This window comes from Mauremys mutica, chromosome 12 (assembly GCF_020497125.1).
Source record: "Mauremys mutica isolate MM-2020 ecotype Southern chromosome 12, ASM2049712v1, whole genome shotgun sequence".
Classification (NCBI taxonomy): Eukaryota; Metazoa; Chordata; order Testudines; family Geoemydidae; genus Mauremys; species Mauremys mutica.
In genome coordinates this window covers 21,722,864-21,847,311 of record NC_059083.1, presented here as the reverse complement: position 1 = coordinate 21,847,311, position 124,448 = coordinate 21,722,864, and the positions used below count along the sequence as shown (strand labels likewise).

Below are 124,448 nucleotides of genomic sequence, written 5' to 3'. Positions count from 1 at the left end.
GTCTGGATTTGAATGCGGGGAGGCCGACCCTGCACGATCCTTGCTGAAAACCCTCAGTGACTGAATTCTGGTTCCCCAGGTGCTTTTCCATGGGAGGTGTTTTTAGGGACAAGGAGAAGGGCAGCGTAACCCAGTGGTAACCTGTGGCCCGCAGACCCCTGGGGGTCCGCAGACTTTGCCTAAGGTTTCCACCGGGGTCTGCACTTCCATTTGGGATTTTTTAGGGGTCTGCAAATGAAAAAAAGGTTGAAACCCCCACCAACCTAGCCCTCCCAAAGGTCACAAAATCTAGTGAGCGATTTGTGCTGACAGCAGCAGAGGGCACCAGAGACCTTCCTCTTCGGGCACCACCAGTGGGGTGAGCCGTGGGCCTCATTTTAGTGTAAATCCAGGCTTTTCCCATTCTCCGATTTTCACCAGAATCAACAGGGTCCTGCCCCTCCATGCCCAGAACGTTCCCTGGGATTTGGGAGTGGATCGGAGGCGGTTTTCAAAAGTTATTGTGTTGCAGACAGAGAGAGAAAGGCCATCCGGTTGGTCAGGGCTTCCCTTGGCCAGCTCCCTGGCTCTAACCACTAGAGCCCTCTCCCCTCCTAGAGCTGGGGATAGAACCCAGGAGTCCTGGTTTCCAGCACCCCAGATAACAGGGAAGGCTGCCCCATTAAGGTCAGCCAGCCCTGTTCACTAACCAGACACAGCTAAGAAGGGAACAGGCGCTCCCCGTAAAATGCCGCCAGAAAACGGGGTCTCATTGTTACAGCCAGCTGGTTTCTCTCAGGCTGTGGGGCGGGAGTTTGACTGGGCCCAGAGACTTTGCTGGTGGGCACTGCCCGTAGCCTGAGGATGTTATTGTTCCAACGGCTTCTTCTCTGAGCCCTCATTAAAAGTGTCACACTTAGTCTATTAATTGGGGGAGGGGGGCTGGTTCCTTCCTCACTTGGATTGACAGCTCCTACCTAACTGTGATTCCCAAACCCCACCAGTACTTCGCGATAACTCGCTGGCCCTGCATCGGAGACCAGCAACAGCCCGAAGAATCAACGGCTGCATTTTTAAGCAGTTTGACGATCTCCTTTGACCTCTGCGAACAGCGGAGAAGCGGGATGAATTTCCGAAGGACGTAAGACAGCTCGTAACTCAATATTCAGGCTATTGGGATCAGTAGGAAAGATTGTGTCTCTCGATTCATTAACCCTTTCCCTTTGTAACGCCTTTAATCTCACCGTTAGTGCAATCAGCAATTCATCAGGAAATGAGCAGCAAAAAAATCCACCCCACTTTCTGTTATCGAAGCACTGGGCGTTGTCTTGTCTTTGTCTAAGTTTGTTCATGCTCTATAGAAATCTCTCCATTTCCATGCATGCCTGATTATCTACCCATCCGCTCCCATCTATCCATCCCTACACCTATGCATCCAATTTGTCTATTCTGGAATAACTCCATAGGCAGATGTTTTCTGGAATAAGAGTGCCCTGTTCCAGTTTGAAAAGTTAAACAGAAGCAAGACTTATTCTAGAAGGAGTATCCTCAGACAGAGTTACTCTAGAGTAGTGATTCCACTTTACATTCACACCTTATGTTGGTCGGGAATAATTTTTCTGGAGGAAAGAGGCCACCTAAGCTATTCTCATGTACCCAGTTATTTCCAGTTCCTACCATTGCTAGGGACCCCAGGATTAGAACCCACAGCTGCAGAGCCTAGGGGAGGCTGATAGTCCCACACTGCCACCAGGAGCCCATGTAACAGCACCATTAGGGAGCAGTGTTCACAGTAGGCACTGCAGGAAGTACCGCCCACAAGACCCAGAGTGACAGCACCCTGCAGGTCTCTGATTGGCCAAGGGCCCCTACTTAACCCCAGGGGTTGACACAGGAAGTTGTTTGAGCAACCGCACAGCTTGTGGCCTGCTGGACTTTGCCTCATCTCCTGACCTTTGGTCTCTAGCTCCAGCCTGACTTGACCCTAATTCTCCCCCCTGGATTCTAACCTGGTAGCCGGTCTCCCCCTGACTCTTGTTTCTGGGACCTGGCCTTGCAATTCGTCCACCTCTGCCCTGGTGACTCCCGTCTCTGGTGGGGAAACCTCAGCCCAGCTGTGACCACTAGGCCAGACCGACTACGCCCCGATCCCTTACACCATCCTTATACGTACTCACGTTTCTATGCTCTGCTCTGTCTGTTACACTCTCTTTGTATCTTTATATATCTAACTCTCAAATTGTCCCTGTCTCCGTACGTATCTAATCTCTCACTCTCTTTTCATATCTGTCTATCACAGTGTTGTCACACCAATCTGATCACTGCTGTTCTCTTCCTGTCTGTCTATATCAGGCTTCCGTTATCTCTCATTTATTGCACCCTCCATGTTATTCATTTATGCTTCTTTGTGTCTTCATCTCACATTCTCTTCATATTGATCTATATCCACATCCCTGTAGGATCAGTCCGTCCTTTTCACTTACTTTCTTTCAGGTTTCACTATTCCGCCCAGTATAGGTTTGTTTTGTTTCTTTTAAGTAAAAGGTTTTTTTTCTTTTAATTGTACATGCAAAGTAGCTGGAACAGCACGAAAGAGCAAATGGAACATGTGTGTGGAGCTGTGGATTGCACGGAAACGAGGTATGTACCAAAATCACCACCTGTCGCTTGGTCAATACATAGTTACCATGCTCAGAATGGAAGAGCGTGTGTTGGATTTTTGGTGCACGACTGGCCATTGCTTCTACGGCAATGAATTTTGTCACGTACAGGCGCCAGATGACTAGCCCTTGGGAATAATGTGGATATGTTTTTGTGATATGCATTTGGAGCTGTTACAGCACCTCCTGAAATCAATAGATGTCTTGGCATTTGCTTCACTAGCTCAGGTTTTCCAAACCTTCTATCACTTTTGTGGCTCTCCTCTGGACTCTGTCCAGTTGATCCACATCTTTCTTTTAGTGCGGTGCCCAGAACTGGACACAGGACTCCAGCTGAGACCTCATCAGTGCCCAGCAGAGCTATGACCTCCTGTGTACATTGGATGCTCCTGTTAATACACCCCAGAATATATGGGGGGGGGGGGTTGCACCTACATCACATTGCTGGCTCGTATTCAATGTGTGATCCACTATAACGCCCAGATCCTTTTCTGAAATACTTCTCCCTAGCCGGGCATCCCCCGTTTTGCATTTGTGCTGGATTCTGTTTATTCCATTTCTAAGTATTGAGCCACTAGTCGTCTCACTCCCATGGCACTCTCAGCTACCATAAGAGCTAGAAACTTACTTTGTACTTTGAAGGGAAGCTGAGATTCTTAGCTAGCTGATAAATGGCAGGAAAACTCCTTCTGTTGTGACAGTTGTGATTAAATCACAAGAGTTGGCGATGCTGAAATTTGTCTGGTTGGAGACGGAGGACTCAGTGTTTGGTGGATGTAGTTTTCTAAAGCTAAGTGTTTTTTAAGGACGTTGCCTAATTTTCTGATAGATCATCATTTGGCAAATGAAGACTGGGATTGTAACAAGAACTACGATCACCTTATTCCTGGCTACCCAGGCCCACCATCCCGGCACTTTGACCACGTACTGAACGAGCCCCGTGTGGTCGGGATACACGTTGATTTCATTCTCCCCTCTTCCAGAGAGAAAGACCATCCTCGTGCCCACGGTGCTGATCACCAGCCGGGCGTTGTGCTGCAGGCACACCGGCTCCTTGGGGAATCTCTCCAGGGTGAGTTCAAAGCATCGTCTCAGCACCTCAGTCATCTTCCCCCAGGCCTCCAGCCGGTTCTGCACCTTCAGCAGGTTCTCCACACTCAGCTGTTCCGGGTGGGAGCGCAGCCGGGATAGATACACGTCCAGGGCTGGCTCTTTCACGTTGTACCGGGGTTCCCCGTTGAGGTAATATACGTAGATCTCATGCTTCCCATCTCCAGATTTAAATTCCAGCACGGTTCCTCTGCACTGGATCAGCATCTGGGCGTTGTCCTGTATGCTTGGGGGTTCTCTCATGAACTCCTGCAGGGCGAGGTCCATGCAGGCGCTCAGGTCCTCAGTCATTTTCCCCTGGGCTTCCAGTCTGCTCTGCGCTCTCAGCAGGTGAGTGACACTTAACGGTTCTGGTTCTCCAGCTTCATAATTCACTGTTCCATGGGGAAAGAAAAATAGCGTGAGCCCTATCGCTGCAGGCAGCAGTAACAGCACCAGTTGCTGACGTGTTTGGCTCAACAGCAGTCTCCAGACCCCCTTGACCACCTCCTTCAAAGCCCCGGTGAAGGACAGGAATATCGGCCAAATCTGAGTTCGGATGCAGGGCGCCAGGATGTTCCAGGTCCCCCCCAGGAAGTGAAAGATCAGCCTCACGCAGCTCCTCAGCCCCAGGTTCATTCTGGTTTCCCCTGGTTCCTCACGGCCCAGCTCACGCTCTGTTGCAATTCCTTAGCTCGGGACCTGGAGACAACGCAAGGGACCAGGGTCTCAGTTTGAGGGCAGTGAGGTTGGTGAATGTCACAAAACTTGGACCTGGTGAGTTAAGCATGATTCGTAATCATGCTAGGTGGGGCTCTTCCATATAGGGAATCCCCACAACATATGGGCACAGCTGTGTGTGGGGGGATCCCAGGGCTGGGACAACAGGGTCCTGTGGGTTGGGAGTGAGGGGCACCAGCACAGCTGTGTGTGGGACTATCCAGGATTCGAGTCCCTGCCTGGCTGGCTAAGCACGGGATGATCCTTCCTCGCACGTTACCACAACCTTCCGCGCCTCCTCTGCACTCAACTGAAGCCGTCTCGGTAGCGTGTGGCACCTGCCAACTTCACCCCAGGGGTTCTCATGGCCACCGCGCATCCCCAACTGCTGATGTTCCCGGTGCCCAAATCCCCCTCACCACAGCCCGTCTGAGCCTCCCACCTGTAATTCCAGCTCCTGGAGCCGCCTGCTGGGTGTGCGTGAGGAATGGTCCGTCTCCTCTGTCTCAGCTGGACGCAGGGTCCCAGCAAAGGGGCCGTGTCCCTCCATCCCCAAGTGCTCTTCCGTCCTGGGACCGGTGTTTCCAGCGGGAACATGGTTCTGAGAAGGGCCCTGAATTTAGACGCCTCCTCCCCGTCCTTCCCAGCTCCCCTGTGCTCTCCCCATCTCATGCCTCCTCCGCGGTGACCGACTCGCCACCGAGTCCAAAGTCCTTTGCTTCTCCCACCCCCTGAGTTACTAAGCAGGCCACTCGCTTGGACTCTGATGCCTAAGGGCCTTCAAAGATCTGTCCCGGAGCCTAGGCCCAACGTAGGGTGGCCGGTTTTGGTTGGACGTATTCCTGAAGGTTTCATCATGTGACATCATCTTTCATTAAGTATCAGAGGGGTCGCCATGTTAGTCTGGATCTGTAAAAAGCAACAGAGTCCTGTGGCACCTTTAAGACTAATACATCTAATTAAGATCACCTTTAAGACTAATATCAATACATCTGTTAGTCTTAAAGGTGCCACGGGACTCTCTGTTGCATCTTTCATTAGCGTCTGTAGGACAATCTGGAGGGTTGGCAATCCTGCGGGCAGCCAGAACGGAACTGGGGCCCAACGGGCGGCCGGAACAGGCCTGGGGTTTTAATTTAGCTCTTCCTACAGCTGGTACAGCCCTTCAACCAGACTGTGACCCCTGCACAACTCCTCAAACTAAGTGTAAGGTTCACAGAGAAGCGAAGACATTCGCCTGCAATAGGAGATCCCTGCTCCTGGCCCCGCCCTCCAGCTGAGGCCTGTTCGTGGCGACAACGCGGGAAGAGGGGCGGAAACGCATTGACCGTTCAGAGGTGTCTTGAGGTGATGCTGAACGTGGCTCTGCCCCGAGGCCCCCTGAGCAGTGGGACAGGATGGCAAAATGGCTCCTCTTGTCTGTAGGCTTTGTGGGGCTCAGCGTGCGAGGGGTAATTCAGGCCACAGACCGAGTTAGCCTGTTCCCAAGGGGACCCGGGGATGAAGGGACACGGGGACCATGGCAGAGCTGAGCTGGGACGGCCGGGACAGACATGAGGAGGAAAGGAAGAGGAATGTGACCTACCTGCCAGGTTTGGGGAAGCCTCTGGGGGGAATTGTCCCAGCTTCTGTGCCCTGCTTCACAACAACCGACGCTTTCACTTTCTCTCCAAATGTCAAGCTCCCAGACCCTTATTTTTAGCTCTGAATAACACAGGCGCTGACTCCGGTTACCGTAATCGGAGCTGGGGGTTCCCCGAGCCAAATGGGCTGGGAGCCCGGCTCAAAGCTACCTGAGGGAGAAGGGTGGCATGCGAGAGGGAGTGTGTGTTGGGTGTTTAACACATACATAGCATGCACACACACACACACACACACACACACACACACACACACACACAGAGCCGAGTACTCAAAAACCACACAGACCAACTTGCCTGCATGCAGCAGACACAGATCAACACACGCCGCTCACTCACAAAACCAACACAAATCAACTCCTTCCCATGCACCTACACAAAATTTCAACACAGACCCAATTAAAACATATACAAAATGCACACAGATGACACATCTACACAACCACATATACAACAGAGACACACATCAATACACACGCACACAGATCAACTATGCAACATACACATAACCATCCGCAGATAACAAGATACACACTGCAGAGGCCTACTCGGAACTCACGTGGCTCAACACACACTCACACAAACCCACCTCTCAGCTTTCATTTAAAACACTTCATCTCTGGCCTTCGTGGTGACGATGACAATTTCAGACTTGTATCACTGAGGCTGTGACATCTGTCTGAATCAGCAGGCAGCCTTCAGTAACACCTCTGAAGGCTGTGAGCTACCCCGATTCACTTCAGGAGGATGTTAACTCTGAAACCTAATGGTGAACATTTATATGGTTTGATTGTTAACTATTTTGCTGTTGTTCCAAGCAGTTGAGAAAGGGGGATTAGCTTATTCTAAAATCTGCACAATCTTTTATGAGAGATTTCAGGGTGGCGCTTGGGTGGTGGGCGGGGTTGAAATTGTGGGCGGAGTTCTGTTATCACTGGGGACAATTACAGGGATATCCAGTGGCCAGGTGGCTTTCATGAAGCCAAATACTATTTATCCAGGGCAAGAGCATTGCAGAGAAAACTGATCTTAAAACAATGAACAGCTTCTTCGTGTGCCCAGCTTACCAGGGCTCCTGAGCCATCTAAAATCACTCAGGACATCGAATCATAGACGATTAGGATTGGAAGAGACCTCAGGTCCTCCCATAAGGCCTAGTTCTGGTAGTCACGGTCTCATGCCTATCAGTTCCCCGGTGAGGTCTTTCTCTCCCTGCTGGTTACAGTGGACGAGAAGCTGGATAGGAGGCAGCAGTGTGCCCTGGTTGCCAAGAAGGCTAACAGCATTTTGGGCTGTATAAGTTGGGGCATTGCCAGCAGATCCAGGGACGTGATCATTCCCCTCTATTCAGCACTGGTGAGGCCTCATCTGGAGTCCTGTGTCCAGTTTTGGGCCCCACACTACAAGAAGGATGTGGATAAATTGGAGAGAGTCCAGCGGAGGGCAACAAAAATGATGAGGGGGCTGGAGCACATGACTTATGAGGAGAGGCTGAGGGAACTGGGATTGTTTAGTCTGCAGAAGAGAAGAATGAGGGGGGATTTGATAGCTGCTTTCAACTACCTGAAGGGGGGTTCCAAAGAGGATGGATCTAGACTGTTCTCAGTGGTAGCCGATGACTGTTTTGTCTTTGTGAGTGGAGATGGAGCCTCCCCCTCCCCCATTTCCTGCGTCTGGTGCTGCCATCTCCAAAGCAGAGCCTTCCTCCCAGGCAGGAAACACCTTTTCTGTCCTGCCCACGTAGATCTGAGCCCACAGTGCTCTGCCTCTAGAAGAGGACGCCATTTTCACAGCCCCAGCCGGAACAACCCCTTTGCCACCCTACCACAGGTGATGGGATGAGCGTGGGGGGTGCTAGGGTTGCCAGCTGGCCAGTTTTTGTGCAGCCTTGCCACATTAGAGCGCTCTGCAGGTCTCGCCTCTGGAGTCCAGACTGTGGTGCCAGTCTAGCAGTAAGGTAAGAAAAGCGACAACATAACATAAGTTTCAGAGCAGGAGCCATCTTAGTCTGTATCAGCAAAAAGAACAGGCGTCCTTGTGGCACCTTAGAGACTAACACATTTATTTGGGCATAAGCTTTCGTGGGCTCCAGCTCACTTCGTCTGATGCAGAAGTGCAGGTTGGAGTTTGGCAGGTGAATAAATATATACTTGCAGAGATGGGTGTGAAGCATTACTATGCAGAGGACCAGTGCTAACGAGGTCAATACGATCAGGCGGGATGTGGCCCATTGTCACGGAGTGTAGGGGAGTCAGGCCCTGCACCCCCGGGCTCCCTGCCGATTCACCGGGACTCTCAGCCAGCCAGTAAAGCAGAAGGTTTATTTAGACGACAGGAACACAGTCCAACACAGATCTTGCAGGCACAGATAACCGGATCCCCCCAATTAGGTCCATTTTGGGGGCCTCACAGCCCCCCTCGGGGATCAGAGCCCTTTCTCCCTGCTTCCCCTCTATCCCCAGCCAACTCCCGTCTGCCCAGCCCCCTCCGGCCCCTCCTCTCTCCTCCGCTTCTTTCCCGGGCTAGGAGGTCACCTGACCCCTTTGTCTCCAACACCTTTAGCCAGCACCTTTGCCCGGAGGGGCCCAGCCATCAGTTGCTAGGTGACAGAACGTCAGGCATTTGGCTGCATGGCCTTTTGCTGCTAGAAACTTAGGATCTGTACCCAGCCCCCAGTAAGACCAGTCCCACTTCGTCACACCTCTCCCCCCTTCGAGACCGAACTGAGCGGGGTCCCTCCAGCCAGTGACCTGGGGAAGTTCGAACCCACCTACATTCCCATGGCTGCCCCAGAGTCCGACTGGGTCTCTACCCAGTTAACCCGGTGGGGGGTCGGTCTGCTCAGTTTGTCCGGGAGTTTGGGGCACTGGGACCGCAGGTGGCCCCTCTGGCCACATTGATAGCAGCGCATGTCCCGTTGGTCCCCTCGAACCGGTCGGTTGTCCCTGGCGCTGGCCGTTCCCTTTGGGCAGGGGCTCTCCCGATTCCCCTTTTGGGTGGTCTCAGGATGACTCTCTCTCTGCGTCGCGACGGGCCTGTTCCTTTGGGGTTCCTCCCTGCCACCCCCCAACCGGCTCTTCACATAGTCATCGGCCAGCCGCCCTGCGTGTTGCGGGTTCTCTGGCTTTTGGTCCCTTAACCACAGCCTCAGGTCGGATGGGCACCGCTCATACAGCTGCTCCAGTACCAGCAGTTTAACCAGGTCCCCCTTCGTCTGGGCCCCATCTGCCCACTTGCTGGCGTATCCCTCCATGCGGATGGCCAGCTGCAGATAGGAGACTTCAGGGGTTTTATCCTGACTCCAGAACCTCTCCCGGTGCATCTCCGGGGTCAGCCCAAACTCGCGCAGCAGGGCCTGCTTGAATGGTTCGTAGTTCCCTTTCTCCTCCTCTCCCAGCTGTCCGTACAATGCCACGGCCTTGGGGTCCAGTAAGGGGGTGAGAACCCGGAGCCTGTCCGCAGGATCCACCTGGTGCAGCTCGCAGGCCGTCTCAAAGGCACCCAGGAAGTCATCCATGTCCTCCCCCTCCTTGCGCGGGGCCAGGATGGACTTATCAAAGCTCCGCGCAGTCCTGGGCCCCCCCTCACTCACCGCAGCCCGGGGCCTGCTGCCCCCCAGCCTCGCCAGGTCCAGCTCATGGTGACGCTGTCGCTCTTTCTCCGCCCGTTCCTGCTCCCTCTGTCGCGCCTCATGTTCCCTCTGTTCCTTACGATCCTCCAGCTCTCTCAGTTTGATCTCTCTCTCCCATTCCAGCCGCTGGCGCTCCACGGATGCCGAGCGTCGCGGGGACGATCCCCTGCTGGCCGGGGGGGTCACGGTGCCCTCGGTAGCTGGGCTCCTCCTCCCCCTCCCCCTAGGCCTAGGGGTGGGAGGTCTCGGGGACCCCTCAGCGGCCGGCTGACCACTCCCAGCGGGGACAGACACTGGTGCCTGCGCTGCATCTGCCCGGCTGCTTCCCTCAGAGACAGGGATCGGTTCATTCCCGCGATCTGCGTCCTCCAGCCAGGCCATCAGCTGGTCCTTGGTTAGTTTCCCACTGCGCAGCCCCCTGTGCTTGCAAATCTCCACCAGGTCACACTTGCGCTGCGTGGCATACATCTTCCTGCTGGCCGCTCGCAGGCCGGGGTGCTCGCCGCTCCCCACGGGTTCCAGGGGGACCCCTAGTGTGTCAGTCCTTGAGGTCACCCCCTCTCTGCCAGGGTCGAGCTGCAGCTTCCTCCGCTTCTGGGATCGCTCGCTGTGATCCCCTGGGTGACCCTGTTACTGCAAAGTCCTGCTCCCTGGTCACGCTCTCCCAGGGGTTAATCGCCCCGTCATTTTACTGCGCCCCAGTCACTTACTGCAGGAAGCGCCGTCCACGGGGTGCAGTCATCCCACCTCTACCACCAGTTGTCACGGAGTGTAGGGGAGTCAGGCCCTGCACCCCCGGGCTCCCTGCCGATTCCCCGGGACTCTCAGCCAGCCAGTAAAGCAGAAGGTTTATTTAGACGACAGGAACACAGTCCAACACAGGTCCTGCAGGCACAGATAACCGGATCCCCCCGATTAGGTCCATTTTGGGGGCCTCACAGCCCCCCTCGGGGATCAGAGCCCTTCCTCCCTGCTTCCCCTCTATCCCCAGCCAACTCCAGTCTCCTCAACCCCCTCCGGCCCCTCCTCTCTCCTCCGCTTCTTTCCCGGGCCAGGAGGTCACCTGACCCCTTTGTCTCCAACACCTTTAGATGCACCTTTGCAGGGAGGGGCCCAGCCATCAGTTGCTAGGTGACAGAACGTCAGGCATTTGGTTGCATGGCCTTTTGCTGCTAGAAACTTAGGATCTGTACCCAGCCCCCAGTAAGACCAGTCCCACTTCGTCACACCCATTACTAACTGTTGATGAGAAGTGAATACGAAAAGGGAGAAAATCTTTTGTAGTGAGCCAGCCACTCCCAGTCTCTATTCAGGCTGGGTGTGATGCAATCAGACTTGCAAATAGATTCCAGCTCAGCAGTGTCATGCCGAGGTCTGGTTTTGAAGGTTTTTTTTAAGTATGGCAACTTTCAAGTTTGTCACTGAGCGTCCAGGGAAATTAAAATGCTCTCGCAATTTGTGTGTCTGCGATGGCTCTCTAAAACAGGCTAGTAGTCGCTCACTATAGTGGCGCTGAGACCCATTTTGCTGCTAGGGCAGTGCTGTGTGTGTGTGTGTGTCCTGAAGAAATTAAAGGAAAACGATCAGAGAAGGGAAGTGATGCTTGGCAGCAAGACAGCGGTGGGGTTCTGGGTTATCCATTTTTTTTATCTGCATTATCCATTTTCTTCATTATCCATATCTGCATTTCTTTTCAGAGCTCCTCCGCTTCTAGTTTCATCTCCAGTGTTTCAACCAGAATGCCCCTTCTTTTAAGGATCTAGCTCCCAGTTCAATTTTATATCTAGCTACCTCCTTGTAAAATGGCTCCCCCCACAAATGAAAGGGTTCTGTTCAGGGGCGGCTCTAGGTATTTTGCCACCTCAAGCACGGCAGGCAGGCTGCCTTTGGCGGCTTGCCTGCGGGAGGTCGGCCAAAGCCGCAGGACCAGCGGACCCTCCACAGGCAGCCTGCCTGCCGCCCTCGCGGTGACCGGCAGAGCGCCCCCCGTGGCTTGCCGCCCCAAACACGTGCTTGGCGTGCTGGTGCCTGGAGCCGCCTCTGGTTCTGTTGTGGATGATCTCCAGACAGATGGACCTTTTACCATAGTTAATTCATTGCCATTGGTCCTACACAAAGGTCTGATGTTACTGGGAGGCCATGTTTGTTCCAATCTTTACTTTACAGAAGTTTTACAAAGTGCTAGTAAGGAGGGACACTTTAATACTTACCGTACGTTGTGCTAAATGAATTCTTTACTTTGTGAGGGGTTTTAGTGGAGAATCCCACTCATCGTCTCTTGCACAGTTTTCAACAGAAATTGCAACTCACAAACACAAAGAGGCAAATTCTGCTCTCTTCAGCACTGCTGGAAATCTGGAGTAACTGCCTGAGTGTCACCCATTATTCTGAATTTGGAGCTGTGTAAATGAGAACAGAATATGGCCCCTCTTCTTTCATTTTTAGTTTTGATCTTAGGGCTCCAAGATTTTCTATAACATATTTGAAATGCTACTCAATTTAGAATGTCCATTGATGATTTGTGCACTGGAAATGTAAAAATACAGAAACTGCTGCTAGGAAACGCGCTTCAGTTGCCGGGTACCATGAAACAGTCTTTTGGTTAAGGTGTAATGAACTATGGTTCATGTGCATCACCCAAATTGTTGCAGGGCCACAAGGTTTGAAGCAATTCCCTGCAGGGTAGTGGTGGGGTTTCGCTATTTTTCAAATCTACTTGTGTCTGTAGCATAGTCCCTTGGGGGGAGGGATAGTTCAGTGGTTTGAGCATTGGCCTGCTAAACCCAGGATTGTGAGTTCAATCCTTAAGGGGGCCACTTAGGGATCTGGGGCAAAAATTGGTCCTGCTAGTGAAGGCAGGGGGCTGGGCCCAATGACCTTTCAAGGTCCCTTCCAGTTCTAGGAGATTGGTATATCTCCGATTATTACCTTTATTACCACAGTGAGAGTTGCCCGGCAGGATTGTGTAAATCGGCCGTAGCTCCACCGGGGTCAATGGGGCCAGATCCCAGCTGGGGTCACTGGGCGTCGCTCTGACAGCGGAGCGGTGCTGAGTTGCTCCTGTTGGGCATCTGGCTGTATCAATTCGAGTAGCTCTTTGTCCCTCCCCATCGAGCCCCAGCTGAGATGATCTCGTTCATCTTCCAGGTCACAGGAGGAGCAGGTGCTGGGCGAAGCAGGAATTTCCCAGGCATGCGGCTCATGCATTTCACCTCGCCTTAGATCATTGCCAGAGAACCAGCGTTAGGGGCACCGGGTGAAGCACGGCCGGCAGCTCAGCGTCATTGCAGCTGGAGAACCCGAGTCCCTCTGGAACATGTCCCGTGAGCTGAGGCAACGCACCGCCAGGACCCGAGGGGTCTGGAAATGCCAGGTGTGAGATCACAATGTCCCATAGCAACAGGCAACCCCACTACCATGTCGCTGAGCCCACAGGGGATGTGTACCTGGCCAGGTTACGCTCCCGTCCCCAGCCGCTGAGCATGGAGACCCTGCAGGGTGTGCGGGATGCGCTGGAGACTCAGGGAGTGCTGGATGAGGAGCTGGGAGCCGGCTTTGAGCGGGCCCTGGCGGAGTTCCCCCGGGAGCCCCCGTGTGTGCAGAACAACACAGAGATGGTGATCCAGAGCGATGAGACTGAGCTGACGTTCCTCTCTGGGAAGGGGAAATGTAAGATCAGGATCTCTGACAATGGCGCCTGCTATGAGGTGAAAGAGCCAACGGCCCGGGTGTACCTGGCCAGGTTAAAGTCCCGTCCCCAGAAGCTGAGCACGGAGACCCTGCAGGGTGTGCGGGATGCGCTGGAGAAGTGGGGGTTGCTGGACGAGGAGCTGGGAGCCTGCTTTGAGCGGGCCCTGGCGGAGTTCCCCCGGGAGCCCCGGTGTGTGCAGCGCAATGCCCGGATGGTGATCCGGCATGACCGCACCGAGCTGGTGTTTGTGTCGGGCCAGGGGGAATGTGAGGTCACGGTGTCCGAAGGTGAGAGGGAGCCCTGCTACGAGGTGAAGGAGCCCACGGTGACGGTGTATCAGGAGAGGTTACGCTCCTGCCCACAAAGGCTGAGCACGGGGAACCTGGAGAGAATTCGGGACAGGCTGGAGTCCTGGGAGGTGATGACCAAGGAGCTGAGATGCTGCTTCGGTCTGGTGCTGGGGGAATTCCCCAAAGAGCCGGAGTGCGTCCGGGACAACCCCAGGATGTGCTTCATCTGGGACGAGACGAAGCTGCAGCTGGTCTCTGAAGATGGGGACTGCGAGGTCTCCGTGACCTGCTGTGACGGGAAGCCCAGCTACGAGGTGAAGGTGAAGAGCTGGGAGATGTATCGGGAGAGGATGCGTCGCTCTGAACAGCCGCTGAGCATTGAGAGCCTGGTGGGCGTGCAGAGAGAGGTGCGGGGTCTGTCAGGGGCTCCCGAGAAGGTCAAGGAGGCCTTGAACGTGGCCGTTAGGGGTTTCTCCGCGGAGCCGAGCTGCCTGCAGGAGAACGCCCGGCTGGTCATTGAGTGCGACAGGGGCGAGATGGTCTTTGTCTCCGGGAAAGGGGAGAATAAAGTGGACGTGTGCATCATCGATGGGAAGGTCAGTTACAATGTCAGAGCCACCACGTGGGTGACTTTCCTTAGGATGTTCCGGAAACTACTCCCCAAGATCCCCGAAGCCTTGCTGAAGCTCATCCGCAGCTTAGCCCAATTCCTACTGTTTGGAGCGCTGTGAGGTGACTGGCCCAGACCCCACTCCCCTCCCAGAGCTGGGGAGAGAACCCAGGAGTCCGGGCTTCCAGCCCCCCTGCTCTAACCCACCAGCCCCCACTCCCCTCCCAGAGCCAGGGAGAGAACCCAGGAGTCCTGGCTCCCAGCCCCCATGTGACCAGGATAGGGGGATACAGAGGGGATGTTATGCCCACCTCTATTTCACTCCCCTTCTCCCTGCCCCCTCCACCTCACTCTTTGCTGAAGCATGGCCCGAGATCTGCCTTGTCGGAGAGCCGTCCTCAGAGCTCAGCCAGATTGTGAGGTCTGCGCTCAGAGTTCCTGGTGCCAACATGATGCGGCACAAACAGACCTCAAATCCACCGCGACCGTGTATGGAGCATGTTAACAGCTATGGCGCCGTCCCACCCCCACATCGAAAATCTGCCGATTGGTTCCCCTCACGCTGACACGGCCAAAACATTTAGCCACCGACCTGTGTGCACCCCCATCTGATGCCTCTTCAATTCCATGCCCCCCTAGACACTCAGCCAGTAGAAGGCTGATGGTGCAACCCCAACACACAAGATTTACGGCCTATAGAAAGACACCCAAATTGAAACTGGAAGCTCATATTCCTCCGGGGATAGATTCACAGATTATAAAGCCAGAAGAAACTACCATTATCTACTCTGACCTCCTGTGTAACACCAGCCCGAAGACTTCCCTGAATTAATTCATCTTTGGACTAGAGTAAGATCTCTTAGATCAACTTCCCATCCGTGATTTTAAAATGGCCAGTGATGGAGGTGGTTAGAAAGTGGAATATATAAATGAATTTCCTTTGGTTTAGCGAAGTGTATCCCTGTACCTTTAAACTGCTGTCGGTCAGCTAAGCTCTTAGGAAATCCACCCATCAGTATATTTCTTTCTCTAACCTCATAAGGCGCTAAAGATCTCACCAAAGATCAGCCGTCTGTGAGCGTGTCGACACGGGGAAATCAAGCAGCGTAGATATGGGGGGAATAATTAGATTGCTCTAGCAACGCCAGCATGATTCCCATGTGGCCGCTCTGTACCGCTTGATTGTGGCATAAAGCGAAGAAACTATATAGCGGTGTACTTCTCGGTTCAATTTCCCCACGTAGACAAGCTGTTTGACCCTAAATCTAAGTGCCTATTTTCCTGTGGAGATCAATTCGTTTCTAGCCCATAGGGCTGATTTAACCTTTATTGTATTGAGCTGTAACGCAAGGAACCTACAGGCCTGTACCCTGTAAGACATTAGCTTCAGCGAGTGAGCATAAGTCTAGTTCAGTAGGGTAGGCCTGCGACCTGTCGCATAGAGAGCTGGCCTAGCGGTTCCCTCTCAATCTGAGGAACTACACCTCTACCCCGATACAACGCTGTCCCCGGGAGCCAAAAAATCTTACCGCGTTATAGGTGAAACCGCGTTATATCCAACTAGCTTTGATCCGCCGGAGTGCGCAGCCCCGCCCCCCGGAGTGCTGCTTTACCGTGTTATATCCGAATTCGTGTTCTATCGGGTCACGTTATATCGGGGTAGAGGTGTAGATAATGAGTTGGCGACACTGGGCCAGAAAGGGTTAAGCGACTAGCAGGCGAAATGGCCCAAATTCTACCTTGAAAGACATTATAAAAGTATGTACATGATAATTAAGGCTGTTCCTTATAAATAGCTAACAAAACCATGTTAGATAGATTAGAGCTTTCAGATGTAGACTTGTACTGGTAGAGAATTGGAAGAAGATAGTGATTGTATTGGTCTGCGTTTCCCAATATCTTGTTAGAGGTTAACGATGTAACCAGACAATTCCTGTCTGTTACTATGTTCTACTGATTCAGGGGATATTAACGTTTAGCTGGAACTTGGGTGTGATAATACCATTGTCTCTATTTCTCTTTGAAGTCTGTAGTGAACTACGAATGGCTCAATGGAGAATTACCTTACGCTGATGAATGCAATGACCTTTGTATACATAGGCAATAGGAGGTTTTACTGCAAAGCCGCAATGTAGGTTACCTATTCTTCACCCAAGGAATAGCTGCTGTCAAGGGGCTATCCATAGCCGGCCAGAGATTTATAAAAGAACTTGGCCCCATCCTGACATCTCAGATCTGCTTAAACTTGGTCGGGGAAAGCTTGAGTCACAAGACTGAGGTGTCCAGCTCCAGTCTGGATCACTCTGCTGCTGCTCGTGGAAGAATTTGAACAAACTCTCTATAGGGACTGTCTAATTGGATTATAACCCAATGAACTGATTCTGGGAAGAAGTTTTTTGCAAGCCAGCACCCCACCATCTCTACTATGAACCTGCCCTAAGAACGCTAGTCATATCTGTAGGTATAACAATCTTTTAACCCCAATACGCTCTTTCATTTCTTTTTTCAATAAACTTTAGTTTGGTTAATAAGAATTGGCTGTAAACGCATATTTGGGTGAGATCTGAAATATTCATTGACCTGGTGGGTGATGTGTCCGATCCCTTGAGACTGGTAGACCTTCATATGTGATGAACAAGAGTTTCAGTAATCCTCACCATATTTGCCTTGGCTGTCTGAGTGGGAGCCTGTGATGGGGTGCACTTGCCCCACACTGGAGAGGAAGGGGTTAAGCCTGCACTCTTGGCAGCGGAAGCCCCGCCCCCTCACCCCTGCTGGGCATGCTCCGACTGCGGCTGCAGTATAAAAGGGAGCAGCTCAGCTCAGTCTGGGCTGACCACCGAGGGGGAAGGACGCACCACACCAGCTCCAGCCTGGGAGCAGCCAGGACCCCAGACTGTGGGAGCAGGAGACGCCAGGACCCAGACAGGTGCTCAGGTACCTGCGGACGCCCCAGGGAGATTGCAGTGTCTGGGAGCAGCGCCGCCCGAGGGGCCTGGAGGCTCCAAGATGATGCCTAGTCTTCAGCTGCAGGAGTCATGGTAGGAAGTAGCTCAGGGAGGAACTAGCCAGTGTCCCTGCAACTTCGGTGTGTTTCGGGGGGATTCCCCGCCCACTGGGTGGCAAACCCATGGGACCCAGTGGAACAGGGAGGGCCCGGGTCCCCCTACCCCAGCCGCCCTCTTTGGGGGGCAGCCCACCCAGACCCCTCCTATGGACTCCGGCCATTGGTCTGCGCTTCACTGTAGCCAAGGGGAGTCCTACTGACTCCAGTCACGGGGCCGCGTGGCCCTGAGGCTGAGGGCGGCCATATTGACTAAGCCACAGGGCTACCACGCCCTTGCCCCACCCCAGGGTGAAGGGGGTTAACTTGCCCCGTGACAAAGCCCCAGGCGGGGGTGCTGTAAGGGAGCTGTGGTTTGGGCGTCTCTGTAACCAGGAAGGTGTTGTAGAAGCTGTTTTGTTGCTGGCTAAGTGAATCTAATTATTAGACTAAAACCATCAGTTTTGGGGGGTCTCTGCCCCATTCTTTGATGTTTGTCCTGACTGAGTGTTCTCAGCGTCCCACGCCACCCCCAGGCACCAACGGTCTCAGAGCTAAAATGGCATTAATCGGCTAACCTATAGGACTGGGGCACCCCAGTATTATGTGGGGGAGGAAGTTAGATCTGGGCACGGAAGGCCGAGCATTAGCACGAACATTCATGATGGTGCTCCAGCCCTGCTGCAGGGCAAACCGCCGTGTCGAGCGGAGATTCTCCCATTGCGGTGAGCTTAGCTTGGAAGATCCCTTCCCACCACTTGACCTTTCGGCTCCACTGTTCTCTGCCATCAGCCTTGGGCATGGAGGAACCTGGCCCGTCGGACTCTCTGGGCTCACCAGAGACAGGGCTGGGCCTTCGTCGCGTACCACCAGGGCCTCCAGGGAGGGTGTGAGAACGCAGGTCCAAGAGCTTATGCAAGGAATGGTGCCACCTATCCCCGCAGCTGTCCTATTCCTATCTTTGTATGGGGCTTGGCGCTTTTCTGGCTTTATTCCTTGGTTTAATACAGCTCTCTGAGGCTGCACTTTGTCCTCAGTGTGCGTGTCCTTGTCATCCACCCCAGGGGCCCCTGCACAATACTGAACTCATGGGTTTTAGCTCTGGGTCGTCTGCTTCTGGGACAAGAACCTTCTTATCTTCTGGTCACCTGGCCAGCGATACAAATACTGTTGACTGTCAAAAAGGAGGCGGCAGCAGGTTGTATCCTGAGAGTCCAGTGCACAGCGACACTAGATTGCACGGACGAGACTGGACGATTGCCGCTTAAACCCTGTTAGGAATGGCCTGCTCTTTGAGCCAACGAAAACGGGAGGATTCATAAAGGGGATTAACTGATGCCACCCCCAACTACAAAATGAAATCAAAGAAATGTTTGTAAAAAATACTGACCCGATTTAGAGGAACTAGAAGTTTTTCTTTTTGAACTGTCGCCTTTTATTTTATTTCCAGTGAGTTGTGTAATGTGGTCTGACACCCCCGGGGGTTCGGCTCTGGGGGCTGTAGTTTCAAGCTCAAGCAAGTGAAAGTCACGTCCGCCACTTGCTGCAGATGTGGCGTCTCTAGGAACACACAGAGACCAAGGGGAGTGACCACACAGACATTCACAAGCACAACGTCTAGTTTGTTGTACAACTTTTATGAAAGTTACAGTTATCGTTATGATTATCGAAGCCCATAGAAATCCTAGACTGACCTATGCACACGTTACACCTATAATCATCCTCACATCCTTAGCGATATTCTTCGGGGCCGAGGGCAGCCAGTGGAGGGATGGTTCCTGCTGGAGTTTTGCCGTAGGGAACTGGATCCATCCCCTGGCAAACAGAGGCTAGGGACACCATCCCTGCCCATCCGGGCATGTACCCATTGGTACATCTTTTCCCCGTAATCTTATGGCATCAGGTTATTGTTCGGTCACTTACTTACGTCAGCATTTCTTAGCTCTGAGACTAAGGCCTGCTATGGCTGAGCTACAATTTTACAGCCTGCAGGCCTTGTGTTTCAACCCTACTTACCTAGATACTTAATACAGAATTATCCCTTCTGACAACTGATCAATCTTATACTTCCAGAACCTACAACTTAACCCTATTTAGCAAACAATGTGTATATAGGACATAGCACGTTAGTTAATCGTAACATCACACAATAAATGAAGGATAAATTGAACTAATTGGCTACCGAACGGTGATTGCGCACTGGCATTGAGACAAACTGCATGGCACCAGGAGGAAGGAAATATGGAAAGGTAGAAGCACCCAGCTTTGGAGTATTCCAAGGAGCGAATTCTTGTTAGTTGTGCGGGTTGATACAGACGCGCGATGAATGGCAAAGGATGAAACTGAAACTGAAAAATCCTCCCATGAGAGAATCACATCTGAAAAAGAGCTCGGCAAGTTTGTCTCTTTCACCCTGATCCGAGTAAAATAAACTAACTCTCCCACCTTGTCTCCCTGAATCAGGAGTATTTCTGGTACGCCACTGCCATCTCCTGGCCTTTGTCTGGAGCACCAGAGAAACCAGAGAGCACTAAGTGCCAAGTGTCGGATAGCAAGCAGAGGGCAGCAGTGTCCGACGGGGTATAACAACCCTGAAGTCTCCGAGGAGAACCCCAGAAGCCACTGAGCTCAGAGTTGTGACCAGATCCCTGTGGCGCTTCGGACCAGCTTCTTCCATCCAGCCCCGGGTTACCAGGAATACGAAGCCGTGAGACCTCCTTTCAGAGGTTGCATTTCCCCTTGGTTTAGATCAATTATTTGAAAGCTGCCTTGCCAGAGCTTCACTGGCTCCACAGTGAGATCCCACGGGATTTCCAGAGCTTCGTAAAGTTTCCGGCTGGTCGATCATCTACTCTGACCTCCTGCATAATGCAGGCCCCTAAATACCCAGACACCCCTGTATTGAGCTCAAGAACTTGTGGTTCACAAATGTGTGTCCTCCAGAAAGGCAACCGATCCGGACTGATGTTAAAAATGTGTGCCTTGTTTCTCCTTGGCATTTGTCCGGCTTTAACCTTCCAGCCATTGGTTCTTAATCGGCCTTTGTTCAGGATATTAAAGAAGATTTTCGTACTGGGTATTTTCTCCCCGTGAAGGTTACTTATACATTAATCAAGTTGCCTTTTGATTTTCCTTTTGTGCTCAATTAAATGGGGTGAGCTCCAAGGCATTTTCTCCACCCCTTCGGTAAGCTGGCAGTGGGTTATAGAGATAAGATAGAGGTAGCTATCAGGCTGTTACGTAATGTCCTGCAGGCCTAAGGCCTGAATCACAATCAACTTAGCATAACCGAGGCCTGAGGCTGGGCACTTAAAGGGATCTGCAGTATTTGGATTTCTGAGTAACCAGTGAGGTGATACAGAAGCTGGTTTGTGCTGGTTGGTAAATCTAAGTAAGGGCTTGGCTACACTTACGGTTTGCAGCGCTGGTCATCCAGCTGTGCAGGGCCAGCGCTGGTGTGTGGCCACACTCACAGCTACCAGCGCTGGTGTGTGGCCACATTTGCAACATTTGCAGCGCTGTTGGGAGTGCTGCATTATGGGCAGCTATCCCAGCATTCAAGTGGCAACAACGTGCTTTTCAAAAGAGGGGGGTGGAGGGTGGTGTACTGTGACAGGGAGCGGGGAAGAGAGAGAGAGTGGATTTTTGGAGCCAACACTGTGTGTTAGTTTCCTGGATTGAAAAATCACAAAATGTTCGCGAGCCCTTAGTCTTAACTCTTAATTGCAAACAGCCTGCCTCCAACACGGACTCCCCGCTGTTTCACTCACTCCCTGTGGTGTACTGTGACAGGGAGCAGGGAAGAGAGAGAGAGTGGATTTTTGGAGCCAACAGTTTAGCTTCCTGGATTGAAAAATCACAAAATGTTCACGAACCCTTGGTCTTAATTGCAAACAGCCTGCCTCCAACGCTGTTTCTCTGTCAAGCAAACATTCACTCCCTGCCTCTCATTTGATCGTTCACAGCCAGGTACAGATAGCTCCTGTTTGCTGTGATCAGTGTTTGTTTTTTAGATAAGCAGTTCAACGGAGCTCCGATCGGAGTTCACAACAAAACAAAGAAAGGCTGCATAACAAAACAAAGAGAGTAATTTAGTTAAAAGCTTTCTGGGATATCTCCTTATTCCCTGGAGGCCAATAAAAGCGCTGGTGTGTGTCCACACTTGATGAGCAGCGCTGGATCACCAGCGCTGCAATCGCTACACCCCAACCTGGCCAGGTGTACAGCCAGCGCTGCAGCCAGGGAGTTGCAGCGCTGGATGTGCCTTGCAGGTGTGGACGGTTACTAATTGCAGCGCTGGAAAGCCTCTACCAGCGCTGCAACTTGCAAGTGTAGCCAAGACCTAAGTATTGGAAGATCCACCAGTGTCTGGGGTTTGTCTGCCCCATTCTGTTTGCAGTTCACCCTGATTGAGTGACCTCAGCTGGCTCCCATGGGCAGCACCGTCACAGTGGTGTAGTCGTGCTAGGATCCACAGAACCAGGTCAATTAAGCTTTGGGTCAGAACCTCACGCTATCCACATTGGAATTTTGGTATTGAGAGTGTGGTTGGTTAAAGAGCAGTTGCAATGGATGAGCAAAGAGCATATGAAGCCTTGACAAAAAAAAAAAGCCCTGGCAGATTTGTGTTCAGAACAGGGGATAAGCTTTAGAAAGCTACAGCTCAAGAACTGAGAGAGCTGTTAATGGCCAGTGACCAGGAGGCAGGAGCACAGCCCCTACCTGAGGCCACAGAAGCGATTCGAATGCAAAAGGCAGCAAGCAAACTGCAGCTTGAGCATGAACAGAAACTAGCAGATCTTCGGTGGCTGGGAAAGCAGAAGATGGCGGAGCTGGGAGGAGAAGCTGCTATACAAGAGGAAACGGCTCCTGGGGAGTGTCTGGTGCTGCTGGCCGCTGAGGAGGGGGCTCGCCAGGTGCAACAGGAGACAGCCAGGCTTCAGCTCCATGTCGAAAAAGCAAGGGGAGAACAGCAGAAACTGTGTCCTCTGGGCAGGCCAGTTTGTAACAAGGTTGGCACGTTGTGTAACTCTGAGCAGTTGTCTGGGTGTCACCAAACGTACCCAGCACGGCCCCCTGCATGTCAGTGCCGTTCTGTGAGTGCAGCAGACGGTGACCCCACACGTTGTGCCCGTGCGCTGTACGGGACTGGCCATGGAAAATTCAGACAGTGTGTGAAAGTCAATGGGAAAAGCTGTTTAGGGCAAGTGATGGCTTCTCCCATCACTCTTGTGACAGCAGATCTGGTCAAAGAGGACGATTATTTACCAATCCGAGGGTGAACGTTGTAGTTCCCTGTGAGTTTACTGCACGGGCGCCTTCGGCCAGACTCCACCTCGAATGGAAGGGGGCTCGGCAGGATGTGACAGCTGGGTAAGGAAGTTGTTGCCTGAGGATCTTTTGCTTGGGGAAGATGGTCGAGCTCCGTTCAGTCGAGGTAGCTGGTCACAGGACAGGAGTGATCTGAAACCTGGGTCTGTTATGGGCCATGATTTGCCTGGGGAGGGTTCTGAGCAGAAGAGCTGTTTGGCTGGGGATGAAGTGTCTGAATGTCTGTCCAATGTCTCAGAGGTGAAGCTGGAATTAGATCAAGCACAGGAAGAGCTCATGGGTCAGGAAAACGTTTCTCCGGAGCCGACGGAAGCGGCTGGTCCGGGTACAGCCCTGGCTGAGGGAGGAGAGGGGAGATGGGTGATGGGTGATGGATCGGTGGCTGGTCCAGCTTGGAAACGGGGGGCGGTGATTTGCTGGTGGTAGTTCAGTGCAGTGCGGAGAACAGCGGTTTACCTGGTAAGGAAGCTGCCCGACTCTCCCAGGATTTGTCTATAACCAGCCCTGTGGGCTGGGACAAGGAGATTTTGGGGGAGCCCAGGCAGCCGTGGCAGCCGATGGCTTTGTCTAGTCAGCAGTGTGGGAGGCCAGGCTGGTGGACGAGGAGTGTCCCTGTCCCTTACCTGCTCCCTGGCTGGAGAACTGGGACGGTGAAGGGAACGTGCCTGTGTCTGTTAGGCCCACGCGCCAACTGTCTCCGGCACCCGTGGGTGCCCGTGCCCCACCCCCGCCCCTGGCCCTGCCCTGACTCCACCCCCATTCCAACCCCATCCCCAAAGTCCCCACCCCAGCTCCACCCCCTCCTTGCCCCTATTGGATCCCTTCCCCAAATCCCCACCCCAGCCCCACCTCGTCCCCTAGCGCACCGCGTTCCCCTCCTCCCCCACCTCGCGAATCAGCTGTTCTGCGGAGGGGGGAGAAGCGGGATGCAGCGGCGCTCGCGGAGGAGGCGGAGGTGGGGGTGAGCTGGAGCGGGGGGCGGGTTGGCACCTGTGTCTGTCAGGGGTATTGACTTGCCTAGGGAGGGAGCTCCCCCTCCCCCCCCCCCGTGTGCTGGGAGCAGGGAAGTGAGCTCCCGAGCCGGGGGCCTGTGGCTCAGGGACGTGTTCCTTTCGAGCAAGCCCTGGGTGAAGCGGGTAAGGGCAGAACTTCGGGGGGGGGGGGATGTTACTTAGAGAAGCTCCTGGGGAAAGGGACCCTCATGGTAACCTGGCCAAGCAGTTTGCTGTAGCTGACGGGCGTGGAAGTGATTTAACCAAGGAAGTTTCAGTTCCTAACAGCCAGAAATGTTCTGCTGTGAATGGATCCACTGACTTTCCTTCTGCAAGATCCAGTGTGGGGAGCTCTGGGAAGGTCTCGGATGGAGGAGAAGCTGTTAAGGGATTCACACAGCCCTGTGATCTGGCTGGGTTTGGCCAGCTTGTGGGGAGACAGTGGTGTTGGGACAGGAATGTCTCCAGGCTGATTCTGGGAGTGAGCATCTGTGCTTCAGGATTGGGTTACTGGTGTCTCAGAGCAGAACAGTTTTATGGCTGAAGGCTTGAGGATGCAGGAGAGAGCCAGCAAACGCTCACCCTCAGGCCCTCTGGATTTGTGGGTATCTCTGTGAGACAGAGTCCAGCCTTGGAATTGGTAGCAGCTGAAAATCTAAAAGCTAGTGTCTGTGTTGATGCAAATTACCTGGCTGACGGGGGGAGGAAAGACTTGCCACAAATACTCCTGTTCTTTTTGCTAATAGCTGTTAGCACAGAGAGCCCCACCCCCACCCCCCAGCCAGTGAATTCTGTTAAGCAAGAGGAATCAGGGTTCGATCCTTCAGAACAAGGAGGAAAGAGAGAATTTAATCTTGCAAAGGGAAGCCACAGGGTAACCCCAAAAAGGCCAAAACCCCAGTGGTATTGGGCCAAAGGTGCGACATGACAAACATGATTGTAACTAGACCCTTGCAATGAATTTGTTGTTATTGCTAATGACGGTTTTTGTGACTAATGTGTTGCTATTACCAAGAACTGTAAAAATGTACAACGGGCCTAATCTTCTGGCAAATCCCTTAAACATGCTGAGGGTGATCCATAAGGGCCCACTTGCTGTTAAAAAGCCTTGTCATGCTGAGGTTTCACAGTTAGTGCCTGTAACGAGTACTGGGACTTTTCACAGGGGAAAGGACGTTCCAGACCTGATTGCGCTGTATGGAAAAGGGAAACTGAGGCACACGACCATCTTGCTTTCACGGCTAAGTGCCAAGATTCCTGTACCAAGGACAACATTGTCTCGATATTAATTGGGTTCCGAATGTTTGCCAGAGCTTGTGTGGATAAAGTAGCTGTTTTCTTTAGCTCTTGGCAAGATCCCATGAGCCATACAGGAATCCTGCTGCAACAGCAGATCCAATCCACTGTTGTTCTAATCAAGTTTTACCTTGAGTTTGTAAAGAGATTCAATCATGTTATTGAACATGAGTTAGAGACACCGTTTCTGTTATGCACTGGTACGGCCGCTAGCCCAACACTAGCTGCAGTGAGACAGACCCAAGGATGGACACAAGCTCGTTGTGTCAACCCGGTGCCTTCCCGCTGCGCGCTGCCCGGCTCAGCGCTCTCCCCAGGGTCAGATTAACTCTCCTGTGGGCCCAGGGCGATTAGATGTTGTGGGGCCCCCCCTGTAGTCACATCTCTTTCCTAATTTAAAACGAAATGATCACAGTCGGGGCATCGAGGCTCCTAACGCTGCTCAACTTGCCTTTTAATTAACATCAGCCGTTCTGGGGTTACATTTCAGCCTTAAAACATGTAGAATCCAGTTACGTTAATTCAAAATAGCCCACGTCTTATCTCAGAACAGCGTTATCTTCGTTTCTTTCTGGGAGGGAGTTTGGGTGCAGGAGGGGGCTGGGGCAGGGGGTTGGGGTGCAGGGTGGGGTGCAGGCTCTGGGAGGGAGCTTGGGTGCAGGAGGGGGATTCTGACCTGGGGCAGGGGGTTGGGGGGCAGGAGGGGGTGCAGGCTCTGGAAGGGAGTTTGGGTGCAGGACAGGGCTCCAGGCTGGGGCAGGGGGTTGGGGGGCAGGAGGGGGTGCGGGCTCTGGGAAGGAGTTTGGGTGCAGGACAGGGCTCCAGGCTGGGGCAGGGGGTGGGGGGCCGGGGGGGGGGCGGGCTCTGGGGAGGAGTTTGGGTGCAGGAGGGGCTCCAGGCTGGGGCAGGGGGTTGGGGGGCAGGAGGGGGTGCGGGCTCTGGGAGGGAGCTTGGTTGCAGGAGGGGGATTCTGACCTGGGGCAGGGGGTTGGGGGGCAGGAGGGGGTGCAGGCTCTGGAAGGGAGTTTGGGTGCAGGACAGGGCTCCAGGCTGGGGCAGGGGGTTGGGGGGCAGGAGGGGGTGCAGGCTCTGGAAGGGAGTTTGGGTGCAGGACAGGGCTCCAGGCTGGGGCAGGGGGTTGGGGGGCAGGAGGGGGTGCGGGCTCTGGGAAGGAGTCTGGGTGCAGGAGGGGCTCCAGGCTGGGGCAGGGGGTTGGGGTGCAGGGTGGGGTGCGGGCTCTGGGGAGGAGTTTGGGTGCAGGAGGGGCTCCAGGCTGGGGCAGGGGGTTCGGGTGCAGGGTGGGGTGCGGGCTCTGGGGAGGAGTTTGGGTGCAGGAGGAGCTCCAGGCTGGGGCAGGGGGTTGGGGGCAGGAGGGGGTGCAGGCTCTGGGAGGGAGTTTGGGTGCAGGACGGGGCTCCAGGCTGGGGCAGGGGGTTGGGGGGCAGGAGGGGGTGCAGGCTCTGGAAGGGAGTTTGGGTGCAGGACGGGGCTCCAGGCTGGGGCAGGGGGTTGGGGGGCAGGAGGAGGTGCGGGCTCTGGGAGGGAGCTTGGGTGCAGGAGGGGGATTCTGACCTGGGGCAGGGGGTTGGGGGGCAGGGGGAGGTGCAAGGTGCAGGCTCCGGCTGCTGGCACGTCTCGGCACGGGAGAGGGACAGCGTGTCTCCGTGCGCTGCCCACGCCCGCAGGCGCCACCCCTGCAGCTCCCATTGGCCAGTTCCAGCAGCCGGCCACTTCCGGGAGCGGCGTGGGGCCACGACACTCAGGCAGCCTGCTGGAGCCCGGCTGTGCCGGGCACCCCCTTAGCCCAAGGTCCTGGGCTGCCGCCTCTAAAGCCCCTGTGTTAATCTGGCCCTGGCTCTCCCTCTGAGCCAGCCCGTTTCCACGCTGAGCAAAGTGGATTCCAGCCTGTTCCTTAGAGCGGGGCTGGGAAAGCAAACCGGCACGCGGCCGGATTTATAATTTTGACACACACACGCTGTGCTGGTGGGGAGTTCAGAGAGGCAACCCCCAGGTATAAACCGAACGAGGTAGTGATCTCCTTAAGCTGTTAGCAGTATCGGGTTTATGGTACACAGACCAGCAGGTTTAATTCCAGCCAGCAGGGGGCAGCGGGAAAACACGCATGCACACCTGCCACTCACACCGCCAGCCCGTAGGGGGCAGGAGGCAAACACAATGCAGTCAGTGAAGCCAGGGCTGGATTCTGATCTCAGTAACCCCAGTGTCAATCTGGAGTGACTCCAGTTCAGCACTCTTTATACTGGAGTGAAACAAGAAATCCACCCACCCTTCTCCAGACAGACCCCACCCCTTCCCCATCCGTCAGGGCCTTTCCCGCCGCCTCATCCCTGGGTTATAACAATTTATGATGACCAAAAAAAGGCAAAGCAATCCGAGCTGGACTCTGGTCACCAAGCGCCCCTTTAAGAAGCAAGGGGGAGGAGCTATTTAAAGGCAATGGCTAGATCGATTTTTTTTGTCCTCTCGCAGAAATGATTTCCTCTTCCCTCCTGGTTTGCGGAGCAGGGATTAGAGGCCCCGGCCGAGCCAGGCCCCCAGCATGGCCAGCCCTGCGGCCAGGGAGAGCTGGGCCCCGGCGCCCTCGACCGAGCTGCAGAATTCGCCCTCGCAGCACTCGTAGGAGGTGCTGTAGGTGATGCCGGCGAAGGTCGAGTTGTCGTTGGTGTGGCATTTCCCCTTGTCAACGCAGTTCTTCTTCATGATCAGCTTGTGGCCGGCTGGGGGCAGAGAGCGAGAGAGAGGGAATGGGAGAAGGAGACTGGGCCCAAGAGAGAGCGACGGAGCTGGAGAAGGGGGGAAGGGGATGGGGACCGGGCGAGGGGGACAGAGCCAGAGAATGGGGGAAGGGGACGGGGACCAAGAGAGAGTGACGGAGCCGGAAAAGGAGGGAAGGGGATGGGGACTGAGAGAGAGCGATGGAGCCAGAGAAGGGGGGAAGGGGATGGAGCTGGAGAAGGAGGGAAGGGGACAGGGACCGACAGAGAGCGATGGAGACGGAAAAGGAGGAACAGAACGGGGACCGAGCGGGAGGGAGCCCCAGGGAGGGGGAAGGCGACGGAGCTGGAGAAGGAGGGAACGGGACGGGGACCAAGTGGGAGGGAGCCCCAGGAAGGGGGAAGGTGATGGAGCCGGAGAAAGGGGAATGGGACAGGGACCGAGAGGGAGCGACGGAGCCGGAGAAGGAGGGAACGGGACGGGGACTGAGCGGGAGGGAGTCCCAGGGAGGGGGAAGGCGACGGAGCTGGAGAAGGAGGGAATGGGACGGGGACCGAGCGGGAGGGAGCCCCAGGAAGGGGGAAGGTGATGGAGCCGGAGAAGGGGGAATGGGACGGAGCCAGAGAAGGAGGGAAGGGGACAGGGACTGAGAGGGAGCAACGGAGCCGGAGAAGGGGGAACTGGACAGGGACCGAGCGGGAGCGACGGAGCCGGAGAAGGGGGAACGGGACAGGGACCGAGAGGGAGCAATGGAGCTGGAGAAGGGGGAACGGGACAGGGACCGAGCGGGAGGGAGCCCCAGGGAGGGGGAAGGCGACGGAGCTGGAGAAGTGGGAACGGGACAGGGACCGAGAGGGAGCGACGGAGCCGGAGAAGGGGGAAGGGGACGGGGACCGAGCGGGAGCGACGGAGCCGGAGAAGGGGGAACGGGACGGGGACCGAGAGGGAGCGACGGAGCCGGAGAAGGGGGAAGGGGACGGGGACCGAGCGGGAGCGACGGGGCCGGAGAAGGGGGAACGGGACGGGGACCGAGAGGGAGCGACGGAGCCGGAGAAGGGGGAACGGGACGGGGACCGAGAGGGCGCGACGGAGCCGGAGAAGGGGGAACGGGACGGGGACCGAGAGGGAGCGACGGGGCCGGAGAAGGGGGAACGGGACGGGGACCGAGAGGGCGCGACGGGGCCGGAGAAGGGGGAACGGGACGGGGACCGAGAGGGCGCGACGGAGCCGGAGAAGGGGGAACGGGACGGGGACCGAGAGGGAGCGACGGAGCCGGAGAAGGGGGAACGGGACGGGGACCGAGCGGGAGCGACGGAGCCGGAGAAGGGGGAACGGGACGGGGACCGAGCGGGAGCGACGGGGCCGGAGAAGGGGGAACGGGACGGGGACCGAGAGGGCGCGACGGCGCCGGAGACGGGGGGATGGGACGGGGACCGAGAGGGCGGGACGGAGCCGGAGATGGGGGAACGGGACGGGGACCGAGCGGGAGTGAGGGGGCCGGAGAAGGGGGAACGGGACGGGGACCGAGAGGGCGCGACGGAGCCGGAGAAGGGGGAACGGGACGGGGACCGAGAGGGAGCGACGGAGCCGGAGAAGGGGGAACGGGACGGGGACCGAGAGGGCGCGACGGAGCCGGAGAAGAGGGAACGGGACGGGGACCGAGAGGGAGCAAGGGGGCCGGAGAAGGGGGAACGGGACGGGGACCGAGAGGGCGCGACGGAGCCGGAGAAGGGGGAACGGGACGGGGACCGAGCGGGAGCGACGGGGCCGGAGAAGGGGGAACGGGACGGGGACCGAGCGGGAGCGACGGCGCCGGAGAAGGGGGAACGGGACGGGGACCGAGCGGGAGCGACGGGGCCGGAGAAGGGGGAACGGGACGGGGACCGTGGGGGCGCGACGGAGCCGGAGAAGGGGGAAAGGGACGGGGACCGACTGGGAGCGAGGGGGCCGGAGAAGGGGGAACGGGACGGGGACCGAGAGGGAGTGGGGGGGCCGGAGAAGGGGGAACGGGACGGGGACCGAGAGGGCGCGACGGAGCCGGAGAAGGGGGAACGGGACGGGGACCGAGAGGGAGCGACGGAGCCGGAGAAGGGGGAACGGGACGGGGACCGAGCGGGAGCGACGGAGCCGGAGAAGGGGGAACGGGACGGGGACCGAGCGGGAGCGACGGTGACGGAGAAGGGGGAACGGGACGGGGACCGAGAGGGCGCGACGGAGCCGGAGAAGAGGGAACGGGACGGGGACCGAGAGGGAGCGAGGGGGCCGGAGAAGGGGGAACGGGACGGGGACCGAGAGGGCGCGACGGAGCCGGAGAAGGGGGAACGGGACGGGGACCGAGAGGGAGCGCGGGGGCCGGAGAAGGGGGAACGGGACGGGGACCGAGAGGGAGCGAGGGGGCCGGAGAAGGGGGAACGGGACGGGGACCGAGAGGGCGCGACGGAGCCAGAGAAGGGGGAACGGGACGGGGACCGAGAGGGAGCGACGGTGCCAGAGAAGGGGGAACGGGACGGGGACCGAGAGGGCGCGACGGAGCCAGAGAAGGGGGAACGGGACGGGGACCGAGAGGGCGCGACGGAGCCGGAGAAGGGGGAACGGGACGGGGACCGAGCGGGAGCGACGGAGCCGGAGAAGGGGGAACGGGACGGGGACCGAGAGGGCGCGACGGAGCCGGAGAAGGGGGAACGGGACGGGGACCGAGAGGGAGCGAGGGGGCCGGAGAAGGGGGAACGGGACGGGGACCGAGAGGGCGCGACGGAGCCGGAGAAGGGGGAACGGGACGGGGACCGAGCGGGAGCGACGGAGCCGGAGAAGGGGGAACGGGACGGGGACCGAGAGGGAGCGACGGCGCCGGAGAAGGGGGAACGGGACGGGGACCGAGAGGGCGCGACGGAGCCGGAGAAGGGGGAACGGGACGGGGACCGAGCGGGAGCGAGGGAGCCGGAGAAGGGGGAACGGGACGGGGACCGAGAGGGCGCGACGGAGCCGGGGAAGGGGGAACGGGACGGGGACCGAGAGGGAGCGACGGAGACGGAGAAGGGGGAACGGGACGGGGACCGAGAGGGAGCGACGGAGACGGAGAAGGGGGAACGGGACGGGGACCGAGCGGGAGCGACGGGGCTGGAGAAGGGGGAACGGGACGGGGACCGAGCGGGAGCGACGGGGCCGGAGAAGGGGGAACGGGACGGGGACCGAGCGGGAGCGACGGAGCCGGAGAAGGGGGAACGGGACGGGGACCGAGAGGGAGCGACGGAGCCGGAGAAGGGGGAACGGGACGGGGACCGAGCGGGAGCGACGGAGCCGGAGAAGGGGGAACGGGACGGGGACCGAGCGGGAGCGACGGGGCTGGAGAAGGGGGAACGGGACGGGGACCGAGCGGGAGCGACGGGGCTGGAGAAGGGGGAACGGGACGGGGACCGAGCTGGAGGGAGCCCCAGGGAGGGGGCAGGAGCCCGGAGCCGCAGGCAGGGCCGTTACCTGCGTGGCCCCGGATGGTGGCGCAGAGCTGGTTGTCCTGGCAGGTGACGGTGGTGGTGTGGCAGGGGATGTCAAATATGGTGAAGTCGCATTTCAGGCACTGCAGGGCCGCTCCTGGGAACAGAGAGCAGGGGTGAGACCCACCGACCCTCCCTCAGCCGGGCACAGGGGGCTGCATCCCTGGGGGGTCCCTGTCTGCAGCTGGGCCTGTCCCAGCCCCATGACAGCGCCCCCTGGGGGGAGCCCCAGGGAATGAGCCAGGCAGGAGGGGCTGAGGGGCTGGGGTTGAGGTGGGGGAATAAGGGGCCATGAGTCAGGTTAGGGGTGGGTCAGGGGTTCAGGGGATGGGGCTGAGGCTGGGGGGGCTGAGAGAAGGGGGTCAGGGGTGAGGGTCTGGGGAAATGGGGTGTGGGTCAGGGTCTGGGGGGCTGAGAAGGGGGATCAGGTCGAGGTGAGGGTGTGGGTAAATGGGGTGTGGGTCAGGGGCTGGGGGGCTGAGAAGGGGGATCAGGTCGAGGTGAGGCTGGGGGAATGGGGTGTGGGTCAGGGGCTGGGCGGCTGAGAAGGGGGATCAGGTCAAGGTGAGGGTAAGCCGTGGCAGCGAGAGCCTGGCGCTGTTTATCAGAGGGGTCTGGAAACAGGCCACATGTTTAGGGCAGCAAAAAATAATCCCTCTATTCCCACCCCGCTGCTCCCCTTCCCCCACAGTCCCCATTAAAGCTCCGTCTGCCACCCCCCAGTGCCCCCGTTACCCCGCTTCCTTCAACCCTCACTTTGTTAGGCAGGATTTCCGGCGGCAGGGGCGTAGCAGTATCACGTGCACATTCACTGAACAGTGGCGCTTAATTTCCAAAAATTCTCTTACAAATAGGAGAATTTAACTCCACAAAGCTCAAGGGTGGGAAAAGCTGGAAAGGGCAGAGTTAAGGGGGCATTTCCCACATAACTCTGATCCCCCCAGAGAGATGTCGATAGGAAGGGAGAACAACTGAGTACCTCAACCAGTTCTTGCCACAACTTGTACTCACATGACCCACTGCGATCCCTGACTGTGGTCTGTGAGTGCCATTGATACAAGGGAGGGCAGAGTTAAGGGGGTATTGGGAAGAATCACCTTAATTCTGGCTGCTGTTCATCCAGTGGTCTGAGTTTTGGGAATTAAACTCTTCCAATCAGGAAGGAGGATAGAGTTTTTAAATTCTCCTTAGCGCAGTGGCTTGGTGTTGAAGTGAGTTACACTCGAAAGGGGGCTCTCTTGAGGAAGAAGGGAATGGAGAAATACAACGCGAGAGCTACCGACCCACACTGGAAAGCAGAGGTGGGGCAAAGATCCCCTGGGTTTCGTGGCTCACCGATCCCGACGCAGGTCAGAACGGCCAGACACAGGAGGAGAATTTTGCCCATGGTCGTCTCCTGGCGAGGCGGACACCAGCGGATTATGGAGGCCGGCGGGACCGTCCCAGGGCTCGGGGGCTGGCGGCTGAGTCTGCGTCTGGCTGCGTGGGATCTGTCTGATACACACAGCTGGGGTGGGAGGGGCAGGTGGGGCATGGACGCAGGGACCCTGATTGGCACAACTTGTAAACACATGGACGTGTGCAGCTGACACAGAGCCCGGGATTAGGTGGAGACGTATTCGTACAGACGAAACACACACACACTCACTCACAATCACTCACACACACCCTGACAGACAGACACAGGGTGTAAAGACACCCGTAGGTAAAACACACCCCCGTAGCAAACACACAAGCCAAACTCTCTCTCTCTCTCTCTCTCTCTCTCTCACACACACACACACACACACACACACACACACACACACACACACACACACACACTGACAGACCATAGGTAAAACACCCCCATAGCTAACACACACACACACACACACACCCTGACAGACAGACACAGGGTGTAAAGACACCCGTAGGTAAAACACCCATCTCCATAGCTAACACATACACACAAACCAAACACATACACTCACACACTGTCTCTCACACCCACTCTCTCTCTCACACACACACACACACCCTGACAGACAGACACAGGGTGTAAAGACAGCTGTAGGTAACACACACACACACACACACACACACCTCGCTGTAGCTAACACACAGACACACACACAGAGCAGATCTTTGTCCCGCCCTGTCGTGCCCCAGCTGAGATGATCTCGTTCATCTGCCCGATCCCAAGAGGAGCAGGCGCTGGGCGAAGCAGGAATTTCCCACACGCCGCGGCTCGGGCGGGACACCCCCCCCCCCTTGGCGCCTCACCAGAGAGCCAGGGTGGGGGACATCGGGTGAAACGCGGCCGGTAGCTCGGCGTCCCGAGTCCCTCCCCGCGTGGGCTGGTGTCACTAACGCGAGCGGTGGCCGTTACCACGTGGGCTCCGTCTCCTCTGCTGGGCTGGCGTTTGTGGGTTTTGTCTCGCTAACACGCTGTGGAACGGGGCTAATCTGTGAACGGGGCAGGGCTGGTTTCCCGTGTGTCCTCGGGGTCCTCCGTGGGATGGTAAAATCTCCACTGCACCCGATGTGGAGGTGAAGCCCCCTCCGATTACTGCACGGTAAATACACCCCAGTTCTTCCCGCGAGATCGCGCCTACGCCCCACATCAGTTTCCTTTCACCAACGCCTGGAAGTTTTACCGCTGTAACTTTCAGTGAGGCACATGTGGGGCGGGGGGTTAACCTCTTTCCTTTGATCACACGCCCGGGGGGTCGAGGTGAGGGGCTGTGATCCCAATCCCCGTCCCACTCATTCCCCAGTCCTAGTGCAGGGAAGGCAGCTGGCCGGCTGCCGATAATTCCCACTTCGGCCAGGCGGCCAGTCTGCATTTCCGAGGGAGGCGTTGTGCGGCACTCGGCCTTGGGGCAGGGCCCACGATCCCACCTTTAGCTCTGCATTCGTGATGTTTTCTGTCAGTGAATAGTCAAACCAGTAAAACCCCTGGGGGTTACAGTGGATGAGAAGCTGACTATGAGTCAACAGTGTGCCCTTGTTGCCAAGAAGGCTAACGGCGTTTTGGGTTGTATAAGTAGGGGCATTTCCAGCAGATCGAGGGATGTGATCATTCCCCTCTACTCAGCACTGGTGAGGCCTCATTTGCAGTACTGTGTCCAGTTTTGGGCCCCACACTACAAGAAGGATGTGGATAAATTGGAGAGAGTCCAGCAGAGGGCAACAAAAATGATTAGGGGGCTGGAGCACATGACTTACGAGGAGAGGCTGAGGGAACTGGGATTGTTTAGCCTGCAGAAGAGAAGAATGAGGGGGGATTTGATAGCTGCTTTCAACTACCTGAAAGGGGGTTCCAAAGAGGATGGATCTAGACTGTTCTCAGTGGTGGCAGATGACAGAACAAGGAGCAATGGTCTCAAGTTGCAGTGGGGGAGGTTTAGGTTGGATATTAGGAAACACTTTTTCCCTAGGAGGGTGGTGAAGCACTGGAATGGGTTCCCTAGGGAGGGGGTGGAATCTCCTTCCTTAGAGGTTTTTAAGGCCCAGCTTGACAAAGCCCTGGCTGGGATGATTTAGTTGGGTTTGGTCCTGCTTTGAGCAGGGGGTTGGACTAGATACCTCCTGAGGTCCCTTCCAACCCTGAGATTCTATGATTCTATGAACCCCCAATGCGGACCAGTCAGACCAGTATAAAGGGACCACATGCACTTTGATACTGGTACAGCTGCGTCCAGTGCGGTGATTTGATCATACCAGGCTCGTTAAAGCGATGCGACTTTCCAGAGAACATCATGGGCTAGTTAATTCTCTGTAGGCAGGTGGGGGTGTAGCCGTGTCAGTCCTAGGATCTAGAGACACAAGGAAAGTGAGCGAATCTTTTATGGGACCCACCTTGTCTCTAGTTTCTTCTCTGGGAGCCTGTGACGGGGTGAACTTGCCCCGCACTGGAGAGGAAGGGGTTAAGCCTGCACTCCAGCCAGCGGAAGCCCCGCCCCCTCGCCCCTACTGAGCACGCTCCGACTGCGGCTGCAGTATAAAAGGGAGCGGCCCAGCCTCATTGCAGGCTGACCCCCGGCGAGGAAGGACGCACCTCGCTGGCTCCAGCCCGGGAACAGCCAGAACCCCTGAGCGCGGGAGCCAGAGGCGCCGGGACCCAGGCAGGTGCACGAGGGAGGTCGGCGCCGCCAGGACCGGTGCTGGCTGAGGAACCCGGAGAGCCCAAGGGCGTCCAGATGGCAGCACTGGGGAATCCGGTAGGAACCAGCCCAGGGGAACTAGGCAGGGGGCCGGTTACAGAACCGGCTCTTGGGCTGGCATGTTTCGCTCGGCGCCTCGCTGACTCGGTGCCACGTGCACTCACCATTACGGGGCCTTGGCTGGGACCCGGTGGAGAGGGAGGGCCCGGGCCCCCCTACCCCTGCTGCCCTGTGCGGGTGGCAGCTCACCTCCCCGCCTCTGACCATTAGGCCGCAGAGCCCTGCTAAGGAGGGCAGCTTTACTGACGCTGGACACTCGGCCGCTCAGCTGGGCGAAGGAGGGCCGCCATACAGACTGGGGTCACAGGGCAAGGATATTGACTCCAGCCATTGGGCCATACGGCCCTGAGGCTAAGGGCAGGCAGGCGGACTTAACTGTGGATCCGCGACACCTTTGCCCCACCCCAAAGGGGGACGGGTGTTCTTGCCCCACGACATAGAAAACCGTCCGGTTGGGCTGAGGTGAGTCCAAGCCAACTGGGAAACATCGAAAGCGATTGCTTAAAACTGGACCCAGCTGGAGAAACCCCCCAGCCAGCGGGTGCGAATTCAGAGAAAGTGGGACTTCTATTCCCCTGGGAGTTCGTTGATGTGTCCCAAGCGGCCTGGAGGCCCCGACGCCACGGATTGCAGCCAGTGACAAGCAGATGTTCTTGGAAATGCAGATTCCTGCCTTGACTCTGGTCTCTGAAGACGGGACGGATTTTTGAAGATTAATTAAACACAACAGCTGCCAGGAGGCACCTAGGGGGGATTTTTCAAAAGCGTCCAGGCGCCCGAGCCCCATTGAAATCAGAGTTAGGGGGATCGGGAACCTGGCGCCCAGCTGCATTTTTAAGCACCCAAATAGCTTTCAATCCCGGGGTATTTCCAGCCAGATAAGCCTGAGGCTGTCGGGCTAACGCATGTCGAGCTGCATCCCTTGCGCGCCTGCACGTTGTGTTTCTTACGGCCTAGAGCCGCGGTTCTCGACAGGGACACAAGTCCACCGGGGGGTGGGGGGTAGGCAGAGCTCTGCCGGGGGGACATCAACTCCGCTCGATATTTGCCTAGTTTGACGACAGGCTATAGAAAAATTTCTGGCTCTGTTGCTCTCTCTCGGTCCCTGTCCAACTCAGAGTCACTGCAAACTAAACTTTCATACAGACGATGACTTGTTAATACTGCCAGGCGCTGGGAACGGGTGACGGGGTGGATCAGTGGATGATTCCCTGTTCTGTTCACTCCCTCTGGGGCACCTGGCACTGGCCACTGTCGGAGACAGGACACTGGGCTGGACGGACCTTTGGTCTGACCCGGTACGGCCGCTCTTATGTCCTATACACTGAAATGTGGCACAGGGTTTCTATTCCATTTTATTTATTTATAATTACAAGATCAAAGAGAGAAAGTCTCCCACTGTTCAGTCACAGCGGGGCTGGGGCACTTCTGGATTTTGACGTCAGCACGTCGTTTTTAAGGGAGGTGAAATTTGGGGGCACGCAAGCCAAATCCGCCCCCTGAAAGGGGGGACGGTCGGAGGCGCCGGCCCCGGGGTGCTCCAGGGCCTAATTGCAGAAGTCGCCCTGGCAGCAGGTGTAGGAGGTGGCGTAGGTGACGCCGGCCCAGGTCGCCGTGTCCTGGGTGCTGCATTTCACCTCGTCCAGGCAGTTCTTCCGCACAATCATCTTGTGACCAGCTGCGGGGAGAGAGAGAGAGAGGGAATGAGAGGAGGAAACAAGAGACCGAAGGAAGGAGGGAGGAACCAAGGGAAAGAGAGAGAACGAAAAAGAGAGAACGAAAGAGAACAGAAGAACGAGAGAGAAAACGAGGGAATAAGAAAAGGAACAAGAGAGTGTGATAGAGCCAGAGAACAAGGGAAGGGGACGGAGACCGAGAGAGAGACATGGAGCCGGAGAACGAGGGAACGGGACAGGGACCGACAGAGTGACAGAGCCGGAGAAGGAGGGAAGGAGACGGAGCCGGAGAAGGAGGGAAGGGGATGGGGACTGACAGAGAGTGACAGAGCCGGGGAAGGAGATGGAGCTGGAGAAGGAGGGAACGGGACAGGGACCGACAGAGAGTGACAGAGCCGGAGAAGGAGGGAAGGAGACGGAGCTGGAGAAGGAGGGAAGGGGATGGGGACCGAGAGGGAGCGACGGAGCCGGAGGAGGGGGAAGGAGACAGGGACCGAGCGGGAGGGTCCCCAGGGAGGGGGAAGGAGCCCGGAGCCGCGGGCAGGGCCGTTACCTGCGTGGCCCCGGACGGTGGCGCAGAGCTGCCCGGCCGGGCAGGTGACCGGGCTGAGGTCACAGGGGGCGTCGAACGCGGTGAAGTCGCATTTCAGGCACTGCAGGGCCACGCCTGGGAACGGGAACAGGGGTGAGACCGGGCCCCCCCCAGCCAGGCACTGGGGGCTGCTCCCCCGGGGGGTCCCTGCCCACAGCCGGGCCTGTCCCAGCCCCGCGACAGCGCCCCCTGGGGGGAGCCCCAGGGAACGAGCCGGGGAGCTGGGACTCAGGCAGGGAGGTCTGGGGGGGCAGGAGCAGTTGCGGGGGCTGCGGTTGCGGTGGGGGAAATAAGGGGCCGGGAGTCAGGTCACGGGTGGGTCAGGGGTTAAGGGGATGGGGGTGGGGGTGAGGCTGGGGGCCTGAGGGGGGGAGGTCGGGCGCTGCCCAGGCCTCATGTTGGGGGGGGGCAGGGAACACAGCCCCCTGCTAGCCCTGCCCTGCCCCCCCAGCCCTGACGGTGCCCCTCACTCCCGACCCGCAGCCCCTGCCAGCCCAGCCCTGCCCCCCCCAGCTCTGCCGGTGCCCCTCACTCCCGACCCGCAGCCCCTGCCAGCCCAGCCCTGCCCCCCCCAGCTCTGCCGGTGCCCCTCACTCCCGACCCGCAGCCCCTGCCAGCCCAGCCCTGCCCCCCCCCCAGCCCTGCCGGTGCCCCTCACTCCCGACCCGCAGACCCTGCCAGCCCAGCCCTGGGCTCCCCGCCCCCCCCCCCCCCACACGGACACGTCCTAATAATCTTGGGCCCAGGGGCAAAGTGCGACTCCTCTGGGACGGGAACCAAGGGAGGAAACTGTTGCGCAGCTAAAAATATTCCTCCTGGGCCCTGAGCGAAGTGGCAGCCGGTCGGGGGGGGGGGGGGGGCCTCCAGTGCCAGACACGGGGCTGGATGGGCCTTCGGGCTGAGCCGGTCTGGCCGCTCTCATGTTCTTCACTCGGGAGGAATCCCCTGAACTCCGGCTGCGCCTCGCCCAGTGGCCTGAGTTGGGGAATTAAACTCCCCGGGTCGGGGAGGGGAGCGGAGCCTTTGGGGACAGAGCGGGGAATTTCCGTGATGTTCTGCATGACAGCTGGGGGCGTGCCTCAGTTTCCCCAGGGCTGCATGCGGGGGGGGGGGTTGCTGGTGCAGAGGACCGGGTGTGACCTGGCCCGGCAGTCGGGACCCCAGACAATGGCCGGAGATTGGGGAACCCGGCGAGTGGTGAGCGGAAGAGCTGAGGCGAGAGGACAGAAGGGGGGGGCCGAGGGGGCCTGTTTACCGGGACCGAGGCCAAAGGGCTGTCGGGGGGGGGGCGATTGGCTGGAGGGAGGGGGCTGCTGGGCGGGGGACAAGGAGCAGCCGGGGCCCCAGGGGCCGGGGCCGGACCCAGCTGGCCGGGCTGCGACTGGCCTGGCCCGAGCCCCCCGAGACCCGCCTGGGCTGGGTTCGGCTGGCGGAGAGTCCGAGCAGGCTGGGGATCGGGGGGGGGTCACTCCCTCTGGGGGGCTCCCGGGGGCTGGGGCGAGGGGACTCCCCACGGGGCCCACGGCAGAGCCAGGCGCTGGAGGCTCGGAGGTGCAGGCCTGGGGGGCGGCGGGGCCAGAGGGCCTGACCCCGGCGCAATCTTCCCGGGGGGCTCGCGCCGAAGGGGGGCTCCTCCCATGGGGCCGTACGGAGGCCTGGGAGTCCGGGACCCCTTGAAATCCTCCTCAGCGCCGTGGCAGCGAGTTATGCTTGGCGGGGCGGGGGCTCTGGTGAGGCAGGGACTGGGGACATACAGAGCGACCCCCCAGGCGGGGGCGGGGCGAAGACCCCCGGGTTTCGCGGCTCACCCAGGCCGGCACAGGCCAGAACGGCCAGGCCCAGGAGCAGAGCTTTGCCCATGGGCGGCTCCGGGCGAGGCGGCTGCCGGGCGGGTTGTGGACGCTCGGGGCCGGCGGCTGAGGCTGCGTCTGGCCGCGTCGGTCTGGCCGACACACACACACGGGCGGGTTGCGGCTGAGGCTGCGTCTGGCTGCGTCGGTCTGGCCGACACACACGGCCGGGCGGGTGGGGCCGCGGAGCGACACGTGAACCCGGGGGCCCGACTGACACAAGCTGTAAACACACCGACGTGCGCAGCTGACACAGAGCCGGGGGTTGGGCGGAGACGTATTTGTACAGATGGAGCAAACACACACACACACACACACACAGAGTCACACACACACAGACCCAGCAGGGACACACACACACACAGTCACACACACAAATACACTCACCCATACATACACATACATACACACTCACACTCCCTCACACACACACACACACACTCACAAAACACACACACAGCCCTGTGTAGCTGACTCCAACACTAACACACTCACCCACCCCCTGACAGACAGACACAGGGTGTAGAGACACATGTAGGTAAAACACACACCCCGTAGCTAACACACACCCCAAACACACACAGTAAATGCTGACACACACACACAAGGTGTAAATGTTAAAATACACTTAAGACACAGTCACACACAAGAGACACACACACAAATACCGACACAGACTATTCCACTGGGCACAAGTTGCCAACCCTCCCACACACAAGGTGTAAACAGAATCACACAAACACACCTGCGCTGCCAACAGAGACACAGGGATGGTAACGCACAAACACTCACAAAAAACACACAGAAACACTCACAAATAGTCTCCCCCCCAGCTCTGCTGGTGCCCCTCACTCCCGACCTGCAGCCCCTGCCCCCCCCCCCAGCCCTGCCGGTGCCCCTCTGCTGGGCGCTGTCTCTGTCCTGCTCACGAGCCGGGGGGTCCCCTCAGCGTGGCGGGTGGGGGGCAGTGTGTGGAGCCAGGGAACGTTGAGCTGTAAGCGAGAGCGCCGGGGGGGTCCCGTCTGAGGGGCCCCATCGGGGGGGGGGGGGGGGGGCTGGCCATGTCCCCGCTGAGTTCTCGGTTCCCAGGAGCTCTGGGGGGAGCGAACCCCGGGGAAGGGCCGGGACGCTGGGCCAAGGCCCCGGCTGGGGGAAGGGGAGTCGCCCCCGCTGGGAATCGGGTCCCGGGCGGCTGCCGGTGTCAGACAGACCCTGGGGTGTCCTGCCAGGCACCGACCGACGCCCCCCAGCTCCAGCCCCCCCACTCCCCCTCCCCCTCCCCCACCGACCGACCAACCCCAGCTCCAGCCCCCCCACTCCCCCTCCCCCTCCCCCCACCTACCCACCCCCAGCTCCAGCCACCCCCAGATCCCCCCACTCCCCATCCCCCCACCCACCTACCCACCCCCAGCTTCAGCCACTCCCTCTCCCCCTCCCCCTCCCCCTCCCCCTCCCCCACCGACCGACCAACCCCAGCTCCAGTCCCCCCACTCCCCCTCCCCCCACCTACCCACCCCCAGCTCCAGCCACACCCAGATCCCCCCACTCCCCATCCCCCCACCCACCTACCCACCCCCAGCTTCAGCCACTCCCTCTCCCCCTCCCCCTCCCCCTCCCCCACCGACCGACCAACCCCAGCTCCAGTCCCCCCACTCCCCCTCCCCCCACCTACCCACCCCCAGCTCCAGCCACCCCCAGATCCCCCCACTCCCCATCCCCCACCCACCTGCCCACCCCCTGCTCCAGCCACTCCCCCTCCCCCTCCCCCACTGACCGACCCCAGCTCCAGCCCCCCCCACCCCCACTCCCCCCACTCCCCACCCCCAGCTCCAGCCCCCCCAGATCCCCCCCTCCCCCTCCCCCCACCTACCCACCCCCAGCTCCAGCCGCCCCCAAATCCCCACACTCCCCATCCCCCCACCCACCTACCCACCCCCAGCTCCAGCCGCCCCCAGATCCCCCCACTCCCCACCCACCTGCCCAGCCTCAGCCCCGTCCACCCAGCCACCCCGATCCCAGCGCCCCGCTCCCCAAGCTCAGCCCATAGGAGGGAGCCACCTGTCCACTGGGTTTGTGGGGCCCCCACCCCAATGTCCCATTCCCCCCACAGCCCCATCCCCCCCCACAGCCCTGTTCCCCCCCCATAGCTCCATCCCATCCCCCCCACAGCCCCATTCTGCCCCAGTGCCCCATTGCCACCCATCCCACCCCCCCATGATGCCCCAGCCCCAGCCCCCCAGCTGCTGGGTTGGAACCCTCTTATTGTGGGGTTATGACATCAGCGCTGGAACGACCAATCAGAATCCTCCTCCCCCTCCCCATTCTCATTCCCTCACACCCCATCCAGCACTGGCCTAGGCGGGAGAACCCCCCTTCTCTGGGTACGTGGTGCCCCTCACTCCCGACCCGCAGCCCCCTGAGCCCCCCACCTCTGCCAGTGCCCCTCACTCCCGACCCGCAGCCCCCTGAGCTCCCCAGCCCTGCCGGTGCCCCTCACTCCCGACCCGCAGCCCCCTGAGCCCCCCAGCTCTGCCGGTGCCCCTCACTCCCGACCCGCAGCCCCTGCTAGCCCAGCCCTGCCCCCCTCAGCTCTGCCGGTGCCCCTCACTCCCGACCCGCAGCCCCCTGAGCTCCCCAGCCCTGCCGGTGCCCCTCACTCCCGACCCGCAGCCCCCTGAGCTCCCCAGCCCTGCCGGTGCCCCTCACTCCCGACCCGCAGCCCCCTGAGCTCCCCAGCCCTGCCGGTGCCCCTCACTCCCGACCCGCAGCCCCCTGAGCCCCCCAGCCCTGCCGGTGCCCCTCACTCCTGACCCGCAGCCCCCTGAGCCCCCCAGCCCTGCCGGTGCCCCTCACTCCCGAGCCGCAGCTGCTGCTAGCCCAGCCCTGGGCTCTCCCGCACCTCCCGCCAGCTCACAGAACTCGGGATAGAACCCAGGAGTCCTGGCGCCCAGCCCCCAGCTCCATTTGCTTTTCAAAGCACCAGACACATCGTCAGCTCATTAATGTGTTTATTGAGGTCGGGCTCCTCCTAAGGTCGCAGAGCTGGTTTGTTAGTGTAGGGTCTCCCGGGACTGTTGACATTGCGGTTTGTTATTGTAGGGTCTTTCTTGAGGGCCAGGCTTGCACAGGGGCCAGTTTCTTTTTGTAAGATCTCTTGAGGGTGCTGGAGACTGAGTGGGCCAATTTGTTCTGGCAGGTCACTCAGAGACTGGTTTGTTATTGTAGGGTCCCCCGGCGGCCGGTTTGTTATTGTACCAGAGGGGTAGCCGTGTTAGTCTGGATCTGTTAAAGCAGCAAAGAGTCCTGGGGCACCTGATAGAATAACAGACGTTTGGGAGCATGAGCTTTCGTGGGTGAATCCCCACTTCGTCGGATGCATGTCTTCGTTGGATGTTTGTTATCATAGGGTCTCTCGGGGCTGGTTGGTTATTGTAGGGTCTCTCAGGGAGTGGTAGGTTATTGTAGGGTCTCTCGGGCCCGGTTGGTTATTGTAGGGTCTCTTAGGGGATGGTTTGTTATTGTAGGGTCTCTCGGGGCCGGTTGGTTATTGTAGGGTTTCTGGGGGCTGGTTTGTTATTGTAGGGTCTCTCAGGGCCGGTTGGTTATCGTAGGGTCTCTCAGGGGATGGTTTGTTATTGTAGGATCTCTCAGGGGGTGGTAGGTTATTGTAGGGTCTCTCTGGGCCGGTTTGTTATTGTAGGGTTCCTCGGGGCCGGTTGGTTATTGTAGGGTCTCTCTGGGCCGGTTTGTTATCGTAGGGTCTCTCGGGCGCCGGTTGGTTATTGTAGGGTCTCTCAGTGGCTGGTTGGTTATCGTAGGGTCTCTTGGGGCCGGTTGGTTATCGTAGGGTCTCTTGGGGCCGGTTGGTTATCGTAGGGTCTCTCAGTGGCTGGTTGGTTATCGTAGGGTCTCTCGGGGCCGGTTGGTTATCGTAGGGTCTCTCGGGGGGCTGGTTTGTTATCGTAGGGTCTCTCGGGGGGCAGTAGGTTATCATTGGGTCTCTCGGGGCTGGTTGGTTATCGTAGGGTCTCTCAGCGGCTGGCTTGTTATTGTAGGGTCTCTCGGGGCTGGTCGGTTATCGTAGGGTCTCGGGGGGCCGGTTGGTTATCGTAGGGTCTCTGGGGGCCGGTTTGTTATCGTAGGGTCTCTGTGGAGGCTGGGTGCTGGGGGAGTCGTGGGGAGCGGGGGCGGGGGGCTCAGTGCAGGGCCCAGAGCGCCAGCGCCCCCAGCAGGCCAGCGTGGGGGGAGCGGAGGGGGCGGGGGGCGCGGCTCCAGGGCCAGCGGGCGGGCAGGGCGGGGGGCGCGTTGCAGAGGTCGGTGCCGTTGCAGCAGGTGCGGTTATAGGTGAAGCCGAAGAAGGGGTCCAGGAGCCCGGCGGCGTCGCAGGGGGTCCCAGGGGGGTGGCAGCCCAGAGTCGACAGCGAGAAGAGGGGGCCTGGGGGGAGACGAGCCTGTGTCGGGGGGGCGGACTCAGAACGACGCCAGCCCCCCCCCACCTCCAGCCCCCTGCCCCTCAGGCCTCAGCCCCCCAAAAACCTCCAGCCCCCCACCTCTGACCCCTGGTCCCAGCTCCCCCTGCCCCACCCCTCCCGGCCTCTGCCCCCCAGCCTCACAGTGCCAGCCCCCTGCCCCCCCGGCAATGAGCCCCCCACCTCCAGCCCCCCCCCCACCTCCAGCCCCCTGCCCCTCAGGCCTCAACCCCCCAAAAACCTCCAGCCCCCACCTCTGACCCCTGGTCCCAGCTCCCCCTGCCCCACCCCTCCCGGCCTCTGCCCCCCAGCCTCACATTGCCAGCCCCCTGCCCCCCCGGCAAAGAGCCCCCCACCTCCAGCCCCCCCCACCTCCAGCCCCCTGCCCCTCAGGCCTCAACCCCCAAAAACCTCCAGCCCCCCACCTCTGACCCCTGGTCCCAGCTCCCCCTGCCCCACCCCTCCCGGCCTCTGCCCCCCAGCCTCACATTGCCAGCCCCCTGCCCCCCCGGCAAAGAGCCCCCCACCTCCAGCCCCCCCCACCTCCAGCCCCCTGCCCCTCAGGCCTCAACCCCCAAAAACCTCCAGCCCCCCACCTCTGACCCCTGGTCCCAGCTCCCCCTGCCCCACACCTCCTGGCCTCTGCCCCCCAGCCTCACATTGCCAGCCCCCTGCCCCCCCAGCAATGAGCCCCCCACCTCCAGCCCCCCCAAGCGCCGCCTTCCTGCCCCTCAGGCCTCAACCCCCCCACCCCTCCAGCCCCCCACCTCTGACCCCTGGTCCCAGCTCCCCCTGCCCCACACCTCCTGGCCTCTGCCCCCCAGCCTCACATTGCCAGCCCCCTGCCCCCCCAGCAATGAGCCCCCCACCTCCAGCCCCCCCAACCCCAGCCTTCCTGCCCCCAGCCCCGGCTGCCTCGACACCTCCCCGCCCCCGAGGCCCAGCCCAGCGCCCCCCATGGGGACTCACCGAAGCTGGCGACGTGGCTCCAGCAGACGCCCCCGGGGGGGGCCGTGCACGTCCCCTGGCCCCACACGCAGCCCTCGTAGGGGTTCCCCACCTCGCACACACGGCACTGCAGGGCCCCCCCTGCCGAGAGACGGACACCCCGTCAGCCCCACCGGCACCCGCCCTGCCCCCCAGAGCTCCTCGCCCCCCCGCCCACCGTGGGGCCGGGTGGGAGCCGGCGCCCCCAGAGGGGACAGGCCCCTGCCCCATTCCCTGCCCCCAGAGCCCAGAGCCCCCCCGCCGTGGGGCCGGGTGGGAGTCGGCGGCCCCCAGAGGGGACAGGCCCCTGCCCCATTCCCTGCCCCCAGAGCCCAGAGCCCCCCCGCCGTGGGGCCGGGGGGAGCCAGCGCCCCCCAGAGGGGACTGGCCCCTGCCCCATTCCCCACCCCCCTGAGCCAGCCCGTCCCGCCCTGGGGCCGGGTGGCCCGTGCCCCTCGCAGGGGGTCCCAGCCGCACCGGTGGCCCAGCAGAGCAGGAAGGTGCCCGCCAGGAGCAGGGTCTGGCCCATGTCGCCGGCGGGTGGGCGGTCGAGGGCGCCGGACGCCTGCAGCCCCCTGAGCAATGGGGGGGGGGGTTGGGGGTCGGTCGCTGGGTCCCGGGCGAAGCAGGAGCCTGAAGTGGCCTCAGTCCAGCGCCGGCCGCTGCGTGTCTGGGCCGGGTCCCTCTGGACACGCCCGAGTTTACTCTGCGCTTATCGGCCGGACGCCGCCGGAGTGGGTGAAAGGTGGAAACTGGGAACGGGGCAGGGGCCTGTCCCCTCTGGGGGGCGCCGGCTCCCCCCGGCCCCAGGGCAGGGCCTGGCTGGTTCAGGGGGGCGGGAATGGGGCAGGGGCCTGTCCCCTCTGGGGGGCGCCGGAATGGGAATGGGGCCGGCCACATCTCCTTGATAGTCAGACCCACGGCTTCCAGGTGGGGGCAGGTCCAAACGAAACGGGGCGACTCCCCACCGGGGGGCGCTGCCTGGCTCGGAGCCGGCGTCCCTGAGCCGGCATCACGGGGCCAGTCCATGCCCCAACCCGGCCCCTTATTACTAACCTTGGCAAAAAAGCGGGAATGTGCTAATAAAGTTTGCGGCTGACAGGAAGCTGGGAGGTATTGGCTAACCCAGAGCAGGACCGGGGTATCCGACAGGAAGATCTGGGTGACCTTGTAAACTGGAGTAATAGTAATAGGATGAAATGTAATCGTAAAAAGCGCAAGGGCATGCATTTAGGATTAATAACACGATTTTTTGTTATAAGCTGGGGAGGCATCAGTTGGAAGTAACAGAGGAGGAGAAGGACCTCGGAGTATTGGTTGATCACAGGATGACTGTGAGACGCCAATGTGATATGGCCGTTAAAAAAGCTAATGCGGTTTTAGGATGCATCAGGCGAGGTATTTCCAGCAAAGATAAGGAGGTGTTAGTACCGTTATACAAGGCACTGGTGAGACCTCATCTGGAATAGTGTGTGCAGTTCTGGTCTCCCATGTTTAAGAAGGATGAATTCAAACTGGAACAGGTGCAGAGACGGGCTACTAGGATGATCCGAGGAATGGAAAACCTGTCTTATGAAAGCAGACACAAAGAGCTTGGCTTGTTTAGCCGAACCAAAAGAAGGTTGAGGGGGGATATGATTGCTCTGTATAAATATATCAGCGGGATAAATATCAGGGAGGGAGAGGAATTATTTAAGCTCAGTACCAGTGTGGACACAAGAACAAATGGATATAAACTGGACACTAGGAAGTTTAGACTTGAAATTAGACGAAGGTTTCTAACCATTAGAGGAGTGAAGTCCTGGAACAGCCTCCCAAGGGGAGCAGTGGGGGCAAAAGACATATCTGGCTTCAAGACTGAGCTTGATAAGTTTATGGAGGGGATGGGATGCTGGGATAGCCTGAGTTTGGCAATTGATTGGTGTTTGACTATTAGCAGTAAATAGGCCCAGTGGTCTGTGATGGGATGTTAGATGGGGTGGGATCTGAGTTACTGCAGAGAATTCTCTCCTGGGTGCTGGCGGGTGAGTCTTGCCCACATGCTCAGGGTTTAGCTGGTCGCCATATTTGGGGTCGGGAAGGAATTTTCCTCCAGGGCAGATTGGCAGAGGCCCTGGGGGGTTTTTCGCCTTCCTCTGCAGCATGGGACACGGGTCACTGGCTGGAGGATTCTCTGCAGCTTGAGGTCTTCAAACCGCAATTTGGGGACGTCAGTAGCTCAGACACAGGTTAGGGGTTTGATACAGGAGTGGGTGTGTGAGATTCTGTGGCCTGCGTTGTGCAGGAGGTCGGACTAGATGATCATAATGGTCCCTTCTGACCTTAAAGTCTATGAGTCTACGAGCCCCCCCCCTCCGGGGTCCCCCCTCCCCCCCCCGGGCTCCTCAGCCTCCCAAGTTCCCTTCGTCCCCCGATTCCTTGTGACCCCCCAGATCCCCGGCCGGGTTTCCTGCTGATTGGCCGATCCTGGGGGGGGGCTTCTTGTCTGATCTGAGCCGGGTCCCCGCCCCCCTGAGCCAGCCAGGCCCTGCCCTGGGGCCGGGTGGGAGCCGGCGCCCCCCAGAGGGGACTGGCCCCTGCCCCATTCCCGCCCCCCTGAGCCAGCCAGGCCCTGCCCTGGGGCCGGGTGGGAGCCGGCGCCCCCCAGAGGGGACTGGCCCCTGCCCCATTCCCGCCCCCCTGAGCCAGCCCGTCCCGCCCTGGGGCCGGGTGGCCCGTGCCCCTCGCAGGGGGTCCCAGCCGCACCGGTGGCCCAGCAGAGCAGGAAGGTGCCCGCCAGGAGCAGGGTCTGGCCCATGTCGCCGGCGGGTGGGCGGTCGAGGGCGCCGGACGCCTGCAGCCCCCTGAGCAATGGGGGGGGGGGTTGGGGGTCGGTCGCTGGGTCCCGGGCGAAGCAGGAGCCTGAAGTGGCCTCAGTCCAGCGCCGGCCGCTGCGTGTCTGGGCCGGGTCCCTCCGGACACGCCCGAGTTTGCTCTGCGCTTATCGGCCTGACGCCGCCGGAGTGGGTGAAAGGTAGAAACTGGGAACGGGGCAGGGGCCTGTCCCCTCTGGGGGGCGCCGGCTCCCCCCGGCCCCAGGGCAGGGACTGGCTGGTTCAGGGGGGCGGGAATGGGGCAGGGGCCTGTCCCCTCTGGGGGGCGCCGGCTCCCCCCGGCCCCAGGGCAGGGACTGGCTGGCTCGGGGGGGCAGGGAATGGGGCAGGGGCCTGTCCCCTCTGGGGGGCGCCGGCTCCCCCCGGCCCCAGGGCAGGGACTGGCTGGCTCAGGGGGGCAGGGAATGGGGCAGGGGCCTGTCCCCTCTAGGGGGCACCGGCTCCCCCCGGCCCCAGGGCAGGGACTGGCTGGCTCAGGGGGGTGGGGAACGGGGCAGGGGCCTGTCCCCTCTGGGGGGCGCCGGCTCCCCCCAGCCCCAGGGCAGGGACTGGCTGGCTCAGGGGGGCGGGAATGGGGCAGGGGCCTGTCCCCTCTGGGGGGCGCCGGCTCCCCCCCGGCCCCAGGGCCTGGCTGGCTCAGGGGGGCGGGGAATGGGGCAGGGGCCTGTCCCCTCTAGGGGGCGCCGGCTCCCCCCGGCCCCAGGGCAGGGACTGGATGGCTCATGGGGGGTGGGAATGGGGCAGGGGCCTGTCCCCTCTGGGGGGCGCTGGCTCCCCCCGGCCCCAGGGCAGGGACTGGCTGGCTCAGAGGGGCAGGGAATGGGGCAGGGGCCTGTCCCCTCTGGGGGGCACCGGCTCCCACCTGGCCCCAGGGCAGGGACTGGCTGGCTCAGGGGGGCGGGGAATGGGGCAGGGGCCTGTCCCCTCTGGGGGGCACCGGCTCCCACCTGGCCCCAGGGCGGGACTGGCTGGCTCGGGGGGGCGGGAATGGGGCAGGGGCCTGTCCCCTCTGGGGGGTGCCGGAATGGGAATGGGGCCGGCCACATCTCCTTGATAGTCAGACCCACGGCTTCCAGGCGGGGGAAGGTCCAAACGAAACGGGGCGACTCCCCACCGGGGGGCGCTGCCTGGCTCAGAGCCGGTGTCCCTGAGCTGGTGTCACGGGGCCAGTCCATGCCCCAACCCGGCCCCTTATTACTGACCTTGGCACAAAAAGTGGGAATGTGCTAATAAAGTTTGTGGCTGACACAAAGCTGGGAGGTATTGGCCAATACAGAGCAGGACCGGGATATCTCACAGGAAGATCTGGGTGACCTTGTAAACTGGAGTAATAGTAATAGGATGAAATGTAATAGTGAAAAGCGCAAGGTCGGGCATTTAGGAATTAATAACAAGAATTTTAGTTATAAGCTGGGGACACATCAGTTGGAAGTAACAGAGGAGGAGAAGGACCTCGGAGTATTGGTTGATCACAAGATGACTATGAGCCGCCAATGTGATATGGCCGTGAAAAAAGCTAATGCAGTTTTGGGATGCATCAGGCGAGGTATTTCCAGTAGAGATAAGGAGGTGCTAGTCCCGTTATACAAGGCGTTGGTGAGACCTCATCTGGAATCCTGGGTGCAGTTCTGGGCTCCCGTGTTTAAGAAGGATGAATTCAAACTGGAACAGGTTCAGAGACGGGCTACTAGGATGATCCGAGGAATGGAAACCCTGTCTTATGAAAGGAGACTGAAAGAGCTTGGCTTGTTTAGCCTAACCAAAAGGCTGCGGGGGGTATGATTGCTCTCTATAAATATATCAGAGGGATTAATATTAGGGAGGGAGAGGAATTATTTAAGCTTAGTACCAATGTGGACACAAGAACAAATGGATATAAACTGGACACTAGGAAGTTTAGACTTGAAATTAGACGAAGGTTTCTAACCATTGGAGGAGTGAAGTTCTGGAACAGCCTCCCAAGGGGAGCAGTGGGGGCAAAAGACATATCTGGCTTTAAGACTAAGCTTGGTAAGTTTATGGAAGGGATGGTATGATGGGATAGCCTAACTTTGGCAATTAATTTTGGCAATTGATCTTTGATTATCAGCAGGTAAGTATGCCCAGTGGTCTGGGATGGGATGTTAGCTGGGTTGGGATCTGAGTTACTACAGAGAATTCTTTCCTGGGTGCTGGCTGGTGAGTCTTGCCCACATGCTCAGGGTTTAACTGATCGCCATATTTGGGGTCGGGAAGGAATTTTCCTCCAGGGCAGATTGGCAGAAGCCCTGGGGGTTTTTCGCCTTCCTCTGCAGCGTGGGACACGGGTCACTTGCTGGAGGATTCTCTGCAGCTTGAGGTCTTCAAACCGCGATTTGGGGACGTCAATAACTCAGACATAGGTTAGGGGGTTGTTGCAGGAGTGGGTGGGTGAGATTCTGTGGCCTGCGTTGTGCGGGAGGTCAGACTAGATGATCATAAAGGTCCCTTCTGACCTTAAAGTCTATGAGTCTGGGAGCGCCCCCCCCTCCAGAGTCCCCCCTCCCCCCAACCCGGACTCCTCAGCCCCCCAAGTTCCCTTCGTCCCCCGATCCCTTGTGACCCCCCAGATCCCTGGCCGGGTTTCCAGCTGATTGGCCGATCCTGGGGGGGGCTTCTTGTCTGATCTGAGCCAGGTTCGGCCCCCACCCCGGACAGCAAGGGGGACACGCGCCACCGGCCTCTGGCCCTGGTCCCGGAGCAGCCGGATTCCTCTCGCCCCCACGGGGCAGCAGAGCCACGGAGAGAGGGAAACCGAGGCACAAATCGGCTCCATACAAAGAGGACAAAACATTCCAATGTCTGGATCCGGGTCCCCGCACCCCTGAGCCAGCCAGTCCTGCCCTGGGGCCGGGGGAGCCAGCGCCCCCCAGAGGGGCCAGGCCCCTGCCCCATTCCCACCTCCCTGAGCCAGCCAGTCCCTGCCCTGGGGCTGGGGGGGCCCGTGCCCCTCGCAGGGGGTCCCCAGCCGCACCGGTGGCCCAGCAGAGCAGGAAGGTGCCTGCCAGGAGCAGGGTCTGGCCCATGTCGCCGGCGGGTGGGCGGTCGAGGGCGCCGGACGCCTGCAGCCCCCTGAGCAATGGGGGGGGGGGTTGGGGGTCGGTCGCTGGGTCCCGGGCGAAGCAGGAGCCTGAAGTGGCCTCAGTCCAGCGCCGGCCGCTGCGTGTCTGGGCCGGGTCCCTCCGGACACGCCCGAGTTTGCTCTGCGCTTATCGGCCGGACGCCGCCGGAGTGGGTGAAAGGTGGAAACTGGGAATGGGGCAGGGGCCTGTCCCCTCTGGGGGGCACCGGAGCCAGCGCCGGGCTCGGAGCCAGCGTCCCTGAGCCAGCGTCCCGGGGCCAGTCCATGCCCCAACCCGGCCCCTGTCTCCTAGGAGGGCCCCCCCCCAGGTTCCCCCTCCCCCCATCCCGGGCTCCTCAGCCCCCCAAGTTCCCTTCGTCCCCTGATCCCTTGTGACCCCCCCAGATCCCCGGCCGGGTTTCCTGCTGATTGGCCGATCCTGGGGGGGGGCTTCTTGTCTGATCTGAGCCGGGTTCGGCCCCCACCCTGGACAGCCAGGGGGACACGCGCCGCCGGCCTCTGGCCCTGGTCCCGGAGCAGCCGGATCCCTCCCGCCCCCACGGGGCAGCAGTGCCACGGAGAGAGGGAAACTGAGGCACAAATCGGCTCCATACAAAGAGGATGAAACATCCAACGTCTGGATCCGGATCCCCGCCCCCCTGAGCCAGCCAGTCCCTGCCCTGGGGCCGGGGGGAGCTGGCGCCCCCTAGAGGGGACAGGCCCCTGCCCCATTCCCTGCCCCCCTGAGCCAGCCAGTCCCTGCCCTGGGGCCGGGGGGAGCTGGCGCCCCCTAGAGGGGACAGGCCCCTGCCCCATTCCCTGCCCCCCTGAGCCAGCCAGTCCCTGCCCTGGGGCCGGGGGGAGCTGGCGCCCCCTAGAGGGGACAGGCCCCTGCCCCATTCCCTGCCCCCCTGAGCCAGCCAGTCCCTGCCCTGGGGCCGGGGGGAGCTGGCGCCCCCTAGAGGGGACAGGCCCCTGCCCCATTCCCCGCCCCCCTGAGCCAGACAGTCCCTGCCCCTTGGCTGCAGCCCCCTTGCTGGGTGATTTCCCTCCCCTCCCCCGCAGGGCCGAGGCCTCCTACCAGCACCGGGAAATTTCACAAGCCGCCCCGGCCGCCTGAGCCTTAATAAGTGTCTCGGGACTGGAGAGCGTTGATGTGACTCAGCGACCCGTGGGCCGGGAGCCCGGACTCCTGGGTTCTCTCCCCGCCTCTGGGTGGGGAGCGGGGTCTAGTGGTTAGAGCGGGGGGGGCGGGAGCCAGGACTCCTGGGTTCTCTCCCCGGCTCTGGGGGGAGTCTAGTGGTTAGAGCAGGGGGGGCTGGGACCCAGGACTCCTGGGTTCTCTTCCCGGGTTTTCTGAGTCACTTTCCAACTCGCTTCTGACAACACAAATCAGTTCCTGCCCCTGGGGGAGGCTGGGGGTCCGGAGCCTGAATTCAGCCCTGTGAGCTGTGAGGGATCCAGAGCTCAGGAGCTTTTAGAGTCTCCACCAATTCCAACACTGGGCAAACCAAACAAAACCCTTACGCAGCATTTGTCACTGCTCAAGCAGAGCCCAGGACTGGGCTGGCAGGGGCTGCGGGTCGGGAGTGAGGGGCACCGGCAGAGCTGGGCTGGCAGGGGCTGCGGGTCGGGAGTGAGGGGCACCGGCAGGGCTGGCAGACAGGGGCTGCGGGTCGGGAGTGAGGGGCACTGGCAGAGCTGGGGGGAAGGGGCTGCAGGTCGGGAGTGAGGGGCACCGCAGGGCGGGCAGGGGGCTGTGGGTTGGGAGTAAGGGGCACCGCAGGGCAGGCAGGGGGCTGCGGGTCGGGAGTGAGGGGCACCACAGGGGGCTGCGTGTCGGGAGTGAGGGGCACCGGCAGGACGGGCAGGGAGTTGCAGGGGGGTTGGGGGAAGCAAGGGGCTGCGGGTCGGGAGTGAGGGGCACCGGCAGGGGGCTGCGGGTCGGGAGTGAGGGGCACCGCAGGGCTCGCAGGGGGCTGCGGGTCGGGAGTGAGGGGCACCGCAGGGCAGGCCGGGGGCTGCGGGTCGGGAGTGAGGGGCACCGGCAGGGGGCTGCGGGTCGGGAGTGAGGGGCACTGCAGGGCGGGCAGGGGGCTGCGGGTCGGGAGTGAGGGGCACCGCAGGGCGGGCAGGGGGCTGCGGGTCGGGAGTGAGGGGCACCGCAGGCTGGGTTGAGTTTCCCGCAGGCCGGGCCGGGGATACAATCACTGAGTCACCTGCTTTTCTCTGTGTCTGATTTTTCAATTCCCACATCTGGGCGGCTCCCTCCCCCGGGTCCTGCCCCCTGATTGGCTGCTGCTGGCCCCACCCAGGGATAAATACCCAGGCTGGGCCCCACCTGCCTTAGTTTCCCCAGCAGTGGCTGTTTGCACCTGCTGCTGTCGCCTGCCTGGCTCACCCCCCCCCCCCTCACTTGTCACTTTCAGCCCCCCTGAGCCCCGCCGGGATGAGCAACGTTCTGCTCCGGGCCGTGTCCCTGCTGCTCTGCTGCGCCCTGGGTGAGTGTCGGGGTCCTGGGGGGCAGCGGCTGCCGGGAGGGGGGAGAATCGGGCTGGGACCAGGGCCAGAGTCTGAGCTCCGTGACCCCGAGACCCCCGGGGACTTTGGGGTGGGTGCCCCCGAGTGCGGGAGGAGGGAACGTCGCGGGTCTGCCGAGGGCGTTTGTGCCCCAGGAAATCCTGAGTGAGGGACGCTGGGTCTGCAGGGCTGAACTGGGGACTGGCCTGAGTGACCTTGTGGCAATGGGGGGCCTGGGGGCCAGGACTCCTGGGTTCTCTCCCTGGCTGTGGGAGGGGAGGGGGGTGGGGTGTAGTGGTTAGAATGGGGGGGGGGACTCAGAGACAGGACTCCTGGGTTCTTTTCTAGGCCTGGGAGGGGAGTGGGGTCTAGTGGTTGGAGAGTGGGGCTGGGATCCAGGCAGGACTCCTGGGTTCTCTCCCTGGGTGTGGGAAGGGAGTGGAAGGTGTGGTGGGTTAGAGCAGGGTGGGGCTCGGAGCCAGGACTCCTGGGTTCTCTCCCTGGCTCTGGGAGGGGAGTGGGGGCTGGTGGTTAGAGCAGGGGGGGCTGGGAGCCAGGACTCCTGGGTTCTCTCCCTGAGTGTGGGAGGGGTGGAGGGTGTGGTGGGTTAGAGCAGAGCAGGGCTCGGAGCCAGGACTCCTGGGTTCCGTTCCTGGCTCTGGGAGGGGGGGCTGGGGGGTTAGAGCAGGGGGGCTGGGAGCCAGGACTCCTGGGTTCTCTCCCCAGCTCTGGATGGGGAGCGGGGGCTGGTGGTTAGAGCGGGGGGGCTCAGAGCCAGGACTCCTGGGTTCTCTCCCCAGCTCTGGGAGGGGAGTGAGGTCTAGTGGTTAGAGCAGAGGGGGCTGGGAGCCAGGACTCCTGGGTTCTCTCCCCAGCTCTGGGAAGGGAGTGGGGGCTGGTGGTTAGAGCAGGGGGGGCTGGGAGCCAGGACTCCTGGGTTCTCTCCCTGGGTGTGGGAGGGGTGGAGGGTGTGGTGGGTTAGAGCAGAGCAGGGCTCGGAGCCAGGACTCCTGGGTTCCGTTCCCAGCTCTGGGAGGGGGGGCTGGGGGGTTAGAGCAGAGGGGGCTGGGAGCCAGGACTCCTGGGGTCCTGGGGGGCAGCGGCTCGCTGGGGGTTCCCGGCTCGCTGGGTGTCTTTAGGCAAACGGGTCCCTGGCCCGTCTCCCTGCCCAGCCCAGAACTTGTGATTTGCTCGGGGGCTTCCAGCTCCTTGGGGTGAGGCTGCCCCCAACCCAGCTTCTGCCTGCGACTCCCAGCTCCCCCAGAGGTGGGGGGGACTCGAAACTGTCATTAATAAAACACAGTTTCAAGGGGGGGACCTTGAAGTTGCTTTTCTTGTTGCTTTTTTTGTCCTGAGGAGCAGACTGGGGGCTTCTCTCCCCTCTTGGAGAGGGGAACTTACCAGGGGAAATTTTTTTTAAGCTCCCTTCCCGGATGGGGAACCTTGAAACTGCTTTTTTTCCCCCTCCAAGTTTAAAGGGGGAAGAGAAAATCTGTGTGTACTTGTGTGTCGTGTTGGAAATGTTTCCCGTTGAAGGGGGCGGGGGCGGGGAGACTCCATTTAATTAACTTTTAATAAGCAGAGACTCTGGAATTGGTGTCAGTCCCTTGTGTGACGTGGGGAGGGCTCTGGTCCCACGAGGGTGGGGTGACGGCCTTGCTCATCCGCCCTGGGGTGCGCACCGGGGAGATCGGCGACGGCTGGTCTGTGGGTGTGGGGCGGGGCGGGGGGGCTGTGGAGCTGCACGACTGGTTTCAGGGCCGTGGGGGCGTCGAGTGGACGCTTGGAATGACTCAAAACCCTCTCGACTCGCTCCAGTGTCCCTGTGGCTGGCGCGCTCGAAACGCCCCACTAGAACGCTGACCTCGGGTAACCTCGGCGTCCTCCGCCCACTTCAGGGACTCTTCACATTCCTGTACGTTCCCTGGCATGCACGGGGCTGCGGCGAAGGCTTACATTCCTGAGGAGAGAACCCAGGAGTCCTGGCTCCCAACCCCCCGCTCCCCGCTCTAACCACTAGCCCCCACTCCCCTCCCAGAGCCAGGGAAAGAACCCAGGAGTCCTGACCTCCCCAGCTGGGTGCTGTGACCACTAGGCGATACTGCTTTCCCGTGATAGGCTAATGGTCAGGGTCAGGTGTTTAATCCACGCCCAGCGTGTGAAACCCCAAGCAGCAGGATTTGGGGCGTGTTCCCGGTCCCTGGTGGCTCGGAGGCGGCTGCGCACCGGGATTGCAGGGCACTTTCTGCGCTTCGCCCCAGAGGCAGCTGCATCTCTCTGCTGGAACTGGGGGGGGCAGCTGTGCTCTGCCCCAGAAGCAGCCGCATCTCTGCATAAGGTGCGCTCGGCTGTTGGGCAGCTTCCTACGTGTCCCAATCGCCAGGGCCGGGTAAGTCGCTCGAGTGAGTCAGGGCCTCTCGGAGGTTGGTTCCCCGCCCGCCCTGCCCCCCAGGCTCTCTCACACCCTGTGGGGTGTGTGCCCATGTGCAGGGTTTCGATGCCAGAGTCCTTCCCACCCCCTCGCAGTTTGCCAATCCAGCAAAGAAAACAGCCGCGGCAAACTGCACCCAGACACCTCGCTCCCATGGCTTAGCTTAGCGCGCTCTGGGGCGGTGATAAAAGTGAGGGGTGAAGAACCCAGGAGTCCTGGCTCCCAGCCCCCACTGCTCTAACCACTAGCCCCCACTCAGGGGCGGCTCTACGTTTTTGGCCGCCCCAAGCAGTCATGCCCGGGAGGCGCCCCCGAGCCGCAGGAGCAGCGGACCTCCCGCAGGCATGACTGCGGACGGTTCGCTGGTCCCGCGGCTCGGCTGGACCTCCTGCAGCTGCGGACGGTTCGCAGGTCCGGCGGCTCCGCTTGAGCTGCCGCAGGCATGCCTGCAGGAGGTCCAGCCGAGCCGTGGGACCAGCCAACCGTCCGCAGTCATGCCTGCGGGAGGTCCACTGGAGCCGTGGGACGAGCGCCCCCTCCGCAGTCATGCCTGCGGGAGGTCCGGTCGTCCCGGGGCTCCGGTGGACCTCCTGCAGGCATGACTGCGGCAGGTCCGCCGGCCCAGCCTGCCACCCCCCCGGGAAAGGGTCGCCCCACGCGCGTGCTTGCCGCGCTGGGGTCTAGAGCCGGCCCTGCCCCCACTCCCCTCCCAGAGCCGGAGGCGAGAACCCAGGAGTCCTGGCTCCCAGCCCCCTGCTTGGAGTGACTCTCTGCTGATTTACCTCCTGTCTTTCCGTGCAGCTCACGGCCTCATCTGCCGGGTCTGCGAGTTCCAGGTGGGCAGACTCTGCTTCCACTCCCGCAGCCCCTGCACGGCGCAGGGCCAGCAAGTCTGCGAGACCACCAAGGCCTACATTGGTGAGTCCCAGGGACCCCCAAGGGGGAGGAGCGGCGACGCACACCCGGCCTCTAGGGGGAGCTCTGGGCGGGGGGACGGACTTTATTCTACAGCAGCTGGATGCTGATGGAGACGAGGGACCAAGTGGATGAGTCCCTCGACTACGCACGGCCACACCTGTACGCGGGCGACGCCCATACGCCCAGGTCCGCTCCCGGTGGGGGGGGGGTTGCACTAGCCTTGGTTGCCTCTTAAGGGGAGTCTCTCCAAGGGGGGGGTCCCCAAGGACCTCACATGGGGGTGAGATCTGCAGAGACCTGCATCCAAATTCCTGCAAGACGAGAGGAACGCAAGATGCTGGCGAAATTAGGAGACGTCCATCGAGAACTAGAGTCCTGAGGTTGGAGAGCTCCCTCGGGAGGAGAAAGGGGGGGATCTCTCTCGAAATGGGGGTGCCCTGCAGATGGGGGCTGGAGAACAGGGGGGCATGTCCCAAGGAGGCTCCCTTCCCTCTTGAGAAGTTACCTAACGAATCCAGGGTTTGGCTCTGGAGGGAGCGGCTCGAGGGCAGCTCCAGCTGTCCAGAGAGGTCCCGTGGGGGTTGCTCCCCTCTCTGAGCAGGGCAGGGGGAGGAGATGGGGGTTAGAGGATGGTACTAGAGGTGTCTGCCTCAGGGACCCTCCTGCCCCGTCTCATGTGGCTTCCTGCTGCTGGGATCTGCCGGTGGAGATGTTTGGATTCTGTGTCAGTGGTGGATAAAGCTCCTATAACACATCCCGGCTGCTGCCCCTGCCCCTCCTGTGACTTGTCCCCTAGAGAATAACAACCTACTACTGCTAGGTAGTGCTAGATCTCGTCTCTAGATCAAAGGCCCAGAGGTCCAGGGTTCAAACCCTGCTGCTGATCCACCTTATGGGGGGTGGGGTCACTTTCCAAGAGCGACTGCAAGACCCTCCCACCTCCCCTTCCCCTGCCCAGAGCTGGGGCTAGAACCGGGATCCCCCCTCAAGCCAGGAATAGACCCTTGGCGTCCTGAACCCCGGCTCACGGCTGCCTTGGTCTCTCCCCGCAGGCAAGGTCCCGCTGTTCTCCAAGTACGGCTGCAGCCGGACCCACGAGACCTGCAACATGACGGAGCAGAAGGACGCCGTCTTCGAGGTCAGCTACAATCGGACCTGCTGCGAGAGCGACCTGTGCAACGCTGCTGGGCCCCCCCGGGCCGCCGGGCTCCCCCTGCTTTCTGGGCTGGGAGCCCTGCTGGGGTGGTGGCTGCTGAAATAGCCCCCGGCCCTAACCTCCACCCCCTCTCTGCTACACGCGTTTCCCTCCCGGGGCCGCCTCGCCACACGCGTCAGTAGCAGGCTCCACTCCACACCCTCAGTCGCCTTTTCTCTGGTCTTCTTCCACCAGGCCTGTCGCCTTCTCCCTGGTCTTCTCTCTCCCACAAGTAGCTGCCTCCTCTCCTTTCCCATGGCCTCTGTAGGCCCCCCACAGCCTAGGAAGGGGGCCAGGGAAACCCAGCTACTACAGGCAGGATTGCGGGGGGGATACCTCAGCACCCCCTGAATCTGCCACCTGCCTTCTGAAGGGTTTTGAGACACACACACCCAGAATCTAATCTCATCTTCTGGCCTGTGTCTCGAAGGGGTGAAGTGATGACCGACCCTGAGCTAAAACAAGAGACGTTTGCTATTTTAGACACAACACTGGAGGAGGGGAGGGGTCTTCTCCCTGGAAGCCGCTGCAAACCCAACTCAGGACAGGTCTGAATACCCCATCGTCCCACGGGCAGGAGACCATCCTCAGCTTTTCCACAGAGGCTGGCGGGACAAAACCCTGAGGTCCTATGGTTGAGCTGGAGGCAGCTGTACCCCCAAATCTCCCTTGCTCACCCCCAGTTCTCCTGAAGGCAAGTCCCCAAGCTCAGAAGCTCCTTACCCCCACCCCCACCCCCAGTGGAGAACAAAGGTCCCGGATCTTTGTCCCAGACATCAGACAGTGGGTTGGTTTGGGGTCTTCTGTGGTATCTCAAGACCTGGGGGAAGCTGATGGATAATTGAGTCCTTTAGGCCTGAGCAGAGGATGAAACTGGATCCTAGGAGGCCCACACCACTTGTTCCTGTTGGGAACAGCTGCTCGAAATCTCCAGCGGAGACCAGGTGGCCTTCGCATCATCACTTGTGAGCGCTCCCGGGGCATGCCGGGGAGATGGCAAAGCTGGGGAAGGCTAAAGGTTGGCTACAGAGGCATTAACCCACCGGCTCCTTTCTGGTGTGTCCGTTATACCCATCCGCGCGTCTCCGTGACCGAACCAGCTCGCTAGGGTGTCTGTTCAGAAAGCGTCGCTTCCCTCGAGAGGTCTGGGTGGTTTTTTAATACTTTGTATGTACAGTGAATGGATTAATTAAAACAAAAACGTGGCTTCCTGGTCTCGGAGTTGTCTTCTCGGTGGCTGTGGTCACTCGCCCAGAGACATCACAGCTCTTGGAAGAGCTCCGAGAATGGCTCAAGAGCTGGAGAACTCCTTAGGGTAATACAGATAATTAACAGGGCCTCCGTCACGGACCGGGGCCAGGCTCTGTGCAAACACACGACAAGACGGACTCTTTCCCCAAGAAGCTCAGATACAGGCAGGGGAGCACAGGGCGGCCGTGCTGGTCACCGTTACAGAGCGTGGTATCAGCACGGGCCGGGGTGGTTGGGGCGATGGGCTCCTCGGAGGTGAGGGGAGACAGGTCGGCCGGGAATGGTCCGTGCCGCCGTTGGGCGTGAGGACAAGACGCTTGCGTTGGCTACGCTGGAGGAGGGGAGCCAGAGGAGGCTGACGTGGTCTCAGCTGCGCGGCGGCTTTGTGGACAGAGCTGAGCGGGGCAAGATTGCGTTTGTGAGGGCCGGGGAGAGGAGGGTCCAGAAATCGAGATGCGCGTCTGGACCGGAGGCTTAGCCGGGAGGAGGGGTAGGAACAGCTGCAGCTTGGAGATGCTACGCAATGGACGTCCTGTGTCCAGGCCAGTCTGGGGTGGGGTGGCCCGAAGTGCTTTTGCAAGGCAGAGGCAGGGAAACGGGAAACATTGGTTCATTGGCAGATACGTTCCCGTCAGACACGGTGATTTGATGACACTTTGCACCAGGTCCAGGATACAAGTTCTGGTCTCCCCCCCCCCCCCCCCCAAAAAGTGCCCCCCCCCCTCACAGGAATCGGAGGGTGACAGGACTTGCTTGGGGAGGGACGAAGGTTCAAATTCCGGCTTTCCCGCTGCCAAGGTGGGATGGGGGAGACGTGGATTCAGTGGGTCTCCCCCACTCCAGGTGTGCTCAACATCCAGCCAGTTTGGAGGGGGGGTCTCGCTTCTTCGCACTGTTCCACTTGGTACAAACAATGAAATATTCCTTGATGCCGGGATTTCAACCCGACCGTCAGAACCGCCAGGATCTAGAGTCCGTCTCGCGCGCTCTCTCTCTCTCTCTCTCTCATTCTCTGGGGTTTTGGGAGGGGGCAGAAAAGTTTCAAAGGTCTCGATTTCCTCCCAGTGCAGAACCGGGATCTCTTTTGCTCCCCCATCAACCTCAAACTTCTGAGGACGGACCCTTCGGCCCCTAGCTACCTCCACGTGAGCCCCAGGCCAGGATCCCACCCAGCGGCTCCTCCCGCCGGCCCGTCAACTCCTGGATGAGCTAACGTGGTTCCTGGCAGACCAACCCCACCTTGCGCTCAAGATGTCAAGCGACGGAACGTCTACCAAATCCCTTGGCAAGTGGCTCGTGACCCCCCTGGTTTAAAAAATGGCCCTGGATTAGTCTAGCTGCATCATCATCCAGCCATTGGCTCCCCCTTCTGCCCGGAGGAGACGCACTAATCGCGTCTGACGTCCTGCCCGGCTCAGGCTGGCGAATCTCCCCCCGACCCCCCTCGCTTCGTGTTTGACCAAAGCGGCTCTTCTGGGCTGGAAGCCACCAAGACCTGGCCAGGCCCTGGCTTCCCTGGGGAGTCTGTGCCGGTGCTAACCAGCCCCTGGTTCTCGCCCGGCCTGTCTCCGCTGGATGAACCAGCTCTGTGGTACCAGGTAGGTTCCCCCCGGGGAAGTTACTTCTACACTAAGTCACTGGCCGGTTTTGGGGGTGAGTTAAACATGGGGGGGCTTGAGGCATTTTCTCCAGCCCTCGAGTAATTCCATGGCTGTGATTTTCCTTTGGGTAGGCGGGAACCAGGACGCCACGGTTACCCGGTGTCCATCTCCCCAGTGCTCAAACCATCTCCTCACTCGGCCCAGCCACTGGCCGGCGCGGCAGCCGATGGCGCACGGGCCACGGCTGTGGGATCGGCGCGTGCAGCACCAGGGGCTGCACAGCTCCAGTTCTCATGCAGCCGTCCTGGCCCCGGGTAACGCGGGAGCAGGGGAGGAGGGCGCGAGGCCGTGACTCCCCGGGGGCCGTGACTCCCTCCTTTGTGGCCTGGTGGCAGCCGCGGCTTTCCCAGCCGGCAGACGGGGAAAGGTTTTCAAGTCCCTCCAGCGAGGGCGGCATTCGCCTACCCCGGGCTTCGGTCAGGTGCCCAGCTAGGGACTGTCACACCCAAGGGCTGGTTCCGCCGGGAAAACCTAGATCTTACCAACGCTCCCCCGAGCGGGGCCGCGCTTTGCTAGGACCTGGGGAGCTGCTGGCCCTCCACCGGCCCTTTTCTAGCCGTGGGTCCTTCTCTTCCCGCTGGGAAGTCGCTTCGCTCCTGTTTGGTATTTCTGAGCGTCCGGCCGAGCCTCGTGGATGGTCCTCAAGTTTGTGAATGTCACTGACGTGCTGTTTAGTCTCGCAAATCCTTCCACCATCATCCTCTGTATTTAGCATCACGGGCTGCGCACGTCAACCCAAGCCAGTCTGAGGAATTTGTAAGATTTGGCTACCAAAATACATTGTAGTCTAGCTCCGTGCCGCTAACGTCCATCAGTTAATCATGCCGTGACTTTCTAAGAGTTTGGTACCTCCGCTACTTCTGAGCCATCGTTAATTTCATTCTCCCCCTTCATTTGTTAACGAATGCGCACACATTAGTCTAATGCTGCTTCCCCCCTGACAAAGTTTTAAATGTTCATCTCCCCCCCTGCAGTTTAGCATCAGCTCATGTATGTTGGTGGTGAACGACCAGGTAAAACCCGTCATCGGCCCATTTCTTTCACGACGCATTGGGAAGATCTCCAGGAATCGCACTGGAGCTCCTGCAGCGGCGGTGCTGGCCCGGGAGATGGTGACGCCGGGGGGGGGGGGGGCTGCACCCCCAGGTCCAGCATTTATAACATGTTTTTAACGGCCACGTGTCTGACTGGCTGTTCTCAGCCCAAGAGTCCTGGGCAGTGTCTGGGTTTCGGACCCTGGAGCACCAGGTCATGGAACGGGCCGTGAATTACAAGTGGCAGGACTGGTTTTTTTCCAGTGTTGACACCTGGCTAAATGGCGAAAGCAAAGCAGCACCCGGCTGCAGAATAGAAAACCTGGGACCTTTCCCTGCTGTGAAGAAACAAGCCCCCCGCCCCCCCCCCCCCCGCACCCTGAAATCAGTCCCTAAAACGAGCGTTTGTTTAAACTCTCTCCGGCGCTGGGAGAAGAACGCCTGGGCCAGCAGGGGGCGCTGCAGGAGAGGATTTGGGGGCTTCAGGCTGGAGGTGCAGGAATAGCGATCCCGGGGCTGGGCTGGCAGGGGCTGCAGGTCGGGAGTGAGGGGCACCGGCAGGGCTGGGCTGGCAGGGGCTGCGGGTCGGGAGTGAGGGGCACCGGCAGACCTGGGGGGGGGCAGGGCTGGGCTGGCAGGGGCTGCGGGTCAGGAGTGAGGGGCACCGGCAGAGCTGCGGGGAGCCCAGGGCTGGGCTAGCAGGGGCTGCGGGTCGGGAGTGAGGGGCACCGGCGGGGCTGGGGGTGAAGGGGGTCGCTGACAGGGGACAGGGGTGTGCACTGGTTCTCGGAGTGGCAAGGACCAAACAGAATCTGACGTCTTCATATGTTTAGCGTTCCTGGGTTCTCTCCCCGGCTCTGGGAGGGGAGTGGGGGCTAGTGGTCAGAGCAGGGGGAGCTGGGAGCCAGGACTCCTGGGTTCTCTCCCCGGCTCTGGGAGGGGAGTGGGGGCTAGTGGTTAGAGCAGGGCGGGCTGGGAGCCAGGACTCCTGGGTTCTCTCCCCGGCTCTGGGAGGGGAGTGGGGGCTAGTGGTTAGAGGAGGGGAGGCTGGGACCCAGGACTCCTGGGTTCTCTCCCCAGTTCTGGGAGGGGAGCGGGGGCTAGTGGTTAGAGCAGGGCGGGCTGGGAGCCAGGACTCCTGGATTCTCTCCCCGGCTCTGGGAGGGGAGCGGGGGCTAGTGGTTAGAGCAGGGGGGGCTGGGAGCCAGGACTCCTGGATTCTCTCCCCGGCTCTGAGAGGGGAGCGGAGGCTAGTGGTGAGAGCAGGGGGGGCTGGGAGCCAGGACTCCTGGGTTCTCTCCCCGGCTCTGGGAGGGGAGTGGGGGCTAGTGGTCAGAGGAGGGGGGGCTGGGAGCCAGGACTCCTGGGTTCTCTCCCTGGCTCTGGGAGGGGAGCAGAGGCTAGTGGTGAGAGCAGGGGGGGCTGGGAGCCAGGACTCCTGGGTTCTCTCCCCGGCTTTGGGAGGGGAGCGGGGGCTGGTGGTTAGAGCAGGGGGGCTGGGAGCCAGGACTCCTGGGTTCTCCCCAGCTCTGGGAGGGGAGCGGGGGCTGGTGGTTAGAGCAGGGGAGGCTGGGAGCCAGGACTCCTGGGTTCTCTCCCCGGCTCTGGGAGGGGAGCGGGGGCTAGTGGTTAGAGCGGGGGGGGGGGCTGGGAGCCAGGACTCCTGGGTTCTCTCCCCGGCTCTGGGAGGGGAGCGGGGGCTAGTGGTTAGAGTGGGGGGGCTGGGAGCCAGGACTCCTGGGTTCTCTCCCCGGCTCTGGGAGGGGAGTGGGGGCTGGTCGCTCAGAGCAGGTGGGGCTGGGAGCAGGCGCGGCTCTACCTTTTTGGCCGCCCCAACCAGTCATGCGCGGGAGGCGCCCCAGAGCCCCGGGAGCAGCAGACCTCCCGCGGGCAAGACAGGTGAGGGTCCGCTGGTCGCGCGGCTCGGCTGGACCTCCCGCGGCTGCGGACGGTTCGCAGGTCTGGCGGCTCCGCTTGAGCTGCCGCAGTCATGCCTGCGGGAGGCCCAGCCGAGCCGCGGGACGAGCGAACCGTCCGCAGTCATGCCTGCGGCAGGTCCGGTCCTTCCAGGGCTCCGGTGGACCTCCCGCAGGCATGACTGCGGCAGGTCCGCCGGGCCAGCCTGCCGCCCCCCCGGGAAAGGGCCGCCCCACGCGTGTGCTTGCCGTGCTGGGGTCTGGAGCCGGCCCTGGCTGGGAGCCAGGACTCCTGGGTTCTCTCCCCGGCTCTGGGAGGGGAGTGGGGGCTGGTGGCTCAGAGCAGGGGGGGGCTGGGAGCCAGGACTCCTGGGTTCTATTTTTACCTGTGCTGCTTACTTACCTAGAGTCTTTAGGTAGTCCCCAGCCCCCCTCCGCCCCCTCCCCAGTGTAATTCCCACCTCCCTGGGATCCACGGGAGGTCTCAGCAGAGGCTGAACCAGCCCCAGAGACTGCACCCAGCTCTGACTCTCGAGGTCAGGGGGTGTCTCCGCTTTGGGGGCAGGTGATGCCCCTCGGCCCACAGTCTGGCTTCCCGACTCCTTCCCCAGCGGGTGGGGGGAGCTGTTAGGCAATAACGTCCCTTCCCCCCCCGGGGTGGGGGTTCCGAACAGCCGCCCCCCACAACTTCCTCCAAACTTTCTCTCTGCAGCACCTCTCCCACAGCCCCTGCCCCGGCTGGATGAGCACCAAGGGCGTTGCCTCCCGCTGAGGGAAGTAGCGTGTTCTTTTGTTCTCTGACTGGGAGAGGTTTCCCGTCTCTTTATCACAACATTTCTCTCTCCAGAGGGATGGGGGTTGCTGGGAAGCTGCCGGGGCCGGGATCCCTCTCACCTGGCTTTCTTGGCCTGCCGAAGGGAGCCTGGAGCCCACTCGTCTCCGCCCGTTCTGGAATCCGGGAAATCAGAGAAGCCGCAACACCTCGATTGTAGCTAAGCTACCCCCCCCCCCGAGGCCCCCAGTACGGCTGTTCTAGGTGACTCTTCATTCTGGAATCTCAGAATGAAGCCAACTCTGGCTGCTACCCGAATTGGAGGTAAGGGGTGTTCTAGAATGAGAGACCTAGAACCCGGTCTGTCTGGCGTCCAGAAAGAAGCCAATCCCGTCTGCTAGCCAAGTGGGTGATTCAGGTGCTCTAGAACGAGGGGACCCCTGGAACCTGATACATCTGGATTCCAGAATTGAAGCCAGCTCCAGACGCTCCCATCGTTTGAAGTGCAGGCGCTCGGGAATGAGGAAAACCCTCGAACCTGGTCTTTCTGGAATACAGCAAGAAGCCAGCCCCAAGCCTGAACAGAGTCTAGAGGGGTGCTCTAGAATGATGCAGCACCTAGAACCCAGACTTTCTAGAAGCAGGAAAGAAGGCAATCCTGAGCCACAGGGGACGATAAGAAATCACACCATTGGGTGCTCTGGGTGCTTGTAGCGAGGCGGAGTGGCCTCCCTTTGAGCAGGAGAGCGAGGGCCCACTACATTCCCCCGGTAGGCAGAGCCGAATCCCCGGAAGTCCCGGGGTAGGACAGGAAGTATAAAACCAGAGCCCCAGAGCTCAGTTGAGCCTGGAGCAGCGGAGGGAGCGGGGATCTTTGCAGGATCCTGGACAGGCACCCGAGTGGAGCTGCGCCCTGCGGTCAGAGGAGATGGATGAGTATCCCAAGGAGCAGCCAGGTCCGCCGTCCCACGAATGCCCCAGGAGCTGTGGGGGCTGCCGGTGGCCGAGAGCCCCGAGGAGATGGGGGACCTTTGGCTACAGAGCCCTGCGCCCAGGCTGTGGTAGGAAGTAGCCCAGGGGAACCAGACTGTGACGGTACCTCCCATCAGGCTTTCTGGAAATACCCGTAGAATGTGGTTTATGCTACATGGGCCACGTGACGTATCCCCGGACAGATTCTGAGCCACTGAATGTATTAATCCAATTTGTCTGCGAGTGTCACTTTTGTATTCGACGTTATGAATGTTACGAATGGTGGCTGGGTACTGGCTGGTTTCTGAATAACCTTAACGAGCATTTGATCAGTTCCTGCAGAAAGGAATGTGCAGATTAAGCACCCGAGCAAGAAACACTTAAAGGACAATGGATCTTGGAAGGATCCAGTGCACATGAGAAGTTTGCCTGAGGACATTCAAAGGAGCATGTGATCCATGGCTGCTACCTGTAAAAACTGAGAGTCATGCATGGACATGTGACTTGCCCAGGTGACTCCAGAACTCCATCTTGGAGCTGGACTTTGCATAGGGCAGAGGAGGGGGTCTCCACCCACAAGTCTATTTAAACCCCTGGGAGACCCCTCCATTTGGTCTTCAGCTGGCTAAAGAGGGAGCCTCTCCAGCCCCCAGGATACTTGGAAGAAACTGGAACAAAGGACAGTAACTACGGGGGCGGGGGGGGGGGGGGGTGATTGCTGGACCCAGGCTGAAAGGAGATCAGCCTGTAAAAGGAACATTCTGGAACTGGTGAGGATCTTCTCTCTATTCAGTTTGATTAGACATAGATTTGCGTGTTATGTTTTATTTCACTTGGTCACTTACTTTGTTCTGTCTGTCACTACTTGGAACCACTGAAATCCTCCTTTCTGTAGTTAATCAAATCACTTTTTACTCATTAATTAACCCAGAGTCTGTGTTAATACCTGGGGGAGCAGACAGCCGTGCATCTCTCTGTCAGTGTTCCAGAGGGCGAACGGTTGATGAGTTTCCCCCGTATGAGCTTTATACCGGGTAAACCGGATTGATTTGGGTTTAGACCCCACTGGGTGTTAGAGACAAGCACACGTCTGTGAGCTGCTTTCAGGTAAATCTGCAGCTTTGGAGCAGGTAATTCAGACGCGGGGTCTGTGCTGGAGCAGACGGGCGTGTCTGGCTCAGTAAGACGGGGGGCTGGGCCCCCAGCTGGCAGGGAAAGCAGGGGTAGAGGTAGCCTGGGCACATCGGGTGGCAGCTCCCAGGGGAGTTTCTGTGATCCAGCCCGTCACGCAGACGTCAGTCCGGTTCTGCGGCCGGAGAGTGAGTCCAGGTGTGATCCCCAGCGGTGAACCCATCCGCCATTGTTAGGGGCCTGGGCTGGGACCCAATGGAGTAGGGTGGGCCCAGGTCCCTCTACCCCCTTCACTGACCTCAACCCTGGGGTCGCAGCTAAACCCCCTCTTTGTGTCCAGAAGGCCTGGACTGTTTTGCGGGCTCACCCCCAGCCAGGCGGCTGTGGAGCCATAGTTAGTTAGGTGAAGTGAGGGACCACTGCAGAGCTCTAGGAGCACCAGGAAACGGGCCTTTCCGGGACGCGGGAGGATCCAGAACACTTCTGTTCTACGGCCCAGAACCCCCGGTGACCTTGGGCAGCTGGCAGAGGTTTTGAGGGTCTGACTGGCTGGGGTGGACCAGCCATGTTGCCGTTAGAGCGTTACGTTTCCTAGAATGCAGGGAAACCAGAACAGGCTCCGGGGTTCATGGGGCATTGCTGGACGGGGACAGTCTAGAGCTCTGACTCCTCTGGGAAATCTAGGGTTCTGGAATCCAGACCCTTCATCTCTCCAGTGTCCTGGGTTTGGAGGCAGCAGGGATCCTTGGGTTCTGGAATTCAGTGATTCTCGGTGGATCCCCGCCCTTCTCGTGTTAGGCCTGAATAAAGATGTAGCACAAAACCAGTTATGCCAACCTGACCGAAGTCAGGCTAACAAGGGCTTCTGGGTAATCTCAGAGTGGAAAAATACTGAGCAGCAGCACGTCTCACAAAGCGCTGGGAAAAAGTGAGATAAGTGAGGGGCTGGATTCCTGGCATGGTACCAGCTGTGCTGGGTTAGAAACAGTTCGTTTAAAAAACTAATAAAAATCCCAGCCTCCCAGTCCTCACTCTCACTCCCTGGTTTGGTTTTCGGTGTGTTTTTAACTCCCCTACATTCCTAACTTTTGGTGCTTGTTAAAATATTAACAACAATCTAATGCTGTAGACATAGGGGACTAGGCATGCGTGTCTATTAAAGGTGTCTAGTTTCTAGTTGTTAGAAAAGGGGGGGTGGGTTGCTCCAGTGAATGATCTATGACGTGATGGAACTGTCTGTATAGGCTGATACTAAGCTGTAAAGGGGGGGCTGGTTCTCTCTGGAGCCGAGCTGCTCTCTATTGGTGCGTGCACTTGTCAATAAAGAGCTTTTGATCGGACCTTGCTGGTGTTGCCTGTGTCTCTGCGGTCAGACAACGAACCTCGCCGTCGGGATTAGAGTCCCTGACACTCGGACATCAAAACACGACGTTTGAGAATTCAGAAAGCATTTTTTCCAGAAACTGTGGTGCTCTAGAACTCGGACTCTCCAAGCTGCACCCTCTAGAACAACCAGCGTTTTCTGAATTCCGCATCCAGGACTCCTGGGTTCTATCCTGGCTCTGGGAGGGGAGTGGGATCTAGAGGATAGTCACTCTAGAACCCAGAATGGGCAGCCTAGAGCTCTAGAAGCCATGCACCTTCGGGTAATGCGTTCTGGAGCAAAAAATTCCACATACCCCAGCTCTAGACACTCTAGAACCCATTGGTCGTCTGTGCTCTAGAACAGAGACTCGAGTCATTGGAATGTTCTGTTCCTGGGGGTCTAGAACCCATGATGTTCCTCTCCCCCGGGAACTCTAGAACAGCATTTCTCACTGACCACCCATGGACCGGTGGTGCTCCCTGAGATTTCCCTGACACCGTGTCGGAAGGCAGCAAGCAGGTCCCAGATATTAAAAAGGTTGAGAACTATTGCTCTAGAACTTACAATCTTCAGACATCCACTGTTCTAGAATGGGGAAGCCTTTTCCCCCCCCAGGGCCCCATTGTGCTTTCTGGGAAATCCTGCTATTTCTCCTCACCCTGACCCACTCCCTGGGTTTAGGGGACAGCGCGCACGCTCTAGAACAGTGGGTGCTCTAGAACGCCTTCTACTGCTGCCGGCTAATGGAGTCGCTCCTCCAGCTCAAAGGTTGAGGCTGTTGGGGGAGAGAGACCAGCTCGCTGCCGTGGATTTCATCCCAGGAAGCGGCCGATCAGCCTTGGACGCGTCGTTCCCAACGCCGTCCTACGGGTGCGGGGGTCTGCTGGACGAGACACAGTGCTCGTCCTGCACTCGGAGGATGACTCCGAGCTCCAGGAGTCACGGCGGAGCTGGGCGGGGTCCCTCGGAGTCTCTCCCGCCGGGAGCAGGGCCGCGGGGAGCTGTGCATGATGGGCGGAGTTAAGGTGAAGTGAGGGCGAATATCCAAGGCCAGGTTGGCCCGGGGGAATGGAAAATGAGGTCCTGTCTGTCCATGCAATGGGGTGGGGGGCAGATCCTAGAGATCCTTCAGCCATAGGCATCGGGGAGCAGGGAATGGGGCAGAGGCCTGTCCCCTCTAGGGGGTGCTGGCTCCCATCCGGCCCCAGGGCAGGGACTGGCTAGCTTAGGGGGTGGGGAATGGGGCAGGGGCCTGTCCCCTCTAGGGGGCGCCGGCTCCCACCCAGCCCCAGGGCAGGGACTGGCTGGGTCAGGGGGGCAGGGAATGGGGCCCAGGGCCTGTCCCCTCTAGGGGGCGCCAGCTCCCCCTGGCCCCAGGGCAGAGACTGGCTGGCTCAGGGGGGCGGGGAATGGGGCAGGGACCTGTCCCCACTAGGGGGCGCCAGCTCCCCCCGGCCCCAGGGCGGGCACTGGCTGGCTCAGGGGGGCGGGGAATGGGGCAGGGGCCTTTCCCCTCTAGGGGGCGCCAGCTCCCCCTGGCCCCAGGGCAGGGACTGGCTGGCTCAGGGGGGCAGGGAATGGGGCAGGGGCCTGTCCCCTCGAGGGCACAAGCCCAAAACATACCTTGTATTGCAGCTCCTGGGTTCTAGTTCTAATGTGGGACAGCAGTGGGATCTAGTGGCTTAGCGCAGAGGGGGCTGGGAGCCCGGACTCCTGGGTTCTATGCAGCTCTGGGAGGGGAGGGGGGAGCCCGTCCTCCACAGATCCCCCCCCCCTCGCTGAGTCTGGTCTGGGTGTGTCGGCTGGGGGGGGCAGGGGGATGACACAAGGGAAGTGGCTATGACTGATCCTGTGCTGGTTTCGCCTGGCCGGGGGCGGGGGGGGAACCGCGGGTGGCTCATCGCAGCCTGGGAAACCCGGTGCCGGCCGGCCTGTCACATGCACGTGGGAGAGACCCCACAGCCCCCTGGTACGCCCCCAGCTCTGCCCCCCCATGCCCCCAGCTCCGCCGGTGCCCCTCACTCCCGACCCGCAGCCCCCTGGTACCCCCCCAGCTCTGCCCCCCCACGCCCCCAGCTCTGCCGGTGCCCCTCACTCCCGACCCGCAGCCCCCTGGTACCCCCCCAGCTCTGCCCCCCCACGCCCCCAGCTCTGCTGGTGCCCCTCACTCCCGACCCGCAGCCCCCTGGTACCCCCCCAGCTCTGCCCCCCACGCCCCCAGCTCTGCTGGTGCCCCTCACTCCCGACCCGCAGCCCCCTGGTACCCCCCCAGCTCTGCCCCCCCACGCCCCCAGCTCCGCCGGTGCCCCTCACTCCCAACCCGCAGCCCCCTGGTACCCCCCAGCTCTGCCCCCCACAGCCCAGCTCTGCCGGTGCCCCTCACTCCCGACCCGCAGCCCCCTGGTACCCCCCAGCTCTGCCCCCCACAGCCCAGCTCTGCCGGTGCCCCTCACTCCTGACCCGCAGCCCCCTGGTACCCCCCCAGCTCTGCCCCCCACAGTCCAGCTCTGCCGGTGCCCCTCACTCCCGACCCGCAGCCCCCTGGTACCCCCCCAGCTCTGCCCCCCACAGCCCAGCTCTGCGGGTGCCCCTCACTCCCGACCCGCAACCCCTGGTACCCCCCCAGCTCGGCCCCCCACGCCCCCAGCTCTGCCGGTGCCCCTCACTCCCGACCCGCAGCCCCCTGGTACCCCCCCAGCTCTGCCCCCCCACGCCCCCAGCTCCGCCGGTGCCCCTCACTCCCAACCCGCAGCCCCCTGGTACCCCCCCAGCTCTGCCCCCCACAGCCCAGCTCTGCCGGTGCCCCTCACTCCCGACCCGCAGCCCCCTGGTACCCCCCCAGCTCTGCCCCCCACAGCCCAGCTCTGCCGGTGCCCCTCACTCCGGACCCGCAGCCCCCTGGTACCCCCCCAGCTCTGCCCCCCACAGTCCAGCTCTGCCGGTGCCCCTCACTCCCGACCCGCAGCCCCCTGGTACCCCCCCAGCTCTGCCCCCCTCCGCCCCGCTCTGCCGGTGCCCCTCACTCCCGACCCGCAACCCCTGGTACCCCCCCCAGCTCTGCCCCCCACAGCCCAGCTCTGCCGGTGCCCCTCACTCCCGACCCGCAGCCCCCTGGTATCTCCCCAACTCTGCCCCCCCACACCCCCAGCTCCGCCGGTGCCCCTCACTCCTGACCCGCAGCCCCCTGGTACCCCCACAGCTCTGCCCCCCACACCCCCAGCTCGGCCGGTGCCCCTCACTCCAGACCCGCAGCCCCCTGGTACCCGCCATTCTGTTCCTCAGACTTCAGCAGTTCTGACGGTGCCCCTCACTCCCGACCCGCAGCCCCCTGGTACCCCCCCAGCTCTGCCCCCCACACCCCCAGCTCTGCCGGTGCCCCTCACTCCCGACCCGCAGCCCCCTGGTACCCCCCCAGCTCTGCCCCCCACACCCCCAGCTCTGCCGGTGCCCCTCACTCCCGACCCGCAGCCCCCTGGTACCCCCCCAGCTCTGCCCCCCACACCCCCAGCTCTGCCGGTGCCCCTCACTCCCGACCCGCAGCCCCCTGGTACCCCCCCAGCTCTGCCCCCCACGCCCCCAGCTCTGCCGGTGCCCCTCACTCCTGACCCGCAGCCCCCTGGTACCCCCCCAGCTCTGCCCCCCACACCCCCAGCTCTGCCGGTGCCCCTCACTCCCGACCCGCAGCCCCCTGGTTCCCCCCGAGCTCTGCCCGCGACCCCCCCTGCTCTGCCGGTTCCCCTCACTCCCGACCTGCAGCCCCCTGGTACCCCCCCAGCTCTGCCCCCCACAGCCCAGCTCTGCTGGTGCCCCTCACTCCCGACCCGCAGCCCCCTGGTACCCCCTCAGCTCTGCCCCCCAAACCACCAGCTCTGCCGGTGCCCCTCACTCCCGACCCACAGGCCCCTGGTACCCCCAGTGTTGCCATGGAGATGGCCGGTCATCCCCATGTTGTTGTCGTGGCGATGCTGCCAGGTGCCTTATGACCCACATGGAGTTCCATGACCTATGACCTCTCTGGCGTTGCCACGGTGGGGACCTGCGACCTCTTGAGTGTCGCCATGGTGTTAACCTGGCTACGATGAGCACCATACGGTTGCCATAGTGATGACCTCATGTAGCCCATGACCTCCTTGACCTCATGTGTCCTGTGACCCCACTTGGCCTTTGAACTCTTTGGCTGTGTGACCTCTGACCCCCTGGGCGTTGCCATGGCTCTGACCCCATGTGGCTGATCACCCCCTTGAGCTGACCTCCCATGACGTATGATCTCGTCGGCATTGCCATGGCGCTGACACCGTGTGTCCCATGATGCCTTGTGTTTCATCAGGGCGGGGACCTCCCCCACCTCCTGACCTCTCACATGGTGCCCACGATGATGTCATTGTGGCTGTGACCTCATGGGGGTCCGGCTCCTCCCACCTGTGACATCATGGCTCCCCTCCCCCATGCTTCAGCCACCAGCCCCCAGACCCCTCCCAGAGCCGGGGAGAGAACCCAGGAGTCCTGGCTCCCAGCCCCCCCTGCTCTATCCACCAGCCCCCACTCCCCTTCCAGAGCTGGGAGAGAACCCAGGAGTCCTGGCTCCCAGCCCCCCCTGCTCTAACCACTAGACCCCACTCCCCTCCCAGAGCCAGGGAGAGAACCCAGGAGTCCTGGCTCCCAGCCCCCCCCCGCTCTAACCACTAGACCTTCCATCCTGGGTCGCTGTTGTTGTGTCTGTTGTCAGTGTGGGTGTGTTTCTCTATTTGTTTACCTATTTATCCCTGTTTGTGTCTTTCTACCGGTTACTCTGTGTGTGTGTAGTTGGGTCGTAGCTGGGGCATGTGTGTGTGTGTGGCTGGCGGGTGTATATGTGTGTGTGTGTGGCTGGGTTGTAGCTGGGGGGTGTAGCTGGGGTGGTGGGTGTGTCTGTGTGTAGCTAGGGTGTTTGTGGGTGTGTAACTGGGTTTTGTGTGTGTGTAGCTGGGTGAGTGTAGTTGGCATGTAGATGGGGCATGTCTGTGTGTGTGTGTGTAACTGGAGGGGTATAGCTGGTGTGTGTGTAGCTGGGTTGTGTGTGTGTAGCTGGGTGGATGTAGTTGGCATGTAGATGGGGCATGTCTCAGTGTGTGACATCGAGGTCAACTGCAGAATCGCTAAGGCAAGTTCTGCATTTGGCAGACTGTTGACCAACGTGTGGGACCGCCGTGGAATAAGCCTTGCTACAAAGCTTAAAGTGTACCGAGCAGTAGTGCTAACTACTACGTGTGTGTGTGTGTGTGTGTGTAACTGGAGGGTGTAGCTGGTGTGTGTGTAGCTGGGTTGTGTGTGTGTAGCTGGGTGGATGTAGTTGGCATGTAGATGGGGCATGTCTCAGTGTGTGTGTGTGTGTGTGTGTGTAACTGGAGGGGTGTAGTTGGTGTGTGTGTAGCTGGGTTGTGTGTGTGTGTGTAGCTGGGTGGATGTAGTTGGCATGTAGATGGGGCATGTCTCAGTGTGTGTGTGTAACTGGAGGGTGTAGCCGGTGTGTGTGTAGCTGGGTTGTGTGTGTGTAGCTGGGTGGATGTAGTTGGCATGTAGATGGGGCATGTCTCAGTGTGTGTGTGTGTGTGTGTGTAACTGGAGGGGTGTAGTTGGTGTGTGTGTAGCTGGGTTGTGTGTGTGTAGCTGGGTGGATGTAGTTGGCATGTAGATGGGGCATGTCTCTGTGTGTGTGTGTAGCTGGGTTGTGTGTTTGCGTGTTTACACCTAGTCTCCTTGCATTGCCGTCTCTCTCTGACTCACTAACCGGCTGCCTATTTTTATACCCCTCGGCGATCATGTGGCCTGCCCCCCTTTGCAGCTGTCCCTGGCACCAGGCCCCTGCCACACCCATGTGTGTGTGTGTGTGTTGGTGCCAATGTGTATATATATAACGGCACAGATCACAACCCGACTGACTCTCCTCCGACCGCCCAGCCCAAGGACTGTCTGATCTTCCACCCCCTCGACGACCATGGGCAGAGTGCTCCTTCTGTGCCTGGCCGTGCTGAGCTTTGTCGGGATCGGTAAGCCCCAGCCCTGCCCCACACAACCCCCCCCCCCAACTCCCTCTCCCCCCCTAGGAAAATCTCCCGGGACCCGCCGTCTTTGCCAGGTTCCCTTCCGAGCCCTGGGGGGAAATTTTGCCACTCAACAAACCAAATTGGGGAGAGTGGGGCGGGAGTGGCTCTGAACAGTGCTGTTCGGAAATGGGGGGGCCCTCCCCCCCTTTGGGCCTGCGGTTCAACCCCCTAAGTGTCCCCCCGGCCACGGGGCTCAGAGGGGCTCGCGGGTTTTAGGGCTCACACCTCTGCTCTCTGGCGGCAAATTGGCGAAGATTCACCCCACCGCTGCCACCAATCTGGAGCTGGGAGCACCCCCCCACCCGACTTTCCTGCTAGCCCCCAAGTCTGCCCACTTCCCAGCCCCCCCTCGCTGGCAGATGGTCCCCCAAACTCATGGCTTTTCCTGAGGCCCCGGGATGTAGCCAGAACCCCCCCCACACACACACACACTTGCATTTTCTGTGGGAAACTGCACCCCCTATTTTCTATTGCCCCCCAGGTCGTGCCCCACCCAACAGACTCACCCGCAACCCTGATTAAACCTGCCTTTAAAAACTGTCCCACCCACCTGGATGTTGCACTCCCAGGATGGGGAGTTTAGTAGGATTTGGGTGTGGGGGCAGGCTGGGAGCCAGGACTCCTGGGTTCTCTCCATGCTCTGGGAGGGGAGTGGGATCTAGTGGTTAGAGCAGGGGGAGCTGGGAGTCAGGACTCCTGGGTTCTCTCCATGCTCTGGGAGGGGAGTGGAGGCTGGTGGCTTAGAGTAGGGAGGGGCTGGGATCCAGGACTCCTGGGTTCTCTCCCAGCTCTGGGAGGGGAGTGGGGGCTAGTGGTTAGAGCAGAGGGAGCTGGGATCCAGGACTCCTGGGTCCTCTCCCAGCTCTGGGAGGGGAGTGGAGGGTGGTGGCTTAGAGCAGAGGGAGCTGGGATCTAGGACTCCTGGGTTCTCTCCATGGCTCTGGGAGGGGAGTGGGGTCTAGTGGTTAGATCATGGGGGGGGGGGGCGGGGAGCCTGGACCCCTGAGTTCTCTCCCTGGCTCTAGCAGTGGGGTGGGGTGTAGTGGTTAAACCAGGGAGGGGAGGGGAGGGGGCTGGAAGCCTGGACTCCTGGGTTCTTTTCCAGCAGACGACTCCCTTTCTTCATCCTACAGTTTGGAAATGGGTCTGGGGGGGGGCTGTTTTCCTGCTTCCTCGCCAGTCCGGGGGGCACACGAAGCTCTGCTCTGCGGATCAACGCCAGCCCCAGCCCGGCTCCCCCCCCCCCATTTCCCGGCCAAGGGGGCAGCTGGGAGGTGTCTCGCCCTCGGCCCGGCTCAGGCAGGGCGCTGGCCGGAGCCGGGGGGACCCAGTGGGCAAGGGAATTGCTGGGCAGCGGCCACACGCCCGCCTGACACACGGGGAAGGCATTTGGATTTGGTTTGGCCTTGAGTCCAATTTTCCAGGCTGGGTTGTTTTTTCCCGTGGTTTGAAATCTCGTTTGCCAAAACCCGCCTAGCTTTTCACGGGTGTGTTTTGTGTGCTGTTGTCCTTGTGCGTCCACCCAGCTTTGTGGCGTGTGTGCCGCCCCGGTTCTTTGCGGCGCGTCCCCATGGGGTTTGTGTGTGTGTCGCCCTGTTTGGCGTGCCCGTGTTTGTGGGCCCTTGTGTTTTGTGTGTGCTGGTGGGGTTTTGCGGGCCCACGTTTGTGTTATGTGGGTGTGGCCTTCTCGGCGTGTTTTTGCAGGTACCTTTGTGGTTGGTTTACAGCTGTGGATTTTGTGTGTTTGTGTCATGTTTCGGATGTCTGTTGTGTGTACCTGTGCCGCTTCCAATGTTTTGTGTGTGTGTGTGTGTGTGTCACTTTGTAAGGCTAGTCCAGTGTTTGTGTGGTGTGCAGCATTGCGCTTGGGTGTTGTCTGTGTCTATACAACGGTGGTGTTGTGCGTCTCAGTGCTTTTGTGTAACCCCTGTGTGCTGGGTGAAAGTCACTGGAGCACCAAGCTCAGGATGCGTGTGAATTCCAGATTCGAGCTGTTTTTAAAGGGGCAGAACTAAATATCCATCCCACTTCTGCCACCAATGCTAGTGAATCTGATCATTGCGCCCTCCCCAAAAGCCCAAAAAGGAGAGAGACTTGGTCTCACCCGTCCTCTCTCTGTTCCCAGGAGCGGCCCTGCAGTGCCTGAAATGCGACTTCACCATATTTGGCATCCCCTGCCACACCACCACCGTCACTTGCCAGGACAACCAGCTCTGCGCCACCATCCGGGGCCGCGCAGGTAACACCCCTCCCTCCTCGTCCTCTCTCCTCTTCCGTTTCTCTCGTGTCCCCTCGTTCTCCGGCCCTCTGCATTTCTCTCTGTCTCATTCCCTCATTTTCTCTCCCTCTCCATTTGTCGGTCTCTCATTCCCTCTCTCTCGCTCTCTGCCCCCAGCCGGCCACAAGCTGATCATGAAGAAGAACTGCGTTGACAAGGGGAAATGCCACACCAACGACACCTCGACCTTCGCCGGCATCACCTACAGCACCTCCTACGAGTGCTGCAATGGCGAATTCTGCAACTCGGCCGCGGGCGCCGGGGCCCAGCTCTCCCTGGCCGCAGGCCTGGCCGTGCTGGGGGCCTGGCTCGCCCGGGGCCTCTAATCCCTGCTCCGCAAGCCGGGAGGCAAGAGGAAATCATTTCTGTTGGGGGGGGCAAAAAAAATCCAGCCTGACCTTGCCTTTAAATAGCCCCGCCCCTTTTCTTCTTAAAGGGGCGCTTGTTAGCCAGAGGTGAGACCCGATCTTTGGCCTTTTCTTGGTCGTCTTCGATCATTATAACCCGGGGACGAGGGGGCAAGACCCTCGGGGTCTGTCCGGAGAAGGAAAATGGATCCCCCTTTCTTTCGTGGTGGCCCCCCGAACGTTTTCACTCTTTGGTTCTGTTTCTTCTTGCCAAGTCTCACTCTCGGTCTGATAAGCTACCGATTGCTGCAGCCTCCAGCCCCCAAACCCGCCCCAGCCGGCACGCTGCCAGTTTTGTATAAACCCCCCCCCCCAAAAAAAACAGGCGAGCAGCTGATTTCCCCACCTGTCCCCGCTGGCTCCCGATGACACGGGACTGTCAATGAGGGAGCTGCGGCCTGCGGACAAATGCACCTTTAAGAACCGGGCGCTGCGGCACCGTCCCCTGCCTCGAGCCCCCTCGCCGCAGCTGCCAGTGCCCCATTGGTGGCAGCAGTGGGATCCACAGGGGCTGCAGCTGAGGTCAGACGCTCTGGCTCCAGCTGTCCAGGCCTCTGCATTCCTCCCTCTGCCTCCCCCCCGCCCCAAACATCTGGCCCCAATTGTTGCCATTGGCTGCATCTCTCATGCTCACTGGCACTACAGACATCTGGCGCCAGATGTTCACTGCCTTCCGCGCCAGCCCCGCCCACACCTGGCCCCACGGCTGCAGGGCTGGTGTCGGGGCAATGGGGGGGGCTCTGCTCTTCGTCCTGATGCCCACAGAGCTTGGGCAGGGGCTGGGGGGGGCGGGAGTGTTGTATTGACCCCACACACTGGCACAGCAGCTTGGTGCTGCCCCCTGCTGGCGCGCGCAGGATCAGCGCTGCGGCTTTCTCTGCTCATGTCCTGAAACGCATCCAGAATAAATCCTGTCTCGCTCTGAGCGCTGGCGGCTGTGACTTTCCTCCCGACTGCAGCCCCCTGGTACCCCGGTCCTGTCCCCCCCAAGCCCTGCCGGTGCCCCTCACTCCCGACCCGCAGCCCCTGCCAGCCCAGCCCTGCCCCCCCAGCTCTGCTGGTGCCCCTCACTCCCGACCCACAGCCCCTGCTAGCCCAGCCCTGCCCCCCCCAGCTCTGCCGGTGCCCCTCACTCCCGACCCGCAGCCCCTGCCTGCCCAGCCCTGCCCCCCCCAGCTCTGCCGGTGCCCCTCACTCCTGACCCGCAGCCCCTGCCAGCCCAGCCCTGCCCCCCCAGCTCTGCCGGTTCCCCTCACTCCCGCCCTGCCCCCCACAGCTCTGCCAGTGCCCCTCACTCCCGACCCGCAGCCCCTGCCAGCCCAGCCCTGCCCCCCCCAGCTCTGCCGGTGCCCCTCACTCCCAACCTGCAGCCCCCTGCTACCCCAATCCTGTCCCCCCCCAGCCCTGCCCTTGCCCCTCACTCCTGACCTGCAGCCCCTGCCAGCCCAGCCCTGCCCCCGCCCCGAGCCCTGCCGGTGCCCCTCACTCCCGACCCGCAGCCCCCTGCTACCCCGGTCCTGTCCCCCGCCAGCTCTGCCGGTGCCCCTCACTCCCGACTCGCAGCCCCTGTTAGCCTGGCCTTGCCCCCCCAGCTCTGCCGGTGCCCCTCACTCCCGACCCGCAGCCCCTGCCAGCCCAGCCCTGGGCTCCCCCCAGCTCTCTGAAATCCCCTGTGGGTCGGAGCTGGGACACACAAGGCCTGTGGCTGGGGCCGTGACTCAGAGCTCGGTTGTTGTGTTGTTCGCACTGGGCGTGTGTCAGGGGAACAGAAATTCCCCGTGCTGCACACGGGGTTAGCGCCCGGAGCCGGGCGTGAGCAGACAGGCTGGGAGCTCGGCGGCAGGTGGGGCTGGGTGGTGGGGCTGAGATTGTGGAGCCAGGCGCGGAGACGCTGTGTGCCTGTGTACCAGGGAATCTGTGCTGGGTGTGCTGTGAAATTGTGCACCAGGACACAGTGAGGTTGTGTTGTGTGTGGTGTGTATCTGTTCTCCTGAAGCGCATCCAGAATAAATCCCGTCTTGGCGCCGATCGCCAGTGGTTGTGACTTTGTTCCTGATCCGCAGCCCCCTAGGGGCGTGTGGGGGGCAGGGCGCAGTGTAGTTGTGGGGGGGGGGTGCACAGGGTGTGTGTGCGGAGCAGGGCACAGTGCAGTTGTGTTCTGTTGCTGTGTCTGTCACAGGTGCGGGGGGGGGTTGTGTGGGTGTGATTGGGTCTAGCGGTGTAAGTGTGTGTGTAATTGTGTTGTATGTAGCTGGGTAGTTACGGTGGGGGGGGTGTTATTGTGTAAATGTGCGTTTCTGTGTGTGTGTGTGTGTGATCTGTGTGTGTGTGTCTGTGATTCTGTGTGTGTGTGTGTGTGTCTGTGTGTGTGTGTGATTCTCTGCGTGTGTGTCTGTGTGTGTGTGTGTGTCTGTGTGTGATTCTCTGCGTGTGTGTCTGTGTCTGTGTGTGTGTGTGTGTGATTCTCTGTGTGCGTGTGACTATGTTGAGCGAAGAGCGACAGGGAATCACCGAACTGGGGGACTGGGCCACCAACCGGCAGGTGAAATTCAACGTTGAGAACCGCGACGTGACGCCCGGGGAAACACACTCCCAGCTGCACACAGACCATGGCGGGGGCTGAACGCGGCTCCCGCTCCAGGCCGATCCCGGCGTCGCCGGGCCGGGTTCTCCGAGCTCAGCCGCCCCGTGCGCAGCGGGGGCAGGAAAGCGACCGGCGCGGTGCGGAGCACCAGGAAAGGGAGCGAGAATAGGACGGCAAATCTCATGGTGCCCCTAGATAAATCCCGGGGCCGCCCCCGCCTGGAGGCCTGGGTGCCACGTGGTCGCCCCGTCACCACGACGATCCATTGGGATTGGAAAAGGGTCAGACCTGCCGGGGGGTCTGGGCCGGCTGCCGTGCGGGGAGCGAGGACTAAAACTCTTCAGCTGGGCAGAGACACGACTGGGGGGAGGCTGGAGTCTGTACAATCCCGCCGGGTGTGGAGACGGGGAATCCGGAAGGGATGTTTACCCCTCAGAACACAGGAACCAGGGGCCACCCAGTGAAAGGACCAGGCGGCAGGTTTCACACAAACACAAGGCAGTATTTGTCCACCCAACGCACTGTTAACCTGGGGGACTCCTCGCCAGAGGGGGCTGTGAAGGCCACGACTAGAACGGGGTTCAGAGGGGAGCTGGAGAGATTCCTGGAGGACGGGTCCATCGGTGGCTAGTAGCCAGGCCGGGCAGGGATGGTGGCCCCGGCCTCTGTTTGCCAGGAGCTGGGAATGGGCGACGGGGGGGTCATTGGACACCTGGCACCTGTGGGGCACCTGGCACTGGCCACTGTCGGACACGGGGCTGGATGGACCTTTGGTCTGACGCAGTCTGGCCGCTCTTATGTTCTTATGTTCTCTGTGGGTGTGTTTGTGTGGTGTGTGATTGTGTTATTGTGGGAGATTCCCTGTGGGTGTGATTGTGTTATGGGTTTTGTGTGTGTGTGTGTCTGGTTTTCTGTGTGTACAACTGTGTTATTGTGTCTGTGTCTGTTCCTGTGGGGGAGGGAGGGTCTGTGGGGATTATGTTATTGTGTGCATGTGTGTGGTTGTTACTGTGTCTGGTTTTCTCTGTGTGTGTGTGTATGAGATTGTGAGACTGTGCGTGCAGTTGTGCTTGGGTGGGTGGGCGGGTGTGGTTTTGGTAGGGCGTGGGCGTGTGTGTGGTTGTGTGTGTGCATTTGTGATCGCGTCGGGTTGTGTTTGTGCGGCTGTGGTTGGCTGTGTGTGGTTGTGTGTTCTCTCTCTCAGCCCCACACTCCCGTCACAAACTCTGCTCTGTTCTCCTTTATTCTCTGCTCCAAACCCCCCCCCCCCGGCAACCGCCCCGTCCCCATCTGTCACCCCAGCCCCCCTGGGGGTGGGGAAGGCGGGGGGCCGGACGCCTGGGTTCCTCTTCCCCTTGGAAAGCCCCTGGTGGCGCGGGGAGCCTCCGACCCCGCCCTGCGGGGGGCGCTGGGTGTTGACACGCGGCTTGGCCCCGCCCAGACCCCGGCACAGGCCTCGAGGGGCGGCGGTCGCTCCACAGGGGCCGACGGGGCTATCACAGCTGGGCAGGATCGGCGCCCCCTGCTGGGGTGACAGGAGCCCACAGTCACCCCGGAAACGGGGCTGGCTCAGGGGGGTGGGGAACGGGGCAGGGGTCTGTCCCCACTAGGGGGCACCAGCTCCCATCCGGCCCCAGGGCAGGGACTGGCTGGCTCAGGGGGGTGGGGAACGGGGCAGGGGCCTGTCCCCACTAGGGGGCACCAGCTCCCATCCGGCCCCAGGGCAGGGACTGGCTGGCTCAGGGGGGTGGGGAATGGGGCAGGGGCCTGTCCCCACTAGGGGGCACCAGCTCCCATCCGGCCCCAGGGCAGGGACTGGCTGGCTCAGGGGGGCGGGGAATGGGGTGGGGGCCTGTCCCCCCCAGGGGGCGCCGGCTCCCCCCGGCCCCAGGGCAGGGACTGGCTGGCTCAGGGGGGCGGGGAATGGGGCAGGGGCCTGTCCCCCCCAGGGAGTGCCGGCTCCCCCCAGCCCCAGGGCGGGGACTGGCTGGCTCAGGGGGGCGGGGAACGGGGCAGGGGTCTGTCCCCTCTAGGGGGCGCCGGCTCCCCCCGGCCCCAGGGCAGGGACTGGCTGGCTCAGGGGGGCGGGGAATGGGGCGGGGGCCTGTCCCCCCCAGGGGGCGCCGGCTCCCACCTGCGTATCCCAGCCCCACGTTCTCATAAAGCTGCGCCAGGGATTTGGGTCCGGGAGGATCTGGAACAGGAGACAGGAGAGAAACCGCATGAGAACTGATGGCAGCTCCTGGGGTGGGGGGAGAGAAATCCCTCCCCCCCCCCCGCCCAGGCCCTTGAGTGAAGGCGGACACAGCCCTGCTCCCCCCCCCCACAGTGGGGCAGGGCAAACGCTGGCTGCTGCCCCTCGCCCCAGCGGGCCCCACAGATCCGCAGTGGGGCACCTACCTGGCTGGGTGTGCGCGGGAGGGTCGCCCAGGTGTGACCTGCAGAGAGGGAATTGGGGGACAAGTGAGCAGGGGGCCTCCCTTCTGAGCCGCAGGGATGGGACCCAGGAGTCCTGGTGCCCACCCCCGCCCCGCTCTAACCACTAGCCTCCCCTCCCAGAGCCGGGCAGAGACCCCAGGAGTCCTGGCTCCCAGCCCCCCTGCTCTCACCCACCAGCCCCCACTCCCCTCCCCCCGCCAGTACTTGCCTCTGGGCCGGCCGCTCTCGCCGCCACAGCGCCGCCCCCAAGGCGAGGAGGAGCAGGAACTCCAGCGCCGCGCACACGGCCAGCGGGATCCAGGCGGAGCTACAGGCGGGTCCCCCCACGTTGGGGGCGGGCGGGTCCTTCACTGCTCCCAGCGCCCGGGGAAAACACAAGGGGTGAGTGAGGAACAGAACCCAGGAGTCCAGGCTCCCAGCCCCCCCTGCTCTAACCACTAAACCCCACTCCCCTACCAGAGCTGGGGAGAGAACCCAGGAGTCCTGGCTCCCAGCCCCCCCTGCTCCAACCACTAAACCCCACTCCCCTACCAGAGCTGGGGAGAGACCCCAGGAGTCCTGGCTCCCAGCCCCCCCTGCTCCAACCACTAAACCCCACTCCCCTACCAGAGCTGGGGAGAGAACCCAGGAGTCCTGGCTCCCAGCCCCCCCTGCTCTAACCACTAAACCCCCCTCCCCTCCCAGAGCTGGGGAGAGACCCCAGGAGTCCTGGCTCCCAGCCCCCCCTGCTCTAACCACTAAACCCCACTCCCCTCCCAGAGCTGGGGAGAGAACCCAGGAGTCCTGGCTCCCAGCCCCCCCTGCTCTAACCACTAAACCCCCCTCCCCTCCCAGAGCTGGGGAGAGACCCCAGGAGTCCTGGCTCCCAGCCCCCCCTGCTCTAACCACTAAACCCCACTCCCCTCCCAGAGCTGGGGAGAGACCCCAGGAGTCCTGGCTCCCAGCCCCCCCTGCTCTAACCACTAAACCCCACTCCCCTCCCAGAGCTGGGGAGAGAACCCAGGAGTCCTGGCTCCCAGCCCCCCCTGCTCTAACCACTAAACCCCCCTCCCCTCCCAGAGCTGGGGAGAGACCCCAGGAGTCCTGGCTCCCAGCCCCCCCTGCTCTAACCACTAAACCCCCCGCCCCTCCCAGAGCTGGGGAGAGAACCCAGGAGTCCTGGCTCCCAGCCCCCCCTGCTCTAACCACTAAACCCCCCTCCCCTCCCAGAGCTGGGGAGAGACCCCAGGAGACCTGGCTCCCAGCCCCCCCTGCTCTAACCACTAAACCCCACTCCCCTCCCAGAGCTGGGGAGAGAACCCAGGAGTCCTGGCTCCCAGCCCCCTCCCCCCCCCGCTCTAACCACTAGACCCCCCTCTCCCCCAGTCCCTGCCCAGAGAACCCCGGCGTCCTGGCCCCGTCCCTACCAGGGAGGTCGAAGGTGACCTGCAAGCTGTTCAGCTCACACCTGACCCGTCTTTTCTTCTTCCTGGCCCCCGGGTCGCTCCTGTTCCAGCAGGCCTGGAGCAGCGCCGCCCGCGAGCTCGACAAGACGAGCTGCCAGCCCTGCCCGCCGGTGTCCTGCGCCCGCTGCCCGCCGGTGCTCTGCACCCGCTGCCCGCCGACCCACCATGTCACCTCCGGCTCCGTCAGCGTCTGCCGGTCCCAGATCGCGCAGGAGAACTGGTGGCAGGTCATGTTGGTCTGGCCGGTCGTCAGCACCGTCTGGGTCCCTGCAGGGGACAGTTTGGCAATGGGGCACCGGGCCTGGCCCCATGGCAGGCAGGGAGCGGCTGGCTCAGGGGGCCAGGGAATGGGGCACAGGGCCTGGCCCCTCTTGGGGGCGCCAGCTCCCACCCAGCCCCAGGGCAGGGACTGGCTGGTTCAGGGGGGTGGGGAATGGGGCAGGGGCCTGTCCCCTCTGGGGGGCACCGGCTCCCCCTGGCCCCAGGGCAGGGACTGGCTAGCTCAGGGGGGCAGGGAATGGGGCAGGGGCCTGTCCCCTCTAGGGGGCGCCGGCTCCCCCCAGCCCCAGGGCAGGGACTGGCTGGCTCAGGGGGGCAGGAAATGGGGCAGGGACCTGTCCCCTCTCGGAGGTGCCGGCTCCCCCCGGCCCCAGGGCGGGGACTGTCTGGCTTAGGGGGGTGGGGAATGGGGCAGGGGCCTGTCCCCTCTCGGGGGCGCCGGCTCCCCCCGGCCCCAGGGCGGGGACTGTCTGGCTTAGGGGGGTGGGGAATGGGGCAGGGGCCTGTCCCCTCTCGGGGGCGCCGGCTCCCCCCGGCCCCAGGGCAGGGACTGGCTGGCTCAGGGTGGCAGGGAATGGGGCAGGGGCCTGTCCCCTCTAGGGGTCGCCGGACGCGACCCACCTGTGACAACATACAGGTGGTAGGTGTGGCCGTTGGCTCCCGGCGCCGAACACCAGTAGGTCCCCGTGTCCCCGTCCTCAGCCCCCCGCAGGTACAGGGAGTGGTTGGGGAACACGGAGAGCCGCTCCCTGGCCACTGCCTCCTTCTTCGGGGCCTGACCCGCCGCGACCCGGAATAACAGCACCGACGAGGACACAGGATCACCGATATTGTAGGACCACGTCACCTCTTCCCTGCCCGAGGGACGCTCGCCCAGGCCGCAAGGGAACAGCCGGTCCTGCCCCTTCTGGATGTAGACATCTGCGGGAGAGGGGGAGTCACAGGGGTTAGATTTCCTGTCACTGAGATGCAGCCGCCTCTGGGGTGGGGCGGCTGTTTACACAGGGACCCCTCACCGGGCGCTGAGATGCAGCCACCTCTGGGGTGGGGCGGCTGTTTACACAGGGACCCCTCACCGGGCGCTGAGATGCAGCCGCCTCTGGGGTGGGGCGGCTGTTTACACAGGGCCCCCTCACCGGGCGCTGAGATGCAGCCGCCTCTGGGGTGGGGCGGCTGTTTACACAGGGCCCCCTCACCGGGCGCTGAGATGCAGCCGCCTCTGGGGTGGAGCGGCTGTTTACACAGGGACCCCTCACCGGGCACTGAGATGCAGCCGCCTCTGGGGTGGACAATAAAAAGCAGTTTTTTACCTTCCTCTCTGGTGAGTCGCAGCTGGAGAAGGAGTAAGATCCAGACGGGGGTCATGATGCCCCGAACACCAGGGTCCTTCAGTGGGGCACCACCTTGGGGCTCTATCTCCAAGACCCAAGGAGGAAGCGACCGAAATAGAGCCGGACGTAGCTGTCTCCGGAGTGACTTGGGGGTTTGGTGGCCGGCTTATCAGGGACGCACAGCAGCAGCAGCAGAGGAGTGGGAAGGGGGCGTGAGAGAGAGGGAAAGGGGACTGCTGTGATCCACCCCAGAGGTGGCTGCATCTCAGCGCCGGGGGAGGGAATCCCTGTATAAACAGCTGCCCCACCCCAGAGACAGTCGCACGTCAGCACGGCAAAATGTCCACCGTGAACCCTCTTTGGCGCTAGAAAAATTGGTGCCACCAATATGGCTGCCATGTTCCGGAGATTTCCGCCTGGCGACACCAAAATCCTGAACCCGAAGCTATTGAGTGGGCATGAGCCCAACAGAGCAACACCAACATGGCCGCCAGATCTCAGTGACGCCAACCTGGCCTAGCTCCAATATGGCGACACCAACATGGCCGCCCACATCCCCAAAGAGACGCTGAGTTAGCAGGAGACCCGTAATGGCCGACGACACATCCCAGAGAAACTAACTTGGCGTAACCCCAAGATGGTGATACCAAGATGGTGACACCTCCCAGAGACGCCATCTTGGCCTAGCTCCAACATGGCGATACCAACATGGCCGCCGCGTCCCCCAACTCAGAGCTGCCAAGTTGGCACGAGACCAATACAGCCGCTCAGAAATGGCGGCTGTGTCCCCACCCCCGCGGCCAGTTGACGCCACCTCCAAAACGGCTGCCAGGCCCCCACCCAGTTGGCGTGACCCCCGCCACCCATCCCCCTATGCTGGCACCAAAATGGCTGCCCCGTTGGCATTACTCCCAACATGGCCGCCACGTCCCCACCCTGGAGGTGCCAGGCTGGTGCAACCCGGGCCGTAGTCATGGCAACACCCCCTTTCGTACCCTACCACAGGACTAAATTTGAGGGGGGAAGATGGGGGGAAATGGACGCCTGGCCCTTTAAGAGCGGGGGGGGCACGAGAAAACGGCCGCTTGGCCCTTTAAGAACCGTCTCCCAGAGGGAAGCGTTCTGAAATCCTCTGGTTAAATCTGTCCGCCCCGGGCTCCTGTAGAGAACCCGGAAGTGGAGTTTCTTTACCCCCGCCCCCCGGCTTTGGTCCGGGCCAAGATGGCGAAGCTGCTGAGCTGTGTGCTGGGGCCGCGGCTCTACCGGGTCTATCGGGACCGGGAGCCGGCCAGGCCCTCCCGAGATGGGGACGAGGCAGCCGAGGGGGCCCAGGATGGTTCTTGGGTGAGTCCGCCTCCTCCCCCCGCGGGAGACAATGGTATCGCCCGGGCTCCCGTTATCTCTATGGGGGCTTGGGCAAGACCATGGCGGGGAAAGGGGGCAGCTCCCCATTGTCCATCATGGAATGTTCTGACCCCCAGGATCTTGATATTCCTTGGGCGATACCATAATGGAACACGAGGGGGGGTTGGTCTTCTGGGCTGCTCCCCGTTATCCAGCATGGTATCCCCAGGGGATTGATACTCCTCCCTTGGGAGAGACCATTGTAGCACATGGAGGGGGGTGAGCTGAACCCTTTCCTTTCTCCAATATGGTATTGATGGGCACCCCCTTTGGGGGAGACCATTGTAGGAAATTTGGGGGGGTCACAAGGAATTGGACCTTCGTCCCCATTATCCAACGGTATCGTCCCAACCCCGTAGCTATTGATACTCCCTTGGAGAAACCATTGTAGGACATGGGGGGGGGGGGTGCCACTCTCTCGCAGCTGATATGGTAGCTGCTAGCCTTTGAGGTAATGATGTTCTCACCCACTCGAGAGAGACCACTCACTAGAAAGCTGGTGGGGGACATGGCCTCTCCTAGGCTCTAGTGTATTGATATCCCAACGGGTCAGTCCACTGTGTATGGTACTTGAAGAAATCCAGTTCCCCCCATTATCCAGCATGGTATCTTCCAGGCCTGAGGGTGTTACTATCCACCTGGGACAGACTATTATAGGAAATGGGGGGAGGAGCGTATCAATGGGGCATCTTACCCCTTTCCACTATCTGATATCTCCCAACCCCCCCCCAACCATAAATATCCCCCTTACCTTGGCTCCCATTCTCACCCTGTTGCCATGACACCATCCCCCAGCAGTTGGCGTGACTCCTGTGTGTGGCCTTGCTCAAAATGGCCACCATGATGCCATCCCCAGAGGCGCCAGGTTGTCATGACTCCTGTGTGTGGCCTTGCTCAAAATGGCCACCATGATGCCATCCCCAGAGGCGCCAGGTTGTCATGACTCCTGTGTGTGGCATTGCCAAAATGGCCACTATGATGCCATCCCCCAGAGGCGCCAGGTTGTCATGACTCCTGTGTGTGGCCTTGCTCAAAATGGCCGCCATGATGCCATCCCCAGAGGCGCCAGGTTGGCATGACTTCTGTGTGTGTGGCCTTGCCAAAATGGCCACCATGACACCATCCCCAGTGGCACCAGGTTGTCATGACTCCTGTGTGTGGTATTGCCAAAATGGCCACCATGATGCCATCCCCAGAGGCGCCAGGTTGGCGTGACTCCTGTGTGTGGTATTGCCAAAATGGCCACCATGATGCCATCCCCAGAGGCGCCGTTTTGGCATGACTCCTGTGTGATCTAAACAATATGGCCCCATCCCTCAGGTTCCAAGTTGGCCTGACTGCAAAACGGCATCACCAAAGTGGCTGCTCTGTGTCTGTTGGTGGCATTAGGCATGGCCGTAGGTAACTCAGGAGGGTGGAAAACCACAGTGTTAATGAAACCTTCCTGTACCAGGCCTGAATGAACCAAAGTTATTCTATGATTGCCCAAAGCGCTTCCATGTTTGAACTCTAATCGACCTAACAGGCCAGCTGCAGAGAATGGAATGTGTAGCAGCTGGGTATCAGTGCAACCCTGGTACCAGGAGGTAATAATGAGGCCTGCTGGCTCCTGGCTAAGGGGGGGAAGATAACAAATCAAAGAAAGTAAGACAAGATAACGGGTCAGAGAAGAGTTACTAACGAGCTAGACTGGCTGTTGCCAAGTATGACTTAACCTGCTTAATGTAATTGCCACTGCATAATGTATCTGCTACATGGGAATGTGAGGTGGGGGGGAAGGGGCGCAGTGGGGGGGGGTGATAGAGACAGCTTAGCTGAAGTTAGGTATAAAAAGAGAAAAGCTGCTTGTAGCTGGGTGCTTGATTTGAGACGTGTCTGTCTCCGAGCATCCCGCTTTGAGATCTCAAATAAACTTTGTCTGCTTCTCCACCTTGGTGTGTTCATTGGCGCGAAGCACAGCGGGCAACGAACCCCTGTTGCTGTCCTCGGGCCTCTGTGCCGGCAACATGTCCACTGCAGAGGCACAAGTTTGGCCCGGTTCCAGCGTGGCGTCACCAAAACGGCTGACGCACCCCCACCCCCGCAGTGCCAGGTTGGCGTTACTCCAAAATGGCGGCTGCTGCTTCCCCCTCCCTGAGCCGCCATGTTGGTGTGTCTCCAGTATGGCCACCGCCTTGTCACTCAGGTGGCATTGGGTTGGCATGACCCCCCCCATGTGATCTCACCAAAATGGCCACCATGTCCTTCGATGGGTGGTCCAGGTTGGCGTGGTGTTGCCGCCTCTCTCGCCCCCGTGGGCCCCACATGGACTGATTCCAGCCCTATGGTACATGCCCCCTCTCCGAACCCATAACACCCTGTTGGCTCCTTGGTGGTAGGATGAGGATCTGTCTGGGTTTTCCCCCATCTAATTTGGAGGCTTAACTCCCAGAGTTTCCCACACCCTCCTGGTCACCCGAACCCCCAGAGGCTCAAAGGGGCCCCAGGGGGCTCGAAATGACGTGGGGTTTCTCCCACCAGGAGTCGTACTACCAGCCGCGGACACTGGAGAAACATGCTGACAGTATCCTGGCCTTGGTGAGTCCCCCTGCGCCTTCGGGGCTGGGTCATTCAGTGGAACCCAGGCATCCTGGCTTCCAGCCCCTGCTGTAACCACTAGACTCCACTCCCTGCACCGCATTTCCTGGTTCCTCTCACCCCTCCATAAACTGCCCCAGAGGGAAGCAATGACTCACTCTGCAGCGAAAACATGTTTGTTGCTAATCCCGTCCCACGGGCCCTGGCTGGGTTAGATACTCCGGCTCTGCAGCAGCCTGCAATCCCTGCCCTGCGGTGAACCCCACTCCCTGCCACAGCTGAGAGAGAACCCAGGAGTCCTGGCTCCCAGCCCCCCCTGCTCTAACCACTATACCCCACCTGGAGCTGGGGAGAGAACCCAGGAGTCCTGGCTCCCAGCCCCCCCTGCTCTAACCACTATACCCCACCTGGAGCTGGGGAGAGAACCCAGGAGTCCTGGCTCCCAGCCCCCCCGCTCTAACCACTGCACCCCACACCCCTGCTGGAGCTGGGGATAGAACCCAGGCATCTTGGGGGTAGGTTTTGTTGGCTGTATCATCCTACTGACCCTCTCCTGTTCCTTGCAGGCGTCGGTGCTCTGGTCTATTTCCTATTACACTTCCCCCCTGGCTATGTTCTACTTGTACCGAAAAGGTAGGGGGCGTTGCGCTGCCGGGAGCGGGGCTGGGGGGGTCAGCCAGAGGTGCTCTCCCTGGCGGTCAGGGCTGGCCCCAGGGCAGTGCTAGGGGGCGCTGTGCTGCCGGGAGCTGGGCTGGGGGTTTCAGCCGGGGGCGCCCTCCTCTGGCCCTTGCTCAATTTCCAATTCTGTCTGCCTTAAACATCCCACCCAGCAGTTATCTTTATAGCTGCGATTTCCCGTTCACTTCCTGTCCCAAAATGCAGTGGTGTCATTGGGCTACTGCCAGACCCTGCCCCACAGCTGGCTGCATCTCATGCTAAGTGAGCCATCTCAGTGCAGTGTTACATGCGGCTGTTCCCCAGTTGCTTCACCCCAGAGGTTGCTGCATCACTCCAGGCTGACCCTCCCTGGGGGCGCAGCTTGGGTGCCTGCTGAACCCTGGATAAAGGGACACCTGCCTCTCAACCCCCCGCAGGATACCTGACCATGTCGAAGGTGGTTCCTTTCTCGCACTACGCTGGGACCATGCTGCTCCTTTTGGCCGGGGTCGCCTGCCTGAGAGGTGAGGAATGGGGGCTGGTGGTTAGACTGGGGGGGGCTGGGAGCCAGGACTCCTGGGTTCTCTCCCTGGCTCTGGGAGGGGAGTGGGGGCTAGTGGTTAGAGCGGGAGAGGAGGGGCTGGGAGCCAGGACTCCTGGGTTCTTTCCCTGGATATACCAGATGTCTCTAACTTGGTGTCTTTGTTGCAGGCATCGGGCGCTGGACCAACCCCCAGTACATCCAGTTCATCACCATCCTGGAAGATAGCCACCGCATCGGCACCCCGGAAATCAAGGTGAAGGGGGTGGGGGGGACCCTGACCTCTCCCCTCGCCCCCCTCCCGCTATGCTTGGGGGGAAACAACACAGCCCTCCTTCGAGGGGGTTGTCTCCCATGATCCTCTGCAGCTGCGTCCCACCCAGCTCCCAGGACACCCTGCAGTCCGCTCCTGCCAACCCGTCACCCATGATGCTTTTCTGCCTCTGCTTCCCCCTGTGGTCTCCCAGGATGCTCAGGGGACAGCCCTGCCTGTATCTCCCAGGATGCCTTGCTGCCCACTCCCCCGGTGCCATTTCCCATCTCCCATGGTGCCTGTGGCTTCCCTCGGTGCCAGCCCGTTTCCCAGGATGCTGGCGGCCCGGCCCCTCCGCATTGTACCTCCCAGGGTGCTCGGTTCCCCACATGGCCTCCCCTCCCTCTCCATGCTGGGGTTGAGCTCACCTGCCAGAGCAGCCCCTGGCCAGCAGGGGGTGCCGACATGCTGCTCACTCTGCCGTGGGGGGTAGCTCAGCGCACCCCTCCATCGCTCTCTAGATCCGTCTCACCCTCCTTCCCCTCTCTCTCTCCTTGCTGCAGAAGAAACTCACCAGCTATAACTTCGACTTCAGGAGCTGGCCCGTGGACTTCCGCTGGGACGAGGTCACTAGCCGGTGGGTGTGGGGAAAGAACCCAGGAGTCCTGGCTCCCCCTCCCCCCCCCCGGCTCTAACCACTAGACCCCACTCCCCTCCCGGAGCCGGGGGGAGAACCCAGGCGTCCTGGCTCCCAGCCCCCGCTGTAAGCCCCTTGTTTGCTGCCCCACAGGTCGGACTCCCGGGGCATCTCGCTGCTGCGGCCGGAGCCCAAACACCGGAGCGCGGCCAACGGCTTCCTCCACGCCATCAAGAAGCTGCCCTGCCAGATCGCCAGGTAGGCTCCGCCCCTGGCACCTGGGGGAGGAGCTTCGCCGGATCCTGGGTTCCCATTGGCTGGAGGGAGGACTGCAGACTGCTTGGAGGGGTTCCTGGAAGCCGGGGAGACCCAAGGCATTATGGGAGTCACAGCATCAGCACCAGGGCATCATGGGAGATGCGGGGAAGGGCAGAGAGGACTCCTTGGTGCTGATTGGCCAGATGGTGTGGGGGAGGAACTGGAACATTGGGAGTGTCTCCTGGATGCTGGTTGGTCAGCCAGTGGAGGGGGAGGTGGCTTTGGATTGTTGATTGGCCACAGGGATGGGAGGGCATGGTGGTTCTGGAATGCTGAGAGGGAAGGATGCTCATTGGCTGAGGGCTGGTGTGTGGGGCTTGGAATGCTGGGAGGGGATCCTGGCTGCTGATTGGCTGGGGGTACAACTCGGTGGCTCCTGGTTGGTTGATGAGGTGGTAGCTTTGGGATGTTGGGAGAAGGGGTAGAATCCTGGCTTCTGATTGGCTGGAGTGCTCCTTGCTGCCTATTGGCTGAGGGTAAGTGGGACATGGGACTTTTAGGCCATTGGACCTATGTATCCCAGATCCTGATTGGCTGGGGAGGGATGTCATGTGATTTCATCCCCAAACTGACCTGGGGGGAGGCTGGGTGGATTCCCTTCCGAGGGACGGAGCCGCCCCCACCTACCGCCTCCCTCTGCCCCCCCAGCTACATCGTGGCGCACACGTTCGGGCGCAGGATGCTGTATCCCGGCTCCGTCTACCTGCTGCAGAAAGCCGTCATGCCCATGCTGCTGCAGGGCCAGGCCCGCCTGGTGGAGGAGGTGAGTCCGGGAGGCACAGGATGCAGCTGGGGGGAGAGCCCAGAAGTCCTGGTTCCCAGTCCCCCCTGATCTAACCACTAGCCCCCACTCCCCTCCCCGAGCCGGGGAGAGAACCCAGGAGTCCTGACTCTCCCGTTTAACCCCTCTCCAATCTCTCCCCCGCTGGCCCAGTACAACGGGAAACGAGCCAAGCTGTTAGCCTGCGACGGCAATGAGATTGACACGATGTTTGTGGACCGTCGGGAAAGCTCCGAGCCCCACGGCAAGAAACTGGTGAGCATTTCTCCGCTCGGCAGCGGGGGCTCGGTCCAGCCGGGATGTGGGTCGCGCTTACGGGGTGGGGGTCTGGATCCGGAAAGCAGGGGCTCTGCGGGGACAGATCCACAGCCCAGGTGCTCCCCATGGCGATGGGGCGAACCCCGTCCTGGGAGCGGGGCGGATCGAGCAGGAGGTGGCGCAGTGCCGGGCAGACGGCTGGTGGTATAAAGTGCCAGTAATTCATAGTGAAAGAGCCGATCACAGGGCAATCGAGGCCCGTGGGCTGGAGGCAGCACAAGCTGCTTCGCACCAGCCAGTGGGGATTGGGGGGCCCCCACTTGGCACCACCAGGGGTGATTGGGGGCCTCTCCCTCGGTGTAACGCTTTCCTGTCTCCCAGCCGACAGTGTCCATAGCAGCTCTGTTCCGGTGCTGCCTCCTTAGTGCTAAGGGGACACAGCCCAGCTGGGGTCCAAATTTGACCAGGCTTCGCACTGTGCTCATAATGCCCCCTCCTGCCAGCCACGAGGGTGGGGGAACAACTTGAAAACAGTCCCCTAGCCAAGGCCAGGACTCCCTGCGCCCGCCTGAAATGGAACTGAAGCCACGGAGTATTTTAATACTTAGGGACGACTTCCTCCCCACCAAATTGCAGCCACCTCTGGGGCAGGGCGGCTGGGGAACAGCCACATGACGATGCTGCAGCAACTTAGGATGGGCCCTGGCGGGGGCGGGATCCTGTATCTGATTTTAGGGAGGCCGAATGGACGTGCCTGAATTGAGGTTCAGCTGGGACCCTCATTGTCCCCTCTGTGTCCCCCACCCACTCTCAGGTGATCTGCTGTGAAGGCAACGCTGGATTCTATGAGGTCGGCTGCCTACCCACCCCCCTAGATGGTACGATCCAGAATCACTGGTGATCTCCCCCCCTTTCCACTTTGGTAGAATCCAATCCCTTTGGCAGGAATGGGGCACAGCTCTGCTTGGACCAGTCCACTTGTATGCATGGGGGGGGCACTGCTTTTGGACCAATCTACCTGCTCTGGATGGGGGTGAAGGCTGGGGTGTCTCTCTTTGGATTAGTCCATTCCTGTGCTTTGGGATAGGGAGTTGGGGTGAAGGCCCTTTGGACCCACCCACTTTTTTTGTATGTGGGGAGACAGGTTAGGGCAGCCCCATTTGGGCCAATCCACTTTTCCTTGGGATGCTCCTGGTTGGACTAACCCATATCGCTGTGCAGGATCAGGGGGCAGGAATCAGGTAACCTTTCTTTGGCCCAGTCCATTTCTCTGCATGGGATGGGGGTTCATTGGGAAGGATCCATTTCTATTTGGGAAGAGGATTGGGGCCACCACCCTTCTGTTTGCCCTGGGCACTCCAGTTTGGGGGACATGGGTTGTCCTAAACTCCAGGATACCAGGGGTGAGTTGTGCCCCCCCCATACTCAGCAGTGGAACTGCCCATCAGCTCCCCACACATTGTTGCAACCGAGGTTCTGTCCCTGCTGCGCTTGGCCCCACGTTAACCCCCCTCCCTGCTTCTCCCTCCCAGCCGGCTACTCGGTGCTCGGATGGAACCACCCCGGCTTCGCTGGCAGCACGGTGAGTCCCAGGGTCCCCAGGGGTGGGAGAGAACCCAGGAGTCCAGGCTCCCAGCCCCCATGCTCTAACCACTAGACCCCCCTCCCCTCCCAGAGCTGGGGAGAGAACCCAGGAATCTGGGCTCCCAACACCCCCGCTCTCCCCCGCAGGGCATCCCCCTGCCGCAGAACGAGGCCAACGCCATGGACGTGGTGATGCAATACGCCATCCACCGGCTGGGCTTCCTGCCCGAGGACATCGTGGTGTACGCCTGGTCCATCGGGGGCTTCACAGGTACCGGGGGGAGCGGGGAGGGGGGTAGGAGCTATGGGGCTAGGTTGGGGGGGGAGGGACCATATACAGGGGGAGGGTCGGAACGGGGGACAGATCCAAGCGCTGCCCCAGGCAGGGGGCTGATCACCCCCACCCCACCGCCGCTGACGCCCTCTCTCCTGCAGCCACGTGGGCGGCCATGTCGTACCCGGACATCAGCGCCCTGGTGCTGGACGCCTCCTTCGACGACCTGGTCCCCCTGGCGCTCAAGGTCATGCCAGAGAGCTGCAGTAAGTGACTCCCCTCTGCCCGTGTGGTTCAGTCCTTCCCCCTCCTCACCCCACCCATGTGGTTCGGCCCCTGGCCTCAGACACATGGACTAGTCTGAGAACCCACCGGCCTATCCCATCTCACAGGTCCCCCACTTTCCGACCCCCCAGCAGGTCATATGACCCCACCCAGCCACTCAAAATTCCCCCCTGAGCCATGACATTCTGGAGCGTCCCATGTGGGGCGGCGGTAGGGGTGGGCAAACCCAATTGGCTGCAGAAACGGAGGACGCTTCCATTATCAGCGGGTAGGCGGGGGTTAGCTTCCTCTCCCCGGTGAGAGGTTCCATTACCCATTTGTGCGGGGGATTAATTTCCTCCCCCTGTGGAAAATGGGTCAGTCCACTGTTAATACAACCCCCCCTGTTGCAACCAGTGTTCGATCCTGCACCTGCCGCGAGGCGTGAACCGGGTCGCACCTGCCTGGTGGCACAATGTGGGGCTAGATGGCGCCGATCTCTCCAGCAGGCGGGGTGGCCTAGTGGATAGAGCGTTGCACTCCGGGACCCGGGGTTTATTTCCGGCTTTCCCTGGCCTGCTGGGTGACGTCACCATTCCGTGACTCAGTTTCCCTATCTGTAAAATGGAGCTGATGGGGACTGGCCTCCTTCATAAAGCTCTTTGAGACCCTGGAAATGGGCTGTGGAAGACCTCCCGGGCTGTGTCGCCTGCCGCGAGTTAGCCAGCGCCGGTACCGTGTCACCGTTGCAACCGATGTTCTGCATGGCCCTAGGTAGCTTCAATCCTGCTCGTTCCTTAGAAACCTGTTTATTAAGCATGGTGGTGACGAAACTCCCCCGGGTGTTGACGAAACCCCCCCGGGTGTTTCTGCGGCTGGGGCGTACTTGACTCTCAACGATGTTGTTTTTGAGTTCTAATTCCTCTGAAACCTGCGTGTCCTAGGAGGGCTGGTCACCAGGACGGTGAGGCAATACCTGAACTTGAACAACGGCGAGCAGCTTTGCAGGTACAAAGGGAAACTGAGGCGCGGAGGGCTGGGGAAAGTTGAGCCCTGACGAATGTCGGGTTCGCAGGGTGGCGCTCTGCAGGCGTTGGGCTCGGAAAAACCCAGCCCCAGGCAACGGGGTGTGGGTGTGAAACCCGATCTCTGGGCCCAGGCCTGCTAAACCTTACTGATAACGTGGCAGGCAGTTCCACAGGTCATTTCATGCATATTCCTGGCTAAATCCTTTCTTCCCCTAATCCCGCCAAACTCATATCCTGCGGCAGCTGGCTCCATAGCCCAGTGAAAGCCAATGGGGACGTCTAAATCTCTCCCTCTGTCCTGGCCTCTAGTATCAAGTGGCAGGTTGATCAGGACAATATCATGGGGTGGGGAGTTCTGCAGGTTAACGTTATCCCTTCTTGAACCCATCCACAATCTTGGCCCTCAGGACTAACCCTCGGGACTACTTGCCGCTGGTGAAGTCTCTCCTCTTGGACGGGGGAGGGGGTGTTAATTCACTGTCGCCCCCGCACCCACCCCACCCGGACATGCGGCCTTGCTTGGGAGTTTATTTCTCTCTCTTTGGTTCCCAAGATACCAGGGGCCCGTGTTGCTGGTCAGAAGAACGAAGGATGAAATTATCACAACCACGTGAGTGAGGGATGTGGGGGTCTAGTGGTTAGAGCGGGAGGAGACGGAGGCGGGAGCCAGGATTCCTGGGTTCCATCCCCGACACAGGGAGGGAAGTGGGGTCTAGTGGGTTTAGGGGAGTGGATTCTGGCGTTCTAGTGTGCCATATAAAGAATTCAGAGAACCATCAAACTCATGTCAGTGAAGAGTCTGGAAAATACCCTTAACTCTGCCCCCTGTTTGATGTGCCGCAGGGTCCCGGAAGATATCATGTCAAACAGGGGGAATGACCTGCTGCTGAAACTCCTCCAGCACCGGTGAGTTGGGGGAGCCCAGGGCTGGGATCGCAGGGGGCTGCGGGTTGGGAGTGAGGGGCACCAGCGTGTCTAACCCCCATCCCCCTGTTCCAGGTACCCCAAGGTGATGGCCGAGGAGGGGGTGCGAGTCGTCCGGGAATGGCTAGAAGCTTCTAATGCTGTGGAGGAAGGTAAATGCTGTAACCCGCCAGCCCCCACTCCCCTCCCAGAGCCGGGGAGAGAACCCAGGCGTCCTGCCCCTCCCCCCCCCCCCACCACCTCAGCCCGCTCTAACCGGCCCCTCCCCGCAGCCTCCGTGTACAGCTCCTACGAGGTGGACGAGGACTGGTGCCTGTCCGTGCTGAGCTCCTACCAGGCCGAGCGTGGCGGCCGCTTCCCCTGGAGCGTGGGTGAGTGTGGGGCAGCCGTGGGGGCGGCCGGTGGGATGCCGGGGCCGCAGCTCGGGCCAATCAGCTCGGCACGGGCGGGAGGATCGCTGGGCTGAGAACCGGCCCGCGCGGGTGCTGGGGATGGGCCCATAGGGGGTGGCTGGGGCGGGGCTCGTTTGGGGGGGTCTCCATCCAGGGGGTGGCTGGGTGGATAGTTGTAGTGGCAGCGGCCAATGGGGTTGTTGTGTGGGGGGGAGGGGGTTGGAGGGGAATCAGCCTGGGGTGGGGTCGGTCGGTCTCTGCCTGACCTTTGACTTTCTGCCTTCCCCCAGGGGAGGACATGACGCCCGAGGGGCGACGGCAGCTGGCCCTGTTCCTGGTGAGTGCACCCCGATAGCCCCTCCCTCCCGGGGGGGGGGGGCCTGGAGCCAGGACGCCTGGGTTCTCTCCCCGGCTCTGGGAGAGGGAGTGGGGGTTAGTGGTTAGAGTGGGGGGTGGGGGCTGGGAGCCAGGACTCCTCGGTTCTCTCCCCGGCTCTGGGAGGGGAGTGGGGGTTAGTGGTTAGAGTGGGGGGTGGGGGCTGGGAGCCAGGACTCCTGGGTTCTCTCCCTGGCTCTGGGAGGGAAGTGGGGGTTAGTGGTTAGAGTGGGGGGTGGGGGCTAGGAGCCAGGACTCCTGGGTTCTCTCCCCGGCTCTGGGAGGGGAGTGGGGGTTAGTGGTTAGAGTGGGGGGTGGGGGCTGGGAGCCAGGACTCCTGGGTTCTCTCCCCGGCTCTGGGAGGGAAGTGGGGGTTAGTGGTTAGAGTGGGGGGTGGGGGCTGGGAGCCAGGACTCCTGGGTTCTCTCCCTGGCTCTGGGAGGGGAGCGGGGGCTGGTGGTTAGAGTGGGGGGTGGGGGCTAGGAGCCAGGACTCCTGGGTTCTCTCCCCGGCTCTGGGAGGGGAGTGGGGGTTAGTGGTTAGAGTGGGGGGTGGGGGCTGGGAGCCTGGACTCCTGGGTTCTCTCCCCGGCTAGTGGCCACAGCAGGGGCTGGGGCGTCCCTCCCTGCCCCCATCACTGATTCCCTCCCTCTTCTCTGCCCCCCAGGCCCGGAAGCACCTGCGGAACTTCGAGGCGACACACTGCACCCCACTGCCCCCCCCGGCCTTCCGTTTGCCCTGGCACTTGTAGCCGGGGGCCCCCCGTCATGCCCATCGATTGCACTGACACCCCCCCCCCGTCGGTCTGTTTTATATGGAGCCGGGTGCCCCCTCCCTGCTGTGTGTGACCCCCCCCCACCCCCGCCTGCCGCACGCTGTAAATCCGCCCCCACCCCCAAACCCGGGGGCCCCCCGAGCTGCAGAAATGAACAGTAAAGAAGGTATTTTTTGTACTTCGGGTCTGTGTGTCTGCGGCGATGCAGCCAGCTCTGGGGGGCAGCCCCCCGTGCCTGGATCCTCAGCCCGGCCAGCAGGGGGCCCTGACCCACTGTGGCTCCACTTTCCTCCAGCAGGGGGCAGCCCCTCGTTCCCAGGCCTGGGGGGGGGGGTGGCTCTGGCGCCCCGGGGTGGGCGGAGACAGGGAGAGGTCGGTGCCTAACGTTCAGCGCGGCCGTGGGGGGGCCTGGGGAACTCCCAGCTACCGGACGTGGGGCCAGATGCTCTCCCAGGGCGGCTGGGCCTGTGCCATGGGGCCTCTGCTCCGCTATGGGTGCTGAGCCCCCTCCGCCGGGGTCGCCCACTGACGCCCCTCGTTAGCCGGCGGAGCTGCCTCCCGCGCCAAGGCCTTAATTAACCTGTGGGCACCTGAGCACCAGGCTCTGATCACACCAGGCTCCCCTGTGATGGGTCGTTAACCTGGGGAACTCGCTGCCACTGGCCGCAGCCTGGGATTAGAACCCCGCCGGCGTCAGCGCTGGTCTCCGGAGACGGGCGGGCGCCTCGTTCGCCTCCCCACAATCAAAAGACGGGCTCCCGGGGCAGCTGTCAGAACTCGCTGCCTCTGTCAGCAGGGCAGGAGCAGGGGGGGCAGCTCAGTGGGGGGGCGTCCGCAGGCACGAACGGCGGGGCGCGGCCATCGGTAGGTTTCAGAGTGAACGCTGTAGGGCCCGGCTGGCTCAGGCTGCCGGCAGACCCGGGCGCGGCTGGGCTGGGGGAAGTCTGGGCTGCCGTGATAAGGGCCCCGGCCCCTGACTCAGCCCCGGAGGTGCCAACCGTGACGGCTCCCCCCATTCCCCCCCCCCCCCGTCGGTTCCTGCCCGGGAGCGAGACGCAGACCCTGGCAGGGAGACGCCCTGAACCGATGGGCTCGGCCGTCTGGGTCCTGCTGGCCCTGCTGGCGCCCGGCCCGCTGCGGGGTGAGGGGCACTGGCAGAACTTGGCAGGGGCTGTGGGTTGGGAGTGAGGGGCACCGGCGGAGCTGGGGGGAGCAGGGGCTGCGGGTCGGGAGTGAGGGGCACCGGCAGGGCTGGGGGCGGCAGGGGCTGCGGTTTGGGAGTGAGGGGCACCGGCAGAGCTCGGGGGGGCAGGGGCTGCGGGTCGGGAGTGAGGGGCACCAGCAGGGTTGGGGGCGGCAGGGGCTGCGGGTCGGGAGTGAGGGGCACCGGCAGGGCTGGGGGGACAGGGGCTGCGGGTCGAGAGTGAGGGGCACCAGCAGGGCTGGGCTGGCAGGGGCTGCGGGTCGGGAGTGAGGGGCACCGCTAACCCTTCCCCCCCCCAGGTTCCCCCCCGCGGCTGGAGGTGCGGGGGGCCGGGGATCAGATCCTGCTGCCCTGTGGGGCTCCGGGCCCCCGGCTGCGCTGGGTCTGGGCCCCCCGATACCCCAAATGTGCTGGCGACCCCGGAAACCTCGAAATCGCCCGACTGCCCCCCGGGCCGGAGCCCCCCCAGTTCAGGGGGCGCCTGGACCCCCACCCCTCGGCCCCGGGGGCCCTGCTGCTCCGGGACCTGGTCATGAGCGACTCGGGGACCTTCACCTGCCACGGGGAGTCTGGGCCCGAGCCCCCCGTCCGGCTGGAGGTGACAGGAGGTGAGGCCAGACCCCCCCCCCGCCAGCTGTGGGGTCCCCGGGGGCTCCCCAGCCAGGCCCCCCCACCCCCCCGCCAGCTGTGGGGTCCCCGGGGGCTCCCCAGCCAGGCCCCCCCCCGCTCACCCCTCTCTGCCCCCCCAGGCTGTCGGAACAACCTCACCATCTCCTCCAACCGGACGTCCCCCTCGGCCCTGACCCTCCGCTGCCGCCGCTGCCCCCTGCTGCCCGGCCCGGCCTCCTTCCGCTGGCTCCTCAACGCCCAGCCCCTGGGCAACCAGCGCTGGGCTACCAAGAGAGAGTACGGGGCTACCGTGCGGCTGGACCCATCTCCGCGGGCGGCCTGGGGGCGCTGGGAATGTCGCCTCCGCGGGGCCGCCCCTGGGGGCTTTGAGTTCTGCGTGGAGCCCCCCCCCAGGGCAGGGGGTGCAGGTACAATTGTGCCCCCCACCCTGCCCCACGGTGCCCCCTGCTGCCCTGATCCTGCCTCTGTTCCAGGCCCCGGCTCTGAGTGGGGGATCTGGGTCGCGGCGCCGGCGCCGGCTCTGGGTCTGATCGGGGCAGGGCTGGGCACCTGGTGCCTGTGGAGACGGAGGCGGGGCAGGTGAGTCGGGGACCCAGGAGTCCGGGGAGCAGAGCCCCAGCTGGGGATGGGGAGGGAGGGAGGGACCCAGGAGTCCGGGGAGCAGAGCCCCCAGCAGGGGATGGGGAGGGAGGGAGGGACCCAGGAGTCCGGGGAGCAGAGCCCCCAGCAGGGGATGTAGAGAGAGAGGGAGGGAGGGAGGGACCCAGGAGTCCGGGGAGCAGGGCCCCAGCTGGGGTGGGGAGGAAGAGGGAGACCCAGGAGTCCGGGGAGTGGTAGCCCCACAGGGTGGGGGAAGAGACCCAGGAGTCCGGGGGTGGGGGTGGGGAGAAACGTGTTTTCATCGTGTCTCTTTCCCATTTTCTTCCTTCAGGAACCGACGGAATCGAAACAAACGAGAGAACGAAACGGGTGAGAGAGAAACAAACACACCCAACCCCCCACCCGCAGGCCTGTTACCCCGGTATCCCACCGCTCCCACCATGGGTCAGAGCCGTGGGGCCCAGGTATCCCACCGCTCCCACCATGGGTCAGAGCCGTGGGGCCCAGGTATCCCACCGCTCCCACCATGAGCTCAGCTACTCCAGTATCCCACCGCTTCCACCATGGGTCAGAGCCGTGGGCCCAGCTACCCCGGTATCCCGCCTGGCCAGCTGAGTGCAGAGTGGATCCCAGGTCTCCTGCCTGAGTAGCCGGGTCCGTAACCCTCCCATGTTCAGTCCGTAAGGATCCAGTGGTGGGTAGTTCCACAGGTCGACCGGCTCCTTGCTCAGACCCCCACCCCCCATCCCATCCCTGCTTCCCTCTCCATTTTCTCCTTCTCTCCATCCTGTGCCAAGGAGCCCCCGGGCCCCGTTTATCCCCCTCGGAGGAGCCGCGGCTTGGAGCCAAATCGACCGAAAGACGCCTCGTGCCCCAGAGTCGGGAAAGAAAAGTGAGAGAGTGAGGTGGGGCCGGCTAGCGGGGGCTGCGGGTCGGGAGTGAGGGGCACCAGCAGAGCTGGGGGGAGCAGGGGCTGCGGGTCGGGAGTGAGGGGCACCGGCAGAGCTGGGGGGGGCAGGGGGTAACGGGGAAATCTCTAACTCATTAACCCTTCTCTCCCCAGGTCCCAGGCCCCCTGCTTTACGCTGAAGTCCAGCACCCCCTGGTGCCTCGAGCCCCACCCCCTCCCCCACACGGCACCACGGTCTATGCCACTATTGTGTGACCCCCACCTGAGCTGGCTCCGCTCCCCCCTCCTGAGTTGTGTTCACCCCCCAGCTCCGCTCCCAGGTGATGGGAAATTCAGCTGGAAGATGCTAGAAATCCCTGTTAAAATCCTGTGGTGGGGAGTTCCCCAGGTTAACGGATTGTGGCATTAAAATCTGAGCTTGAACCCTCGTGTCTGTGATGTCACCTCTGTCCTCAAGACCCCAACCCTTGGGCCTGGCTCTGGGGGTCAGGCAGATGCAGCTCCCCCTCCTTTCCTGCCCCAAACGTCTGTGCAGAGCCCCCCCCATGACCACCCTCCCAGAGGGAGCCGCGTCTCAGGGCCGGCCGAGGGACAAGTGACGATGGGGCGAGTTCACGCCAAGCCCCTCCCCTCCGTGGGCAGGATTTGAACCCGCGACCCCCAGCTCTGCGCCCTGTCCGTTAACTGCACAAAGCACTCGGTGGGAAGTGGGGAAAACCTGGGTGTTGGGGGCTGGGAGCCAGGACACCTGGGTTCGAACCCCAGTGTGGAGAGGGATGTGGGGCCCAGTGGTTAGAGCAGGGGGGTGGGAGCCCGGACTCCTGAGTTCTGTCCCTAGCACATGGCGGCTACTGAACAAGGGCCCATGTCACATCCTGTGCTTGGCTGGCTGCAGCTTCCTCTCTGCTGTAGCCCTGTGAACAAGACCCTGCCCAGAGGCAGACGCACCCCACACCCGCAGCCCCCTCTCCCCTCCGCGGCTCCACCATGGGCCCCCCCCTCCTGCCCCTGGCCCTTGCCCTCCTGGCAGCGGTGCCCCGGGGGCTCAGCCAGGTGAGGAGCCGACTGGGCCGTGGGGCTGGGATCTCTCACTCGCTGGGTGGGGGCTCAGCTGGGGAACGGGGGGCTCAGCGGGGCGGTGGGGGGCTCTGCCCTGGCCCCAGTGTGCTCAGTATGGAACCCAACTCCCAGCAGAACCCCAGAGCCGGTGAGCCCTAAAAATCTCCCCCTGCGGCATCACCTGGATGCCCCCCTCCCCTTCACTTCCTGTCCCAAACTTGTGTTCAGCTGTTACCCGCCCCAGAGGTGGCTGCATCTCTGCGCCAGGCCAGGGGTCCCCGTCACTCGAGCCCTCTCGTAGGCAGGAACCACTTGGCTCTGGAGTTCGCAGGCCCAGAGGTGACAACAGAAGCCGGCTCGAGTGTGAGTCTCCCCTGCACCCTGACGGGGCCGAGGCTGAGCTGGCGGTGGGTCCCGCAGTACCCACGCTGCGCTGGTGGCAGCGGTGGGATACAGACGATCTACACAGTGACGGCGGCCGGGGCACATGACGCTCCGGCGGGGAGATTTCAGAAGCGGCTGCAGCTCCTAATGGATCAGGGCACCCGAACCTCCGTCCTCCAACTCCGAAACCTCCACAGGAGCGACTCGGGGGCCTTCTTCTGTGCCAGCCCCAGGCAGGACGCCCCACCCATCTCTGTGACCGTCACCCCCGGTAACGGCACTGCTGGGGGGCCGGGAGCCAGGACGCCTGGGTTCTCTCCTCGCTCTGGAAGGGGGGGAGGGGTTAAGGATTTTGATGGGGGGGGGTTATAGCCCGGGGCGGGGGGGTGGAGTGGGAAGCAGCCAGCAGGGGGCGGGTCGTTAACTGGACCCATCACTTTGGGCTCTGCCCCCCACAGGCTGCCTGGCCGGGGCGTCCATCACCGCCGTCCCCCAGGAGCCGGTCAGGGAGGGAGCGTCTGTGTCGCTCTCCTGTACCCCCTGTGGGGCGCAGGGACCCACCTCACCCCCAGCAGGGGGCGCCACGTGGCAGCTCAATGGGAAGCCGCTGCCAGACCCCACAGCCCTTCGGATGCTGAGGGCCAAGGTGACGATAGAGGGTTTCTCCAGCCGGTTCGAGGGTCTGTGGAGCTGCCACCTGCCTGGGGATCCCCCCCGGTCTGGGGGCTACTGCCTGGAGCGCGACCCGGGGGCCCCCGGCACCCAGGAGAGCCCCCCACCCGGCCCCACCCCCGTCAGTCCACGTGCTTATTCAGCCCTGTGTCCCTGGCAGTCAGTGCAGCCACCTCTGGGGCGGGGCAGCTGGGTACCAGCCGCACAGAACGGCGACACCCCAGGGTTGGGGTGGAGAGCGACAGGGGAGCCTGGAGGCCACGGGGGGAGGTCGGCTGGGACCCCCGAGTTTGGATTAGACCCAGGCGCTCGCCTGTGGGGGGGAACGTACCATGGTGTTGCCGGCACAGAGGCCCGAGGACAGCAGCAGGGGTTCGTTGCCCGCTGTGCTTCGCGCCAGTGAACACACCAGGGTGGAGAAGCAGACACAGTTTATTTGAGATCTCAAAGCGGGATGCTCGGAGACAGACACGTCTCAAATCAAGCACCCAGCTACAAGCAGCTTTTCTCTTTTTATACATAACTTTAGCTAAGCTATTTCCACCCCCCCCAATCCCCCTCTCCCCCCCCCCTTCCATCCCCCTGTAGCAGATACACTTTGCAGTAGCAATTACATTAAGCAGTTAAGTCATATGTGGTGGCAACCAGCCTAGCTCGTTAGTAACTCTTCGCTGACCCGTTATCTTGTCTTACTTTCTTTGATCCGTTATCTTCCCCCTTAGCCAGGAGCCAGCAGGCCTCATTGTTACCGTCTGGTACCGGGGTTGCACCTGATAACTGGCTGTTCCACCTTCCATTCTCGGTTGCTGGCCTGTTAGGTCGATTCAAGTTCAAACATGGAAAGGCTTTGGTCAGACATGGAGGGACTTTGGTTCATTCAGGCCTAGTGCAGGAAGGCTTCATTGACACTGTGGTTTTCCACCCTCCTGAGTTACCCAGGGTTATGCCTAATGACACCACCAACTCCCTCCTTTGAGAACACTCAACAAGCCTTTGGCTGCGTTTTCTCATATTCTGCGGACAAGATGCCCTGGAGCTGGGGCTCTCAATGAGAGGGAACGTCGGGACCTTTGGGGAACGGGAGGCACATAGTTTACGGAGGAGCAGTTTAAAACAAGCAAGCAGGAGGAGGGTGACCAGGCACAGCACCACACCTGTGAGGAGGAGACGCACGAGGCCACCTCCCAGTCCTCCTAGGTTGGGCGACCAACTCCAAAGGGAATCGAAAATTGTGGGTTCCCTTTCCTGGGCCTTCCACTGCTCGAAAGCCTGTTCGGCTGACAGGCCGTGCCTGTTAATGTCCTGCGAGTTTTCCAGGACATAAGTACAACATTCGTTCCCAATAAGGACACACACCCCGCCCTGGGAGGCTAAAGCATAATGTAGGGCCTGTCGGTTCTGCAGGGCCAGCGACCGGAGCTGGTAAAGCTCAGAGTTAAGGCTTTTCTCTATGGCCAGGGTCTCGTTGGCAAACTTGGTGAGAAACATGGAGAGCCTGCGATAGAGCTGAGCCAGCCGTCCCACCCCATAAGATGGGAGGAGGATCATGCCAAGTCAGTCTCCCTCGCCAATGGGCTCTGGGGTGGCGTTCAAGGACCGACGGTATCTGGGGCGACCTGGGGCCATGAGGAAGCCATTTGTAGGCGCTATTACCACAGACCCAGAATGATTCACCATAACTGACCTTTCCGTTGTCACCGTTTTGGTACCGCAGGATGGGCTGTGGGGGAAGGGAAAATCTGCACTGCCGCTCTGCCGCCCGGTGGCATTTAGTACAGGGACAGTGACGTCTATATCAGGACCAATGTAAAATCTACACGTGCTGCTGCCTGGAGACCAGGTATGGTTACTCGTACTGGCTTGCTGGAAGCATGAGGCCAGCGGGTGGAGAGCGTAAAGGAATAGGCCGGGGCTTAAGAGAGCTGTTATAGTGGGGGTCCCAAGAGCCGTTGTGTAGGCCATAAGGGCCTCAGCGGTACAGTTAGCCCGTAAGCTTTCATTGTCGGAGGTGCTGTATTTAGTCACCGGCCACCTTTGACAGACGTCTGACCAATTGTGAGGAACGACTCTCCAGGGCAACCCAGCTGCGTGGTGCGGGATTTGGGAGCAGATCCAGCAGTTAGAGAGGTTAAACTCTTGGGCAAAACAAACCTTCAGGGCCTCATACGTATTTGTTTCTAATTTGTTAGGGATTCCCCTCCATCCCGCATGCGCCTGGGGAGAAACGGGAGTTAACGAGAGGAGAGATCTTATGGCAAAGAGCAACACTGTGGCAGACCCTGGGCCTGAATCCATACTGGGCAAGTGACCCTAAGGCCTGACAATCACAATTCCCCAAATACCCACAAAATAACAACTACCACTAACAAACAGATTACAAACAAAAGGGACCAGGCCCACAGGCTAGGCCGGCCCTGTGAAAATAAACACAGCCAACGCTCAGAGCGTTCACGGGGAGTGCACTGCGACTGTCCAAAGGGGTCACAGGGCATTCCCAGCAGGCCTTACTGTCGCCTGAATAACAGCTTAAGTCCCAGATCGTCACTGGCAGTCTTCTCCGCAGGTTGGACCGTTCACCGTTCAGGGGCTGGCACTGCTTTCAGACGGGAGTAGTGGATCCAGTTCTTGTATCCCTCGACCTTTGCTGCTGTGTGGGTGATCAGCAGGACGGTGTGGGGTCCCTTCCACTTCTCTTGGAGAGGCTCGTCCTTCCAGGTACGAACGAGAACGGAGTCGCCCGGCTGCAGGGAGTGGACCGGGGCATCCAGCGGGAGAGGCTGCAAGTCTTTGGTATACCTGTGGAGAGAACAGAGAACAGCAGACAGAGAGCACATGTACGGAGATAAGAAACCGCAGCCTACCTCCCACTCCCCTAACAGAACCGGTGTACCATTCATAGGCCATGCCCTCCCAAACATAATCTCGAAGGGACTAAGCCCTAACCTGCCCTTTGGGAGAGCACGAACTCGGAGCAAGACAAGGGGTAAGGCATCAGGCCACCGAAGAGAAGCCTCTTGGCAGACCTTTGAGAGATGCCGCTTGAGTGTCTGATTAGTACGTTCCACTACTCCACGGGCCTGTGGTCGCCATGGAGTGTGGAGCTTCCAGGTGATTTGTAGGACATCCGAAATCCCCTGAATGACTTGCGATGTGAAGTGTGTTCCGTTGTCAGATTCCATCCTCTGGGGGAGCCCGAAGCGAGGAATGATTTCCTTGACAAACTTGAGAGCCACCGTTCTGGCAGTGTTGTTACGGCATGGGAAGGCTTCAGGCCATCCGCTGAATCGATCCACCAAGACGAGGAGGTATCTGAATCCTTGGGTCTGGGGGAACTCAGTGAAGTCTACTTGCCACACCAATCCTGGCCCTGGGGTAGGTTCCAGAGTGGCTGGTGGCACTGACACTCCTGGTCGAGGGTTGTTCTTCTGGCAGACTAAACACTCAGCCTATACCCGGGATGCCAGGGGTCTGAGTCCAGAGGTTAGAAAATACTTATTCATAAGCTGGGTGAGAGCCTCCCTGCCAGTGTGGGTGGTTTGATGTAGCCTCTGTAGTACTGGCCGTATTAGGCTCTTAGGTAGGAGGATTTTCCCTTCTGCGGAGTGGAGCCATCCCTCCTTTTCCTGGAGCCCCAGTGAGTCGGCCAGGTTCCTCTCTTCGCGACAGTACTGAGGGGCTGGGAGCTCACCCACTGATGGGATGAGGGCATGCACATGGGCCTCCTCAGCTTCCAATGGTTCCAGGGTGGCAGCTCGCTTGGCTTTCCTGTCTGCCCTGGCGTTGCCTTTGGCCACATCTTGATCTTCCTTTTGATGGGCTTTGCAGTGCACCACTGCTACTGCTGAGGGGAGCTGCACCGCTTCCAGGAGCCGGAGGATCTGTGTCCCATGCTTGACCGGGGACCCCTGAGCTGTCAGCATTCCTCTTTGCCCCCACAGCCCTGCATGAGCATGTAGCACTCCAAAGGCATATCTGGAATCAGTAAAAATGTTCACTCTTTTCCCTTTTGACAATTCGAGTGCACGGGTTAAAGCTACCAATTCAGCCAGCTGGGCTGACGTTCCGGCAGGCAAACCCTCCGCTTCCACGGTTTCGTGGAGAGTCACAACAGCATAGCCCGCCCTCCTTTGCCCGTCTGTGACAAAGCTGCTGCCGTCAGTGTACCACTCATAGTCTGCATTGGGGGGTGGCTGATCTTTTAAGGCCAGACGGCTGGAGTATTGGGCATCTATGATTTCTAAACAGTCATGTTCCTGCTCCTCTGTTTCTGGCAACCTGGTGGCTGGGTTAAGGGAGGGGCAGGCCTGCAGGGTAACTTCAGGATTTTCTAGAGTTTAGCCTGGTACCGAGCTACCCGAGCCTGCGTGAGCCAGAGACCACCCTTAGTGTCCAGCAGGGCTTGAACCATATGAGGGGTATACACCTGCACAGTCCCCCCCAAAGTCAGTTTCTCTGCTTCACCAAGCACTAGGGCAGTTGCTGCGACCGCCTGCAAGCACGCCGGCCACCCCTTGGCAACCTGATCCAGCTGTTGAGAGAAATAGGCTATGGGACGTTTCCAGGTGCCTAATAACTGCGTAAGCACCCCCAGGGCCACCCCTTTCCTCTCATGCACATACAGTTGAAACGGCTTAGAGGGGTCCGGCAGACCCAGGGCGGGGGCTTCCATTAGTTTTCTTTTTAACACTTTAAATGCCTCGTCGGCTTCTGAGGACCAGTGAAAGGGGTCATGATCCGCTCCCTTAACGCATTCGTACAGGGGTTTAGCCCACAGTCCGAACTCTGGGATCCATATTCTGCAGAAGCCTGCCATGCCCAGAAACGCCCTGAGCCGTTTACGGTTGCTGGGGACAGGGATTAGACAGATTGCCTTCTTCCTTTCGTTTGAGAGCCGCTGCTCCCCCTGCCATATGTGAAACCCTAAGTACTGTACTTCTGAGAGGGCAATCTGAGCCTTGCTCCGAGCTACCCGGTATCCTCGGAGCCCAGCAAAGTTCAGGAGGGTCACAGTGGCTTTAAGACAAGGGGTCAGACCCACGGCAGCAATTAACAAGTCATCTACATACTGCAGGAGCAGGACTCTGGGCGCATTGTCCCACTCCTCCAAGTCTCTGGCCAGAGCCTGGCTGAAAAGGGTGGGGGAGTTTTTAAACCCCTGGGCCAACACAGTCCAGCAAAGCTGCTTTTTAACCCTTTTCTTGTCTTCCCACTCGAAGGAGAAAATCTCCCGGGATTGGGGGTCGACCGGAATCGTGAAGAAAGCGTCTTTCAGGTCCAGGACTGAAAAGTGGGTGTACTGCCCCCCTATAGATGCCAACAGTGTATATGGGTTCGGAACAAGGGGGTGCAGAGTCTTAACCCGCTCATTAACCGCCCTCAGGTCCTGGACCAGCCGATAGGTGCCATTGGGCTTTCGAACAGGCAGGAGGGGGGTGTTCCAGGCTGACTGGCATTCTCGCAGTACCCCGTACTTCAGAAACTGGTCTATAGTCTCCTGCAGCCCTTCTCTGGCCTCCCTCTTGATCGGATACTGCTTGATCCGCACCGGACCTTTTCCTGGCAGGAGCTGAACGTTAACAGGGGTGTGATGTGCTGCCTTTCCTGGGACCCCCGATGCCCATACTAGAGGAAAAACCTGGTCCTCCCACTGGCTCCACTCTGGGGCTTGCATGGCTGAGGGCTCAACTGCAAGAGTCATTATCCAGGCATTCTCTGGGGGCAAGGTGAGGGTGATTTCATCTTGGGTGAAGTGCAGGGTGGCCCCTAAGCGACAAAGCAGATCCCGTCCCAGTAGAGGCGTTGGGCAGTCGGGGAGGTAAACCAGCTTGTGGGAGAGAGTTCTGTCTCCCAAGGCACATTCTGCTGGGGCATACACTGGACACTTGGTTCCTTTCCCTGTGGCGCCCACCACAGTGAGGGAATCTGCCACGGGCAGCTGGAGGGGTTGATTTACGGCGGTTCGAGCTGCTCCAGAGTCCATTAAAAAGTCTATTTCCAAATTTCCCACCCGCATTTTTATTCAGGGTTCCGGGGGCAGGATAGTCTGTCTCCCCTGACACCCCTAGTCCTGATTCCCCGCTGCCATCATAGGGGTATCTTCCCTCTCGGGGCACTCATTTTTCCAGTGTCCCTCCTTCCGGCATATGGCACACTGATTGCGTCCCAAACGCCTTTCCTGTGAGCCAGGGCGCCCCCGTCCACGGCCTCTCATCCCCCGGCCCCTTCCACCTCCTTCCTGAAACTTTCCCCTGCCACCGGCCTGTGCTGCTGCAACCATCATCTTCACTTGCCTCTTCTCCTTCTCCCTATCTCTAAGGCTGTAAACCCTGTTTGCAGTTTCCAGAATCTGAGCCACGGACATGCCCATCAAATCCTCCTTTTTCTGCAATTTCCTTTTAATGTCAGGGGCCGCACGGCTGGAAAGATACCCTTTATAACTGCCTCGGTTGCCTCAGCATCGGGGTCTGCGTTAGTGTGTTGCCGAATGGCATCCCGGACGCGCTGCAGAAACGCGACCGGACTCTCCTTCGGCTCCTGGACGAGCTCGTAAGGCTTGGCCCAGTTGTGATGTCGGACAGCCGAGTGGCGGCGTCCGAGCAAAAGCAGCTCCTTGTAGGAGTTGAGGAGGGTGAGGTGAGCGCGATTGTTAGGCTTCCACCCGGGATCAGTTCGGGGGACCACCGCCTCGGGACCAGGGGCAGCTGCATCTGCGTCCCGTCTCCGCTGCGCTTCCTCCCTCGCCTTGGACACAACCTGAGCCCGCTCCACCTCAGACAATAGGGTTCTCATGAGGGCATTACAGTCGTCCCAGTCAGGCTTGTGGCTGGCCAAACACCCCTCGAAAACTGAGATGAACTTGCTGGGGTTTGTGGAGAATTCCCCCGCCTGTGCCTTGAAGGCTGCCAGGTCCACTGGGTTGAAAGGCACACGGGTGTAAACTCGCACAGTGCTGGCTGTGCGCGTCTCCGTTGCTGGGCTGGCTACCGCGGTCTCAGTGATTAACGGACAGACACCCACCGAGGGGGCAATCCCCGAGGCACGGGGTACCTGTTCTTTATATGGTGGGGGTGTAGGAGCCAAAGGGGACTGTGACGTTATTGATATAAATTGGGACCATATAGAACATGGGTTGCAACCAAGGTCCTGTAGTGGCACCAAATCTTAAGTAAAGGGGGTCATATAAGGTGTCTAAGACCAGGTTCTGGGTTGCTGGTTATGATTATGCTGTCTGTATGTCTGTGTATCATTTTGTAGTTGAAGTTATAAGTATTGGCTCTGTACTGTCTGTATTTTGTATTATGCTCTGCTTCTGGGTGACATCCCAGACAAGTTGGTGGTAGCCCTGCCTAGCCAGCTTGATGGCCCATTAAGGACCATCAGCTACACAATTGACCCATGGAGAGAAGGCAGACACGCCTTGTGACTCAGCAAGGTATGCAGAGACTTGTCCATGTGACTCCAGACTCCATTTTGCTGTAATTTTCCACAGTGAGGACAAAGAGGTTCTTACACCTGGAAAAGTCTATATAAGGCTGAGGCATCATCTCCATCTGGTCTTCAATCCTGCTTCTTACCTCTGGAGGGACTTTGCTACAAACTGAAGCTCTACACAAGGGACTGAATGACCCATCCCAGCGGGGGATGTTCCAGAGACTTAATCTGAACCTGCAGTTTACTCCAGCATTGCTGCAAGCCTGAACTAAGAACTTTGCCATCACTGTATGTAATCGATTCCATTTAACCAATTCTAGCTCTCATCTCTACCTTTTTCCCTTTGTAAATAAACCTTTAGATTTTAGATTCTAAAGGATTGGCAACAGTGTGAGTTGTGGGTAAGATCTGATGTGTATATTGACCTGGGTCTGGGGCTTGATTCTTTGGGATCGAGAGAACCTTTTTCTTGTATTGGGGTGTTGGTTTTCATAACCATTCATCCCCAGGACGAGTGGCACTGGTGGTGATCCTGGGAGACTGGAGTGTCTAAGGAAATTGCTTGGGTGACTTGTGGTTAGCCAGTGGGGTGAGACCAAAGTCCTTTTTGTCTGGCTGGTTTGGTGCCTTAGAGGTGGAGAAACCCCAGCCTAGGGCTGTGACTGCCCTGTTTGAGCAATTGGTCCTGATTTGGCACCTCAGTTGGGTCCCGCCAGAACCGCATCGTCACAGGGACACCGACTCTGCCATTACAACCAGGGAGGGTTCGGGGGACTAACAGTAGTTGCTATTGAACCTGTTGGAGTCAAATTACATCCTTGCAAAAGATCTGACCTATCTCTTAATGTCATAAACAACTGCGCATACATATGTTCATTCCATTTATTCGTTCGCTGACAAAACAAAATTAATTGAAGGATCGTGTTGTAATTAAGTGATCCCTCCGGTGGCCACCTTTCCTGGTCCTCTAGCTGGTACTGAGACCAGTCAACTGTACAGAACCTTTTCAGTTTACTCTTAGTCATCGGATCCGATCCAAGCACTTTCCAGTTCACCAGAATGCATTCTAGGGGTGTACACCGTGCCCTGCCTGTACTCTGTCCCTGCCCCATACCTCTGGGAAAACACTGGGGGTCCCCAGGTCTTAACAGGCAAAAGTCCACACCACTGGACTGTTCCTACCTTATCCACGAGACCGGTTCCCCACCGTCGCCCGCAGCCGCTTCTCCGCTACTCGAGCACGTTGCACCGTTGTGCCCTCCGGGGTCGATCGAACCGGGACTCCGCCGAGGCCCCTGATGAAGTCACCGGTGCGCGCTGGGCGTCGGTCGTTGCCGCAATTCGTCGGCCGCCAGGAGGGGTCCGGGCAAGGCTAGATTTTAGCCTGGATCCCACCCAGGGACGCCAAGACTGTTGCCAGCACAGAGGCCCAAGGACAGCAACAGCAGTTCGTTGCCCGCTGTGCTTCGCGCCAGTGAACACGCCAAGGTGGAGAAGCAGACAGAGTTTATTTGAGATCTCAAAGCGGGATGCTCGGAGACAGACACGTCTCAAATCAAGCACCCAGCTACAAGCAGCTTTTCTCTTTTTATACATAACTTCAGCTAAGCTATTTCCATCCCCCCATCCCCCTCTCCCCCCCTTCCATCCCCCTGTAGCAGATACACTTTGCAGTGGCAATTACATTAAGCAGTTAAGTCATACGTGGCGGCAACCAGTCTAGCTCGTTAGTAACTCTTCTCTGACCCGTTATCTTGCCGCTTACCCAGGAGCCAGCAGGCCTCATTGTTACCGTCTGGTACCGGGGTTGCACCTGGTAACTGGCTGTTCCACCTTCCATTCTCGGTTGCTGGCCTGTTAGGTCCATTAAAGTTCAAACATGGAGGGACTTTGGTTCATTCAGGCCTGCTGCAGGGAGGCTTCATTGACACTGTGGTTTTCCACCCTCCCGAGTTGCCCAGGGTTATGCCTAATTGGGTCCCTGTGCTGGCAGCCCCGTGTCCCGCCCCAGAGGTGGCTGCAGCTCAGCGCCGGGTTCGTGGCCGCTCAAGCGTCTGTGTCCGGTCTCAGGCTCGGCGCCCGGCAGCGGCGGGGGGGTGACGGTGCTGGCCCTGCGCTGGGGCCTCGCCCTCCTCTTCCTCAGCGCCAGCCTCGGGGCCGTCGGCTCCGTGCACTGGAGAACCCGGGTCCGGCCGGCCGGCCAGCAGGTACCCGCCCCCGTCCTGCCAGCGCCCCCTGCGGGGCTCCCCTGCCCCCCCTGCAGCCCAACCCCCCCTGCTGCCCCCCACCCCGCTCCCCACAGCTCAGCGCCCCCTGCGGGGCTCCCCCTGCTCCTAGCGCCCCCTGCGGGGCTCCCCTGCCCCCCCTGCAGCCCAACCCCCCCTGCTGCCCCTCACCCCGCTCCCCGCAGCTCAGCGCCCCCTGCGGGACTCCCCCTGCCCCCCCTGCAGCCCAACCCCCCCCTGCTGCCCCCACCCCCTGCGGAGCTCCCCCTGCCCCCCTCCCTGCAGCCCAACCCCCCCCTGCTGCCCCCACCCCCTGTGGGGCTCCCCCTGCCCCCCTCCCTGCAGCCCAACCCCCCCCTGCTGCCCCCACCCCCTGTGGGGCTCCCCCTGCCCCCCTCCCTGCAGCCCAACCCCCCCCCTGCTGCCCCCACCCCCTGTGGGGCTCCCCCTGCCCCCCTCCCTGCAGCCCAAACCCCCCCCCTTCGCTGACCACACCCCGTTCCCTGCAGCCCAGCGCCCCCTGCGGGGCTCCCCCTGCCCTGCTCCCTGGGGCCATGGGGAGCCCTGACTGCCCGGGCGGAGCCCCCCGCTGCCCCCCCAGCGCCGCAGCGAAGGGGTTACAGCTGCCCGAGCTCTGTGGGTTTCCTGATTGCTTCACAACCTCCTTCCTCTTCCCCTCAGCGGCCGGGAACGAGGCCCCTCCCCAGAGCCAGCTGCCCCCAGAGGCCCCTCTGCCCGGATCACCCCCCGGCTCCACCATGCGCCCCCAGCTCCTGCCCCTGGCCCTCGCCCTCCTGGCAGCGCTGCCCCCGGGGGCGCAGGCAGGTAAGGAGCCAACCCGGCCGGGGGCCGGGCCTCTCTCCCAGGCGGGCCGGGGCCGGGGCCGGGGCCGGGGCCGGGGCTGGGGCTGGGCTCGGCCGGGGCGGCAGCCAACGGGGCGGGAGGCTCAGGGCTTGTCCCAGGGCCGAGAGGTCCCGGTGTAAACCACTGTCCTGCCCCAGAGGTGGCTGCATCTCTGCCCCGGGGGAGGGGGGGTCCCTGTATAACCAGCCGCCCCGCCCCAGAGGCGGCTGCATCTCCACACTGGAGCAGGGGTCCCTGGATAACCAGCCGCCTGGCCCCAGAGGTGGCTGCATCTCCGCCCCGGGGGAGGGGTCCCGGTATAACCGGCCGCCCCGCCCCAGAGGTGGCTGCATCTCCGCCCCGGGGGAGGGGTCCCTGTGTAACCAGCCGCCCCGCCCCAGAGGTGGCTGCATCTCCACACTGGAGCAGGGGTCCCTGGATAACCAGCCGCCTGGCCCCAGAGGTGGCTGCATCTCCGTCCCGGGGGAGGGGTCCCGGTATAACCGGCCGCCCCGCCCCAGAGGTGGCTGCATCTCCGCCCCGGGGGAGGGGTCCCTGTGTAACCGGCCGCCCCGCCCCAGAGGTGGCTGCATCTCCACACTGGGGAGGTCTCTCTGGATCCCCAGACTCGCCAGTGGTGATTCCCTGACACCGCTGGCCGGTCGGCCACCTCCCCGGGGCACGGCCAGGCCTGGCCTGGCTTGCAGAGGGGCTGGGGGCGAGGGGGGAGGCTGCCCATGACCCACCGGGTGTAACACGCCTCGGCGCGGCTGAGCCGGGACGGGCTCACACCCGGGCGCGAAGCGGCCCAGACGCCGGGCAGGGTCACGCTGCAGCGGAAGCCGGGGGCTGCGTTCCCCTGGGGCTGGGGCGTCCACACTGGTTTGTAACCGCCCCCCCCCCCCCGCCCCGGCTCCGGTGTCTCCGCGACGTCTGGCCGCCCGTGTCCCAGACACCCTGGCTGCCCTCGCGGGGGGGCGGCTTGTCCTGCCTGCAGCCTGGCGCCCCCTCGGGGATGGACGCAGGGCCGCAGCCGGGAGCTGGTAGTGGCCTCGTCCGGCCCCTGTGGATAAACACTGCCAGGCCGAGGGGCTGCGGGCAGGGCTTTGTCAGGGGTGAACGGTGACCCCCCTTTGCTCGTTAGCAAGGGGGGGGCTCCTAGGGTCACAGGGGGATCCCTGTGTACCGGCCCCACCCCAGAGCTCGGTGCAACACTGGGCAAGGGGATCCCTGTATAATCAGCCACCCCACCCCAGAGGTGGCGGCATCTCGGCCCCGGGGGAGGGGTCCCCGTCTCCCCAGGGCTCCGTCAGGCAGGACCCATCCGGCTCTGGTGTTCGCAGGCCCGGAGGTGACAGCAGAAGCCGGCTCGAGTGTGAGTCTCCCCTGCAACCTGACGGGGCCGGAGCTGAGCTGGCGATGGGTCCCGCGGTACCCGCGCTGCGCTGGTGCCAGCGGTGGGATAAAGACGATTTACGCAGTGACGGCGGCCGGGGAACACGACGCTCCGGAGGGGAAATTTCAGAAGCGGCTGCGGCTCCTAATGGGTCAGGGCACCCGAACCTCCGTCCTCCAACTCCGAAACCTCCACATGAACGACTCAGGGGCCTTCTTCTGTGCCAGCCCCAGGCAGGACGCCCCACCCATCTCTGTGACCATCACCCCCGGTAACGGCACTGCCGGGGGGGCGGGAGCCAGGACGCCTGGGTTCTCTCCCTGGCTCTGGAAGGGGCTGGGGAGGTTGAGGGTTTTGATGGGGGGCTATAGCCCAGAGCGGGGGGGGGGGAGTGACAAGCAGCCAGCAGGGGGCGGGTCGTTAACTGGATCCATCACTTTGGGCTCTGCCCCCACAGGCTGCCCGGCCGGGGCGTCCATCGAAATGATCCCCCAGGAGCTGGTCGTGGAGGGAGCGTCTGTGTCGCTCTCCTGTTCCCCCTGTGGGGCGCAGGGACCCACCTCACCCCCAGCAGGGGGCGCCACGTGGCGGCTCAATGGGGAACCACTACCAGACCCCACAGCCCCTCGGATCCTGAGGGCCAAGGTGACTATAGAGGGTTTCTCCAGCCGCTGGGAGGGTCTGTGGAGCTGCCACCTGCCTGGGGATCCCCCCCGGTCTGGGGGCTACTGCCTGGAGCGCCACCCGGGGGCACACGGGACCCAGGAGAGCCCCCCACCCGGCCCCACCCCCGTCAGTCCAGGTGCGTGTTCAGCCCAGTGTCCCTGTCAGTCAATGCGACCACCTCTGGGGCGGGGCAGCTGGGTACCAGCCGCACAGAATGGCGACGCCCCAGGGTTGGGGTGGGGAGTGACGGGGGAGCCTAGAGGCCACGGGGGGAGGTCGGCTGGGACCCCCGAGTTTGGATAAGACCCGGGCGCTGGGGTCCACAACCCACCTGTGGGGGGAAACGTACCAAGGGGTCCCTGTGCTGGCAGCCCCATCTCCTGCCCCAGAGGTGGCTGCAGCTCAGCACCCGGCGAGGGGTCCCTGGATAACCAGCCCCGTGTCCCACCCCAGAGGTGGCTGCAGCTCAGCTCCGGGTTTGTGGCCGCTCAAGCGTCTGTGTCCGGTCTCAGGCTTGGCGCCCGGCAGCGGCAGGGGGGTGACGGTGCTGGCCCTGCGCTGGGGCCTCGCCCTCCTCTTCCTCAGCGCCAGCCTCGGGGCCGTCGGCTACGTGCACTGGAGAACCCGGGCCCGGCCGGCCAGCAGGTACCCGCCCCCGTCCCGCCAGCGCCCCCTGCGGGGCTCCCCCTGCTGCCCCCGCCCTGCAGCCCAGCACCTCCTGCTGCCCCCACCCCGTTCCCCGCAGCCCAGCGCCCCCTGCGGGGCTCCCCCTGCCCCACCTGCAGCCCAACCACCCCCTGCTGCCCCCCACCCCGTTCCCCGCAGCCCAGCGCCCCCTGCGGGGCTCCCCCTGCCCCCCCCTGCAGCCCAACCCCCCCGCTGCCCCCGTCCCCTCGGGACTCCCCTGCCCTGCTCTCTGGGGCCATGGGGAGCCCTGACTGCCCGGGGAGAGCCCCCTGCTGCCCCAGCCCTGCAGCCCAGTGCCCCCTGCTGCCCCCCACCCCACTCCCTGCAGCCCAGCGCCCCACCCCCATTTCTCTGCTGTGGGCCTCACACGCCGTCTGTCTCCCTCCTTTCCTGTGTTTCAGGCCCCAGCGGGACTGAGGCCTCCGCTCCCGGGCGCTGCGTCCACACTGCACTGACCCCCATCCCCTTCCACTCGCCTGCGACGCCGGAAACTCCCCTCTGGGCCCCCATCCTGTCTGGTCACCGACCATGTATTTACTTCACATAATGTAGGGCCTACATTATTATTCCCCCCAGCAGGAGTACGGAATGGCCGGTTCCTGTGCTCAGGGTCCCCCTGGGAACGGCCCTGCCCCTGCTGTTGCCTGGGAAGAGGAATGTTGGAGACACAACCTGCAGCCACTTTGTGTACAGCTTGGCTTGTTTACAAACATAACGTAGGCCCTATAGGAAGGTTCTGCCAGGGCAGGATCTGAGGGAATCCCTCCCCTTTGGAGATGCCTTAACGTGCTTTGCACAACCTCCTCCTGTGGTTTACAGTTGGTTTGTTTGTGATACATAAGGTAGGACCTACCCTATTTTCCCCAGGAGCCAGGATGAGAGAGGTACCGGTTCCCATGGACCTTGTCCCACTGGACCCAACTCCCCCCCCCCTTCCGCTCTTAGATGATGCAATCAATCAAAAATAACCCCTTTTGTTGATGCTTTGGCTTGTTTACAATACAAAAGGTAGGACCTACAATATTGTAGTCAGGGCGTCATAATGTAAGAGCCCCCAGCTGCTGCCACTTGGAGAAGCAGAAAATGTCCTTTGGGGCTGTGACGAACTGGGAATGTTCTTCATGTTTTCTCTGAATACGGTGTTGGTGCCTCAGTGTCCCCTCTGCAGTTCTTAGTATCTAGGTGGGGGGATCAGGGTCTGTGGTTGCTGCAGAGCAAGGGGCCAGTGCACCTAATGCCTGACACTGTCTCCTGGCAACTGATGGCCTGGGGCCCCCCTCTGCAAGGTGCCAGCTGAAGGTGTTGGAGACAAAGGGGTCAGGTGACCTCCTGGCCCTGAAAGGGGCTGAGCAGAGAGGAGGGGCCGGAGGGGGTTGGGAGTCTGGAGCTGGCTGGGGACGAGGAGTGAGGGCAGACGTGGGGGTCTGGCTCACTGCCCCCCAGAATGGACCCGGCCGAGGGGTCCCGTTCGCTGTACCTACAAGCTCTGTGTTAGACCCTGTTCCTGTCATCGAATAAACCTCTGTGTTACTGGCTGGCTGAGAGTCACGTCTGACTGCGCAGTGGGGGGGCAGGACCCTGTGGCCCCCCCAGGACCCCGCCTGGGCGGACTCGCTGGGGGAAGCGCATGGAGGGGCGGGGGAGGCTGAATGCTCCGGGGTCAGACCCAGGAGGTGAAGCCGTGGGAGCTGCTTGCCCTGCAGACAGGCTGCTCCGAGGGAGAGGAGACTCCCCAGGGTCCTGCCTGGCTTGGTGGGGAGCAGCTCCAGAGCATCGCCCAGGGACCCCGTGACAGGGGCTAGTACCCATTGTGTTTACACTTGGGTTTCTGTACAGTGCACAGGGTAGGACCTACAATATTATTCTCAGCAGTCAGGAAGACCAGGCCACTGGTTGCCATGAGCAGGATTCCCCACTCATCTCCCACGGTATTCCGCCGTTTGGACCAGCAAAAAATAGATTCTGTTTGTTTACAGTTTATCTTGTTTACAATACATCATGTAGGACCTACAATATTGTTCTCAGTGGACTATAATGGAGGGGGACTGGTTCCTTATTTGATTTGTTTACAATACATAATGTAGGACCTACCATATTGTTTGTGGATCGTGACTGATTCCTATCAGCAACAGTTTCCTTGGCCATACACCCACCCTCCCCCTCCCACTCCTTTTAGCCATACAAAATTTCATTCATGGGCAACACCCACTTTATTTACACCTTGCATTGTTTATGATACATAATGTAGGACCTACGACGTGACTCCCAGGGGCCAGGAACAGAGACGGGGCCCCTCCTCCTGGCTGTTGCCAGTTGAAACCTCAGAAAAGTTCATAGGGGCCATGCCCTACTTGGACTTGTTTACAATACATAATGTAGGACCTACAATATTGTCAACCCAGTTCCCCCCCCCCCCCGAAACCCCAACCAGAGAAATGGTCTCATAGACCCTCCCCCACCCACACCCGAATCGCATGGGGCTGGGAGGCTCCAGGGAAGAGGGCGTCTTTGCCCGAGCTGGGGCCTGGCCGTGCCCCAGAGGTGCCCGCGCCCGTCAGCCGTGGCGGGTGGCCAGCTCGGAGTAGATGGTGGCCGGGCCGGTTTCCGCCCTGGCTCCGGCCCCGGCCCCGGCCCCGCGGGGCGCCTGGAAGTGCAGGGTGCTGTACGAGATCCCCTCGGGGCCCTGCGGAGACCGGGCAGGACAGAGCGGGGTTAGGGGGGCGTTACGGCCCCGGGGGAGAGCGACCCGCTGAGCGAGCTGATGGCAGAGCGCCCCCTAGTGAGCACCCCCTGGGGTGGCATTGGAGCCAGCCCTGACTGCCAGGGGAGAGCCCCCCGCTCAGCCCCCCTCTGCCCCCGGCCGAGCCCCCACTCCCCTCCCCCCATTCCCCCGCACCCTGCTCATGCCCCCCTCCCCGGCCCCGGCCGAGCCCCCACCGCTCTCCGCCCAGCCCAGCGCCCCCTGCTGCCCCCCCACCCCCTGCTGCTCCCTGCTCAGCCCCCACCCCGCTCCCCCCATTCCCCTGCCCCCCGCTCAGCCCCCCTCTGCCCCTGCCGAGCCCCCACCCCTCTCCCCCCTTCTGCCCCCTGCTCATCCCCTCCCCCAGCCCAGCGCCCTCTGCAGGCCCCACTCCCTGCTCAGCCCCCGCCCCCTGCTGAGACCCCAGGCTGCTCCCCCCAGCCCAGCGCCCCCTGCTGCCCCCCCCCCTGCCAAGCCCCCCCCCCCCCCCGACTGCCAGGGGAGTCACCTCGCCATCAGGGTGGGGGTCGGGGGATGGCGGCTTCTGCTCGGCTCCGCCAGGCGCGGGGGGGCCGGGCTGCTCCGCTGGGAACGGAGAGAGACAGTGAAAGGTGACGGAGGCCACGGCTTGGGCCACCAGCGCCCCCCCGAGGGGACAGGCCCCTGCCCCATTCCCTGCCCCCCTGAGCCAGCCAGTCCCCACCCTGGGGCCAGGTGGGAGCCGGCGCCCCCCAGAGGGGACAGACCCCTGCCCCATTTCCACCCCCTGAGCCAGCCAGTCCCTGCCCTGGGGCCGGGGGGGAGTGTGACAAAGGGGGTTTTATTCACCCTGATACTTTGGGGGTGGGACTGGGGGGGGTGAGTTTTGCTGGGCCCTGGGGCAGGTGAGGCTGTTTGCACCTGTGTGAGCTGGGCCCCAGGACGGGGGGTGACCAGGTGACACCTTTGGCCCGGGAAGCGAGAGGAGGAGCAAGGGGGGGGTGTCGGAGGTGGGGCGGCTGGAGGGAGGGGGTCTGCGTGGGGGGGCTAAGGGGGGGGGCCCAGAGGGGCGTCTGGCCCAGGACTCCCCACGACGGACTTGGCTGGAAGTCCCTGATTTCTGGGCTAACAGGCTCTGCCCCACGGCGTGTTCCTGCCGCCTGACACACCCGCTTTCCCCGCTGGCTGCGGAGTGGGGGGCCGGGCCCTGTCCCGGAGTGTGGGGGGGAGTCAGGCCCGGCCCCCCCGGCTCCCTGCGATTCCCCAGGGCTCTCAGGCAGCCGGGAAAGCAGCAGGTTTATTAGCCGCCAGGACACAGTCCCAGACAGGCCTTGCAGGCACAGACAACGGGATCCGCCCCAGCTAGGTCCACCTTGGGGCCCCAGGTCCCCTCCCTCCAGCCAGTCTCCCTCCCCCAGTGCTGATCGTCCTCCCAGGCCAACACCCCCCACTCAGCACGCACAGCCCCCAGCTCGGCACAGGCCCCCTGGCCCCCCAGGGCCCCGCCCGGGCGGACCCGCTGCAGGACGCGCACGGTGGGGCGGGGGAGGCTGGATGCTCTGGCTCAGACCCAGGGAGGTGGAAGCTGGGGACAGTCGCTCCGAGCGGAGGGTCCCCCAGATCCTGCCCGGCTCCGTAGGGAGCATCCCCCGGGGACCCCGGGACAGGGAGCCGGCGCAGGGGCCAGGCCCGTTCCCTGCCCCCCTGAGCCAGCCAGGCCCTGCCCTGGGGCTGGGGGGAGCCGGCGCCCCCCAGAGGGGACAGGCCCCTGCCCCATTCCCTGCCCCCCTGAGCCAGCCAGGCCCTGCCCTGGGGCTGGGGGGAGCCGGCGCCCCCCAGAGGGGACAGGCCCCTGCCCCATGCCCCGCCCCCGGCGCTCACCTGCTCGCTCCGATTTTCTGTCCATTTCCGTCACCATGGGGGTCACACTGGGGGGGGGGGGACAGGGACAGTTAGAGGCAGGGAAACGCCTGGGACAGGCCCGGCCCCTATGGAATAACCCCCTATAGCGGCCGGCGGCCTCCCCCCCCAGAGAATCCCCTGCCCTACGGCCCCCAGGCTGCCCCCCTGCCTCAGGCCCCCACAGACGAACTCTCCCTCTATCCCTTCCCCAGCCCCCTATAGGGTCTATACCCACCCGGGGTACAGAGCTCTGTGTCTGCCTCTCCCGGTCCCTATAGAGCGGCATCCCCTATAGCCCCCAGCCTGGGCCCCTCCCCTATGGACTAGGATGTCCTGTGTGTACCAGCCCCTAGGACACCCCCACCCTTCATTCCCCAATCGCCCCCTGTCCCCTATAGAAATATTTCCCCCTATAGCCCCATTAGCCCCCATGGGACCCCCCCAACTCCCTCCCCATCCCGCCCCCCCATTGGAATCTCCCCCTATCGCTGCCCCAGTCCATCCCCCCCACCATGGACTGACCCCGCCTACCTCCCCCGCCCCCCGGGATTGTTCAGCCCCCAGCACCGCCCCCCCCATTGCCCCCCTGTACCTGGCGGCCCTGGCCCGGCGCCTCCTACGGCAAATAACAGCGACGATGCCCACGAGGACCAGGCCCAGAGCGGCCCCCGCGCAGCCCCCGACCAGAGGCAGGACCGAGGTGGGACTGGGGCCTGGGGAAAGAATGGGGGCTGGGATCACTCGCCCGGCGCTGAGCTGCAGCCACCTCTGGGGCGGGACACGGGGCTGGTTACACGGGACCCCTCGCCGGGCGCTGAGCTGCAGCCACCTCTGGGGCGGGACACGGGGCTGGTTACACGGGACCCCTCGCCGGGCGCTGAGCTGCAGCCACCTCTGGGGCGGGACACGGGGCTGGTTACCCAGGGACCCCTCGCCGGGCGCTGAGCTGCAGCCACCTCTGGGGCGGGACACGGGGCTGGTTACACGGGGACCCCTCGCCGGGCACTGAGCTGCAGCCACCTCTGGGTGGGAGCTGGGGAACAGCCACGGGGAACGGCTTCACCCAGGGCTGGTGCCTTTAATTTCTGCCCCTCTCAGCCGGTCGCCTGCAGCCCCAGCTGAGCTGGAATCGGGCGGAGACGCGAGGGGGGCGCAGGGCCTGGGGAGATCCGCTCACCTGGACTGACGGGGGTGGGGCCGGGTGGGGGGCTCTCCTGGGTCCCGTGCGCCCCTGGGTCGCGCTCCAGGCAGTAGCCCCCAGACCGGGGGGGATCCCCAGGCAGGTGGCAGCTCCACAGACCCTCCCAGCGGCTGGAGAAACCCTCTATCGTCACCGTGTTAGACCTCAGGATCCGAAGGGCTGTGGAGTCTGGCAGCAGCTTCCCATTGAGCCGCCACGTGGCGCCCCCTGCGGGGGGTGAAGTGGGTCCCTGCGCCCCACAGGGGGAACAGGAGAGCGACACAGACGCTCTCTCCCCGACTGGCTCCTGGGGGACCGCGGTGATGGACGCCCCGGCCGGGCAGCCTGTGGGGGCAGGGCCCAAAGTGATGGATCCAGTTAACGACCCGCCCCCTGCTGGCTGCTTCCCACTCCACCTCCCCCCCCCCCCCGCTCCAGGCTATAGCCCCCACATCAAAACCCTCAACCCCTCCCCCCTTCCAGAGCCAGGGAGAGAACCCAGGCGTCCTGGCTCCCACCCCCCAGCAGTGCTGTTACCGGGGGTGACGGTCATGGAGATCAGTGGGGCCTCCTGGCTGGGGCTGGCACAGAAGAAGGCCCCCGAGTCGTTCATGTGGAGGGGTCGGAGTTCGAGGACGGAGGTTCGGGTGCCCTGATCCATTAGGAGCCGCAGCCGCTTCTGAAACCTCCCCGCCGGAGCATCGTGTGCCCCGGCCGCCGTCACTGTGTAAATCGTCTGTATCCCACCGCTGGCACCAGCGCAGCGCGGGTACCGCGGGACCCACCGCCAGCTCAGCCTCGGCCCCGTCAGGTTGCAGGACAGATTCACAGTGGAGCCGGCTTCTGCCGTCACCTCCGGGCCTGCGAACACCAGAGCCTGATGGGTCCTGCCTACGAGAGAGTAAACGTGACGGGGCCCCCCTCGCCTGGTGCTGAGATGCAGCCACCTCTGGGGTGGGGTGGCTGATTATACAGGGATCCCCTTGCTCAGTGTTGCACCTAGCTCTGGGGTGGGGCCCGTATACAGGGATCCCCCGTGACCCTTGGAGCCCCTAACGAGCAAAGGGGGTCGCCATTCAGCACCGTTCACCCCTGAGAAAGCCCCGTTGCAGCCCCTCGCCCTGGCAGGATTTATCCACAGGGGCCGGGTGAGGCCACTACCAGCTCCCGGCTGCGGCCCTGCGTCCGTCCCCGAGGGGGCGCCAGGCTGCAGGCAGGACAAGCCGCCCGCGGGCATCACGGCACACGGCCCCCAGCACCCGGCTCCCGTCGCTCGGGCCGTCTCGTGACAGGGCCCGGCCTGCAGGAGCCCCGGCCGAGCCGCCGAGGGGCCGGCTGCACCCACATCGCGCGACACCAGGGTCCTGGGGACGGAGGGGCCGAGCCGGAGTCAAGCCAGGATCCGGGGCCCTTTGCTTTGCAGTGTGGACGCAGCCCGGCTGGGCTCATCGTTATACAGGAACCCCTCCCCCAGGGCTGAGATGCAGCCACCTCTGGGGTGGGACAGGGGGTGGATACACAGGGACCCCTCACCTGGAGCTCAGATGCGGCACCTCTGGGGTGCACAGGCACCGACTTCCCCCATTCCCGGTGGGTGCCCAACACCCCCCCTCCGCCCCGGCCCTGCTCCTGCACCACCGTCACCCCAGCCCCATTCCACCCCCTCCCCCAAGTCCCTGCCCTGGCCCTGCCTCTTCTCCACCTCCCCCCTCCCCCCCAGCGTGTGGTGTCCCCACTCCTCCCCCTCCCTCCCGGAAAGTCATAATCACCAGCAAACAGCTGTTAGGCGGCAGGAAGCGCTGGGGGGGGAGGAGCGGGGCCTCGGGGCACTGGGGGAGACGAGGGGGGAGCTTGGCTGCCGGTGGGTGCGGAGCACCCAGTAATTTTTCCCTGTGGGTGCTCCAGCCCTGGAGCCATGGAGTCAGCGCCTACGCTGGGGTGGGACACGGGGC

The 124,448-nt window shown here is 61.4% G+C and overlaps 8 protein-coding genes and 1 long non-coding RNA gene across 13 annotated transcripts; 5 read left to right on the top strand and 4 right to left on the bottom strand.

Annotated features, from left to right (window-relative positions):
* Nucleotides 1-7,930: 7,930 nt before the first annotated feature.
* On the top strand, nt 7,931-14,431 carry LOC123346622. The gene is made up of 2 exons (XM_044984100.1): nt 7,931-8,045; nt 12,867-14,431. Exon 2 carries the CDS (start codon nt 13,106-13,108, stop codon nt 14,429-14,431), a length of 1,326 nt encoding a protein of 441 aa, XP_044840035.1. The 5' UTR covers nt 7,931-8,045; nt 12,867-13,105.
* A 13,070-nt stretch (nt 14,432-27,501) lies between these two features.
* LOC123344928 (sperm acrosome membrane-associated protein 4-like) lies at nt 27,502-32,589 on the bottom strand. The gene is made up of 3 exons (XM_044981435.1): nt 32,535-32,589; nt 31,183-31,296; nt 27,502-27,710 (listed from the first exon to the last, which is right to left on the bottom strand). Exons 1-3 carry the CDS (start codon nt 32,584-32,586, stop codon nt 27,502-27,504), a joined length of 375 nt encoding a protein of 124 aa, XP_044837370.1. The 5' UTR covers nt 32,587-32,589.
* A 4,155-nt stretch (nt 32,590-36,744) lies between these two features.
* LOC123344933 (protein Bouncer-like) lies at nt 36,745-39,681 on the bottom strand. Its single transcript, XM_044981441.1, has 3 exons — nt 39,484-39,681; nt 37,637-37,750; nt 36,745-37,085 (listed from the first exon to the last, which is right to left on the bottom strand). The coding sequence occupies exons 1-3, from the start codon at nt 39,533-39,535 to the stop codon at nt 36,955-36,957; spliced, it is 297 nt and encodes a 98-aa protein (XP_044837376.1). The 5' UTR covers nt 39,536-39,681; the 3' UTR covers nt 36,745-36,954.
* A 2,101-nt stretch (nt 39,682-41,782) lies between these two features.
* On the top strand, nt 41,783-59,203 carry LOC123344923 (lymphocyte antigen 6 complex locus protein G6c-like). 2 transcript variants are annotated; one of them, XM_044981426.1, is made up of 4 exons: nt 41,783-41,906; nt 53,363-53,434; nt 56,686-56,802; nt 57,855-59,203. In XM_044981426.1, the coding sequence occupies exons 1-4, from the start codon at nt 41,798-41,800 to the stop codon at nt 58,061-58,063; spliced, it is 507 nt and encodes a 168-aa protein (XP_044837361.1). In that variant the 5' UTR covers nt 41,783-41,797; the 3' UTR covers nt 58,064-59,203. The 2 variants fall into 2 exon arrangements, with proteins under 2 accessions (XP_044837361.1, XP_044837362.1); XM_044981427.1 differs by lacking the exon at nt 53,363-53,434.
* A 12,994-nt stretch (nt 59,204-72,197) lies between these two features.
* On the top strand, nt 72,198-77,940 carry LOC123344926 (protein Bouncer-like). 2 transcript variants are annotated; one of them, XM_044981434.1, is made up of 4 exons: nt 72,198-72,360; nt 74,003-74,126; nt 76,309-76,422; nt 76,579-77,940. In XM_044981434.1, the coding sequence occupies exons 2-4, from the start codon at nt 74,075-74,077 to the stop codon at nt 76,785-76,787; spliced, it is 375 nt and encodes a 124-aa protein (XP_044837369.1). In that variant the 5' UTR covers nt 72,198-72,360; nt 74,003-74,074; the 3' UTR covers nt 76,788-77,940. The 2 variants fall into 2 exon arrangements, with proteins under 2 accessions (XP_044837369.1, XP_044837368.1); XM_044981433.1 differs by lacking the exon at nt 72,198-72,360 and having other exon boundaries at nt 73,729-74,126.
* Nucleotides 77,941-80,771: 2,831 nt separating this feature from the next.
* LOC123344953 lies at nt 80,772-81,892 on the bottom strand. Its single transcript, XR_006572678.1, has 3 exons — nt 81,853-81,892; nt 81,587-81,646; nt 80,772-80,977 (listed from the first exon to the last, which is right to left on the bottom strand). It is a non-coding gene; the product is annotated as an uncharacterized LOC123344953 (long non-coding RNA).
* A 306-nt stretch (nt 81,893-82,198) lies between these two features.
* LOC123346621 (lymphocyte antigen 6 complex locus protein G6f-like) lies at nt 82,199-85,832 on the bottom strand. Its single transcript, XM_044984099.1, has 4 exons — nt 84,926-85,832; nt 84,237-84,536; nt 83,339-83,603; nt 82,199-82,241 (listed from the first exon to the last, which is right to left on the bottom strand). The coding sequence occupies exons 1-4, from the start codon at nt 84,978-84,980 to the stop codon at nt 82,199-82,201; spliced, it is 663 nt and encodes a 220-aa protein (XP_044840034.1). The 5' UTR covers nt 84,981-85,832.
* Nucleotides 85,833-86,073: 241 nt separating this feature from the next.
* Nucleotides 86,074-98,144, top strand: LOC123344839 (phosphatidylserine lipase ABHD16A-like). Its single transcript, XM_044981323.1, has 20 exons — nt 86,074-86,290; nt 88,871-88,927; nt 89,494-89,560; nt 90,022-90,108; nt 90,296-90,381; nt 90,942-91,015; nt 91,169-91,273; nt 91,982-92,096; nt 92,268-92,369; nt 93,187-93,250; nt 93,905-93,954; nt 94,104-94,227; nt 94,392-94,496; nt 95,439-95,502; nt 96,076-96,132; nt 96,366-96,428; nt 96,522-96,598; nt 96,719-96,817; nt 97,129-97,175; nt 97,881-98,144. The coding sequence occupies exons 1-20, from the start codon at nt 86,168-86,170 to the stop codon at nt 97,962-97,964; spliced, it is 1,650 nt and encodes a 549-aa protein (XP_044837258.1). The 5' UTR covers nt 86,074-86,167; the 3' UTR covers nt 97,965-98,144.
* A 919-nt stretch (nt 98,145-99,063) lies between these two features.
* Nucleotides 99,064-101,743, top strand: LOC123344896 (megakaryocyte and platelet inhibitory receptor G6b-like). 3 transcript variants are annotated; one of them, XM_044981395.1, is made up of 6 exons: nt 99,064-99,129; nt 99,492-99,800; nt 100,296-100,401; nt 100,754-100,791; nt 101,220-101,314; nt 101,486-101,743. In XM_044981395.1, the coding sequence occupies exons 1-6, from the start codon at nt 99,075-99,077 to the stop codon at nt 101,585-101,587; spliced, it is 705 nt and encodes a 234-aa protein (XP_044837330.1). In that variant the 5' UTR covers nt 99,064-99,074; the 3' UTR covers nt 101,588-101,743. The 3 variants fall into 3 exon arrangements, with proteins under 3 accessions (XP_044837330.1, XP_044837328.1, XP_044837329.1); XM_044981393.1 differs by having other exon boundaries at nt 99,942-100,401; XM_044981394.1 differs by having other exon boundaries at nt 99,942-100,401; nt 101,220-101,327.
* Nucleotides 101,744-124,448: the final 22,705 nt, after the last annotated feature.

Excerpts from the sequence above, each read along its gene's own strand:
- LOC123344896 (XM_044981393.1), top strand. The coding sequence starts at position 99,075 with ATGGGCTCGGCCGTCTGGGTCCTGCTGGCCCTGCTGGCGCCCGGCCCG. Across the intron at positions 100,402-100,753 it reads TGGAGACGGAGGCGGGGCAG|GAACCGACGGAATCGAAACA; the intron begins GTGAGTCGGGGA and ends TTCTTCCTTCAG. Across the intron at positions 101,315-101,485 it reads CCCAGAGTCGGGAAAGAAAA|GTCCCAGGCCCCCTGCTTTA; the intron begins GTGAGAGAGTGA and ends TTCTCTCCCCAG.
- LOC123344923 (XM_044981426.1), top strand. The coding sequence starts at position 41,798 with ATGACATCAGCGCTGGAACGACCAATCAGAATCCTCCTCCCCCTCCCC. Across the intron at positions 41,907-53,362 it reads GGAGAACCCCCCTTCTCTGG|CCCCCCTGAGCCCCGCCGGG; the intron begins GTACGTGGTGCC and ends TGTCACTTTCAG. Across the intron at positions 53,435-56,685 it reads GCTGCTCTGCTGCGCCCTGG|CTCACGGCCTCATCTGCCGG; the intron begins GTGAGTGTCGGG and ends CTTTCCGTGCAG.
- LOC123344839 (XM_044981323.1), top strand. The coding sequence starts at position 86,168 with ATGGCGAAGCTGCTGAGCTGTGTGCTGGGGCCGCGGCTCTACCGGGTC. Across the intron at positions 94,497-95,438 it reads GGTCATGCCAGAGAGCTGCA|GAGGGCTGGTCACCAGGACG; the intron begins GTAAGTGACTCC and ends TGCGTGTCCTAG. Across the intron at positions 96,133-96,365 it reads GATGAAATTATCACAACCAC|GGTCCCGGAAGATATCATGT; the intron begins GTGAGTGAGGGA and ends GATGTGCCGCAG.
- LOC123346622 (XM_044984100.1), top strand. The coding sequence starts at position 13,106 with ATGTCCCATAGCAACAGGCAACCCCACTACCATGTCGCTGAGCCCACA.
- LOC123344926 (XM_044981434.1), top strand. The coding sequence starts at position 74,075 with ATGGGCAGAGTGCTCCTTCTGTGCCTGGCCGTGCTGAGCTTTGTCGGG. Across the intron at positions 74,127-76,308 it reads GCTGAGCTTTGTCGGGATCG|GAGCGGCCCTGCAGTGCCTG; the intron begins GTAAGCCCCAGC and ends CTCTGTTCCCAG. Across the intron at positions 76,423-76,578 it reads CACCATCCGGGGCCGCGCAG|CCGGCCACAAGCTGATCATG; the intron begins GTAACACCCCTC and ends CTCTGCCCCCAG.
- LOC123344933 (XM_044981441.1), bottom strand. The coding sequence starts at position 39,535 with ATGGGCAAAGCTCTGCTCCTGGGCCTGGCCGTTCTGGCCTGTGCCGGC. Across the intron at positions 37,751-39,483 it reads TCTGGCCTGTGCCGGCCTGG|GCGTGGCCCTGCAGTGCCTG; the intron begins GTGAGCCGCGAA and ends TCCCGTTCCCAG. Across the intron at positions 37,086-37,636 it reads CACCGTCCGGGGCCACGCAG|CTGGTCACAAGATGATTGTG; the intron begins GTAACGGCCCTG and ends CTCTCCCCGCAG.
- LOC123344928 (XM_044981435.1), bottom strand. The coding sequence starts at position 32,586 with ATGGGCAAAATTCTCCTCCTGTGTCTGGCCGTTCTGACCTGCGTCGGG. Across the intron at positions 31,297-32,534 it reads TCTGACCTGCGTCGGGATCG|GAGCGGCCCTGCAGTGCCTG; the intron begins GTGAGCCACGAA and ends CTCTGTTCCCAG. Across the intron at positions 27,711-31,182 it reads CACCATCCGGGGCCACGCAG|CCGGCCACAAGCTGATCATG; the intron begins GTAACGGCCCTG and ends CTCTGCCCCCAG.
- LOC123346621 (XM_044984099.1), bottom strand. The coding sequence starts at position 84,980 with ATGACCCCCGTCTGGATCTTACTCCTTCTCCAGCTGCGACTCACCAGA. Across the intron at positions 83,604-84,236 it reads CCACCTGTATGTTGTCACAG|GGACCCAGACGGTGCTGACG; the intron begins GTGGGTCGCGTC and ends TGTCCCCTGCAG. Across the intron at positions 82,242-83,338 it reads AAGAAGAAAAGACGGGTCAG|TGAAGGACCCGCCCGCCCCC; the intron begins GTGTGAGCTGAA and ends CGCTGGGAGCAG.